The following is a 140283-nucleotide window of genomic DNA, read 5'->3' on the forward strand; positions in this document are numbered from 1 at the left end:
GATGCCAGCATTGCAAGCAGTGGGCTGACCCGCCCACCACAACTCCAGCCTCCCCCACCTCCACCCCAGCCAGTCACATACTCTGTTTGTAATTCTGTAATCCCTTTTAAATTTAATCTTATAGCATCAATGTTTTCCCACATATATATGAAATGAGCATAATATAATTCCATTGTATGGTTGGCAATATTTGTTTTCCCATAATGGAGATATTGAACGTGGTTTTGTTTTTGTTTGTTGGTTTGCTTGTATCTTTGTAATTTTTAATACAATTTATAATATTCCAATGAGTGTTTCTGACTATAAATCTTTCTGTGAATTTCTCGTCATTCCCCAAGGTACATTCCCAGAACTGGAATCTTGGAGTTACAGGGTGCAGTACTTTGTCTCTTCATAGATTACTGTGCTCCTTTAGAAATTTTACTAGTTCTAAAATCAATAACATTAATTTTGGAAATTTTGTAAAACATATCAGTGTATAGAGTATACAGTAAAACTCAGCTGTAGGCCCACTGCCCAGCAATAACCTGTTGACCTTTTGGGTTCGTAATTCTCAGACTGACTGTGTGTCTGCTCCTTTATTTTCTGACTTGCACACATACATCTGTTTTGAAACAAAATGTGCTGAGCGGTTCTTTGGCCTAGTGGTTAAGATGCCTGCATCCCATACCTAGGCTCGATTTTCAGCTCCAGTTCCTGATTCCAGATTCCTGCTAATGAAGACGTTGGGAGGCATAGCAGGTGGTGGCTCAAGTAATTGGGTCCCTGCCGCCCACACAAGATACCTGCCTTCCCATCTCTTGACTCTGGTTTGGGTCAGCTCTGATCGTTGCATGCATCTGGGGAGTGAAGCAGCAGGTGGGAACTCTGTCTGTTTCTGGCCCTCTAGCTCTCTGTCTCTGTCTCTCTGCCTCCCAAAGCAAATTAATGAAAAAACAAAATTTGGATCATGTCATATGTGAGTTTTATATTCTGCTTTAAAATACACAGGGAGCATTTTTCAATGCTAATAAATATTTGAGCACATTGTTTTTAAGTATCTGCCTATGCTGTATGACTGTGCTACACTTCATTAATTCACCCCCTGCTGATATCTGTGGCCCTAACTTTCCCCGAGGCTGTATTTCTAAAAGCAATGTGACTGAAGGCAGGAGTGTGAATACTGCTGAGGCTCTCAAACAAGATTGCTTAATTTTCATAAATACAGTGCCGATTTCTGTTCTCATCAGCCCTTTTTTGTTATTTTTTTATTTATTTATTTATTTTTTTTTTTGACAGGCAGAGTGGACAGTGAGAGAGAGAGACAGAGAGAGAAAGGTCTTCCTTTGCCGTTGGTTCACCCTCCAATGGCCGCCGCTGCAGCCGGCTCACCGCGCTGATCCTGGCAGGAGCCAGGAGCCAGGTGCTTTTCCTGGTCTCCCATGGGGTGCAGGGCCCAAGCACCTGGGCCATCCTCCACTGCACTCCCTGGCCATAGCAGAGAGCTGGCCTGGAAGAGGGGCAACCGGGACAGAATCCGGCGCCCCGACCGGGACTAGAACCCGGTGTGCCGGCGCCGCAAGGTGGAGGATTAGCCTATTGAGCCACGGCGCCGGCCTGTTATTTTTATTTTTAAAAAATTTTTAAAGATTATTTATTTGAAAGATAGAGTTACAGAGAGGTAAAGAGAGAGAGAGGTCTTCCATCTGCTAGTTCACTCCCCAGATGGCTGCAACGGCTGGAGCTGCGCTGATCTGAAGCCAGGAGCCAGGTGCTTCTCCCTGGTCTCCCACGTGGGTGCAGGGACCCAAGGACTTGGGCCATCTTCTACTGCTTTCCCAGGCCATAGCAGAGAGCTGGATCGGAAGAGGAGCAGCTGGGACTAGAACCGGCGCCCATATGGGATGCCAGCGCTTCAGGCCAGGGCCTTAACCCACTACGCCACAGCACCGACCCCCTCATCAGCCCTTTTGATGGTTGTCCTTGTGTCTGCTTGCTACTGTAGACCACGGGGTCAGGGTGCGCCCTGGGACACCCCTCAGTAGCGCACTAATGCCCACCTCCCATTTACTTCCCCGTGAGTAGGATTTCAGTTTCCCAAACCTGAGGTGATCTGTCAGCTGGAGAACTGGGTCGAGCCACGGATCCTGGATCTCCTGGGAGCTGGGCCTAGGAAGGCCCCCGGGAGCACGTGCCCGGGTGGGTGAGGAAAAGACCCAGGCAAGCGGAATCCTGAGGAGGAAGGGAATTTGTGGCACTGAAGTCCCTTCTGTGTGCCAGGGATCGAGCCAGATGTGTCTTCTGTCATCCCACTTGGCAGCCCTGTGGCCCTGTGAAGGGGGTCGCGTGGTCATCCTTTTTCCAGACCAGGAAGCTAAGTGACTGTGGCTTGTCTCATACTGTTAAGGGGTGGACAGTGGGATCTGAGTCAAGTGTGCAGCTCCCCTCCCTCCGCTGTAGGATAGGGGCTCCTCTCACGCCACCATGGATGCTCCTTTAGTCCACCCTCTGCTCCTCTCCCCTCTAGACTACCTCTTACTCTCTTGCTTTCATTTTGTCTTTCAAAGTCCCTTGTATTTTTTGATCTATCTCCCTTTTCTTATGTACTGGGTCCTGACTGCTCCTTCTACCCTTTCTCACCTCCCTCTGCTCCTAGCTCTCCCCTTTGCCTCCGTTGACATTTTGGGCTGGGTGGTTCTTTGCAGGGGGCTGACCTGTGCCCTGTGGACTGGTTCGCACCATCCTGGTCATGCTCACCCCTAGCTGACACCCATTCTCTAGTCCACTGGCTTTTGTACCTGTGTCTTCTGCTCCCTTTCTGTTCTATCCTTTACCCACCAGAAAGCAGCCCTGAAGCACTTCTATCTTGAACATTTAGCCCCAAACTATGAGAGAATAAACATTGTTTAGGCCCAGTCTGTGGTATTTTGTTATGGCGACACGAGCATACTGACATCCTTAACGATCCAGGGCTCTTATTAATTTACTGTGCACGCACTTTGCATGATAAGCTTCCAACAAAACCCACAGATAGTGTTTGTTTTGGTCTGAATGTGGGTGTCCCTCCCAAATGCCCATGCTGGAACCTACCAGTGTGTTAGTAGAGGTCCCATAATAAAAAGCACTCAGATCTATACTGTGTAACAGGAGGGCACTTTAGAAAGTCTGAGATAAAATGGCATTAAAAGTTCATCTTGATGCTAAAAAGTTTTGAAATTCATGCAAATCTTTTCATACTACATCTTTTCCATGAACTTTCTCAAGAACCCTTGTATGCCATCAGATCACCTGAGTGTCAGTTTCTTCCTCTGTAAATAGAGATGGCTTAGGTTCCTACTTACCTCAGAGGGTTGCCTGGCAATCAAATAGAGAAATGTAGATGTACTCAATGAGCAGTGTTGTAACAGCAGTGAACACTCAACACTGAACCCTGGGAGCCTCGTCGTCAAGTGTTCTCTTGTGGAAAGCCTCCAAGGCTGGAGTACTTCTGCAAGTCCCCCGCAGTAAGAAACTTCCACCAAACACCCCCACTTTAGGCTGTTTAGTACACAAGAAGCCAACACACACACACATACACACCAATTCAGTGACTAGTTTAGTGATGACTTTTTCAGAAACCAAAAGTTGGGGCCAGTGTTGTGGTTAAAATGCCACCTGTGATGCCGGAATCCCATACTGGAGTGCTGGTTGAGTCCTGGCTGCTCTGATTCTGACCCAGCTCCCTGCTAATGTGCCTGGGAATGCAGCAGCAGATGGCCCAAGTGTGTGGATCCCTGACACCTACATGGGAGACTTGGGAGTTTCTGGCTCCTGAATTTAGCCTGACCCAGACCTGGCTACTGAGCCCATCTGGGGCATGAACCAATAGATGGAAGCTCTCTCTACATCTCCATTACTCTGCCTTTCAAATAAATATTATTATTTAAAGATTTATTTATTTATTTGAGAGGCAGAGTTAGAGGGAGAGGGGATGGTTCACACCCCAAGTAGCCACCAAAGGCCAGAGCTGGGCTGATCCGAAGCTAAGAGCCAGGTCTCCCACCTGGGTGCAGGGGTCAAGCACTTGGGCCATCTTCCACTGCTTTCCAAGGCCATCAGCAGAGAGCTGGACCGGAAGTGGAGCAGCCAGGACTTGAACTGGCACCCATAGGGGATGCCAGTGCTGCAGGTGGAGGCTTAACTTACTAGGCCACAGCACCAGCCCCAGTAAATCTTAAAAAAGAAAAAAGTTCTCAGTAAATGACCTTATTTAAGCAGTGAAAGGGTTATAGTGACAGAAACTAAATGTGTGTGCTTTTCTTGTTTTAAAAGAAACCAAACTTATAAAACAACCCATGGGGCAGGCACTGTGGCATACACAGTAGGTTAAACCACCACCTGCAATGCTGGCATCCCATGTGGGTGCTGGTTCAAGTCCCAGCTGCTCCACTTCCAATCCAGCTCCCTGCTAATGCACTTGCAAAAGCAGTGGAGGATGGCCCAAGTGCGCAGGCCCCTGCTACCCATGTGGGAGACCCGAAAGAAGCTCCTGGCTCTGGCCTGGCCCTGCCCCAGCTGTTGCGGCCATTTGGGAAGTGACCCAGTGGATGGAGACCTCTCTGACTCTCTTTCTCTCTGTAACTCTGCCTTTCAAATAAATAAAAGGGAAAAAACAAAAAACAAAAAAAAACAAAAAAAAAACAAACCAACCCAGGAACCTTAAGACTCCTAAAACAGGAAAGAGGGATCTGCAAAATTATTATTATTATTTTTTTTTTTGACAGAGTGGACAGTGAGAGAAAGACAGAGACAGAGAGAAAGGTCTTCCTTTGCTGTTGGTTCACCCTCCAATGGCCGCCACGCTGCGGCCGGCGCACCGTGCTGATCTGAAGCCAGGAGCCAGGTGCCTCTCCTGGTCTCCCATGGGGTGCAGGGCCCAAGCACTTGGGCCATCCTCCACTGCACTCCCGGGCCACAGCAGAGAGCTGGCCTGGAAGAGGGGCAACCGGGACAGAATCCGGCGCCCCGACCGGGACTAGAACCCGGTGCGCCGGCACCACTAGGCGGAGGATTAGCCTAGTGAGCCACGGCGCCGGCCCCAAAATTAATTTTTTAACAAGTCAAATAGAGAGTGCTTCTTCTCTGTGCTCAGATGTACCAGGTGTTTTGAGGATTACAAAGTAGTGCAAACCCTCTCCAACAAATGGGTAGAGAAATTATTATAAATGACTACAATTCTTAGGAAAACAATTGAAGTGGGCAAGATTTGGTCCAAAGAAGAGGCAGGAAGAGTGAAGACGACACGGATAGATTCTGTCACATTAGCCTTTGCTCTTTTCCTCGTAAGTCGCTGTGTCATCTTTTAGGGAACTCCCCTCATTCCTCCCTGTGTGAAATGCTATCAAGTATGTACTGAGACTCAGGTCAGACCGAGCCTGTTTTATGTGGGATTCCCAAGGCAACACGGTCCACGGTTTTCTGAAATACTTCAAATGCCACCGAATGGAGTTTCTGGACATGAAACAAACAAAACAGGGCATGCAGAAGCATATCAAAATGACGAGACTTTATTTTGATGGATTCTTTGGTGCCGGATGAGGTGTGTACTTTGTCGAAAGCTGTCCCCACAGTCAAGACATTTATAAGGTTTCTCTCCTGTGTGAGTTCTCTGGTGTTTAATGAGCGTCGCACTCTGACTGAAGCTTTTCCCACACACAGAACATCCATAAGGCTTCTCCCCGGTGTGGATTCTCTGATGTTTAAAGAGGTCAGAGCGCTGTTTGAAGCCCTTCTGACATTCTTCGCATTTGTAGGGTCTCTCTCCTTTGTGCAGCCTCTGATGTCTAAAAAGGCTGGAAACGTGGCCTGTTTCCCCACACTCCTCGCATTTATAGTACCTCTCTCCTGTGTGAGTTCTTTGATGGCGATTTAGATGTGAACTCTGTCTGAAGCACTCCCCACATTTCAGACATGTGTACGGCTTCTCCCCTGTGTGTGTCCTCTGGTGCTTAATCAGAGCAGCACTCTGACTGAAGCTCTTCCCGCATGCCTGGCACTCATAGGGCTTCTCCCCCGTGTGGATTCTCTGGTGTTTAAGGAGGTCAGAGCGCTGTTTGAAGCTCTTCTCACAGTTATCACACTTGTAAGGTCTTTCTTCACGGAACTGTCTCTGGCCTTCAAACAGGTCAGAACTACGGAACTGCTCTCCACTGTCCACAGCGTGGCGACTCCCCATATGTAAACACTGTCTGCACTTGCACCCGTGTTCATGACCGTCAGCAGGCCTCTCTGCTGTCCGGATGTGCGGACAAAGGACACAGCTGGGACTTCTGTTGCCAAGTCCATTACTCTCAGAGTCTCTGTCTTCTGTGGCTCCATTCTGGCTGAGCTGGGAGGTGCTGGTGAGTCCCTGCTCTTCGGGAGGATTTTCAAGTTTCAGTGAGGACGGACATCTTGAATGCTTCTGTCCCCTGTCGCCCTGGGTAGCACCACCCTCAGCAGACGGGCAGGCCATTCCCTGGGACACCTCTGGAAGCTGCCCCTGTGGCTCTACTTCTGACATTTCTCGCTTTGGAATCAACTCTTTGGTTTCAGCTCTGGTCTCCAAACCTGAAACATTAAAATAAAAATGGCTGCCATTTTATCCCCACGTCAGAGTGGACGAAGCAAGAGCTAGCAGAGAAACAACCCCCCAAAACCTTTTAAAAGTATTCTCCATTAAACCACTCTTGAAGTGAAATTATTTTAATTAACCTGTCAGACGTATTCACATTTACCAGTGCAAACTCACTTTTTTTCCTTTTAGACTCGTGCCTATGCCCACCAACCCATCCCCTCTTCCCCTGCCCCACTTGGCTGCTGTCTAAGTCCCTGTGGTAGGAGAGGTACATTTATTTGCATTTGGAGGGGCTGTCAGGGAGAGCAGTGCAGCCGTTAGCCCTGCAGGAAGGATGGTTCAGCCAGAGAAATCCTCGTCACGTGATGAGTTACAGCAGTAGATACAGCTGCTGCCTGCAGTGTCTGAAGGCAGGGTCTGCGTGGAACACAGCCTGGGACTGCTGCAAGTCCATCAAGGAACAAGGAAGGCATTAGACAAACTGGAATTTTTACAGTTGACTCTCCAGGAAGGCTGAACTGGCTATATTCTGGAGCAGGGACATCAGGCACAGCTGAGAACAGGAAACAGAGGAATCAAGTAAAAATGGACACACAATTGGGAGAAGCTTCCCACACTTCCTTCTGTGCAGGGCCTGATTTGTTAGCTCCAGGCCGAGAGGACAGGGATTTTTATGTCCGTGTGCAGACTTCACTCACAGTTCTATCCCCAGCACTTATAGAAGCTAAATGCTTATTACAGCTTATCATGCAAACTCCATAAATATTTGTTGGCTGAATCTACGGTAACATTTTGGCCCCGGCCAAAAGACTGAGAAACCCTTGGAGGAAGGGGATTCTCAAGGAAAACAGCACCTGATGACCAACCCCATAGTGAAGAACACAGTCAACACGTTCCAACCCGTTCTGGAAGAATTTCTGTGTTTTGTGTTTTGTTTTGTTTTGACAGGCAGAGTGGACAGTGAGAGAGAGAGACAGAGAGAAAGGTCTTCCTTTGCCGTTGGTTCACCTTCCAATGGCCGCTGCGCTGCGGCCGGCGCACCGCGCTGATCCGAAGGCAGGAGCCAGGTGCTTCTGGTCTCCCATGGGGTGCAGGGCCCAAGCACTTGGGCCATCCTCCACTGCCTTCCTGGGCCACAGCAGAGAGCTGGCCTGGAAGAGGGGCAACCGGGACAGAATCCGGCGCCCCGACCAGGACTAGAACCCAGTGTGCCGGCACTGCAAGGCAGAGGATTAGCCTAGTGAGCTGCGGCGCTGGCCCTCTGGAAGAATTTCTGGACCGAATTCTTATGTCTGACTATTAGCTACAAATGGAAAATGAAAGGTTACCAACATTTCAAGAAATCCTCTAATACACATGCTGGTGGAGCACGTCCCACTCGAAATAAAAGACAATTTGATAACCTAAAATCAATATTCTCAGGTAAGTAAGATACTACATCTAGGACGCAGGAGACTGCAAGAGAGCTAGATCATCAATCCATCAGTTCTAGCACTCGACTAAAAGAAATTCCTGAAAAGGAACAGAAAAAAATGCAATAAAAATAAATATAAATAAAAGAATACTATTAAATATTTCTCACAATTCAGACATCAACATCTATATTGGAAAGACTAACTACACAGAACAATGAGTAATTTGAAAGAATTCATATCAAGTCACACATATTGTGGAATTTCATTCTACCAGGAATACAGAAAAGATCCTAAAAGTCTCTGCACACAACAAAGAGATCACATTCTGCTCTGTCTTTTAGGTGACCGTCAGGTGTGGCCCCAAGAGAAGACACAAGAAAGTATCAGGAAAGCAAGGTTTATACTCTCAGCTAGATACTGGAGACAGGAGGCACGCCATGCCACACAGGAGCAAGGGCACAGCCTAAGCCATGACCTTCATGGGAGTGTTCATAAGAAGGCATGGCAGGAGGGTCAACAGGTTAGGCCTGGCTAATGTGAATAATTTCACTGGGCTGCAAGCCACGGGTGTGGTCCCTAGTCATCTGGCATTTGGCCTTGGGATGATGGAGGCTGAGAAACAATGCTTCCTGGGTGTACAGGATGACAGAGGAGGCTGGGCTCTGGATTGTCAGTTTGTGCATCAAAGCCTGGACCCTCTGCTGCTTCTGAGAACTGGCAAGTCCTGAGAGGGGCGGTTTCTCCCAGCCAGAAGTTTTTGTTAAAACATTATATACAGGGGCTGGTGCTGTGGTATAGCAGGTGGAGCCACCGCCTGCAGTGCTGGCATCCCATATGGCTGCCGGTTCAAGTCCCAGCTGCTCCACTTCTGATCCAGCTCTCTGCTGTGGCCTGGGAAAGCAGTAGAAGATGGCCCAAGTCCTTGGGCCCCTGCACCCACGTAGGGGACCCAGAAGAAGCTCATGGCTCCTGGCTCCTAGCTCTGGATTGGCGCAGCTCCAGCCGTTGCAGCCAATTGGGGAGTGAACCAGCGGATGGAAGACCTTTCTCTCTCTAACTCTGACTTTCAGAAAAATAAAACAAAACTTAAAAAAAAAAAAAGGCTGGCGCCGCGGCTCACTAGGCTAATCCTCCGCCTAGCGGCGCCGGCACACCGGGTTCTAGTCCCGGTAGGGGCGCCGGATTCTGTCCCGGTTGCCCCTCTTCCAGGCCAGCCCTCTGCTGTGGCCAGGGAGTGCAGTGGAGGATGGCCCAGGTGCTTGGGCCCTGCACCCCATGGGAGACCAGGAAAAGCACCTGGCTCCTGGCTCCTGCCATCGGATCAGCGCGGTGCGCCGGCCGCAGCGCGCCGGCCGCGGCGGCCATTGGAGGGTGAACCAACGGCAAAAGGAAGACCTTTCTCTCTGTCTCTCTCTCTCTCACTGTCCACTCTGTCAAAAAAAAAAAAAAAAAAAAAAAAAAACCCACACATTATATAGAAAAAATATTGCATGCAGCAAGGACAAAATACCTCTAGGCATCAGATTTCTCAATAGTAGCATGCTAAACTAGCTAGAAATGTACTGCCTCTACATCATTTCTATGGCCTAATGAAGATGCCTGCATCTCACGTCACAGCGCTTAGGTTTGAAACCTGGCTCTAGTTCAACTCGTGCTAATACAGATCTTAAAGGCAGCAGTGATGGCTCAAGTGATTAGGTTTCTGCCACCCATGGGGAGATCTGGACTGTGTCCCTGGCTCCATCCTGGCCTACCCCTAGTCATCCAGGCATTAGGGGAGTGAACCTCAGGATGGGATGGAGCTCTCTGCTACTCAAAAACACTTAACCTGCAGCATTTAACCTAGAAGGATGCAAATGTGAGACAGAAATAAAGACATTTTCAGACATGCAAAATTTCAAAAGATTTAGCTCCCAAGTATATATTCTCTGGAAGATATGTCTCCCACAGGGGTGCAGGGGCCCAAGGACTTGGGCCATCTTCTACTGCTTTCCCAGGCCATAGCAGAGAGCTGGATCGGAAGTGGAGCACTGGGACTTGAACCGGCAGCCATATGGGATGCCAGTACCGCAGGTGGAGGCTTAGCCCACTATGCCACAGGGTCAGCTCCGAAATTTAAATTCTAATAACAAAAGAGAAGCCAACTAAATAACCAATAAAGGAACAACGTACTTGTACCAAACACATAAAGAACTGCCATAAAGTCATTTAAAAAAAGATAATGGAATAAATGGGGAAAGACCAGAGACGTGAACAGACAAGTGGAAGGAAGCCATCAGCCAATAACAACAAATGTAGATGAGAAAGTGGAAAAAGAAAAATTGCCGTATACTGCTGGATAGTAAGATGGGCATACATCTCGAAGTGTATCTCTTCAGAAACTCCTACATTAGAATACCAGGAAACTGACAAGAATGATTGGTCAAGGTATAGTAATGGTGAAAAACTATGTGCCTAAATGCCCACTGAGAGAATGGATGGAATTCTGAGTATTCATATGGTCAAATGCACTGGTGGTTATACAGATCTCCATGTGTCAACACGGACATATCTCAAACTTGTGATTGTGAGTAAAAAGAATCACAGTGAAGACAAATCGTTTGTGGCCACAAAAGATGTAGATGTAGAAATATAAAATATGCATGGAAATGATAAATACCAGGATACTGGATACTGATTTTCTCTGGAGAAGCAGAGAGGGGAACAGCTTCTGGGAGGGTATGGGTGACTTCCTCTACACCTGTAACATATTATTTCTCAAGGGCCAGATATTAAGATCTGAAAAACCTTGGTGGCACTCAAATGTCCATTATCTTTTTTTTTTTTTCCTGTATATATGAAACACTAAAAATGAACCAAAATCAAAAGTTTCATCTAACCCCTAGCAAAAAGAACAGAAAAGTCCTGCCTGGGTCACAAAAGAAACTCTAGGGTGCTCAGCCCCCACCTGTGAGTTTGATAGTGAACCCCGCCCTTCACAGACCACACCCCCTGAGAAGGGGCAGAGTAACAGCACTCACCAGCTGGGATGGTGCCCCCGTAGACCTCCCGTGCACTGTCCTTGCACAAGTCCCTCCGGGCTGGGTCCACGCGCTCCCACTGCTCCCAGGTCAGAGAAGCAGCCACATCCTCGAATGTCACCGACTCCTGGAACAACACGAGATCCCTACTAAGAACCTGCTGTCCAGGAGCAGGATTCTAGTTCTGATGATGATCATCACCCAAGCATGAGGGTGGAAACCAAGAGGAACCCAGCCTGAATCTCACTGCTGATTCTCTTAGACTCTTCCCAGCAAATAGCACGGTCTTAGGGTTAAGCGCAGACTCTGCAACCAGTTGCTTGGAGCTGAATTCTAGTTCTCCACGTACTGACCACAGGACCCTAAATAAGTTGAAAAAAGTCTTCTAGGTTATTCTGATACCTTGCCTTTTCCTTCCTAGGCCCACCTCTTTTTTTTTTTTTTTTTTAAGATTTATTTATTTATTTGAAAGGAAGCAGAAGCAGAGAGAGGATCTTCCATCCGCTGGTTCACACCCCAAATGGCCACAATGGCTGCAGCTGAGCCATCCAAAGCCAGGAGCCAGGAACTTCTTTCGGGTGTCCATGTGAGTGCAGGGGCCCAAGGGCTTGAGCCATCCTCCACTGCTTTCCCAGGCACATTAGCAGGGAGCTGGAAGCGGAGCAACCAGGACTTGACCCAGCGCCCATATGGGATGAGGCACTGCAGACAGCGGCTTTTACCTGCTCTGCCACAGCACCGGCCCCTGGCTCACCTCCTTTAACAAAGTCAGAACTTTTCAGAGGAAATGAAGGACGGCCTTTATACCCTTCAGCAAATCTTCTGCAGGTATTCCTTCTTGCCACAGGGCTTTTAATAACACTGGCCCGCCATTAGCCTGCAATTACACTAAAGGAAGTTTCCGGAAAGAAGACACACTATTACAAATTAAGTGTAGATCCAGATGTGTGACTTGAGGAGTTGAACCAGTGACCTTACCTCTGCACATGGAAGCAAGGAAGCTGACCCAAAGTTTTCGGCAGGGACAAGACTGTGTCCACTCTACCACAGACACAAATGCTGGATGAGAATTTCCAGAATTCTATGTCTTAGATCACTGGTTCTCAACTGGGGGCGCTTTTGCATCCCAAGGGACATCTGGCCACCCTGGGGCCGGTTTTAGCGGTGGTGGCCGCTGGTCAATGCACCTAGTGGGCGGAGGCCAGGAACGCTGCTGAGTGATCCTAAAACCCACAGGACAGCTCCCCTTAACAAGCAAGTACTGCCCGCGACGTCCACTGTGCTGGACACTGAAACTCTGCCTTCAAGCACGGCCAAAATATGACTTTTTTTTTTTTTTTTGGTCTGGCAAATGAAATCTCCTTTTGCTGAAAGCTCATTGCCACTGTGCTACAAACCTGTCACGGAACACCAAGCAGTGTTTGCAGACTGAAAAATAAAAATTATCAATGTGGAAGACGAGAGGCTGCCGAAACCTTAACAAGCCACCAAGGGGTCCTCACGCCCACAGTGCTGGGGGGGACCGCTGTTCTAGCCTAAGCGGCTGAAGGTCAGAACCAAGGCTGCATCCTGGCCTCTACCACAACGAGAGGGTGTAATCCGAGGTGGGTTTTCTGCTCAGTTAATTGTCCGCTGTTTCCTGCACGTCGCGGAGTCACGACACAGAACAGAGGGCAGACAGGACGCGCAGCCTGGAAGAGGCCGCTCGCCGCTCACCTGCGGTGAGGCCCCGTCCAGCGCGCTCTGAAGGGCCCGCACCGCGGCCGCAGCCTCCTCCCCGCTCTCCGGGCAGTGCTCCCGCACCCAGGCCTGCAGCTCCTCGGGCAGCATGGTCAGGAACTGCTCGAGCACCAGCAGCTCCAGGATCTGCTCCTTGGAGTGCAGCTCGGGCCGCAGCCACCGGCGACAGAGCTCCCGGAGCCGCCTCAGCGCCTCTTCGGGGCCGGCCACTTCCTGGTAACTCAGCTGCCTGAAATGCTGCCGGGACGTCTCCGGGTCCGGCCAGGCCCCTGGCGGCTCGGGTTCCCGCCCTCCGGCTGGGTCTTCCTCCACTTTCACTATCACCAGCTCCTCGCGCAGGGGCGGCCCCGCGGCCCCGGACCTCCCGGCCACCCGAGCCTCTGGGCGGCAGCGCTCCGGCTCAGCTCGCGCCGGCATGCGCGGACTTTCCCAGAGTCTCGGCTTCAGGCAAGAGGAGATCAAGCCCCAGGAGCTCATCGGCCTTCCGGTCCTAAACACCGGACCCCTGCGGGAACAGCCCCCGCGCCTTCACGCCCTCCGAACCGCAAACACCGCGCTCACAGCCCGCTCAGACCCTGGACAGAAACAAATCCACCCCCGGAAGGAAGTGCGTCACCCACTCCCTGCTGGACACTCCCCGGCATTTCCGGGGCCGCTCTAGGCATCCCGGAGGAATGAGATGCGACTCGGTGGTTTCCGGCTCCGGTCGCACCTGGGACCGCAGGTTCCCCAGTGGCCGCGTCTTGCAGCGCAGAAAAATAACGGGCCTGGGAGGTGGTGGCCGACTGCCGGCGAAGGCAATTACGGGGTTGGGAGAGAGAAAACATTTTAAAATTCATTGCCGTGTAAGTCAGATGTCATCGCCTCCGATCCTAAGACGAGGACAACTGAGCCTGGAGAAAGGAGACTTGTCGTGCGGCTGGGGATCCGGTGGACGGACCAGCATCCTCATGTCAAACCTCAACACCCAGAGCTTTCCACTGCTGCGGTGTTCACTAACTGCAATTGCTTTTCGCCTCAAAGGGCCTCGTTCGGTCTCTCTCATTCATTGAAGAAGCGCACTGGACCGCCCGCTGCGCTTCCGCTCCCAGAAAGGCAGCAGGTGGAATTTGGTGACTTGCTGGTACAGCACCTGCAGTGCCGGCAGCCCATACGGGCGCCAGTTCCTGTCGCGGCTGCTCCACTTCCCATCCAGCTCCCTGCTATGGCCTGGGAAAGCAGCGGAAGATGGCCCACGTGCTTGGGCCCCTGCACCCGCGCGTGGGAGACCTCGATGACGCTCCTGACTCCGGGCTTCAGCGGCTTTTCCCTGCTTGCTTCATCTGGCCCCAAATTTCCTCTTTATACTCATATTGATATTGATCTAATGGATTAGGAAACACCATAATGACCTCAGTTTAACTTGGTAAAGACCTTTTCTCCAAGTAAGCTCACCTTCTGAGTTATCTGAGTTAACTGGGGCCTGAGACTTCAATATAAGAATTCTTGGGAAGCATAAGTCAATCTGCAACATATGCACTATATAGATCTGTAATATGAACTTATGAGAAGGATTTAGGCTCTAAAGGGCCAAGTGAAAGGTGATATTCAGGATAAAGGGAGAAACAATTGAGAGCGGCTAGCAGGTTTGGTTTTTTGTTTTTTGTTTTTTGTTTTTTTAAGATTTATTTATTTGGCCAGTGCCGTGGCACACTAGGCTAATCCTCCGCCTTGCGGCACCAGCACACTGGGTTCTAGTCCCGGTCGGGGCGCCGGATTCTGTCCCGGTTGTCCCTCTTCCAGGCCAGCTCTCTGCTGTGGCCTGGGAGTGCAGTGGAGGATGGCCCAAGTGCTTGGGCCCTGCACCCCATGGGAGACCAGGAGAAGCACCTGGCTCCTGCCATCGGATCAGCGCAGTGCGCCGGCCGTGGTGGCCACTGGAGGGTGAACCAACGGCAAAGGAAGACCTTTCTCTCTGTCTCTCTCACTGTCCACTCTGCCTGTCCAAAAAAAAAAAAAAAAAAAAAGTATTTATTTATTTGAGAGAGAGAGAGCGAGTGAGCGAGCCATCTTCTGCCGCCACTTTCCTAAGAGCATGAACAGGGAGCTGGATCTGACTTGAACGGGTATTCATGTGGGATACTGGAGTTGTAGGCGGTGGCTCAACCCACTGTGCCACATGCTGGGCCCAGTAATTTTCTCTCCTGTGCTCACAGAAAGACTTCCAGCCTTCTCTACCTTCTGCCTCACAGAGCCTTTGCCTTCTGGATAGTACGATTCATAATGAAAGCCAACATTTACTTACCACTTATTATGTGCCAAACTCTGAAGAGGTATGTCTCAGTTCTCACAACAACTGTCTGGGTTAATGCTATTACCTGAGAACCAGAAAAAATAAGGGATGTGCCCAACATTTACATAGCTCGTAGGGCAGGATGGCAAAACCTAACTCCCCATCTAGCTCTCCCACATGGGTGGCAGGGGCCCAGGTGTTCAGACTACCTTCTGCTTGTCCCAGACCCATTAAGAGGGAGCTGGATCAGAAGTGGAGCAGCTGGGATTCGAACTGGAGTTCGTATGGGATGCCAGTGATACAGACAGCAGTTTAACCTGCTGCGCCACAATGGTGGCCCCATGTCAAAACGCTGGCCCCAATCCTTAACTTAGAAATAAATTAGAGATTTATTTTAACAAAACTTTGAGTGATGTAGTATTAAGAGCCCTGGATTAGCAGTCAAAAGATCTAGACTTTATTTCAACAAAATGTTGAGATATAACTTTACAGAAGTCATTTAAGGATTATGAGATTTATTTTTCTGGTATCTAAAACAGGGATAAAATAGAGCCAAAAATCTATTTCAAACATTGCTAGATTGTTTTATTAAAAGATTTGTTTTATTTATTTGGAAGAGTTGTAACTCTTCCTCTCTGTAGAGAGCGAGGGAGAGACAGAAAGAGAGGGAACAATTTACCACCTGCTGTTTCACTCCCCAGATGGCTGCAATGGCCAGCACGAGGCCAGGCCAAAGGCAGGAGCCAGGAGCTAGGAGCTTTATCTGGGTCTCCCACATGGGTAACAGGGGCCCAAACACTTGTGCCATCTTCTGTTGCTTTTCCCAGGCCATTAGCAGGGAGCTGGATGGGAAGTAAAGCCGCGGAGACAAAACCCAGAGCCCATATTAATTTGCTTTGCCACAGTGCCAGACCCCATTGCTGGGTAACAGATCACACAAAAGCTCTTTTGAGAAGGGAAGTTGTCATTGTCTGTCTTGGTTACTCTTGGATACTCATCACCTTGAACTATGGCTGGAACACAGTGGATATTCAATATAAACTGTTGGTTTGAGGAGATACGTGTCTGAAGAGATGTTAGGGCAGAGGGTAGGAGTGGAAAGGGACCAGAGCTGGGCGTGGTTGAAGGTCACAGGAGGCAAAGATCCTAAAAACCAAACATCATCTATTTCATAATTAATACATCCGAAGGGAATCCAAAATGTTCATAGTAAATAGAATTAAAAGATTATTTTGATGAAAGGGACTTCAAATGGGGTCATGGAAAATGCATGTTATGGAAAACCTTTACATGATTTTCTTTTTTTTTTTATTTTTTTAAAGATTTATTTATTTGAAAGGCAGAGTTACAGAGAGCAGAGGCAGAAAGAGAGAGAGAGAAAGGTCTTCCATCCGCTGGTTCACTCCCACAATGGCCGGAGCCACGCCAATCCAAAGCCAGGAGTCAGGAGCTTCTTCCAGGTCTCCCATGTGGGTGCAGGGGCCCAAGGACTTGGGCCATTTTCCACTGCTTTCCCAGGCCATAGCTGAGAGCTGCATTGGAAGTGGAGCAGCCGGGACTCGAACTGGCACCCATATGGGATGCCAGCACTGCAGGCAGCGGCATTTCTCGCTATGCCACAGTGCCGGTCCCTCTTGGTTTTTTAAAAGATTTATTTTATGGGGGCGGCGCCGTGGTTCACTTGGCTAATCCTCCGCCTGCGGCGCTGGCATCCCATATGGGTGCCGGTTCTAGTCCCGGTTGCTCCTCTTCCAGTCCAGCTCTCTATTGTGGCCCGGGAGGGCAGTGGAGAATGGCCCAAGTGCTTGGGCCCCTGCACTCTCATGGGAGACCAGGGAGAAGTACCTGGCTCCTGGCTTTGGATCAGCACAGTGCCAGGGGTAGCAGCCATTTGGGGAGTGAACCAACAGAAGGAAGACATTTGTCTCTCTCTCTCTCATGGTCTATAATTCTACCTATCGAATAAATTAAAAAAAAATATTTATTTTATTTATTTGAAAGGCAGGGAGAGAGATAGAGATAGAAAGAGAGAGAGGGAGAGAGAGAGAGAATCTCCTGTCTGCTGGTTCACTCACCAAATGGCCACAAATGGCTGGGGCTGTGCCAGGTTGAAGCCAGGAGCCAGGAGCTTCTTCCAGGTCTCCCACTTGGCAGAGGCCTAAGCACTTGGGCCATCTTCTGCTGCTTTCCTATGCCATTAGCAAAGAGCTGGATCAGAAGTAGAGCAGCTGGGACTTGAACTGGCACCCATGTGGGATACCAGCGCTACAGTCAGCGGTTCTACCCACTACACCACAACGCCAGTCCCTATGCATATATTTAAAAAAATTTTTTGCACTAAGGTACTTATCTTTTAATTCCTTTTCCATAAGCTGTTTTTTTTTTTTTTTTTTTTTTTTTTGACAGGCAGAGTGGACAGTGAGAGAGAGAGACAGAGAGAAAGGTCTTCCTTTTGCCGTTGGTTCACCCTCCAATGGCCGCCGCAGCCAGCGCGCTGCGGCCGGCGCACCGCGCTGATCCGATGGCAGGAGCCAGGAGCCAGGTGCTTTTCCTGGTCTCCCATGGGGTGCAGGGCCCAAGCACCTGGGCCATCCTCCACTGCACTCCCTGGCCATAGCAGAGAGCTGGCCTGGAAGAGGGGCAACCGGGACAGAATCCGGCGCCCCGACCGGGACTAGAACCCGGTGTGCCGGCGCCGCTAGGCGGAGGATTAGCCTAGTGAGCCGCGGCGCCGGCCCATAAGCTGTTTTTAGTACCCTGTCATTTGTGTCTAAAACCAAGCCCAGGGATTTTTTTTTTTTTTTTTTTTTTTTTTTTTTTTTTTACAGGCAGAGTGGACAGTGAGAGAGAGAGACGGAGAGAAAGGTCTTCCTTTTGCCGTTGGTTCACCCTCCAATGGCCGCCGCGGCTGGCGCACCGCGCTGATCCGATGGCAGGAGCCAGGAGCCAGGTGCTTCTCCTGGTCTCCCATGGGGTGCAGGGTCCAAGCACTTGGGCCATCCTCCACTGCACTCCCTGGCCACAGCAGAGAGCTGGCCTGGAAGAGGGGCAACCGGGACAGAATCCAGCGCCCCGACCGGGACTAGAACCCGGTGTGCCGGCACCACAAGGCGGAGGATTAGCCTAGTGAGCCGCGGCGCCGGCCAAGGATTTTAAATTAAAAAAATCCTAAGATAAAAATCTCTTCTGTTGGTTGAATTTCATAATGCTACTACAGCTATTGTTCATGGCTTACAAACTATTATATGTTCAAATCTAAATGTCTGTTAAGATCAGCACTGGGAAAAGAAATAAAAAAAAATATTGGAACACGTGTGCAGTAAAGGATTCACCTTGCCCAAAGAGAAGTCGGAAGTCGGGTCTGCCTTCAGCTAATGGGAAGTAATCTCTAAGCTCTTGGCCTATCCTGCTTGCTATGAATTTCTGTTTATACCAGGGTTGGGGGCCACATCTATAGTTTATTTTAGCAAAGTAATTTGTGGCAGGTGGGTTGCTGCAGTGGTTAAGACACCACTTTGGATACCTGTATCCTGTAATTGAGGGCACGGTTTGGGTCTCACCTCTACTTCTGATTCTAGCTTCCTGCTGATGCACACTCTGGGAGGCAGCTGGTGATGGCTCAAGTACTTGGGTCCCTGACACTCAAATGGGAGACCTGGATGGGGTTTCTGACTCTTGGATTTGGTCTGGCCCAGCTCTGGATGTTGTGGGAATTTGGGGAATGAAACAGTAGATAAAAGATATTTCTCTCTCCCTTAGAAAATAAAAACAAAGAAAAACAACCAATGTCATTTGTGGTGGAGGTGTCTTGGGCTATGGGTTATCACCTTGACCTCTGAAGAGGCTGGAGACTAAGATCAGCCATGTGGGTGGCAAGCTATACCCACCTGAGTCCCAATAAAAACTTGAGACAGCAAGGCACAGGTGAGCTTCTCTGGTTGTCTGTGTGTTGTCAGACATCACAGATGTTATCACTGTCTGACTACTCCATTGGAAGAGGACAAGTGGGAGCCCCAAGCCTGAAACTCTTCTAGATCCTGTCCCACACAGCTCTTCTCTTGGCTGCCTTTGATTTGTATCCTTTTGCTGTAATAAACTATAACCATGAGTGAGCAAATTATTAAACCTCAGAGTGGTTTTGGAGACCCCTGAATTTCCAGCTGGTGTCAGATTTCAGAGTTGTCTTGGGGGGCTCCTAAACTTGACAATTTGCGTATTTTGCCTTTGAACTAGGTTGGTAGAGCATTTCTTCATGATAGTGTGAGGGTACTTCAAAAAGTTCATGGAAAATGGAATTAAAAGAGATGCTTATTTCGGTCTACTTTTTGAAATTTATGTATGTTTCACAACACACGCGGACTTTTGGAAGACCCTTTGTATTATTTTTTTTTGAGTTCCTGAAAAGTTGTAAGATAGAGAAAACATTCAGGGAAGGCCAAGAGGGATACCTAGTGGAGTCTTCCAGACACCAACCTCAGAGAACAAAAATAGGTTAACTTTGGTGAAACAGTTGTCACCTAGGGCATGAGACATGAAAACTTGCCCCAGCCAGAGATTTTGAATTGCATTGTTAGCCATTCCTGAGCAGAGAAGAGAAACATGAGGCATCATTAGACATTTGTATTAAAAAAAAAAAAAAAAAAAACTTCCTTAGATGTCCTTTTAATACATACAGAAAATATATATGGTACCCTTGGGCTCGCCAGTTTGACTTGTGAGAATTTATCTCACAGCTGTACTTGCACATGTCTAAAATGACTTATGTACAACGATAGCTATGCCGTGGCACATTCCTTGTTCTGGAAAAAAGAACGACGATAACCTCAGTGTCCACCCGCGAAGGATTAAACACCACGTATTCGGATAATGCTATACTACTTAGTAAGAGGATGAGACCGCTCTGCGTGGACAAGCAACCAGCTCCACGGCTCAGTAAAAACCGAGAGGTTTTTATTAAGATATAAAGGGGTTTTTTAGTTTTTTTTTTTATTAAGGTTTTTAATAAGATAGAAAGGCGTCTGTTTCTCTGCGCCCCTAAATCCTGACTCTTGTTCAGCTTTCCAACTGTCTTGTGAACGAAAGCCCGCGAAAACCCTAAGACACCACAGGAACACGAGCACTAAGCACGGGGCGGGCGGGGCGGAGGCGCCCTCGTCGCGGCTTCGCCGGGAGTTTCCTGCCGCCCGGCCGGGCGCCCGAGGACACGCCTCCTGGCCTGGCCGCATTCCGATAGGTCCGCGCCCCCCGAGGCTGCCGGGAGAGCCGCGCCCCTATTGGCTAGCCGGCGTGGCCCCGCAAGGCTTTCTGGGAGACGTAGTCTCGGGAGTCGCGGTCTGTGGCGACTCGCGGGTCTGACGTTGGGGAGTTGGGCCCTGCGCGCTGAGGTAACGAAGGTGCGTTTGGGGAAGGGGCGGGAGGAGCGGCGAGGATTCGCGCGGAAAAAGCCCTGAGGCGTCACAGAGTGCAGATAAGCGAGGGCTGCGGGCCAACGGAGAGGTGCGGGACCGACTTCGAATTGGGGCGCAGAGCGTTGGGGGTGAGGGGCGGTGCGCGGCCCACGGCCAATCAGACCCTGGCAACTGTTGCCCGACCCCCTGAGGCCCCGCCCTCCGTCCCCACTGCGCGGAAAGGCGAGGAGCCCGGGCCGTTCCGATGGCTGTGGTGTGGCCTGGGGAGGAGGTGACCCCGGGTTCGTCCCCGGCGGACTCTGGGGACGGCCCGGTCGCGGCGGGCGGCCTGTCGGCCCTCGGCCCATCTCCCCGCCGATTGGCTCTCCCCTCCTCGGGGGCGGGGCCCGGGCGGCACCTCCCGCCTGCCGCGCGGCGCGGACCTCCGGGATTCCTAGAGAGGACTCGGAAGTGCTCTCGGGGGTGGGCTTGATGGCTGCAGCTAGGACTTGCTTACTTCCGGCGAGTTAGCGTCGGGCAGTGTCGGCTTCGGTTTGCTCTCGGTTTGTAAGGAAGACCTCGTTTCAGCCTCTGCCGCGGGGAGCTGGCAGTCCTGGAGCGCTCCCGGGGCCCGGGGCCTTGAGGCGGGGGGTGGGGCTTTGTGTCCGGACGGGGGTCCTGTCTCTAACCTTGAACGGGCCCGCCTGCGTGTCTCTGTCGGGGTCAAAGGCGATTCCGAGGGATTCAGGTCTAAATCTGCCCCGCAAAGCCCCTGCTTCTCCTCGGGACGAATAAGGGCTGCGTCCCATCGGTCACGCGTCTGTGGCTCGAGGGACAGGACCGGTTCTGACCATTTTGATGTTTCCCACCCCTGTTCTGACTGAAGTCTGAGAGAAGGAACCGCTGCACTGGACTCGTTAGCTCGTCTGGCCCCACTCTCTGTGAAATGTCAAGTTTTTCACTTCTCAGGCTGTGATGTCAGGTTATCATGGTTCTCCATCACATTTTTTTTTAAGTGTTGAAGATACTACTGGTTGTATGCGTGGATCGAGGGCTGCTTTGTAAACCACTGTTAGGTAAATTACTTTGTGGAGTGGACCTGGTCGCCATCTGTGTTTGCTAAATAATGGTTCCCGCTGTGTCAGTAGGTTGTACGATTCTGAAAGCGTCTTTCAGAAGATCGTAAGAAGCAGAAGAGAAGTTGGGTCAGAGTAGGGCAGCCAGCCCTGGGTTGGAATGATAATGACGGAATCCCGGCGAGTCGCAGACTTAGACTCCCCGGCGGAGCCTCCGCAGGAGCAGGAAGACCTCCTGATAGTGAAAGTGGAGGAAGAAGACTGCACCTGGATGCAGGAGTACCACCCGCCAGCGTTCGAGACGGTCTACCAGCGCTTCCGGCACTTCCAGTACCATGAGGCCTCGGGACCCCGCGAGGCGCTCAGCCAGCTGCGCGTGCTCTGCTGTGAGTGGCTGCGGCCCGAGCTGCACACCAAGGAGCAGATCCTGGAGCTGCTGGTGCTCGAGCAGTTCCTGACCATCCTGCCGGAAGAGTTCCAGGCCTGGGTGCGGGAGCATCACCCTGAGAGCGGAGAAGAGGCCGTGGCCGTGGTTGAAAGTATACAGAGGGAGCTCGAGGAACGTAGGCAACAGGTGAGTGCAAGAGGAGGCACGTGAGCAGCGAGGAAGGAGAAGAGTTAGGGAGCGGCTAAGCAGGGGTGAGAGTCAGCCGGCCAGTGCTTCATTTATATTCTTTTGTTCCCCTGGGATTAGGTACACTGAGGAGATTTCCTGCCACTCCAGCAAAGAGAAGCAAAATCCAGTGTGTTAACCTGTAGAAGACAATCTGCAATTTTATTTATTTTAAACATTGCTTTATTTATTTCTTGAATGACATGATACAAATTCCAAAAGGTACATAAGGTTGTAATGAAAAGTAAGTCTTCTTCCCATTCCTGATTTCCCAACTGCCTCGTTCTTCTCTCCAGAGACAACCACTGTTACCTGATACTTGTATATCTTAGAGAGATATACTGTGTTCTTTCTATATAAACATATATTTATAAGCCATGTGCACTTTTGCCACTTGCTTTTTTCTTACAGTGTAGCTTAATTTGTTCCATGTCAGGACAAATATGAGGGGCTTCAACAGTTCATGGAAAAATGGGATGAAAAGTGTGTTTTCCACATTTTGAAGCAACTGTCTGTTTAAACTTTATTACAGTCCGTTGTGTGGACAAACCATAATTTATTTAACTACCATTGAAAGAATTTGCGTTCCATTTAAATTGTTCTTTTATTTTTAAAGATTAATTTATTTGAAAAGCAGCGTCACAGAGATCTCCAATCCACTGGTTCACTCCCCAAATGGCCATAATGGCTAGGGCTATGCAGGCCAAAGCCAGGAGCTCACAGCTTCCTCTGAGTCTCCCATATAGGTACAGGGGCCCAAGCACTTGGCCCATCTTCCACTGCTTTCCCAGGTGCATTAGCAGGGAGCTGGATCAGAAGCAGAGCAGCCAGATCTTGAACTGGTGCCCATAAGGGATGCCAGCATCGTAGGTGGTGGCTTTACCTGCTGTGCCACAATGCTAGACCCCTTTTATTTTTAAAGATTTATTTATTTATTTATTTGAAAGGCAAAATGACGGAGAGACAGAGATCTTCCATCTGCTGGTTCACTCTTCAGATGGTGCAATGTCTGGGGCTAGGCCAGGCTGAAGCCTGGAGCCCGGAATTCCATCTTCTCCTCCCACACGGCAGGGGCCCAAGCACTTGGGCTATCATCCACTGCCTTCTCAGGCACATTATCAGGGAGCTGGATGGGAAGTGGAGCAACTTGGACTTGAATCAGCACTCAGATGCCAGTGAGGCATGCAGAGGATGAGCCTGCTGTGCCATATCACTGGCCCCTAAGTTGTTCTTTTAGATTGTTTCTAAAGTTTTACTAACAAATTTTAATGTAGTAAATATCCCTTATGTTTACCACTAACTGTAGAATGACTGCTTAGAAGTGAAATTACTGACTTAGGTTCATTTGCAAATTTGATAGCTGTTGACACATTTCCCACCCACCCCCATTCTCACCACAATGTATGAGAATTTTTTCCCACAGTTTAAGACAATGTTACCAATTTTTTTGACTATTGTTAATGTGAAAATTGCAGTATTCCATTTCTGTGTAATTTTGATATGCATTTCTTTTGTGGCTTTGACTGACTACATATTTTTAAGGGTGTGCACCTTTTTTGTGAATTATCTGTTTCTGTCCCTTGCCTGTAAGAAACAGTAAGCATTGTGTCTGTCATGTGAGTTGCAGATGTTATTTTTCCAGTTTTTCTTTGTTGTAGGGATTTTAGTTTTTCCAGGTTATGAATTTTTTATTTAAAGATCTATTTTATTTTGAAAGCAGAGTTACAGAGAGGCAGAGGCAGAAGCAGAAAGAGAGAGAGGGAGAGAGAAGTCTTCCATCTGCTGGTTTCATTCCCCAAATGGCTGCAAGTCCTGGAGCTGGGGCAATCCAAAACCAGGAGTCAGGAGCTTCTTCCAGGTCTCCCACGTAGGTGCAGGAGCCCAAGGACTTAGGCCATCTTCTACTGCTTTCCCAGGCCGTAGCAGAGAGCTGGGTTGGAAGTGGATCAGGCGGGACTCAAACAGGCGCCCATATGGAATGCCAGTGCTGTAGGCAGCGGCTTTACTCGCAATGCCACAGCGCTGGCCTGGTTTTTAATTTTTTTTTTTTTTTAAGTTTTGACAGGCAGAGTGGACAGTGAGAGAGAGAGAGAGAGAGAGAGAAAGGTCTTCCTTTGCCGTTGGTTCACCCCCCAAATGGCCGCTGCGGCTGGCGCACCACGCTGATCCGAAGCCAGGAGCCAGGTGCTTCTCCTGGTCTCCCATGTGGGTGCAGGACCCAAGGATTTGGGCCATCCTTCACTGCCTTCCCGGGCCACAGCAGAGAGCTGGACAGGAAGAGGAGCGACCGGGACAGAATCCGGCGCCCCGACTGGGACTAGAACCCTGTGTGCCGGCGCTGCAGGTGGAGGATTAGCCTATTGAGCCACGGCGCCAGCCAGTTTTTAAGTTTTTATGCAATAAGTTTAACTATGGTTTCTGGGTTTCATCACATAATTAGGTCTTTACTACAATAATATGAAAAATTTTTCTCACAGTTTCTTCACTTTTTTTTTTGTACTTTTAAATGATTGCTGCAACTGGAATTTATTTTGGTGTAGGGTCTTTGTTTTGTTGTTTTTTTTTCCCCTAGATGTCTATGCAGTTGTCCCAGCAACTTTTATAGTAACCCATTTGTTTCCCCTCTCTGACTAAAAGGCCAGTTTTATCACTTATCAACAATATGCATGTCTTTGAGTCTATTTCCAGTTTTTTAATTCTGTTTTGTTCATCTTACTATCTTTGTATGTATAGTATTTTCATTATTTGAGCTCTGTGAAATGTTTTGTTGTCTGACCATCTTTACCATCTCTGAATTTTTTTTTTGGCATTACACCGTTGTGAAATTTAGATTTGCTTATTTAGTTTCCACCACCCCAAAAATCCTGTTGGTATTATTGTTGGTATTGCATTAAGTCATATATTAGTTTGGGGATGATTGATATCTTTATGTTGCTGTGTCTTCTTGTCCTTTGTTATATTCAGTTACAACTTGATACTTCTGTCTTCCTCTTACTGATAGGCTTATGTTCTCCTAAACTTGCTTATTCTCTTTTTATAGCAAAGAAGCAAAATCTTGAGTTTAAGGGCCAGTGCTGGGGTGCAGCCAGTTAATCTGTCACTTGTGCCAGCATCCTGCATCAGGATGACAGAGACTTGGTGCTTTGCTTCTTTTTTTTTTGGGGGGGGGGAGGGGGGGTAATTGTAGTCACATAGTTTCCAGCCAAATATTTATATCTACTTTTTGTTCTGTTATTTCTCTGAAATGATTGTTTCTTATAGTAATTTGATTTCATAGCATCTCTATCTTTAATTTTTTTCTGTTTGTTCTTGTAACTATCACCTACATATATCTTTTTTTAAAGATTTATTTATTGGCCGGCGCCGCGGCTCACTTGGCTAATCCTCTGCCTGCGGTGCCGGCACCCTGGTTTCTAGTCCTGGTTCGGGCGCCGGATTCTGTCCTGGTTGCTCCTATTCCAGTCCAACTCGCTGCTGTGGCCCGGGAAGGCAGTGAAGGATGGCCCAAGTGCTTGGGCCCTGCACCAGCATGGGAGACCAGGAGGAAGCACCTGGCTCCTGGCTTCAGATCAGTGTGGTGCGCCAGTGCAGCTCGCCGGCTGTAGCGGCCATTTGTGGGGTGAACCAATGGAAAAGGAAGACCTTTTTGTCTCTCTCTCTCACTAACTCTGCCTGTAAAAAAAAAAAAAAAAAAAAGATTTATTTGAAAGTCAGAGTTAACACAGAGAGAGGAGAGGCAGAGGAGGGGTATTCCATCTGCTGGTTCACTCCCCAGATGGCTGCAAGGGCTGGAGCTGCGCTGATCCTAAGGCAGGAGTCAGGAGCTTCTTCCGAGTCTCCCAAGTGGGTGCCAGGGCCCACGCACTTGGGCCATCTTCTGCTGTTTTCCCAGGCCATAGCAGAGAGCTGGATTGGAATTGGAGCAGCCGAGCCTTGAACTGGCACCCATATGGGATGCCAGTGCTTCAGGTCTGGGCATTAAGCTGCTGCGCCACAGCACTGGCCCCTTCTCTCTCTCTCTCTCTCTCTTTTTTTTTTTTTTTTTTTTTTTTAAGATTTATTTATTTATTTGAAAGTCAGAGTTACACAGAGAGAGAGGGAGAGGGAGAGAGAAAGAGATCTTCCATGTGCTGGTTCACTCCCCAATGAGAACAACATCCAGAGGTGCGCCAATCCAAAACCAGGAGCCAGGAGCTTCTTCTGGGTCTTCCACATGGGTGCAGAGGCCCAAGGACTTGGACCATCTTCTGCTTTCCCAGGCCATATCAGAGAGCTGGATTGGAAGTAGAATGGCCAGGACTCAAACCAGTGCACATATGGGATGCTGGCTACAGGCGGCAGCTTTACCCACTATGCCACAGCGCAGGCCCCTGCTGTGCTTCTGATCCAATTTCCTGTTCATGCATCTCAGGGCAGTGGAAGATGGCCAAAACACTTAGGCTCCTGCCACCCATGTGGGAGACCTGGATGGAGTCTTGGCCTCTGGTTTTGTCCTGGCCTAGCCCTGGCTGTTGTGGCCATTTGGAGAGTGAACAGCAGATGGAAGGTCTTTCTTTGTCTCTCTCTTGCTCTGCCTTTCATCCAAAATATGGATTTACAAAGTTTGAAGCTAGTTAGAATTTCCCTCATTCATGAGAGTTGTTGTTAAGTGTGAGGTGCTAGTCTCAGCATTCTTTTTTTTTTTTTTTTTTTTTTTTTTTTCAACAGGCAGAGTGGACAGTGAGAGAGAGAGACAGAGAGAAAGGTCTTCCTCTTCCTTTGCCATTGGTTCACCCTCCAATGGCCGCCACGGCTGGCACGCTGTGGCTGGCGCACCGCGCTGATCCGATGGCAGGAGCCAGGTGCTTCTCCTGGTCTCCCATGAGGTGCAGGGCCCAAGCACTTGGGCCATCCTCCACTGCACTCCCGGGCCTCAGCAGAGAGCTGGCCTGGAAGAGGGGCAACCGGGACAGAATCCAGCGCCCCGACCAGGACTAGAACCCGGTGTGCCGGTGCCGCAAGGCGGAGGATTAGCCTATTGAGCCACGGCACTGGCCGAGCGTTCTTATTTTTTTTTTTTTTTTAATATTTATTTATTGAAAGAGTTACAGAGAGGCAGAGAGAGAGAGAAGTCTTCCATCCACTGGTTCACTCCCCAAATGACCACAACATCCAGAGGTGAGCCAATCCAAAGCCAGGAACTTCTTCTGGGTCTCCCACGTGGGTGCAGGGGCCCAAGGACTTGGGCCATCTTTTACTGCTTTCCCAGGCCATAGCAGAGAGCTGGATGGAAAGTGGAGCAGCTGGAATTGGAACTAGTGCCTGTATGTGATGCTGGCACGGCAGGTGGTGGCTTTACCCGCTACACCACAGCGTGGTCCCTACTCTCATCATTCTCACCCTTTTCATGAGGGACACCTCATATTCCGGAACCTCCTCAGGCTCTTAGACTGGTTCATCTCTGTCCGTGATGTAGGGAGCAGCTCAGGTAGCAGACCTATGGCTGTCCTGAGATATTGTCTTCCACATGGGAACATTTGCATCTCTCAGTCAGTACATGAAGTAAGGTTCAAGGTGACATCCAGTTATTCCTTTTTTGACCTAGTTTGGTACACTAATGACCACAGTTTTTCATGCTGTTTTACAGAAACAAATAGATAAAAGCATCGGTTAAAACTGAAAGGATTTTTAAATAGGGAATTTACAGCAGTAGTTATACGTTTACCTCTCTCATTGTGATATGTAAGTGAAAAAGAGACCTCATTTCCTGGTGGCAATTAGGGATCTGAAGCCCATAGCGGGGATTTTCCCTTAGGCCGCAAGCTCACTTTTTGGCCTTCTCCTCCACCTGCCTACTGGTCTCCCCATTGCTTTCTCTCAAGTTTACCTCCAAACAGTTCTTGCCTCTGCCAAATGCTTTCTCTGGCTCCATTCTCACTCCTGTGTTCCCGTGGCCCGCCGCGGTTGCTTTCCTTCTTTGGTGTCCTGGTGCCTTTTAAATACTTGAGATCTTCCTGACTCTTGTTCTGAGCACATCCATGAGGATGCACAAACTTCCAGACATAGTGTTTGTTTGTTTGTTTTATTTATTTGAAAGGTTAACAGAGAGGGAGGGAGGGAGGAAGGGAGAGAGAGAGAGAGAGAGAGAGAGAAATCTTCCATCCACTGGTTCACTCCCCAGGGGCTGCAACAGCCAGGGCTAGGCCAGGCCAAAGCCAGGAGTCAGGAGCTTCATCCAGGTCTTCCACATGGTTGGCAGAGGCCCACACACTTGGGGCCATCTTCTGCTTTTCCCAGGCCATTAGCAGGGACCTGCATTGGAAGTAGAGCACCAGTGCCCATATGGGATGCCGGCATTGCAGGTGGTGGCTTCACTCACTGCACTACAGTGCTAACCCCTAGAATGGGTTTACCACAGTGTTTTGCAGCTGCCTCTTAATCTAAATTCTGCACTACATTTTACAGGTACTCAGAGGGTTCAAGTGCTTCACAACTCAAGGGAGGTGGGGGAGGAGGATATCTCAGTGTGGGATCTTTTTTTTTTTTTTTTTTTTTTTTTTTTTTTTTGACAGGCAGAGTGGACAGTGAGAGAGAGAGAGACAGAGAGAAAGGTCTTCCTTTGCCGTTGGTTCACCCTCCAATGGCCGCCGCGGCCAGCGCGCTGCGGCCGGCGCACCGCGCTGATCCGATGGCAGGAGCCAGGAGCCAGGTGCTTTTCCTGGTCTCCCATGGGGTGCAGGGCCCAAGCACCTGGGCCATCCTCCACTGCACTCCCTGGCCACAGCAGAGGGCTGGCCTGGAAGAGGGGCAACCGGGACAGAATCCGGTGCCCCGACCGGGACTAGAACCCGGTGTGCCGGCGCCGCTAGGCGGAGGATTAGCCTAGTGAGCCGCGGCGCCGGCTTCAGTGTGGGATCTTAATATCTTCCAGTATCTGGTACCAAGCCAGTGCCTTAATAGGCAGGTTCTAAAGTGTGGTTATGGCAGAATGGTTTTGTGTGCTGTAGAATTGAGCCAGAGCCAAGAACAGGAGGCAGAGGGCTGTAGCATGATGGATGTGAACTATTTTTTTTTTTTTTTTAAGATTTATTTATTTATTTGAAAGGCAGAGTTACAGAGAGGCAAAGGCAGAGAGAGAGAGAAGTCTTCATCCACTGGTTCACTCCCCAACTGGCTGCAACAGCTGGAGCTGCGGTGATCCGAAGCCAGGAGCCAGGATCTTCTTCTGGGTCTCCCATATGGGTGGAGGGGCCCAAGGATTTGGGCCATCTTCTACTGCTTTCCCAGGTCATAGAGCTGGATCGCAAGTGGAGCAGCAGGGACTAGAACCGGCACCCATATGGGATGCCGGCACTGCAAGCAGCAGCTCTACCGGCTGTGCCACAGTGCCACCCCCATAGCTTAAGTTTTAATGTTGGTCTATCCAAGTGTGACTTCTTGAGTCCTATAATGACCTTTCCAACGTCTTTTCTCACCTCTCCCTTCACTGAACTTGATCTACACTGATGTTCTTATGATTCCTTGATGTACCAAACACCCTCTTTCTGCCTGTGGGTGTTGCTGATGTTCTCTCTGCCTGAGTTGCTTCTGCCTCCTTTATTCCTGGCGGCTTTCTTTTCCTTTAGGTGTTTCCTTAAGTGACGCTTCCTCAGAAAAGTGAGTCAGTCTTACCTGTTCTGTCTTGTGGCACTATATTCTCCCTCATAACATGCAGCACAGTTTGTGATTAGCATTTATTTGTGTGTTGGTGTGTTTCACAAAAGTCTTCTCCAACGAGAAGTGAGCCATGTTTATTAAACCACTGCGTAATAAGTGCCTGACTCATTATAGATGTACATTAAATAATTGGGCTAAGGAATGAATGAAAGTCTAATGTGCCTACTGGATTATTTTACCTTCTCTGTAAACCATGCTGATTGGCTGTTTTTGTGGTTGTCAGATTGTTGCGTGTCCTGAAGTGCCTCCTCAGAAGATGGTGCCGCCTGGAGCAGTGCAGGAGTCCTTCAGTCACCAGCTCCGGTCTGTGAACAGCCAGCCTGAGCAAGAGCCACAGACGCCACATCTTCTGGGGGAAAATGGTGAGGCTTAGCAATTCAGTAGAACAGATGTGGCTAGAGTATGGGTGCCCTGGCCACAGGGGCAGGGGGCATTGAGAGAGACTGGAGGCTGGGCAGCTTCAGAGAGACTGGAGGGCTGGAGGGCTGGGGACCTGGAGAGGAGTAGCTGGGGTTAAGAGAGGTCAGCTCCCTTGATGGCTGTGACAGTACCATTCTGTCATTCAGAAGCTGTCGCAAATGATGACAGCCTTAGATATAGTACTCTTAGAGTTCTACAAATGTCTTCTACAAAAGTGTCACAGTTGTCTCGCAACAGTTTATCCTCTACTTCTTATAGTTGTCTTAAGGCTTATGTCAAAGGTTCTCCAGTGCCTAATTGCATTTATTTCGGGCTGCTCAGACATTCACTTTGAAATCTTATTTGATGCTGTTTTCATGGTGACTTTTAGAGCATGTGTTCTTTCTTTTCCCCTCCTCCTTTCCTTGCCTTCCTCCCTCCCTCCTTTTCCTTCCCCATCTCTTGATTTTATTAAGCTGCATTGGATACATTAAGAAAGAGAAGTGAACAGCTGAGAATCATTTATTATGATATATGTCCACAAATCCATAATCTCTAATCAGAAACCCTGTTATCAGATATATTTTAGAATTCAGAATTTTACAGATTTAGTAAGGTAATAATATTTGTATATCATATATTATACTAGCAGGATTTGAGTTGACACCCATAATCACATACATTATTTCTATGGTGAAATGTATCTGTATTTATTTACAATAACTTGTTTACAGGTTTTGCTGGCAAATTAGTTCAATGCCTAACTTAATGAAAGAAAAACAAGACTTTGGTACTCCAAAGTTTTTGAGTTTCAGAATGTGGATGAGACTCCATTTTCTCTCTTTGGCCTCAGACTTTCTTTTAGGCTTCATCAAATAGTTAAGTGTTGGCCTTGACAAGCCACTGCTTTAGTCTCTCCTCCTTTCCTTTCTCTGTGGTAAAAATAGCATCAGCAGCAGCACCATCAACAGCTGTTATTTCTATGGTATGTTCTTTGTGTGGGAATCATTGTCGGCATTTTACCCATAACCTTTGGTGTACTGGGAAAGATAGTCCTTACTATTGAGCATCTGGGGCCGATGGCTCTTTCTTTTTTCTTTTCTTTGTCTTTGAGTTTACTTTATAAGTAATTTATAGAAGATTCAAATAATAGTGAAGAACAACTTTTTTAGAAATTTTATCAAGAATGAAACCTTTGTATCAAGTACACTTTGATCAGTCGTCATATAAGATGAAAAGATACTGTCACTCAGTGCTGTCCTTTTAGCAAAATGGGGTGGTCCAGGATCGTTTTTTGGGAAACAGGGCATGAGAAAATCCCTTCCGGTTGAATGGCTCACTGGATGAGAATGCCACATTTCCTTTTTGAAATTAGAAAATGATTCTTGAGGAAATTTATCTGGGATGCTATTATCTGAAGACTCATTCTGAGATTTCCCTTCTACTTTCGGCTTCATCATTATCATTAGAGAGTGCTGCTGTCTTTCTGTGCCATCTTCTGAACGGCTTCCTCTGCAAATCATACTCACTCTGCTGATACGGGTGGCGAGTAAAAAAATTATGAATTCTCAATTGTGTTGAGTAATGCTAAACACAGATATCAAAAATTTATTTTCTACCTTCTTGAAAACTAATACAATACTTTGGGCAGCACATGTAGCACTTTGAGAATTAGTGAGTAATGATTTATTTCACTATCCCATGATCCCAAATATGAGGGGTCTTTAAAAGGTTCATGGAAAATGTATATTATGAAAAAACTACTCATGGCTTTTAAAAATTTTTGTGCCAAAATAAATTTACCTTTAAGTCCACTTTTCCGTGAATTTTTTCAAGTTCTCTATTTCCTCTACTCTCCCATTCTGTTTTATTTTATCATGGCATTGTTGAAAATAGTGAATGAATAATGATGAGTAATAATGAGGTAATTCTTAAGATGATGAAGTACCAAAATGTTTCAAGTATAGGAAAAATAAAATTGCACAGATCTCAAACTATCTTAGATTTGTAAAAGTATCTGAAGGACCCATATAAAATTATAAGATAAAATGAGTTATATTCTACTTATAAAATAAGTTTCTTGTTTGCCTTTTAGAAGATCTCAAAAGAATAACTGTTGTTTAGTACTAATCTTAAAAATAAAACTCAAAAGTGAAGCTCAAAAACTAAAATTGTGTCAGGTAAAACATGTTGGTATATCCACAGCTAATCCTTATACTAACTTGATGGAATAGATATTATTGCCATTCTCATGTTAGAAATTAAGAAGCTGAAAAATAGAGGCAAAGAAATTAAGCTGAGTCCTAAAGAAGTTTATTAATTTGTCCAAAGTCAGAAAACAGAGCAGTTTGAATCTATCGTATTCTGCTTCTACCCTATTCTGATCTGTCTCACCTTTGCTTTTTTTTTGCGGGGGGAGGGTGGCAGGGGAGATGTGGGCTTCTTTATCTTTTTTTTCCTTTTTTTTTAAGATTTACTTATTTATTTAAATGGCAGAGTCATAGAGAGGCAGAGGCAAAGAGAGAGAGGAAGAGGTCTTCCATCTGTTGGTTCACTCCCCAAATGGCTGCAATGGCTGGAGCTGAGCTGATCCAAAGCCAGGAACCAGGAACTTTTTCTGGGCCTCCCATGTGGGTGCAGAGGCCCAAGGACTTAGGCCATCCTCTACTGTTTTCCCAGGCCACAGCAGAGATGCTAAATCAGAAGTGGAGCAGCCGGGACTAGAACCAGCGCCCATATAGGATGCCGGCACTGCAGGCGGTGGTTTTACCTGCTATGTCACAGCGCCAGCCCCTTTCCTTTGCTTCATTACCAGGTTCTCTCAAGCAGCTTAAACCATTCATGTTCCTTCCACTTTGTGAATCTCATCAGATCAGGTTCCTCTTTTCTTCTTTTCCAGGTGCTTCTTGTCTTCTTTGCCCTGTAAACTAGACTTTAGCCAGTTTCTTTATTTCTACAAAATTACTGTTCATTCAGACACAGAGTATTCATCACATTCTTCAGGTCCTGTTCTGACTCTTTGGCCATTCTTGGTTTCAGATCCTTCTCTGTTTTTGGCTTCCATCTCTAACCATAATCTCCTCCTTTTTGTGTCATTGCTCATTATTTCCTAATCACAGGAAATAAGCAGGCAGATCTCCAGGGCTGAGGAAACCATAACAAAGTCTAAATTTTCTAGTTAAAGGTTAATGTCTTGTAGGTGTGTCCAAGTCAGGGCACACTCAGACAGTGAGATCCAGATGTGTCATGAGGCAGATCAGCAGCAGAGGTGACAGTGGAGGCCCCGATGACCTCCAGCTTCTAGAGATGAGACCGTCCCGATGTTACCATGCTCTTTGCTCTGCCTGGAAAGCAGCCTATTCCCACTTCCCTTCCCCACTGCCCACATCACTTTCAGTGGAAAGGCTTTGCTGCTGCTGCAACTCTCACCCCCTCTCTGTAGATGCCCCTGCTCTGGGTTCCTGTGGGAACTTGGGTACCTTCCCTTATAGTTCTCACAAGTCTACCCTCCCATTAGACAGTGTCAGTTTTGATATTGGCAGAGCTGGGTGTAAGCTTTGAAGGGGAATGGCCTCAAAAAGGATCAACATTCCAAAGGAAGAGGTTTAATTTTCAGGGGGAGCAGGAATATGAGGGTAAGTGTGGCAGGGAGCAAAATGTAGAAGAACTTGAGAGCTGAGCAGGAGTTTGGCCTTGATCCAGCAGGAGCCATTGCAGGTTCATGAGCAACAGAGCACCCGAGGGCAATGAGAGCTGGACAGAGATAGTCTCACTTATACCTCTTTTTCTCCTCCCTCAGCCCTTCCTGTTCTCCAAGTTCCTTCCCTTCCCCTGAAGGACAGCCAGGAGCTGACAACCTCACTTCTCTCAGCTGGGTCCCAGGTGAGCTGGTGCCCCTTTGCCCTCTGTGAGGACCCACCCATAACTTTGCTCTGGCAGGTGGCTGCTCTGATCCTAAATCTTCCAGGAGTTCTGTTTTCTTCACCAGCACCAGGCCTATCTGGGGTTGGTACCTTCCTTCTCTTTTGTCTTTTTCCTTTCTGCCAGTACTTCTGTGCTCTCTTTGAGGCATAGCTCCTCCCCCTGTTCCTTTCCTTAATGCTCGCAGTTCTTCTTACTCTAAATTTGAACATAGGGATTGGGAATTTAGTGGAGCGCTCCCGTTTCAGAAGTTGATGAAAATTGAAGATGTGGCTGATGTGGCTGTGTCCTTCTTCTTGGAGGAATGGGGACATTTGGACCCGTCCCAGAAGTCCCTATATAGGGATGGCAGGAAGGAAAATTATGGGAATATTGCATCCATGGGTAAGAAGTGTTTTACCTGCATGGATTAGGACATCTCAACTTTGTTGTCTTGTAATGAATATTCCTAGCACATCCTATAAAAACATATATATTAATTGATATGACTGCTTATTTTTTTTTCCAGTGAAAGAGTAAATCAACTTTTTTTCTTATTCAGCTTTTTCCTTTCTTAATAAGGGTATTATTGAAGACTGGTGGTGCTTGGGATAGTTTTTGCAATCCAGCAAATGCTATTTATTACTTTAAAATAATAGAGGGCTTAAACCTAACCGATTTGCATCTTAAATTTTTAATAGGTAATTATTTTATTCCTTGATAAATTGGATAATTCTCAATAGAATTCTGATTTATGAAAACATCTCAGAATTTGCCAAATTTTTATTATAGTTGTTATTACATTATCATTATTTTTTCCCTTTTTATTTATTTATTTATTTGAAAGTCAGAGTTACACAGAGAGAGAAGGAGAGAGAGAGAGAGAGAGAGAGAGAGAGAGAGAGATATCTTCCATTCCCTGGTTCACTCCCCAGTTGGCTACAGTGGCTGGAGATGTGCCAATCCAAAGCCAGGAGCCAGGAGCCTCTTAGGAGTCTCCCATATGGGTACAGGGGCCCAAGGACTTGGGCCATCCTCCACTGCTTTCCCAGGCCATAGCAGAGAACTGGATCAGAAGTGGAGCAGTCAGGACTTGAACTGGCATCCATATGGGATGCCAGCACTGCAGGTGGTAGCCCCACCTGCTACAGCTTTACCTGCTATGCCATAGTGCTGGCCCCAATCAGTTGTATTATAAATGTTATATTTAATGCAACTTTTTTCATTCTCTTCTTTTTAAATTAGTTTTAATCCCTCACTTGTCTCATTTGAGTCTATTAGTATTGCTTCATCTATTTCAGTTACTTTTCAGGGACTTCATGGGTTTTAGAGTTTGAGGTTGTTTGCACAGTTCTTTTCTATAACATTCCCCAAGTAGGTTTAAGGCTACATTTGATTATTCTCATGCCTATTGATTTCTAGTAACATTGTAGAAGGTCAGAATTTTTAAAAAAGATCCAACAGATTTGGAAATGAGATTTTAAAAAATAAAGGAATCTTAAAGACAGTAGGTTCGATGGAGTGGCTGGGGTTTTGGGAAAACATGAGAGCTTTTTCGAAGACTGAAAAGGAGAAGACTTTAAGACAGCTTTTGCAGGGGCCGGCGCCGTGGTATACGGGTTAAACCACTGCCTGCAGTGCCGACATCCCACACAGGAGTTGGTTCAAGATCCTGCTGCTCTACTTCCAATCCTGCTCTGCTGTGGCCTGGGAAAGCAGTAGAAGATGGCCCATGTCCTTGGGCTCCTGCACCTGGTTTGGATCGGCACAGCTCTGGCCATTGTGGCCAGCTGGGGAGTGAGCCAGCAGATGGAAGACTTCTCTCTCTCTGCCTCTCCTTCTCTCTCTGTGTAGCTCTGACTTTCAAATAAATGGATAAATCTTAAAAAAAAAAAAAAAAAAAAAAAAAAAAAAGGGCCGGCGCCACGGCTCACTAGGCTAATTCTCCACCTGTGGTGCCAGCATACCGGGTTCTAGTCCCGGTCGGGGAGCCGGATTCTGTCCCGGTTGCTCCTCTTCCAGGCCAGCTCTCTGCTGTGGCCCGGGAAGGCAATGGAGGATGGCCCATGTGCTTGGGCCCTGCACCCCATGGGAGACCAGGAGGAAGCACCTGGCTCCTGCCTTCAGATCAGCAGAGCACGCCGGCCGTAGGGGCCATTGGAGGGTGAACCAACGGCAAAGGAAGACCTTTCCCTGTCTCTCTCTCACTGTCCACTCTGCCTGTCAAAAAACAAACAAACACACACACACAGCTATTGCAGAGGAACTTTTAAAAAACTTAGTCCAGGAGAAGAGAGTGTTCAGATCACTGTACAGAGTTGAAAGAATGAATTTTTTTCTTTTTTTTTTTTTAAGACTTACTTTATTTATTTGAAAGTGTTACCGGGAGAGGTAGAGACAGAGAGAGAGAGAGAGAGAATCTTCCATCCACTGGTTTACTCCCCAAATGGCTCCAACAGCCAGAGTTGGGCCGATTCAAATCAAGGAGCCAGGAGCTTCTTCCAGGTCTCTAACATGGGTGCATTTCCCAGGCACATTACCAAGGAGCTGGATCAGAAGTGGAGCAGCCAGGACTTGATTTGGTGCCCATATGGGATGCTGGCACTGTAGGCCAGAGCTTTAACCTGCTGCACCACAGTGCCAGCCCCTGAATTACTTTTGTATGTAAAATGTTTTTTTTATGTATTTATTTTTATGTATTAGAGAGGGAGAGAGAATTAATTCCCCAAATGTCCTTAACAGCCAAAGCTGAGCTGACCTAAAGCCAGGAGCTAGGAACTCAATCCAGGTCTCCCACATGGGCAGCAGGCACCCAACTCTTTGAGCCATCACACTGCTACCTCTCAAGGTATTCATTAGCAGGAAGCTGGATTCAGAAGTGGAGGCAGGCCGCAAACCTAAGGACTTCACCATGGGACTGGGCATCCCAAGCTATAACTTACTGCTCTGTCAAATACCCACCTTTTTTATGTTCTTTTTTTTTAATGGGAGAAGTTTTAAGCATATTTAAATGCTACTGGGAAAGAACTAGCAGGGTTAAATACGGAGACAAGGAAGAACAGATAACTGATGTAGGATTGGCACTGTGAGGTACAGGGTCTAGGAAGGAGGAAGGGTATAATATTCCTTATTTTTGGTTAACTACTGAAGACTTGTCTCTGTAAATGATATTCAACTTCAGTGTTCAGAGTAAAATGTCTGCTGCTGATGCAGTGTATGATGGAACTGATTGCAGTCACTCAAACATCTACATTTATCAGTGACTACTGATTAGTAGTTTCTTCTTCAGATTGGAAAGACTCCCCCCTCACCGACTCATTATACAACTCTGTAATCCTTTGAGGATTAGTAAAACTGCATATGTCACCTTTCTCCTCCAAGCTGTGAATTCACAGGAAGAGGAATGTAACCCAGTATCAAATTTTATTAAGAATATTTTATTGAGTACTGCACGGGTATTGACAAGCATGTACTATATGTAAGTACCATATCAAGGTGATATTCTTTTCTTGAAATAAAATGACTGTTCTCTTGTCTCATTCTTTGGAACCATTCCTACCAGCTCCTCCTCCCCTAATCTCTGTCAGTTTTGCTTGAAGAGTCTTTATCACATTTGTGTCTTTGTATTTTTCACAGTCATGCATTCCAGCACTTTGGCCTCACTTAATTATCCTGAACCCTCATCATTTCTTCTACTGCAGGAAAGACCTAAATGTCCCTTTTCCCTTCTGTGATTTCAGATTGTGAGTCCGGGGCCAATACGGAGCTCACGGTAAAGCAGATTGCTGAGGAAGCCACATCGCATTGGATGGCACCGGGAAACACCGAGCGGAACATTCCTCAGAGTCAAGGGTTTGCAGAAGTCAGCGACCTTAAGGGCATGGTCCAGAGGTGGCAGGTGAACTCCGCTGTGGGAAAATCAAGGCAGAATTCTTCTCAGAAAAGAGATCTCAGCACTGGCAAGGACCTTAACCGTAAGCAGAACACAAATGGTGAGAGAGGTCACAGATGTCTCGACTGTGGCAAATTTTTTCTTCAAGCCTCAAACTTCATTCAACATCGGCGAATCCACACTGGAGAAAAACCGTTTACATGTGGCGAATGTGGGAAAAGCTATAATCAGCGCGTGCACCTCACTCAGCACCAGCGAGTCCACACTGGTGAGAAACCCTATAAATGTCAGGTGTGCGGAAAAGCATTCCGGGTGAGCTCTCATCTCGTGCAGCATCATAGCGTCCACAGTGGAGAGAGACCCTATGGGTGTAATGAATGTGGGAAGAACTTTGGTCGGCATTCACACCTGATCGAACACCTGAAACGCCACTTCAAGGAGAAATCCCAGAGATGTATGTGTGAGGAGTTTGTATTTGGGGAATAAAGGGAGGCAAAAATTGTCCTATGTACTCAGTACAATAGGATGGACAGATTGTGACACTGGAAGCAGTAAGAAGGGTCAAAGGTGCAAATATATTTTATTCTTATTTATATTTAAGTTGTCAAATCAGTAGACAAAATCCTGTGCACATCTGTTTACTTTCCCAAGAGGCGTCTACTTTCAGCTCTTAATCTATCCTGGTAATTCCATATTTTAAAGAAATATGCTATTGGTTGGCCTATCCTTTTTAGACATTATCTGTGAACTTTATATTGTAGCATGTGAGACTTTAGCCCTCTTACATGCTTCCTTCTGTTGTCCCCCTTTTCCTGATTTAATTATATTATTATTGTTATTTGACAGGCAGAGTTAGAGAGAGAGAGAGAGAGAGACAGAGAAAGGTCTTCCTTTTCCGTTGGTTTACCCCCCAAATGGCCGCTATGGCCGGCGCACTGCGCCGATCCGAAGCCAGGAGCCAAGTGCCTCTCCTGGTCTCCTATGTGGGTGCAGGGCCCAAGCACTTGGGCCATCCTCCACTGCCTTCCCGGGCCACAGCAGAGAGCTGGACTGGAAGAGGAGCAACCGGGACAGAATCCGGCACCCCAACCAGGATTAGAACCCGGGGTGCCGGCGCCACAGGCGTAAGATTAGCCAAGTGAGCTGCTGCGCCAACCTATATTATTGATTTTAAAATTATAACAGTAGTACAGGGAGTTCGTAGGAAAGAGATCACCCACAATCCCACCATCATAATAGAACTGTTACTGTTTAGTGTGTTTCCTTATATATTTTAAAAAATTTACTTATTTGCTAGAGAGGCAGAGTTACAGACAAAGGGAGGGACAGAGAAGTCTTCCATCTGCTAGTTCACTCCCCAAGTGGCCACAACAACTGGAGGTAGGTTGATCCGAAGCCAGGAGCCAGGAGCTTCTTCTGGGTCTCCCACTCAGGTGCAGGGGCCCAAGCACTTGAGGCATCCTTTACTGCTTTCCCAAGCCACAGCAGGGGGCTGGATCTGATGTGGAGCAGCCAGGACTTGAACTGGTGCCCACATGGGATGCAAGTGCCACAGGTGTATGCCTAACCACAGTACTATCCCCTCCTTGTATTATTTTTTTCATGACCATATTTACATAGTTGTCCTCATATGGTAAAATTAAGTATAGACATTCATACCTTCCAGTGTTGCTCAGCCCTCATGTTGGTTATCTATGATAACCTGTTTTTGTGTGGTGACATCATAATTCACTTAGCTGTATTTCAGCTGTGGAACTTTGAATTATTTTTCTTTTGTCCTGATAAATGTGTTGTGACTATGAATATTTCTATATTTAGGATTATTTCCTTATAATAGATTCCCAGAATAGGGATTAGTAGATGAAAGAATAAAAATATTTTTATGGCTCTTTATACATACTACCAAATTGCTAAGAACAGTTGCATCACATATGAGAGTATTGGTATTTACTAAATGTTTGCCAGGGTTCTTACATTTTTTTTAGTAAGTGGAGTAATTAGAAGAAAATTCTTTACTCGTTTTCATGAATTTAGTTATGAGTAAGGTTAATTTTCCTATTTTACTTTTTAAAAAATCTTTTCAGGTGACATTAATCTTAAATATGGATGCAATCACCATAAACTTTGCTCTGAACTAAATGAGTCTTTAAGACAGCTCCAGGACTGGGCAAAGTGTTTTTTTTTTTTTTTTGTTTTGTTTTTTTTTAATTATACCTTTGATGTCCCTAAATGCAGCTGTTTTATTCACATTAACTGCCACTGCCATGTCTTCCATCATTGGTAGAGAAGTTTGTGTCTTGAACTTGTTGGATTGAACTGAGCCATTTCGTCAGACAGTTTAGTCCCCTTCTACTTGGTGACTGCCTAATTTGGGAAATCTGATAGTGCTCTGGACTTGAAAAACAGTTGCTTTAGAATAAGTTTTCCTTTTTTTTTTTTTTTTTTAAGATTTATTTATTTATCTGAAAGAGTTACAGAGAGAGGAGAGGCAGAGAGAGAGAGGGAGGTCTTCCATCCTCTGGTTCACTCCTCAATTGGCCGCAACGGCCAGAGCTGTGCTGATCCAAAGTCAGGAGCCAGGAGCTTCTTCTGGGTCTCCCATGTGGGTACAGGGGCCCAAGAACTTGGGCCATCTTCTACTGGTTTCTTAAGCCATAGCAGAGAGCTGGATCGGAAGTGGAGCAGCTGGATCTTAAACTGGTGCCCATATGGGATGCCAGCGCTTCAGGCCAGGGCATTAACCCACTGTGCCACAGCGCCGGCCCCAAGTTTTCCTTTTTTTTTTTTTTTAAGCATCTTCCCTGCAATTGTTCCTATGGCTACTTTCCCAGTTAATACTCACCCCTCTCCCCACCTCATTCTTTTGGGTCAAAGGAGGAACATTTATTTGCTCATCCAGCCATATATGTTGAGAGCCTCTAGTGCTAGGAGCTTGGGGTCCCTCAGGGAACAGGACAGACCCAGTTCATGCCCTCGTGGAGATGTTGGTCTCCTGCGGGTAGCTGAGCATTTCCAAAGGGGAAGCCTGAGGTGCTCTTAGAGGGAAACTAAGCCAGAATTTGATTTAGGATGAAGAGGGCAGCATCTCCCTTCCTGACAGAATTTTTTGCTGACTCATTCATTTCCTGGCTCCTAATCAGATAATCTCCTAACTATATATATATATATATATCCTCTCATAATCCTTTATTTCCTGTTCTTCCAGTTCTTATCACTTCTCACCATCTAATTGTGTATCTTTGTTGTACCTCATTGTGGCTGCCTTACACATTTTGGGAGAAGAGCCCCTTTGCATTTCCTGTGTTCCCTCCCATTTGAGTTGCTTCTCTCCTCTTTATTTAATAATATTTTTCTCTTGTCCCTATTATTGCTTAATCTCTGTAATTCTTATCACCTTTTACATAAGTCATTTTTTGTCCTGTTCTTTTTTCCTGAGCAAATACTAAAAGTTTTTTGTAGGTTTTTTTTTTTTTTTTTTAGATTTTATTTATTTCTTTAAGAGGTAGAATTACAGTGAGAGGGGAAGACAGAGAGAAAGGTCTTTAATCTGCTGGTTCACTCCCCAAAGGGCCACAATGGCTGGAGCTGGGCAGATCTGAAGCCAGGAGCCAGGAGCTTCTTCCAGGATTCCCATGCCCGTGTGGGGGCCCAAGGACTTGGGGCATCTTCTGCTTTCTCAGGCCGTAGCAGAGAGCTGAATTGGAAGTGGAGCATCCAGGACTCAAGCCGGTACTCAGATACCAGCGCCACAGGCAGAGAATTAACCTACAGTGCTACAGTGCTCATTGGTGTCAGATACATAACATGCATTCCCTTCTGTTACTCCTAATTATTTCATAATTTCATCTGATTATTCTGTCAACTGATAACATTTGAATTTGCTCTGTATTTCTTTCAGGCAGTGACAAAAGAAAGAATACAAAGTTGAATGTCAAGAAAATTTCAGAATTTTCAGAAGCAGACATGGAACTATCAGGAAAAATCCAAAGAAATGTTTCTCAAGTTCAAGATTTTGCAGACGACTATGACCACCAAGGCCTGGTGGATAGAAAACCAGGAATTCCCATGAAAGAGATACTAGGACAACCCTCTTCAAAGAGGGTGAATTGCAGTGAAGTCCGGTACATCCACAAAAAATCCTCCACAGGAGAGAGACCACACAAATGTAATACATGTGGAAAGAGTTTTATTCAGAGTGCACATCTTATTCAACATCAGCGAATCCACACTGGAGAGAAACCATTTAGGTGTGATGAATGTGGGAAAAGCTACAATCAACGTGTACACCTCACTCAGCATCAGCGAGTCCACACTGGTGAAAAACCCTACACCTGTCATCTGTGTGGGAAAGCCTTTAGAGTGAGATCCCATCTTGTTCAGCATCAGAGTGTGCACAGTGGAGAGAGACCCTTTAAGTGTAATGAATGTGGGAAAGGCTTTGGGAGGCGTTCACACCTTGCTGGACATCTGCGACTCCACTCTAGAGAGAAATCTCATCAGTGCCATGAATGTGGAGAGATCTTTTTTCAGTACGTTAGCCTGATTGAGCACCAGGTGCTTCACATGGGTCAGAAAAGTGAAAAAAATGGCATTTGTGAGGAAGCATACAGTTGGAACTTGACTGTGATTGAGGATAAGAAGATTGAGTTACAAGAGCAGCCCTACAAGTGCGATATATGTGGAAAAACCTTTGGGTACAGTTCAGACCTTATTCAGCACTACAGAACTCATACTGCAGAGAAAACCCATAAATGTGATATATGTAGAGAAAATGTTGGCCAGTGTTCCCACAAAAAACAACATCCAAAAATCTGTCCCAGCACGAAGTCCCATCAGTGTGATGAATGTGGAAGAGGCTTCACTCTGAAGTCGCATCTTAGTCAACATCAAAGAATCCATACTGGTGAGAAACCCTATCAATGTAAAGAATGTGGAATGAGTTTTAGTTGGAGTTGTAGCCTGTTTAAACATCTGAGAAGCCATGAGAGGACAGATTCCATAAACACCCTAAGTGTGTAAGTATTTCTACTACACAACAGCTCTTAGTTTTAGAAACACCTTCCTAAAGAGAAACGTTACTCCTACAATGAGTACAACAGCTTCAGGTATTTGAAGTTTGCCATCAAACTACAGATATGTTGAGATCCTTCAGGCAGAATTCAGCCTTTGGGAACATTGGAGAATTCACAATAAATAGATATGTTTGCTTTCCCCACTAAGAAATGTTTGGGTTAGCATTTTCATGCTTGGGAATCTAGACAAAGAGAACCTATGGCTATGGTGGATGATGGAGAACCTTCAGGTGACACACCTTCATTTGAAACTCAGAAAACTGATTCTGGGAAAAACCTCATGGATGCAGTAGAAATAAGCTTTATTTGTAGTTTTCTGCTTTGACAGCCTATCTATTCAGGGAAGAGTGCAGTGAAAAAAGAACTCCAGCATGACACCCATTTTGGTACCTCAGCAATGAACCTTTTTTAGAAATAATTATCCCAGCCACTACAATACTCCAGTCACTGTTCCCATCTTGAATATTAAAACCCTTTGAAAAGAAACTGGCAGGTCATCTATTTTGGCAAAATTGGGTGCAGAGGCTAGATGGTATGGTGTGTATGTTTCTACTGCGATATTCAATCTGCAACTTCTTGAAACGTATGTTGTTTTCTTTTGATTCTAGTAGCATTAAGGATAGCCAGTATACGAAGAGGAGTTAAACTAGTAAAATCAGGAGAAACTGTGCTGCTTAGTCACATCTTAAGATGAAGGAACCAGGGGCCTTAGAGGAATAGACTAGAAGGGAAAAACTGGGGTGGTCTGTATTTTATGACTCAAAATAAGGGCAGCTAAATCTATACAATAAGTTGGATCGAGTTAAAGGTCAAGTAATATGTGAGCTGATTCCCAGGTGCCCTGAAGATAGATCTGCCTTAGAGTGACAGTGTTCAGAATGAGTTTCAATTCACTTCACAACTAGAACTCAAAGTCAGTAGTAACAGGGAACAGGCATGATGTGACCCAGTTAGCCCTGCCTTGTGGGAAGGTGTGGGTAGTGGTTTTGGGGGGGCAAGAAAGATGACATGGATAAGATCATTAGCTTGAGCCTGTTAGCTAGGGAGGGTGAAAGTGCTTGAGTGTGCTGAAGCCCTGCCTCTGCTGATTTGCCTGACATACAGTAAGTGTTCCCTAAATATTTACGTCACTGTGGTAACCTATCCAGACCCCTTTACCAAGTTGACACACCCATTCTCTAGCTGCTCTGAGCTTGGGTGGTAAGTGCTCTGTTCTCTCATTTCTCCAGAGACTCTAGGGGAACTGTCCTTGGACAGTGGAGGCTGCTTTCCAAAGGAGTTATCAACCCTCCACACCCTCAGCCAATGACTGATAGCGGTACAAAAGGATAATTCACTTGCTTGGGGTGGGTGGGGAGTCTATGCTGTAATTATGCTCCAGAACCCTCTCTTGGGATCAAGCCAAAGCTAGGCTTTATCTCAGCCTTTGTCCATGCTCAGCTCTTTAACGTCTCTACCGTGTTTCATTTTCCTTAAATGTTTTTTTTCTTTCGAGGACACCCTCAAATCATGTGGCTCAGAATCCCTGTGTCAGGCTCTGCTCCAGAGAACTGATATAGGACATTTGTTAGAATGAGTACTAGGAAGCTGACTGCTAGAAAGTTGTGATGTCACATGGAGTATTGATAGTCCTGGCATGTGGCACCTGTTAAACCACTGAAACATTCACTTATTTATTTTATTTGACAGATACAGTTAGACAGTGAGAGAGACACACAGAGAAAGGTCTACCTTCCGTTGGTTCACCCCCCTAAATGGCCACTACGGCCCGAACTACGCCAATCAGGAGCCAGGAGTCAGGAGCCTCCTCCTGGTCTCCTATGTGGGTGGCAGGGGCCCAAGCACTTGGGCCATCCTCCACTGCCTTCCCGGGCCACAGCAGAGAGCTGGACTGGAAGAGCAACAACTGGGACTAGAGCCCAGCACCCATATGGGATGCTGGCGCTGCAGGCGGAGGATTAACCAAGTGAGCCACAGCGCTAGCCCCAAAACATTCACTTATGAACTGAGATGGTGTGCATTGAGAAAGGTAGTAATAACTTACAAAGATTTGGACAAACAGGAAAATAACAAGGATTATGAGATTCAGAGGCTCTTGCTGAAAACCACTTATTTTTAAAAGTAGCAGTACAAAAAAAAAATTAATGCAAAGTGTTAGAGGGCCTTCTTAGTAGCATTTAAAGAGGCCCTCAACTACACACAAACCACAGAACTGAAGTTCAGCTCTAAGACTAAACAGAATGAGAGAACTGCAGGAATGCCAGACTTCTCAGCTGAGCAAATCTAGCCAAAGTCAGTGCCAAAGGCTGTGGTGGGGAAGAGATGGGCCTACATGAGTAGCTGTATTGAATGCTTTAAATCCCTAGATTGCCCTGCATTCTGGCCCTGTGCAAGTAGCCCACGATGTTGGAATGCCTTAAGTGAGGCAGGCGTTGTACTGTGTTAACATAGTGTTGATGCCCAGAATCTGCTGCTGTCTGCTTACCTGTCTATCAGGTGTGTAGGGTGAAGACTCACCATCGGATCTGAGTGCAAGTGCTACCTTGTGAACAGAGGGCAGGGGTCACATCTAAGGAGCTACAGGGACTGATGCGTGTGCTGGTAGGGCTGGGGGACTATGAGAGTGGATCCTGACCAGGGAGCGTCATATTTAAAATCAGAAAGGGAAATCCTGACATGAGAGTACACTTCAAGTGACAAAACTCAACATTGGCAAGAGGGAGACGAGTCTAACACTGCTGTGATGATTCTTGAAAGCTCTGAAAAAGCAGTGGCCCAAAATGAAACGGTGATATCCAGGCTTGTGTGGCAGACTAAAGGGACTAAAGGCCCGTACATAGACAAAACGGGATGGCACTGCTGTAGTGAACCACCCAAACAACCCCTCACTGGCTGTGTTCTTCAGGAGGGCCTGAAGAGCACTGTTCACCAAGGTTGTAAGGAAGGCTTGCCATGAGGCCCATCAGCGTCACTGAAAAGCTTGCTGATAGTCATTTGCCAGGACTGATAGTAAGCGATGCTCATACACAGCTGGGCTCCCTAGAAGCAAAAGTGGTCACAGATTCTGGAATAACAGAAGCCAGGTACGAAAGAAAGCAAAGTGGGTGTAATTACTGTACTGGGCCGCAAGGCTGAGGGTGCAGATGGCAGACTGACCTCAGGGTTGTATGGAGATGGCTGAAATATCAGTTGCCTAATATAATTAGAAAAGAATGAGTGAACAGACATTTGGAGCCAACTGACCCAAGGAAAGGACACATCTTGGCCTAATTTGCAAGTGGAAGCCAACTCATGCCTAGAATCCATTGACTGAAGGTGAATCTAGTTCCCTTGAGGAAGGATCCTGCTACACCATGGCAAAGTATATGTAGTGTTTCCCCTATCTGACCTACAGAGGCCCATGGTCACCGAGGTAACCATACACTAGAAAAGTGAACACCATAGCTTCCCCATTTCCCTCCCTCCCCCTTAGAGTAGGGGCGTACAGGAGTTAGGTAATAAATGGAGTCCTCAGAACCCTTTTCATGAGCGGATGCTCCCCCAGAGTGTCTTCAGCACAGAACTGTTCATTGTAGTCAGTGTCTGGCTCCTTGAATGACCGCATGTGACTAGAGCTCACCAGCTTTTCCCGAGATGGCACATTAAAAAAAAAAAAAATGTCTGTTTTACTTAGGCCATTACATTCTGAGCCTATTTATTTTGGCATTTTAGCTGCCTCTAAAACAGCTGGTGCTAGTCAAACAGGACAAGATAGATTTTGCTACATAAAAATAAATTTTAAACTTCCATATGGAATACAGGCAAAGCTAAAATAGGAGAAAAATGTTTATACAGTACAGATGAGTCATTAATATCCATTCTGAAGAGAGCTCACACACATGAGGGAGAATGAGTATCTACCATCTGCTCATTTATTCCCTGAATGCCTGCAACAGCTGGGGCTGGGCCAGGCTGAAGCCAGGAACCCAGAACTCGGTCTGGTCTTTCAGGTGGAGCCATCATTTTCTGCCTTCCCGGGTGCACATTAGCAAGAAACAAATTAGAAGTAGGGCTGGGACTAGAACCTAGGCCCTCTTTTATGGGATGTGGGTGTCCTAAGTGGCATCTTAACTGCTATAAATACCTGCCCCTCTTATTTTTGACTACCTAGCATAGTTTAGAGTGTACATATAGAGCCAGTCTGGTTTTCTCATCACTTAATGCTTAAATTTCCCCAAAAGGGAAAAAAAATCAGAGGGAAAGAGAAAAAAAAGGCGGAGCCAGCTAGTTTTAAATAGTGAGTTCTTGGGGCCGGGGCTGTGGCATAGTGAGTAAAGCCGCTGCGTGCAGTGCAGGTATCCCATATGGGTGCCAGTTCAAGTCCCGGCTGCTCCTCTTCCGATCCAGCTCTCTGCTAATGGCCTGGGAAAGCAGTAGAAGATGGCCCAAGCCCTTAGGCCCCTGCACCCATGTGGGAGACCCGGAGGAGGCTCCTGGCTTTGGATTGGCACAGCTCCGACCACTGTGGCCAATTGATGAGTGGACCAGTGGATGGAAAACCTCTGTCTCTGCCTCTCTTTCTGTGTAACTCTTGACTTTCAAATAAATAAATAATTTTTTTTTTTTAATAGTGAATTCTCTGCTTTCCCAGGCATGTTAGCAGGGAGCTGGAAGTGGAGCAGCCAGGACTCTAACCAGTGCCCATTTGGGATGCTGGCTCTGCTGGTGGAGGCTTAACCTTCTATGCCACAGTGCCAGCCCCTATTTTACATTTTTCAAATGATCCCGGCACCTCAACTTCAGACTGTCTCCTCCACTGGCTGGGTATATACAGTCCTCACAGTTCTTACCCTGAAATTTAATTCTTAATGCTTGCAAACCTTATCAAAACTAGATACATCCTAGCCGGCGCCGTGGCTCAATAGGCTAATCCTCCACCTTGCGGCGCCGGCACACCGGGTTCTAGTCCCAGTCGGGGCACCGGATTCTGTCCCGGTTGCCCCTCTTCCAGGCCAGCTCTCTGCTATGGCCAGGGAGTGCAGTGGAGGATGGCCCAGGTGCTTGGGCCCTGCACCCCATGGGAGACCAGGAAAAGCACCTGGATCCTGGCTCCTGCCATCGGATCAGCGCGGTGCGCCGGCTGCAGCGGCGGCCATTGGAGGGTGAACCAACGGCAAAAGGAAGACCTTTCTCTCTCTGTCTCTCTCTCTCACTGTCCACTCTGCCTATCAAAAAAAAAAAAAAAAAAACAAAAAAAAACAAAAAAAAAAAAACAAAACTAGATACATCCTCTAGAATAAGGACTGTCTTTTGCTTTCATTGTTGCCCTTAAGTCACCTAACAAAGTTGCTGCAGTTAATTTAAGAAAACTCAATATAGGCCTGGCATTTCAATTCCTGAAGGGCATGTATTTATAGATTTCACTGTGACAGGCTATTTATCAAGCATCTGAATAGAGGAATACTGTAGCAGTGAAAGTTTAAAATACAGAAACAGACATGTCCACAGGTAAGTCACATACATGGTTCCCATTATACCTCCTGTAACCAACCTATTTCTCCAGCAAACAGTCATGTTCACAGTGTATTCTCCACAATTCATCTATCAATTGCCTATAATCTGCTTAGCGCTGGCCTGTAAAATCAATGTTTTCCTCGGTCTTCTACCACTTAGCTTCTGTCAATAACGGAAGCATCTTTCTTGCTAGGAAATGGAGGCAAGGTGTTATCTAGGCTTCCTTTTCACAGGTAACTTGAGCCTACCATAGAATTCCCGAATTGGAAGGGCCCTTGAGATAATCTCATTTATGTGACTTAGGATCGATTTTTTTAAAAGATTTATCTTTATTTGAAAGGCAGATGATAGAGATGGGAGGAGAGAAGGAGAGAGAGAGATCTTCCATCTCTTGGTTCACTACCCAAATACCCCCAACACCAGAACTCGGCTAGCCGGAAGCCAGGCACGCCATCAGGGTTTCCTCTGTGGGTGGCAGGGGCAAGTACGTGAGCCAAGGACAAGTACTTCTGCCTTCCAGACCCACCAGCAGGAAGGTGGCTCGGCTCGAACTAGGCACTGCAACACGGGGAGGCAGGAGCCCCACGCAAAGGCTTAACCCGCTGCGCCCACGCCCACCCCTACTCGGGATCGACGTTAAGCCTGGAGTCTAAGCTTCGTCCCAGATCGCCCTGCTCAGCGGCAGAGCGAGCACTGGTCTCCCAGAGGCCCAGCTCTCCACCGTGACACCCACCACCTCCCCCACTCTGCTACTCACCCCGCTCAGTCAAGCGGCGACCGAAAGCCCAGCCGGTGTCCGAAGGGGCTCACGAAACAGGCCATCACAAAGTCCTGCAACTCAAAGGCAAAACGCCAACAGCAGTCTGATACTGCAGACACTCCGTTAACCCCTGCCGTCGGTGGCGGGTTCCGGGTGAACAGCCGATCTGCAGCACCTGAGGCTGGTCAGGCCCCCCGGAACTTGGTCTTCCGGAACCCAGAGATGACACCAGGGTCACCTTGTCCCCGAGCCCTCGGGGTGCAAACCCAGGACGCCAGGGCACAGGAGGGGCACGCGGACTGCCTTTCCCGGTCCCACAGCATCTCGCCTTCCCTCCGGGACCCGGTGCTGTCGCTGAGCGGAAACAGCGCCGCCCACTGCCGAGGCTCGGCCGAAGGGCAGGGACGGGCTCCCACGCCCGGTCTGCGGGCCGTCGGGCTCAGGGCGACCGTGGAACACGACGACTGTCCGCACCGGTCGCACCCGCCTCTCACCGTGGATCGCCGGGCCGTCTGAGGCGCTGAGGTATCCAAGGCGCTGAATTCCGAGCGTCCCGGAAGCGCCAGGAACCGGAAGTGCGTCACATCCGTCTTCCGGGACTGCGCTCCGCTCCGGCGTACTCTCTAGGAACGCGGGAGGACTCTGCGTCGGTGTTCTCAAAGCTGTCGCCGGTGGCTTTGAGAATCCGGTTCCTCAGCTTCTGGGCCCGGAGGACGTGTAGGGGCAGAGAAGAGGGGATCAGGTTTCCCTGGCTACTACCTTGCTCAGATGCTTACACTTTTCTTGTTTTCTTACTGATGCCAGTAAGTGCGGTAACTGACACACGGGTGTAGACAGACGAAGGCCAAGGATAAATGGTTTTCCAGACCCGAGTGCTTGCTGCTTATTTGTGTATTGGCAGTCGGAAAGTCAGTATTTTCCTTTTTAATTTTTAATTTTATTTTATTTATTTGAAAGACAGAGCTACAGAGAGAGGTAGAGACAGAGAGAGAGGTCTTCCATCCAATGGTTCACTCCCCCAGATGGCCACAATGGCTGGAGCTGCGCCGATCCAAAGCCAGGAGCCAGGAGCTTCTTCCAGGTCTCCCACGCAGGTGCAGGGGCCCACAGACTTGGGTCATCATCTACTGCTTTCCCAGGCCATAGCAGAGAGCTGGATCGGAAGAGGAGCAGCCAGGACTAGAACAGATATCCCTATGGGGTGCTGGCGCTTCAGGCCAAGGCTGGGGCCTTAACCCGCTGCACCACAGCGCTCCGGCCTGGAAAGTCAGTATTTTCAAAGACTTGATCTATGGGCAAAGGTGTTCTTTGCAGCGTTAGTTATAGGATCCAGAGCTGGGCTAATGTTCCCAGGGAGTTTTCAGAGCAACAATAGGGAGATTACCCATAGTGAGTTGAATTCTGTGGCACATTCGCTGTCACTGTCATAACCATCATGATGGCTTCTAGCGGTACTTCCTGAGTAGGTCGAGTATAACCTCACCTTTGGGCGGGCTGTTGACCTGGTGGTGGTTAAGACTCAGGTTAAGATTCCTGCGTCTCATATGAGAGTGCCTGGTTTGAGTTCTATTCCTGCTTCTGATTCTCATAGAATGTGCACCCTGGGAGGCAGCAGGTGATGGCTCAACACCTGGGTCGCTGTCATCCATGTACTAGACCTAGATCGAGTTCTTGGCTTCTGACTTCAGTCTGGTCTGACTCAAGCTGTGCAGGCATTAGCAAGGGGGTTGGGGAAGAAGATCTCTGTCCATCTCTGTTTCTCTCTCTCTCTCTGCCTTTCAAATAAATAAAGATAAAACACAATAACTTCACCTTTCATAAATCGTGGACTGAGACCCTGAATGGCTGTGACATGAAGTTCTGAGACAAGTGTATGATCAAGTACAACAATGGAAAATTGAACAAAAGAAACAGCCACCTACTACATACAGAGCCTAAAGGTAACCAGGAGGTAACCTGAGCTGCCTTCTAAGCCCTGACTAACGTTCCATTCCTTATGGGGTTAGAGCTTGCTGAGGTTGCCACTGTTTCTTTCTTCTTCCTTGTGACTCTTTTCAATCATGCGTTTGCGTGCGTCTGCACTGTTGTCACCAGATGACTCTAAACTAGGCCCCTGTTGAAATCATATTCTCAGAACGTGTTCCTACAGATACATCTTCGTATTTCCTCCCAGTGTCACAAGTCATCTCTAAGAGCCATCACATTGTTATGCATTCCATTTTTCTTCTTGTTTAAACTGGTTTCTCCTCCCCATCCCCTGTCTCTGTTCTTATCATGAAGTGCCTGATGTGTCCAGGAAGGTAGGTTATTGAGTGCAGTTGGCTGGGTCTAAGTGTTTGTATTTCTGTGGTGCATGTGGCAGGGACTGTGGGGCCATTGTATTAACTCCTTTCTTGGCGCCAGTGCTGTGGCATAGTGGGTAGAGCCATCACCTGCAGTGCCGGCATCCTATATGGGCGCTGGTTCGAGGCCCGGCTGCTCCACTTCCAATCCAGCTCTCTGCTATGGCCTGGGGAAGCAGTAGAAGATGGCCCAAGTCCTTGGATCCCAGCACCCGCGTGGCAGACCTGGAAGAAGCTCCTGGCTCCTTGCTTCGGATCAGCGTAGCTCTAGCCATTGCAGCCAATTGGGGAGTGAACCAGTGGATGGAAGACTTCTCTCTCTCTGCCTCTCCTTTGCTCTCTGTGTTAACTCTGACTTTCAAATAAATAAATAAATCTTTAAAAAAATAATAACTCCTTTCTTTATTTACTGATCTACTGGCAGGAAGAGCCCAAAGAGGCCTAGTGTTCTTCAGTCTGCAGTTCATTGTAACATCTAATATATGTCCTAGAGAAAGTGTTTCCCCTGGGAATCAGGACCATAACCCGACAGACTCTAGATTTTGAACATAGGAGGCACAAATGGGTTCTGGAGTATGATAGTACTGGGTCTATCCTATTCCAGCTCCTTGGTTTCTGAACAAATGTGGTCCCGCTGTTGGAGACAAAATACCACTCATGCATATTGATTCCAGGCATGTTAATGCATGCTCTGTATTCTGAAGGGCAGCTCCCCAGCTTTCCAGGGTGTTATAGTTCAGCCAGCAATTTAGCTGGATCTTCAACAGCCATTCCTCAATTCTCTGGCCAGCTGCCTCTGGATGATGGTGGGTCACAGGCTCATTGTCACATTGCCTTGTCTAGCGAATGGGTTCTTCAGTTTATGTCAAAAGATAAGGCATAGCCGGCGCCACAGCTCACTAGGCTAATCCTCAGCCTTGCGGCGCCAGCACACCAGGTTCTAGTCCTGGTTGGGGCGCTGGATTCTGTCCCGGTTGCCCCTCTTCCAGGCCAGCTCTCTGCTGTGGCCCGGGAAGGCAGTGGAGGATGGCCCAAGTGCTTGGGCCCTGCACCCCATGGGAGACCAGGAGAAGTACCTGGCTCCTGCCATCGGATCAGCAGGGTGTGCCGGCTGCAGCGGCCATTGGAGAGTGAACCAACGGCAAAGGAAGACCTTTCTCTCTGTCTCTCTCTCTCACTGTCCACTCTGCCTGTAAAAAAAAAAAAAAAAAGATAAGGCATAGTGCATGCCCTCAAATTGTGAGGCAAAGCAGTTGGGGAACACAAGCCCATATTTAGAGCATGTATCTATCCTGGCAAAAAACAAATTGCACTCAACCAGGTGGTAACTGGTGTCCCCAGGGCTCCGTGTCAGTCTCTAATCCTGCGAGGTCTCTAGTGCCGGCAGATCAGACACTGCAGTGGTAGGAGTTTTATCAGCCTTGGTAAGAGGTAGCCCATATGGTTGGAAACATGCACAGCCTCCGCCCTTCCACCACAGTCTCTTTGTTCCTGAGCCAATTGCATAAGCACTTGAATAGCCCCTGACCAACAAGCCAAACCAGTTATTGCCCAAGTCATTGGATGTCTGTACCTTAGGTTACCACTGCTGAGACAGGATGTGCATGACTAAACGTACTACTGCTGGGGGGGGGCGGGATTTTCTTTCTTTTTTCTTTTTACAGGCAGAGTGGACAGTGAGAGAGAGAGAGAGGGAGAGAGAGAGAGAAAGGTCTTCCTTTTGCCGTTGGTTCACCCTCCAATGGCCGCCGCGGCCAGCGCGCTGCAGGCCTATCCGAAGGCAGGAGCCAGGAGCCAGGTGCTTCTCCTGGTCTCCCATGGGGTGCAGGGCCCAAGCACTTGGGCCATCCTCCATTGCCTTCCCGGGCCACAGCAGAGAGCTGGCCTGGAAGAGGGGCAACCGGGATAGAATCTGGAGTCCCGACCAGGACTAGAACCCGGTGTGCCAGCGCTGCAAGGCAGAGGATTAGCCTAGTTAGCCGCGGCACTGGCCTGGGGGGAGAATTTTCATTACCATTGTCCTTCAGAGCAAGCTTTGAGTGGGACTGAACACCCAAAATATCTTAATTGGATCAAGTCTCCGCTCTATCATTCACTTATGACTTTGGTGCTTAAAGTCTGCATGATGTGGGAACTAAATCATGCTTATATCAAGGTCGTCCCAGGATGGGGTGGGCCTTCAATCTAAATGATTTCCTTGTAAAAAGGAGAGAGGCAGGTATTTGACCTAGTGGTTAAGATGCTGGCTAGATGGGGCCGGCGCTGTGGCGTAGCGGGTAAATCTGCCACCTGCAGTGCCGGCATCCCATGTAGGCGCCAGTTCAAGTCCTGGCTGCTCCACTCTGATCCAGCTTTCTGCTAATGGCCTGGGAAAACAGTGGAAGATGGCCCAAGTCCTTGGGGCCCTGAACCCACGTGGGAGACCCAGAAGAAGCTCCTGGCTCCTGGCTTCGGATCAGCACAGCTCTGGCAGTTGCAGCCATCTGGGGCGTGAACCAGCAGATGGAAGACCGACCTCTCTCTCTCTTTCTCTGCCTCTCTTTCTATCTGTGTGTGTAACTCTTTCAAATAAATAAATAAATCTTAAACAAAAAAAGATGCTGGTTAGAATACCCACATGTCATATCAGAGTGCTTGGGTTTGATTTTCAGCTCTGGCTCCAGATTCCAGCTCCCTGCTAGCTGAGTGTTTTTCTCTGAATTCATGGCTTCCATCTTAAGCCTGACTCAGTCCTACTGTTATGGGCATTTGGGGAGGGAACCAGATGATATGAGCTCTCTAGCTAATCTCTATCTCTATCTCTAGCCCTATCCCCTTTGTCTATCTTTCTGCATCTGAAGTAAATAGATAACACTTAAAAAAAAAAAAAAAAAAAGCTGGACACAGCACCCAGGAAGAATGCAGAGTGAAGATGAAGACAAAGATTGTGAAGCGAAGGAATGCCGGAAGCTGGAGAGGCATGGACAGACCCTTCCTCACAGCCCCCAGAGGCATGGACAGACCCTTCCTCACAGCCCCCAGGGGCATGGACAGACCCTTCCTCACAGCCCCCAGGGGCATGGACAGACCCTTCCTCACAGCCCCCAGAGGAAACCACACCTTGATTTCTGATTTTAGCCTCCAAAACTGGGAGGCACTCCATTTCTGTTGTTTAAGCTCATCAGTTTATGGTACGTTGTTATGGCAGCCATGGAAAACTAACACACTCTCCTACTGGGGGCTTTCCTTACACTCCGTACAGCATTTGTATCCAGCAGAGACACTTTGGAACCATTGGATTTGCGAGTAAACTTGCGTGGCTACCTGGACTTACTGTAGAGACTTCTGTTGCTCTAAGCCCCTTCAAATGAATGGAAATCCCCAGGTCACATGACAATGGGTTGCAATAGTTTTCCTCTGTGTGGCATATATGGCCTCCAGTATCCAAAGAGGCTCCTCAAGCATGTGCTAATTTAATTGGGATTAGAGGGTGCAGGTGAGACAACTGTCCTTTACCATGCGGTGATGTCCTTACGTGCCCCAGACCACCGGCCCCTTCTCCCTCAAGCCTTCACCGATTGGACAGGCTCCTGAATCTTCAGGTTTATGTATTGCCCTACTGGTTATTTGTCTAGGACATCCAGAATCCTTGCCACTTCTGTCCACTGGACAAATAGTATTTGTCACCAATATCATGAAGCAGCATGAAGGTTGGATACAAGTTTCCTGAGAACAGGTACCAGGATCCTACTCTTTTCCCTGAACTGGCTCCGAGTTTAACCCAGGTAACCTGCTGAGGCCGCACACGTAGTCTCCTTTGCATTATTGCCATGGGTATAAACAGATCCTAGGCCTTATTTTCAGTTCGGCCTGGCTACCTTGATAATTTATCAAAAATCAGCGTAGATAGATAGATAAAGATTTATTTCTAAACTTTTTATTCCACTCCATAGATCCGTCTCTTAAAAAATTGAAAAAAAATTGAGAGAATGAGAGCGAGAGAGAGAGAAAGAAAGATACCATCTGCTAGCTCACCTCCCAGATGCCTGAAGCTAACACTGAATTGGGCTCAGGAGCTGGAATCACAGCCCAGGTCTCCCACATGGGTGGCAGGATCCCAGTTATTTGAGCCATTACTGCTGCCTACCAGGGTCTGCATTGGTAGGAAACTAGACTCAGGTGCCTGAGACAGGAAATTGAATCCCGGCACTCTGATGTGGGACTTGGGTTTCCTTCCTTCCTTACTCCCTCCCTCCCTCCCACCCTCCCTCTCTCTCCCTCTCTCTTTCTCTCTCTCCCTCTCTCTCTCTTTTATTAAAGATATATTTTATTTATTTGAAAGAGTTACACAGAGAGAGGAGAGGCAGAGAGAGAGAGAGTGGTCTTCTATATGCTGGTTCACTCCCCAGTTGGCTGCAATAGCCAGAGCTGAGCCGATCTGAAGCCAGGAGTCAGGAGCTTCCTCCGAGGAAGGGGTGCAGGGGCCCAAGGACTTGGGTCATCTTCCACTGCACTCCCGGGCCACAGCAGAGTGCTGGCCTGGAAGAGGGGCAACCGGGACAGAATCCGGTGCCCCGACTGGGACTAGAACCTGGGGTGACGGCGCCGCAGGTGGAGGATTAGCCTAGTGAGCCACAGTGCCGGCCAAGGTCTTGGGTTTCTTAACCACTAGGCTAGACACCTCCAAATGCAAATTCTGAATCCTTAATATATAAACTACATAAACTTTAAATCAAGTTGTCCCATACCAGAGTGCCTAGTTCGTTTCCCTGCTCCCTGGCTTCCTTTCCAGTTTCCTGCTAATATACACTCTGGGAGGCAACAGATGATGGCTCAAGTATTTGTGTCCCAGTTATGCATGTGAGGAGCCTGGACTGAGTTCCAGACTCCTAGCATGGGCCTGGCCCAGCCCTCGCCATTGCAAGTTTTTGAGGAGTGAAGCAGCACATGGAAGATCTCTTTCTCTTTCTCTGTCTGCCTTTTAAGTGAAAAGAAAATAAATAAAGAATAAAGATTAAGACTAAGACTAACATCTATTCCTGGGGAGAGACATTTGACCTGGTAGTTGCGATGCTGGTTGGGGCACCTCCATCCCCTATAAGAATACCTGGGTTCAAGTCCTAGCTCTGGCTCCTGATTCCAGCTTCCCACTAATGCAAACCCTATGGGGCAGCAGATGGTGGTGCAAGGAGGTGGGTCCCTGCCATCCACCTGGGAGACCTGGGTTGAATTCCAGGCCTGGGCTAGGCCTCACTCTTGCAGGCATTTGGGGAGCAAACCAGTGAGTGGGAGCTTTCTGTCTGTCTGTCTCTCTCTCTCTCTCTCTATATATATATATATATAAATAATACCACATATATATGTGTGTGTGTATATATATGCATATATATACACGTGGGTTTTTTATTAAACACTTTTGTTTAGTGTGCAGCTCTTGTACTTTTGGGGGTATCATGCAATATTTCAACACATGTATACACTATAAACTGGTCAAATCAAGCCATCAGTATTGCTGCTTCTTTACCTGTTATTTATCTTTGGAGTGCATCAGCACCTCTCTTCCAGTTCTTTCTATAGTATATGAAATGATTCTGAATGTATCTTCCAGCATATAATACGTATATTATATATCAAGATGCTTGATTTTTGTATAATGACTATTAGTTTCCTATTGGTGGTATATTACCCCAGATTTAGTGTCTTAAACCACAAAAGTTTACTACCTTCGAGTTCAGAAGGTCAGCAGTCTAACATGGGTCAACAGGGCTACATTTTCTTCTGCATCCTCTTGGAGAGGATTAATTTCCCTGCCTTTCCCCCCTTCTAGGGGGCTGCCTGCCTGCCTCAGCTCCCAGCGTGTTTTCCATCATCTTCAGAGCTAGCTAGTGTAACACTTCCAAACTTCTGTCTAGGGACTGATGATGCTGGCAGCCAGTATCAGAGCAGAGCTTTGAGTCCCGGCTGCTCGGCTTCCTACCCAGCTTCCTGGGAAGGCAGTGGAAGGTGGCCCTGGGGCCCCTGCCACGTATGGGAGGATAGGATGGAGTGGCTGGCTCCTGGCTCCAGCTTGGCCCACCTCTGGCTGTTGTGGCTGGCTATGTGGGGAGTGAACCTCTCACCCCCTGTCTCTCTCTCTGTCACTCTCTCTTAAAAATAAATAAATATTTTTTAAGTGAAAGAAAAATATTTCTCTAATACTCCTACCTCCCTTTTATAAGGACTCTTATGGTTGCCCTCACTGGATAATCCATAATAATCTTCCTGCCTCATAGTCCTTAACATAGTCATGTCTTTAAAGTCCCCTTTTGCTGTGGAAGGTAAATCTTTCCAGGTTCCAGAGAGCAGGACTTGGAGATGTTTGGGGAGCTATGATTCCACCTGCCATAATGACCTGGTAACTTAAAATCTTGATAACTTAAAAAAATTATTTATTTATTTATTTGACAGAGTTATATAGAGAGATGAATATATAGGGAGTTTTCCATCCACTGGTTCACTCACCAAATGGCTACAATGACTGGGGCTGGGCCAGGCGGAAGTCAGGAGCCAAGAGATTGTTCCAGTTCTGCCACATGGGTGCAGGGGTCCAAGGACTTGGGCCATCCTCTGCTGGCAGCTTTACCTGCTACACCACAACACCCACCCCGATAGCTCTTTTTTTTTTTTTTAAGATTTATTTATTTATTTGAAAGAGTTACACAGAGAGAGAAGCAGAGAGAGAGAGAGAGAGAGAGAGAGAGAGAGATCCTCCATCTGCTGATTCACTCCCCAGATGGCCGCGACAACCAGAGCTGAGCCGATCTGAAGCCAGGAGCCAGGAGCTTCTTCTGGGTCTCCCACATGGATGCAGGGGCCCAAGGACCTGGGCAATCCTCGCTGCCCCCTCCCCCCCAATAGCTCTTTTTAAAGGAGAAGTTTGGCTAGGTGTTTTTCTTGTTTTTTGGTAAATGCCTTAGAATTTTTTATATTTTAAAAGTATCTCTGGATTCAGAATATCATTGGTGCTTCCATCCACTGGTTTACTCCCCAAATGTCTGCAACAGCTGGGGCTAGGCCAGGCTGCAGCCAAGAGCTCCATCTGAGTCTTCCACACTGATGAATGGGACCCAAGCACTTGGGCCATCTTGGACTGCTTTCCCAGGCGTGTTAACAGGGAGCTGGATCAGAAGTGGGGCAGCTGGGACTGGCACTGGTGCACATATGGGATGCTGGCATCACAGTGGCAGCTTTACGCTCTATGCCATAGTGTGGGTCCCCAGGTGTCATATTTTTTAAAGACCCAAGGCTCCCTGGGAATCAGAGTGCCCAAAGGATTCCTGTCCCAGCACGACACACTCTCCCTCTCCATTTCTGTGTGGTTTAGCCTTCCCACCAGGGGCGGAACTGCCTTCAATCCTCCCTTCTCAGTCTCTTTTCCGTTTCTAACCTGTTCAGCCTACACTCCACCCCTCTCCCCAACATCTTTAGGAGATTCGGATTTCATGATTTTGTGGTCCAAATGTCAGCTGCACACCTCAATACTTGCCTCATATGAAGAGAGTTTAGAGAGCTTATGGGAGGGGACAGGCTTCTGGCATGATGGGTTAAGCTGCTGCCTGCAGCGCCAGCATCCCACGTGGCTGCTGGTTCAAGTCCTGGCTGCTCTACTTCTGATCCAGCTCCCCGGCTAATGGCCTGGGAAGGCAGTGGAAGATGACTCAAGTTCTTGGGTCCCTGCACCCACGTGGGAGACCCAGAAGATGCTCCTGGCTCTTGGCTTCGCCCTGTTCCAGCCCCAGCTGGTGAGGGCATTTGTGATGTGAGCCAGTGGTCATTTGGGAGTGAACCAGCAGATGGAAGACCTCTCTGTTTCTACTTCTCTCTGTAATTCTGTTTTCCAAATAAATAAAATAAATCTTTTTTTTTTTTTTTTTTTTTTTTTGACAGGCAGAGTGGACAGTGAAAGAGAGAGAGACAGAGAGAAAGGTCTTCCTTTGCCGTTGGTTCACCCTCCAATGGCCGCCGCGGCTGGCGCGATGTGGCCGGCGCACCGCGCTGATCCGATGGCAGGAGCCAGGAGCCAGGTGCTTCTCCTGGTCTCCCATGGGGTGCAGGGCCCAAGCACTTGGGCCATCCTCCACTGCACTCCCGGGCCACAGCAGAGAGCTGGCCTGGAAGAGGGGCAACCGGGACAGAATCCGGCGCCCTGACCGGGACTAGAACCCGGTGTGCCGGCGCTGCAAGGCAGAGGATTAGCCTAGTGAGCCGCGGCGCCAGCCAAATAAAATCAATCTTAAAAAAAAAAAAAAAAAAAAAAAAAAAAAAAAAAAAAAAAATTGGCGTGGAACTAGAGTGGCCCAGCCACAGGCCTAGCCCCGAGCCCCATCCGGGGCTTGTAGCCCAAGCCTCATCCGGGGCCCTCCCCCAGAGCCCGCCCTCCTCCACCCGGAAGTGCCACAGAGAAGCGCGGTCCTCCGGGCAGTCTAGAGCGGTCATAGGCAGGCTGAGGCGGCGTAGGAGCCAGTGTGTTTGCGACGCGACAGCCTCTGGGTCCTCCCCTCTGCTCGGGTGAGTTCCCCGAAGCCGGGTTTCGGTCGCGGGTGGGCCGGCCCCCTGCTTCACCTCCTCAGGAGGAGGAGGAAGAAGCGTCCCGGCACGGCCGACGGCGGCGGTTCCCGTGGCCCGGTGCGAGGGGCCCTGCTTCGCCCCGACGCCCTGCGGACCAGGGCCCCGCGTCAGGACCCGGTGACCGAGGCCCGGGGTGAGCCGGGTCCGTGAGGCCTGCCTCGCCCTTCGGGGACCGCGCCTGCCTGTAAAGGGGAAGTGGGTGGGGGCAGCGCGGCCCGAGCTCCGAGGGCCCTGGCGGAGGGTTGGGCGGGGAGGCCGGAGCCCTGCCGTACGTCCTTGGGTGTGAAGGGCACCCGTCAAACCTGTGCGGACCGCAGCGTTCTCCCTGCGTTTCTCTCGCAGGTTTGTGGGGGGAGGGGGCGGCCGGCCCAGCTCGGCTGAGTCTGCGAGGGTTCCGACCCCCACCCCCGAAGCGGTTTTGTTATTCGTTAAGCGCATTTAGTGATTTTTTAAAGAGGGCTGTTAGCAATTACCTACTAGTTCCTCAGGGGCCTGCTTCGGAAAAACAATGAGTAATCGGAACTGGCACGTTTCTCTGGGTGGAGGCTCGAACCTTGAAAGGTGGTCAATTTTTAAACATTTGAAAATCTCGCAGGAAACTTTTACATGATTAAATGGTACTATGTGGGGGTGGTTGTTTTTTTTTCTCTTGATACCCCAACTTGAAATTAGTGGAGGTCAAATGCATTTGCGTATTTGGATCATATGATTTGGCTTTTACGTATTTGAATACTATCCATCTTTCTGTTGTCTGTTTCAGGTGGTTAATCCTCATCAGCTAGTTTCTGTAGAGTATTTGCTGGATGGGAAATAGATGGCTCGGTCGTGAGACTATAAAATGATGGGATAGTTGAACTCCTGACAGTAACTTATCCTGATCTCCCCCCACAGTGATGGTGATTGCCCTCCGGAATAGGGATGGAGGAAATACCGCCCCAGCAAGCAGCAGAATCTCCAAGGGTCCAGTTTCATTCTTTGGAGAACCAGTCTGAGTATCTGTCCCCGGAGCCTCCGTTCGCGCAGGACACCGACATGGAGCAGGGACTCACTGGGGGTAAGGCAGAGGCAACACTTCCGGCCAGAAAAGTGGGGATTGTGAGAGGGGCTCCTGGGCTTGTTACGAGAAAGGCCGGGAACTCCGAGAAGATGATGGCGGCCCCTCGAGGGAGGACGGGAAGGGAGGGCCGGAGCGGCTGCTTGTCTCCTGGTCTGGGCCTGTCTGTTAAGGACAGCGCGTTTTGCTTTAAGAAGCAGAGCGGTAGCCACTTGCTCCCCTCTGGCTATTTTTTCTTCAGGCAACCTTCATTTCATCTTGGTTACCACAGCCAAAGTGATTTCTAAGGCTTGCTGCTTTCGCTACCTGTCTCAGTCCTTGCCTGGCTCTCATTTCCTCTTCATTCAAGGCCTTTCCCTGCCCTCCCGCCTGCCTTTCACTCTGGTTCTTTCCTTGGTGACTTTGTGTGCTTTACATGCTTTGCCGCCTGCCACTCTGTTGTGACCACAGCATTAGTGACTAATGTATTTTGGTTAAGAAAGCAACCAGTTAACTCCTTGGTTGAGCACACAATGCCCTTGGGAATGCATACATATCCTACATTGACTCTACAGTCAGTTTTTGGATGGTTGGTCTGTAATTTTCTTCCTCTGTCTTGTAAGAACTGGGTTGTAGATTGCTTATGGCCAGCACCTTAAATAACTTGTGTGTCAGCAACACAGATGGAGTACCCCAGAGTGCAGGGTGCTGTGGACCCCTGCAAACGTGTGGGAAAGGTTGTGGAGACTCCTGGGAGCTTTGCATACTGGTTGTCGAGACAGGGCCCATTTATGAGAGAACGCCTTTATGGAGTTTGTAGAACAGTGTCTGCAAAGGGGTCAGACATCTCCTAAAGTACCGTGGCCCTGGAGAAGTCACCACGAGTGTTTACGCTGTGTTCATTTTCCTGTGAGGGGAACGGCACGTCATGAGAATGAGGTGGAGATGAGATTTCGTAATGAGAGCCTGCATCGCAAGTCTAAACCTGCATAAGTAGGGCCTGGACGTGGTGAGCAGGAGCGGAGCAGACACACCCAGTGCCTGAGAAATGTTTGTTGGGTTTACTAGCGTGTTGATGTGGAGGAGGATCCTGTTGACCTCTTGGGCTGGAGCGGCCTCTTCTGAAAGGGAGCCCTGGGGAGGGGCTGCTCTCACTCTCCTTTCTCCTCCCTCAGCGCCACCTGTCCCCCAGGTGCCTGCTCTTCCCCACGAGGGAAGCCCAGGAGACCAGGCAGCTGCACTGTACCAGGTGAGCTGAGGCACCCTCCACCTCTCCTCAGGAACTGCTCGTTAAGTGTGGTCTCTCCCAATCCCATCTGCAAACCTTGCCTGGAAGTTTTTTCAGTAGCAGACCCCCTTTGGGGTACTGCTCTTCTTCAGAGACCCGGACTTCACACAAACCCCTTCCCATCTCCCCAGCACCACGAGCAAGCTTGTTGCTTCTTCCTTTGTCCATGGTTCTGTGATGGGCACTTACTTGATTTTTAAGGGTTGTGGGATTTATTCTCTCGGTTCTAATCTGTTCTCCCATCTCCCCGACATAAATGCACACTGGATACCCTATCATCTTCTTCATTCTCTGGCCATGGTGTTACAGTGGCCTCATTCCCCAGAGCAGCCAGAATGTGTTATTTCAGGAGTTTGTGACATTCGAGGATGTGGCTGTGCACCTAACTCGAGAGGAATGGGGATGCCTGGACCCTGTTCAGAGGGACCTCTACAGAGAAGTGATGTTAGAGAATTATGGGAACGTGGTCTCGTTGGGTAAGGACCATCTTCCTTATTATCCAATTTACCTATATCGATTTCTTTGCTTTTTTGAGTCGGTGAGAGGTCTCTGAGGAGGTTGTTAGGGTGTGGCTCAAATTTCAGGTCTTAGAATCTCTAAATCCTCTGTCTTTAAGGTCATCTCTGGGAAGGGTAGGTAAAGTTGCATTGGGAGTGTTGAGAAGAGATGTTCTGCTGATTTTCAGTTCATGTTCCCTAGTTTTGTGGGACATCCTGTTCCTTCTTAGCAAAGGGAACCTTGCTTGTGCTTTGCCTAAGTTCTCAACCTTCCCTGTCTTTCACTGCCCCAGTAGCTTGAGAATTTCCCATTTTCCTAAGGAGAAGAAGTGCCTTTTTTTTTTTTAAAGATTTATTTATTTGTTTGAAAGTCAGAGTTACACAGAGAGAGAAGAAGAGGCAGAGAGAAAGAGAGGTTCTTCATCTGCTGGTTCACTCCCCAACTGGCCGCAACGGCTAGAGCTGCGCCAATCTGGAGCCAGGAGCTTCCTCCGGGTCTTCCCATGCGGATGCAGGGGCCCAAAGACTTGGGTCATCTTCTACTGCTTTCCCAGGCCATAGCAAAGAGCTGGATTGGAAGTGGAGCAGCCAGGCCTCGAACCGGTGCCCACGTGGGATGCTGGCACCGCAGGTGGCGGCCCCCAGAAATGCCTTTTTTTAAAGGTAGACTCAAATTGTTGAGCAGACAAAAATCCTTGTTGTTGTACCTGTTGAGATCCCCATGTTCATCTCTGAGCATGTAAGGACTTGACTCAATGTGAGTACACCTCAGTGAGGCACCTAGATGGTAATCCCTCGGGCAGCAGCAGTCTGTTACTCTAACGCAAATGGGCAATTCTCCTTCTCAGAGAGAGAGAGAGAGAAATGGGTTGGGCTGATCTGAAGCCAGGGGCATGGGTTCCGGGGCCGAAGCATTTGGCCATCTTCCACTGCTTTCTCAGACCATAGCAGAGAGCTGGATCAGAAGTGGAGCAGTGGGGACTCAGACCTGGTCCAAATGGAATGCCGGCTCTGCAGGCTGCAGCTTTACCCCTTGTGCCTTGAACGCCAGCCCGGGGTAAATTCTTACACTGATCTCTCCTTTGTTATTTTGAACAGCACTGTTAGGCAGCTTGGATCAGGGTCTGTAGTGCTGTCAAGAAGTGTCAGTCGGGGGTTTCGAAGCCCCCTTGATGTGAGCATTGTTCTTTTTTTCACTTTTCTCTTTTTTTGGCCTTTTTTCTCATCCCTTTTCATGTGGGTATTTGTATTTACACTTTTTTCCTGCTTTGCCTATGCTAGTAGCATCCAGGGTGTTGCTTTGTCTCCCTGATTGCATTCAGGATTCACAAGTTCTTCTCTTGCCCTCAGAGAAGGTTTTTAGTGTGTGTTTTCTATTCCTGGCTCTTTGATCTTTGTAGGCATACTTCTCCGTCTTCCCACCACCCGGCTTCATAGTGTGAATTCCTGCCCGGCCCTGAGTCATACCCAGGCAAGTGCTTTCTCTGGAGAAACACTTGCAGTCCTTACAGCAGGAATCTCCAAGAGATGGTCCAAGTATCGGCTTCCCATCGATATTGTTCGTCCCTCCTCGGAAACTCCTTTTCCACGATTGTAAGATATTAAACTTGATTGATGGAATAGATGCTCCCCAGGATGCCACTACCATGTAAAATTTCAGTTCCTTAAATGACCTTTGTTAAATTTCTAATATAAGGAGCCAAAGAAACCTCCATTGCAACCAGGTACGTTATGAACCCAGTTCAGAAACTGCAGTTGGTGGTCATCTGCTTGTGTTCTGAGAAACCACAGAGTTCAGCTCCAGGTCTTCAGTTATGATCTTTCTTGTTATTTTGGAATGTGAAACATGTGGTGTGCCCCTCCTTTTCTGTAGCAAACACGACCTGACCCTCCTGTGGTCCCCTGGGCTTTCCTCATGTTTCACATCATAGTTTTCTCCTTCCTTGAAATCCCTCTGACACTCTTCAGGGTCATGCCTTCCTCCCCTGGATTCTCTCTGGTGCTCTACAGATTGATGGATTTATGGTACCTTAGCACTGTCCTTGACGGAGGGGGAAATGGGAAGGCAAAAAGTTAAATTCTTTTATTTCAGGGCACAAAAATGTATGAATGTATATTTAATTTTGTAAACTGTACACTGATATATATACATATATATAAAATTGTAAACTATTGTTCATTTTACCTAATTACAGAATTTCAAACAGCTACACCTGTCTACTTTTTGGAGTAAAAACTTTGTAGTAGTCTCACAGCACAGCCTGGTATGAAACTGGACTTTTTCCCATTTCCTCTGTTTTGTCTGCACACACAGGACATACATACATGCTCACACACATCAGGCACATACGAAGAAACTCTCCTATTCAGCTTGTTTTTGTGACCTAGTCAGTAGCATCTCCTTAGCAATTAATTTTTCTAGTCCTTGGGAAATCATTTTAATACTTGTGAGTTCAGCAGACTGCACCTGAAAGTAAGCTTATACATGTATTGATTTAACTTACTGTTTGGGGTTGTAAAATAAAGGCTTTTTAACTCAGTCCCTGATGTAGCAGCCTCACTTTCTGTTTTATATCTTTTCCGCATGGCAGTAGCCTTGAATCATGTTTATCACAGACATCAGGACTCTGGTGAATTGGCTTCCACTAGAAAGCAGTCAATATATACTGTATAAACAGCTGAGTACAAAAGTCGGCAACACATAGTTTTCATTATCCAGTTTTCAAAGAATATTCTAGTCATGATAATTGAGTAACCTGCTTGAGTGTTGTAACCAAGGGAAGGTAGCTGTGACTTAGTGCCAGATCTCACATGGGTCGGTGTGGTAGGTGCCCTGTTAGATGATGGTACTAGCAATTAGCTTATCAATTCTAGTTGATGATTAGTGGGTTGATAGATTGGGAATGTTAGGTATATATCTTGTGCTTTTTGAACTTGATATCTTGGAGGACAATAGTATGTTTCCACAGTTTTCTGTAGTGTGGCATTTACTATGTGCTGATCAGCCAGTATGTTACTGAATACTATGTGTGTATCTCTTATTTAGTCCTTACCACAACCCTGTGAGTAGATGATACTATTTTATTTCTGAGGAAATAGGCAGAGAAGTTAAATGATAGGCTTGGAACCCGAATCTGTCTCTGAAACCCTTTTCCACTCTTTTTTTTCCATGCTCTTTTCCACTATTTTGTGGACAAAATTCCAACCATATAAAGAGTTTCTTATGTTTTTGATAGGTTGTACTCTGATGACAAGAAAAATTCAAAATAACCATGATAAATTGAACAGAGAGGCCAGTTTGTACATTTTGGAACCATAAACAACATGCATTCAAGAAGAAATAAAACTGTCTAAATATACATTCCACTATAGCAGGTGTCTACAAAAGAATGCTGTTGTGGAGGTGAGATTTTATTTGTGTATTTATTAAGGACCAGGAAGAAAAGCATGAAGCTTTCGGGTGACTAAAATCTTGTAAAAACTCTAGTAAAAACAACAAACCAAATAATAAGATAAATTTTAAATGCTATTTTAAAAGACTATTAGAATAATCAGAAAACTCAAGATTTAAATAGAATCAAAGATTTGAATAAAAAACTAATTTTAATTTTAAATAGAAAAAATTTAAAGCGAGTATAAAAGATATTTATTTGAAATATGAAGTGACAGAGGGATAAACACAGAACTTCCATCCACTGGGTCACTCTCCACATGCCTGCAAGAGCTGGGACTGGGCCAGGCAGGAGCCAGGAGCCAGAATCTCCATCGAGGTCTTCCTGCATGGGTGGCAGGAACCCAAAGACCAGGGCCAGTGTCTGCCTCTGCTTTCCGGATGCATTAGCAGGAAGCTAGAATGGAAATGGAGTGGAGGTTGGAACTGGCGCTCTGATACTAGATGTTGACGTCACAGTTGGCAGCTTTGACCACTGCATCATAGCATCTACTCCATAAGTGCATACTTTGAAAGCATAGAATTTTGAGTTAAATTTTGAAAACAGTCATTCAGCTCAGTGGGAAGAAAACCTGCCATTAATGCTTTAGTTGACAGTATGATAGATTAGAAAGATTACAGAGTGGGGGGCCGGCGCCGCGGCTCACTAGGCTAATCCTCCGCCTAGCGGTGCCGGCACACCGGGTTCTAGTCCCGGTCGGGGCGCCGGATTCTGTCCCGGTTGCCCCTCTTCCAGGCCAGCCCTCTGCTGTGGCCAGGGAGTGCAGTGGAGGATGGCCCAGGTGCTTGGGCCCTGCACCCCATGGGAGACCAGGAAAAGCACCTGGCTCCTGGCTCCTGCCATCGGATCAGCGCGGTGCGCCAGCCGCAGCGCACCGGCCGCGGCGGCCATTGGAGGGTGAACCAACGGCAAAGGAAGACCTTTCTCTCTGTCTCTCTCTCTCACTGTCCACTCTGCCTGTCAAAAAAAAAAAAAAAAAAAAGAAAGATTACAGAGTGGGGCTGTACTCATTGACTAATATGTTGAACAAATTATTTGATCTGACATTTTCTTCATCTGTAAAACCTAAGGCTTTTTTGGGTTGTGCCAAGGATTAAATTGGGTTATGGATATAAGTGCCTGACTTGAGTTAGTTACCTAAATATCTTGGGAAGGACAGCAAGTGATAAGAGCTATAGACCAGATATTAAGTGTGATCAGATTATACCTTTTTTTTTTTTTTTTTTTTTTTGGACAGGCATTGTGGACAGTGAGAGAGACAGAGAAAGGTCTTCCTTTTCCATTGGTTCATCTCCCAATGGCCACTGTGGCCGGTGCACCGCGCTGATCTGAAGCCAGGAGCCAGGTGCTTCTCCTGGTCTCCCATGCAGGTGCAGAGCCCAAGGACTTGGGCCATCCTCCACTGCACTCCCTGGCCACAGCAGAGAGCTGGCCTGGAAGAGGGGCAACCGGGACAGAATCCGGCGCCCCGACCGGGACTAGAACCGGGTGTGCCGGCACCGCAGGCGGAGGATTAGCCTATTGAGCCGTGGTGCCGGCAGATTATTTCTTTATAGTAGAATTTCTTTAAATTGGATATTGATCAGACTGTTACTAGTGGTTTCAATTTTTGTTCTAAAGAGATTTACATTTCTTTGATACTAAATGATCTCTTAGATTCCTTTTATTTTTAAAGATTTATTTATTATTTGAAAGGCAGAGACAGAGAGAGAGAGAAGTCTTCCATCCACTGGTTCACTCTCCAGATGGCCACAATGGCTGGAGCTGGGCTGATCCAAAGCCAGGAGCTTCTTCTGGGTCTCACATGGGTGCAGGGACCCAAGGACTTGGAGCCATCTTCTACTGCTTTCCCAGGCCATGGCAGAGAGTTGGATTGGCAGTGGAGCAGTCAGGACTTGAACTGGCGCCCATGTGGGATGCTGGCACTGTAGGTGGCAGCTTTACCTGCTAATACCACAGCACCAGCCCCTTAGATTCCTTTGAATTTCATTAAGATTTTCATGGCGGCCTCCGGTGCTTACCACAGGCTGTGTTCTTACACTGACTGTATAGAAAGAGGAGGCAGAGCAGGCCTTCCCCATGTACACCTCAGCTCAGGCCTCATCATGCCTGGGCTGTATTGTGAATGGGGGGACAAGGAGTTGAGGGAAAAAAAGAAAAAGACTTCTATGACTAAATCCTCAGTATTCCTGACCATCCACTTTTTAATCTAACGAATTTTTTTTTTTTTATTTCTACCTTGTCCCCTGTTGTCAGTATACTTCTCTGCATGTCTGTATTTTGGAAGATTCAGTTCAGTCTTTTTTTCTAGAAGATTGTTTAAAGTCTGAGTTCTGAAATAGCACCGAGTTTGAATCTTAGGTTCACCAGTAACGACTTTGGGAAATTATTGGATCTCTCTGAATCTTAGTATTCATGTTTGTTCCTATCTGTCTGTGTTATGGTGAGGGCGAAAACTTGTAAAACTCTTGGCTTGGTACTTTGTACCTAAGTTCATAGTAAACCTTAATATTTTAATAATATAGGTGATTTTTAACCCTTAATCTGAAACTCTCTTCTGTCTTCTAAACTGCATTCTCATCACTAGCTGCCTATTAGGTGTTTTCTTTTATACTTTCCTACATTACTTTTTTTTTTTTTTTTTAATTAAAGATCTGTTTATTTGAGAGACAGGGTAACAGAGAGGGAGATCTTCCATCTACTGGCTCACTCCCCCAATGGCTACAATGGCTGGAGCTAAGTCGATCCTAAGGCAGGAGCCAGAAGTTTCTTTCCAGGTCTCCCACGTGGGTGCAGGGGCCCAAGCACTTGGGCCATCTTCCACTGCTTTCCCAGGCCATTAGCATGGAGCTTGATTGGAAGTGGAGTAGCTGGATTCCAGCTGGCACCCAATGGGATGCCAGCACCACAGGCAGAGGCTTAACCTACTATGCCGCAGTGCCGACCCCCCCATGTTATCTTTTTTTTTTTGAAGATTTATTTATTTGAAAGAGTTACAGAGAGACATAGAGTTCTTCCATCCGCTGGTTCACTCCCCAAATGGCTGCAACAGCTGGAGCTTAGCCGATTTGAAAGGCAGAGGCACAGAGAGAGAGAGGGAGGTCTTTCATCCGCTGGTTTACTCCCCAAGTGGCTGCAACAGCCGGAGCTGAGCCAATCGGGAGTCAGGAGCTTCCTACACGTTTCCCACAGCCAAAAGACTTGGCCATATTCCCCCGCTTTCCCAGGCCATAGCGGAGAGCTGAACTGGAAGAGGAGCAGCCAGGGCTCAGATGCTGGCGCTGCAGGCAGTGGCTTTACCCACTACCCCGCAGTGTTGGCCTCCCATTGTCCTTTTAAAATTGAGTACCTGTCAGTGTTTACATGGGGGCACAAAGTTGGAATTTGGTAAGTGGCTGATACAAGATATATAGTCTAGCTGCCAAAGAGTTTATAAATCAAGTAGAGATGATAATATCTGAAACATTTTAAAAATAAATCTATAAATGCCGTTATATGGTGACTTGTCAGGTAATGATAAGGGGACATTGAATGGAGAACAAATTTTTTTTTTGAGAGGGAGAAAAAGATTGCGACTGGCCCCAGTCCCACACTGACTAACTCCCCAAATGTATGGAATGGTGAGGGCTGGGCGTGGCAGAGCGTGGGAGCTGGGAACTCAGTCCAGGTCTCCCAGGTAGATGACAGGGACAGGGCCTAATTACTTCAGCATCTGCTGCTGCCTCCCAGGGTTTAAATTAGTAGATAAGGTGGAATCAAGTGCTGGGCAGGAACTCAAACCCAGGCATGCTAGTATGGAATATAGATGTCTTAATCATGGGGCCAAATGCCTGCCCTGAGAAAACTTTTTGGAAGTGATGGGCTTGAGGGAAACCTTGCATGTGTGCTTCTAGAAACTGTCTGGACTCCTCACATACAAAACTGCCATCTGACACTCTGTCCCCTCAGAAGCACACTATCTATTGCTGTGGCATTAAAAGAGAATGGATCCCGCCTGTTCATAATGTAAGCCGTGGAAAGGCCATTTTAAGTGTGGATGCACGTTTATTGCCCTTTCCTAGCTGTACTGTTTCAGTTCATGGTTTATAGCTGTCTGCAGTTATGTGAGGTCCTCGAGGGGATGGACCTTTTGCTTGGGCTTTCCTCCTTTGCCTACTTTGTACACAGGAGGCACTTCATGGGTGCTTGTCAAAGAAATGAGTGTAAGTGTCTTATGGATAGGGATGTGTCACATTATGTTTCCTCATGTGCACTGAAACTGAGTGTTTCTTGAGATTTGTCCTTGGAATATTCATTGTCTTAACTGATGCTGTTGCTACAGTTTAGCTCACCATGCAACAGGTGCTTGGGTTTCACCTTTTTTTGGTCCCTTCACATTATGTTAATGACCTACCTCCCTGTTAGTACTTGAAGACCAGATCTAATACAGATATTGATTTTCAGACTCAGTTGGAGAGTGGTAATAACTTTTGTGAAGACACCCATGCATAATTTCTCTTGTGAATGGTGTTTAAATGAATTTTTCTGCTTCAAGTTATTAATTTGCCCCTTAACAGAAATCTGAGCTCCTTGTTGAAGATCTTTACCTTCCTCACTGCAGGCCATTTTATTTATTTTTTATTTTTTTTAAGTTTATTGAAAAATGCAATAGAAGAAGCAAGACCAAATACATATCTAAACACTACAATCATTTCTCTTACTACAAAAGGCTCCAGGCCATTTTAATCAATGTCTTCTCAGAATTTACCTTCTCTCCCTATTTATCATTAAGTTAAAAGAGAAAGTGTGGTGTGACATTTTGGGATACACTGCCATATCCTATTTCCTTCTTTGTGAGCAGGATTTCCAATTTCCAAGCCTGTGGGATCTCCCAGCTGGAACAAGATCTACAGGTCTTTGATCTGGAAACTAAGAATAGAGAAGTCTTAAGAGAGGACTACTCAGGTGAGAGTAAGGCAGAATCAATCAGATGAAATTAGTCGGCAAGTGAAGTCCAATTGTTGAACCAAGCTGTGTCTGCTTTGGCACTCAGGGTGAAGAGCTCTGCCTGTACCAGAATGGAGAGCTCCTGCGTTGTCCCTGCAGTTTAGGTTGACCCTTTTCCATTTACTTAGCTCCTTATGCACAAGTTGTTCTAGGTCCCTGTTGAAACTGCTGAAATAAAATTCTTTTGAACTATTTCTCTTTTGAAGCACCTTGACTGGTTATCTTATACCGCTGACCATGCCCTGTTTCTGCCACACTCTGAATCATTTCCTACCTCACTGCTCCTGTTCATGCCTTTCCATTGGCTGTTGAGATTTTGCGCCTGTTTTTTTTTTTTTTTTTTCCAGAGTATTTAAACTTCTTTTAGCCTTGTTGATGCTGCATTATTTAGATTTTTCCTTTCGGGTTTACTTTTTCTAAGCACAGGGTACAGATTACATTTGCATTTTCTATTTATATATTGTATCAGATGGAGAGACCACAGAAGAAAACAAGCTGTTGATTCCTAAGCAGAACATTTCGGAAGAAGTACATTCATACAAAACAAGAGTAGGAAGACTCAAACAGGATATTGCCCACGTGCCTGAGACTAGAGAAGTGTATAAGTCTGAGGACAGATTAGAAAGGCTTCAAGAAATCCTAAGGAAATTTCTCTTCCTGGAGAAAGAATTTAGGCAAATAACAATCAGCAAGAAAACCCTCACCAGTGAGAAGAACAATGAATGTAATGACCCAGAAAAAAGCTTCAGTCTGGACTCCACCCTTGATACAGATCAGAGAGTTCTTAGAATACAAAATGTTGATGACAATAAATACGACACAGACTTCAACCAGAACTCAACTGCTGATAAACATGAACATGTAAGTCAAGCACAGAGTTTTCATAGTGACTATAAAGAAAGCTTAATGGACATTTCCCACTTTAGTAAGTGGGAGAACATTCCTACTACTGAGAAATCCTATAAATGTGATGAATGTGGGAAAACCTTCCATCAGAGCTCAGCCCTTACTCGACATCAGAGAATCCATACTAGAGAGAAACCCTACAAGTGTAAAGAATGTGAAAAATCTTTTAGTCAGAGCTCAAGTCTTAGTCGACATAAAAGAATACACGCTAGAGAAAAACCCTATAAATGTGAAGTATCTGATAAATCCTGTGAAGTGTCAGATAAATCTTGTAGGCAGAGCTCTGATATCACTCAGCATAAGAAAAGTCACTCCAGAGCCAAATCTTACAAATGTAACAGCTGTGAAAGAGTCTTTAGTCGTAGTGTACACCTTACTCAACATCAGAGAATTCACAGAGAGATGCCCTGTAAATGTACAGTGTGTGGCAGTGACTTCTGTCATACTTCATACCTAATAGAACATCAGAGAATCCATCATCAAGAAAAATCCTATGAGTATAATGAAAGTGAGTTAGCCTATGCTAAACATCAAGGAATTCATTTCAGAGAAAAGCCGTATACATGCAATGAGTGTGGAAAAGACTTCAGATTGAATTCACATCTTATTCAGCATCAAAGAATTCATGCAAGAGAAAAGCCACATGAATGTAATGAGTGTGGAAAAGCTTTCAGTCAAACCTCATGCCTTATTGAGCATCACAAGACACATAGGAAGGAGAAGTCATATGAATGTAATGATTATGAGGAAAGTCTTAGTTACAGTTCAGATCTTACCCTGCAACAAGAAGTCCTTACCAGAGAAAAAACCTTTGATTGTGATGCCTGGGAAGAGAACATCAGTCAGAGATCACACCTGGTTCAACATCAAAGAATCCATACCAAAGAGAAACCTTATGAATGTAATGAACGTGGGAAGACATTTACTCAAGTTCAGACCCCTTTCAACATCTGAGAGTTCACTCCTGGGAGAAATCATGTGTGTACTGAATGTGGTGAATCCCCTCACTCATAGCTCAGCCCTTATTCCACATCAGAGAGTTCACACCAGAGAGAAACCTGATTGCGATGACTGTACGAAAGCTTTTGCTGTTAAACTCTTCATTGCCTCCTGCAAGTTCATACAAGCAAGAAAATGTATGAATTTATTGAGTGTGGTGAATTCTTCCTGCTATTTTCATATCTTGGTCACAGTTGGAGAATTCACTGTGGAGTGGTTTCATTACTGAGTGTGAAAAAGTCATCATTCAAACTCTTGTTCAGTATCAAATTCATGCCAGCAGAAATGTTGTGAATGTAATAAATATGTGTGCGTGTGAAGAGATTCTGTCATAACCCAACAGTGATTCAGCATCAATCTGTGCCCAAGAAAAGTCATTTAAATACAGTAAATGTGGTCAGTCTGTCAGGACTTTATCAAGTCTTTCTTAGAATGTCTGTACCAGATGAGAATCTGATACAATGCAAATGAAAAATTGTCACTGTATCTTGGGCTTTACCTACCATTTAAATATTGGAGAGAAAATTCTTGATTATTTTTATGTGAAATTATTAGGGTTTAATTCCAATATTTTTCATTGCAGAAGAATTTAGTTAGAGGGGTGACTTGGTGAATGAAACTCAGTTTTCTCATGGCATTTTATTTAATATAAAGATATTCTAAGTGGTTATGTATATTTTATTTATAGAATTCATTTACTGAGCTCATTTTTGAGCTATTTTTATTTTAATATGACCTATAAACATTTTATTTTTCCTGAAATTGCTTCTTACTCAAACTTTCCTTAAGATATTGTTAATGCATCGATGTTAAAAACATGTCAACTTCTGGAAAGTAGATCAGTTAGCATTCTCTGCTCTTAGCCCAAGTTCTCTCCAAAACAGACATTTAGGCCTGCTCTTAAGCCACAATACTTGGATTCCTGTTGATTTTTTCATTCTTGTAAGCATCTTCAAATGATGATTTCCTCCTGGTTTTAAGCTTTTCACCAGCAGATTTTCTGTCCCTACTTGATGTTGCTGGTCTGGTGTTTTCTTTCCTAAAGCAAAGCATCTTTTTAAAGGAATTGAATTTGCACGTCCAGACCATCCTTATGTATGAAGGATTCTGTTTCCTTGAGTTTGTGGCTGACTAAACATTTCAACTGAATAAGGGTATCTATGAGCCAACAAGACTCCTTGGGGCCTGTCTATATTCATTCAGTGCCTATTCTGCATGTCTAAGTTTAGAATTCTTAATGTGCTTCTATTGAAGGCCAGCAGAATGCTCAGGTCTGCTGTTGATAGGGCAAAGAACATAAATGAGAAAAAACCAGAGTGTTTCGTAAGGGAATGCAGCCTTCCAACAAACATGTTGCTATCATGTAATAGCTCTAGAGACAATATTTCAAGAGAGTGGTTTGGATCCTTTCTCTGATTTCCCTTCATCAATCCAGGACAGTGTTTGAAATGTGGGCTTTGTGTATAATCATCATTTTTGTATTTTAATAGAATCTATAGTCCGTATAAAAGAACATGACTTTTTTGAGCGATAAAAGTGGTCACAGATGTTGTTAGCTCCAGAGAGTTTAGATCACTTTTGTATACCTAAAAAGAGTTCATGATTCTTTAGGTGTTGTCAAAGCATTTTATTATATTCATATTTTTCCATCTTAAGCTTCATAGCATTTTGTGAATAAAACAAGTGTTACTAAAATTCTAGTTGTCCAGCAGTTGAGGCTTTCATAGTTCAGGTGTTAATATTTACTAGGAATCCTCAGCAAATATATAAAAACTTACTGCTCATACTGTGAGCCTCTTATGGCTAACCTAGTATAGTTCTGCCACTGTATTTTACTCTGCTCCTATCCTAAGCACAGGATCTTAATCAGGGCAAGATAGGGATCTAAATGAAATTGACCTTGAAATAAAAACAAATGAAAAATGCATGACTTTTTTTCTGTCAAACATGTATACCTTATAGACACCACCAATCACCTCTGATGACTATGAAACAGGATTGATTAATCCACAAATAGAACATGTAAAAATCATATGTATGCTTTTTGCTTAGGAATGTTCTTTTGTACTTCCACTTGAATAAAGGTGTACTTGAATTTTCTGACAATCTGTTTCAAAGAAAATCTGAAGGCCTCAGCTAGAAGCATTTGGGAATCTTGGAATCACCTTCCTGACTGCAACTCAGATCCTCTGAAACTTGATTCACAGTAAGAGTTAATCATCCTAATTGTATTGATACCAAGCTTTCTTTTCTACAGACCTCTGGAATAAAAACTGATCGTATTTAAAGGGTTATTTAGTTGGGATGTTGTCAGTACATAAGAGTAAATCCTTCAAGGTTTCAGTAGAAGTAGGCAGAATATAAAACACATTTTTAAAAGTGAGAAACCAAAATAATGCAACTTACCTGTTTAAGCAGATGTTTAATTGGTTCAATGGAATTTATGCCCTTACTCTTTTTTTTTTTTTTTTTTTTTTTTTAAGGATTTATTTATTTGAAAAGTAGAATTACAGAGAGAGGAAGAGAATCTTCCATCCACTGGTTCACTCCCCAAATGGCTACAACATTCCAGGGCTGGGCCAGGCTGAAGCCAGGAGCCAAGAGCTTCTGGGTCTCCCATGTGGGTGCTGGGGCCCCAAGCACTTGGGCGATCCTCCACTGCTTTTCAAGGTGCATTAGCAGGGAGCTGGATCAGAAGTAGAGCAGTGGGGACTTGAACCAATGTCCATATGGGATGCCAGCATTGCAGGCATCTGCTTTACCTGCTACACCAAAATGCCTTTTTGGTCTTGAAAGGGGAGGGAAGAGAAGAAATCTAATAGGGGGATACTATTTTTTAAAAAATTTATTTATTTGAAAGGCAGAGTTACAGAGGGAGAGAGACGTCTTCCATCTACTGGTTCACGCCCCAGATAGCTACAGTGACTGGAGCTGCACTGATAAGAAGCCAGGAGCCTCCTCCGGGTCTCCCATGCAGGTGCAAGGACCCAAGGACTTGGACCATCTTCTGCTTTCCCAGGCCATAGCAGAGAGCTGGATCAGAAGAGGAGCAGCCGGGACACGAACTGGTGCTCATATGGGATGCCGGTGCTGCAGGCCACGGCTTTAGCCCACTATGCCACAGTGCTGGCCCTGGGACACCAAATTTTTTTTTTTTTTTTGACAGAGTGGACAGAGAGAGAGAGAGAAAGGTCTTCCTTTACTGTTGGTTCACCCTCCAATGGCCGCCGCGGCCGGCGCTCCCATGGGGTGCTGGGCCCAAGCACTTGGGCCATCCTCCACTGCACTCCCAGGCCACAGCAGAGAGCTGGCCTGGAAGAGGGGCAACTGGGACAGAATCCGGTGCCCCGACTGGGACTAGAACCTGGTGTGCTGGCGCCGCAGGTGGAGGATTAGCATATTGAGCTGCAGCGCTGGCCTGGGACACCAATTTTATCTACTGTCTCTCCACCCACCTACAGGCACATGTATGTATGTATGTAGATATTTAAGCTCAGTTCTCACAATCTTTTAAGGGCACCAGCTCCATTTTGTAGAGGAAGTGAGGGGTAGAGAAGTTAAAGAACTTGTTAGCGTTAAAGAACTAGTAACTTGTCAAAGCAAATTAGCTCAAACTCAGTTCTGTTTGAGCCAAAGCTTCACAGCATCGTGATGGTACTCTATACATCTGAGAATCCAGAGCTTTCCTTTCATAGCTCTGTTCCTTATCACATCCCCAGTGTTTCACTGTTGCGTTTGCAGCTGATTCCAAAGGTTCCTGGAGCTCTCTGGGATACTAGCAGAGAATATGTTGAAGTTAATTTAAGGAGCTGGTCATACCCCTTCTTGAAATAACTTCATAGTAACAAGTCAAAACTCCCAAATTCACGTCTCCTGCCAAGACACCCTGCTCCCATCACTAGATTGACGCTTCCATTTCTTCGTGCCCCAGATGTGTTCTTATTTTGCTGCTAAGAACTTGGCTGATGACATGGATCTTCACCAAGATTTTTTTTTTCTTTACCAAGATTTATTATCACCTCTGGTTATAGTGTAAGAGGGTCTTCAAAAAGTCCATGAAAAAGTGTCTTATGAAAATATGCATGTATTTCAAACACTTTACAACAAAAAAGTTAACCTTTTAATTCCATGTTCATGAGCTTTTTGAAGAATTCTCACATAGGAAGTAGTGGAATCTCAGAAGGCATTCACGAGCAGACGTTTAGCAGTGCAGGACTAGCCTGGAGGAGGGACCCGGGATTTGAGAGCTTTCCTGTGGCTGGACACAATGGGAGGCGTCCTGGGCTGCGCGGGAGCTGCTCCTGGCAGCTGAAGTCCACAACCGGACGGCTGTCTCTTCTAGCATTCGCATCATAAGGCATCACCTCTTGCACTCGCATCAAAATACCGGTGTGTGGAGGAACTGATGTTCAATCCAGGACTGTAAGATGATTGCAGATAGTGCCCTGTACAAGTGAAAAATGCTGGACTTTTAACTATATTTTGCTAACATCTCCCATTGTCTTCACTTGTAAAAAATGGTTAGCCTTCTGTACTTCATTTATGTTTATAAATTTACAACTTGGGCATAACTGAAAGTGTCTTGTCTTTTTTTTCCTCTCATTTGCTCAAGTTACAAATCCCCGCACACACGCACTTCATCCTGCACGGGTAGTTTGAGGCCCGGCCGTGGTTTGAGCAGGCCAGGCTTCAGATGCCGCCTCCTGGCCTGCACGTGCAGCTGCTGGCTCCTGAGCTGGCAGGAAATAGGCTTGCGAGGATCCCTGAGAGAATGTTGGTTTAAGGGCTCTGTTCTCTTCAGTTTCACAGCAAACCCCTAATACCCGTCCTCCCCGCATCACAGGGGCCTGTGGCGGATCTGCTGGCCTGACAGGCGTGTGGATCTTCGCCCCCTCTCCAGCGCCCCGCAGAGGCTGGTCTTCATGTCCACGCTGCGGGCCCTGCAGGGTCAGCCCGGCCTGCGGCCGCTAAGGAAAGCAGGGCTGGGCGGGAGTCACGGGGAGGGCGCCCGGGGCTCCCGGACGGTGGGACGGGGAAGTGGGAGCAGTCCCTCCGGCAAGGCCGTGCACACCCGCCCGGCTGTGGACTTGTGGACTGCGCTCCTCCGTGGCCCTCGGGAGCCTGCGATCGAGATGAGACCTCCAAGCCGCCTAGACGGGACCCGGAAGTGCACGCGGACCCCCGGGGATCCGCGCCTCTGCCGCGGAGACCGCGCCGTTCCTCGCCTCGGAGCGCCTGGGGCGCGGTGCCGGGGTGAGTGGGCGAGGGCGGCGGCTCAGCGGGAGGACGCGGAGGGCGTGGGCTGCTGGTGTGGGGCGGCGGGGGTGCGAGGCCCCCTGCGACTTGCGTCCCTGCGGCCAAGGGCGCGGGTCAGGGCGTCCACCTTTCCTGGCTGGAGGAAGAATGACGCTGGCCTCCCCGCGTCTGGGGGTGCCTTTTGGGGCGGCTTCACCCACCATCTCTCTAATGTCTGTCCTCTCTCCCCCCTTTCCCGAAGTGACTGCCAGTCCCTTGGGTCTCGGTCTGAAGGAGTTTAGGAGAAGATGTTGGTGTTGAGGCAGCACAAGCTGGAGTAGACCCCGTGCCTGGAGGAGCTGCCCACGATGTCCCTGGAGTCCACGCGCCTCCAGAGCAGGATCCTCGAAAGAGCAAGGCTGCGGAGCTGACCTAGCTGACTTACCCTCTGTCTTCCGAGTTTATTTGTTCTTTCAAAGCAGCGGTCCCAGACCCAGTGGGCAAGATTAAACTTGCACGTGGGGTCGTCCTGGAGCAAGACTGCTGGCTGTTTTGGTTTTCGTGTTTTTAAACCAGAAGTTCTGGCAGGCGAATAAAGCCTGTAGCTGGTGTTTCCTCCGTGTGGAGCCGTCCTGCGGCAACGCTGCAAAGCCCCCTCACTCCGGCTCCTGTTAATTTGCTTGGTCGTTTAGAGAAACACTGAAAGCTGTGTGAATAAACTAGTGAGCCCAGAAGTGTGTCCCATACTCCAAGAACCAGGAACAGAGGGGGGTCCACTCTGCAAACTCTCCATCACTAGGGAGATACACTTTTCTACCCAAGACAGACGTTCCACAGTACTTCCTTGTCTGTGGAATGCAGTAGACAGCTATGTGCTGGTGGAAAATGCGGTTAAACTGTTCATGTCATTTTTTATGTCAGTCCGCCATCATGTCATTACCCGGTATAAGGTCATTTTTAAAAATGGAGTTGAATTATTTAATTGTGAGACAAAGGTTTAGAAAATCCACCTCATGGACTTGGCAATGACTTGTTAAGGGGATTTTCTTTGACACATTTAGTTTCTAATTATGGTTTGGGCTTTTTTTTTTTTTTTTTTTTTTTTTTTTAAGGGCGAGAGACAGAGCTCCCATCTGCTGGTTCACTCTTCAAATGCCTACACAAGCTGGAGTAGACCAGGGCTGAAGCTGGAAACCGGAAACTCAGTCTGGCAGCCATCACTGGTACTTCTCAGGATCTGCTGGAAGCTGGAGTCAGGACCCAGAGTCAGAAATCAAACCCACGGACTCCAGTGTGGGAGGCAGGCGTCTTAATGACTAGGCTAGTTGCTTGCTCCCCAGGTTACTGTTTAGCTCAGCGAGTATTCATTGGGAGATTATTATGAGGTGCAGAGACTAGATTGAGAGAAAGCCTAACTCTGATCCACCCACAAACGGTTAATTTGGCATTGTCAACAATGAAACTCTGTGAGACAGTAAGCAGCCTTGAAGTTTATAAGCGATCAGTGCGAATTGGATATTGGCCCAGGAAGCCTTAGAAGAGCAGGAGTTTGACCTTGAACAGAAAGTAATAAAGGAACCAGGTGTTACATGAGGGGAATGAAGCCTTGCCAGGTTCCTTCTAAGATTCCAAGTGCCCTTGTTAATCTGCCTACAAGACTTGCTTACTCAAAGTGCCCGCTGGCTTCACATACTCCACAAGCCACATTCATCTTGCCGCCTCATAAACACATCAAGACTGGTGTATGCACAGGGGCATGCTGGAGACGCCCTAGCCACCACTGTGCCTCTGTGTCCTTTCCCCGCTCGCATCATCGTCTGCTGTGTTCTTGGCAGTCCCAACCCCACACATCCCGAGGTTCACGTGGGATGTCAGCACCACGGGAAGTGGCCCCACTGCTGCACAGGGCGCGGTTCTCCGTGGAGCTTCTGAAGACGACTCAGGGCTGTGAGGGAGAGAACACACAGATGTGGGAGATGTGACTTGATGGCTCAACAGTAGGCGCGGTTGGCATGATCACCTGTGCTTCCGGTTCTCACCACTTGTGATGGTTTTCTCAGCTGCTGTTCAGTTCTCAGTGCAAGGCGCTGCTGCTCTTCCATCCAAGCCAGTTTTCCGAAAGTTAACTGGCTTCACTCTGAACGCATTTTTTTTTTTTTTTCCAGCCCTTACTCTCTGGACCCCTCAGTATTTTCTGTTTGTGAGCACTCCTTGGAATGCTCCTTAGTTTTGGAAGTGTCACTTTTTCCTGGTCTGTTTCTTGCGTTCTTAGAGCCTTTACCTGCTCCTGTTTCTCCAGCTGGTTCCTAACACTAATTTTCCCCAAGACCATTCTCCCTCATCTCTCTGGTTACTGTCATACGTTGCCTTGGCTGCCGGCTCACTCCTGAATACCAGATGTTCCTAGGCGTTCGTAGGTGCGTTTCTGAGCTCATCCTTTCTGACACCTGCCTGCCTTCCTGTGTCTGCCTTGGTTAACCGGAGTCCTTCCCTCCATGTTCAGTTGGTCACCAAATCCTATCAGTCCCTGCCCCCGTACCACCACCAGGGAAACCTGATTGTGTCATCTATCGCTGCCGCTTCTTTTTCCCCCTCTCTAGGCTGTCCTCCACACTGCTGTCAGAATGAACTGCTTTGGAATAAAATTGGTTGTATTATGCTTTGCATGCAGGGTGAAGTTGAAAATCCCAAGTGTGGCTTGTACGTGTCTATTGGGGTGGGCACTTATATGCCGCAGTGGTTAAGATGCTGCTTGGGATGCTGACCCCATATCAGAGCCTTGGTTTGAGTGCCAGCTCCGCTCCTGATTTCCGCTTCCTGCTGACGTGCGCCCTCAGAGGCAGCAGGTGATGGCTCAGGTACCCATGTGGGAGACCCAGATTGAATTATTGGCTCCTGGCTTCAGCCTGCCCATCCCTGGCTTTTTGTAGGCATTTGGGGAGTAACTTGTGGGTGGAAGATCTATATCTGTCTGCCTTTCAAATGAATAATAAAAGAAAAAAAAAACTCAGCAAAACTATTTAAAAAGTATTATCTGACTCTTCTGTTTCTCTGCTGTATATCCTATTGCCCACCCATAACATATACATTTTTTTAAAATTTATTTTATTTATTTGAAAGATAGAGTTACAGAGAGAAGTAGAGACAGAGAGAGAGAGAGGTTTTCCATCTGCTGGTTCATGCCCCAAATGACGGCCAAAGCTGAGCTGATCCAAAGTCAGGAGCTTCCTTCTGCGTCTCCAATGTGGGTACAGGGGCCCGAGGACTTGGGCCATCTTCCACTTGCTTTCCCAGGCCATAGCAGAGAGCTGGATCAGAAGTGGAGCAGCCGGGACTAGAACCGGTGCCCATATGGGATGCCAGCATTTCAGGAAGTGGCTTTACCCGCTACGTCACAGTGCCGGTCCCAGAGGGCTTTTTACAAATAGTCTCTTTGGGACCTCCGATGATTTATAACTTCTTTTAATGGGGTAGAACTTCCTTTTAGTGAATTGTTGGGAAATAACAGGGTGCGTTGTTAAGCAGCTAATGAGTGGGGTTGGAGGAAAAGAAATGGGAGACATCTGGAGATCGAGGCATTTAGAGAAGGGGTAAACAGAACGGGACCCACATAAAGACATATGTGTGGGGCCGGCGCCATGGCCTGGGATAGCAGTGGAGGATGGCCCAAGTGCTTGGGCGCCTGCACCCACATGGGAGACTAGGAAGAAGCACCTGGCTCTGGTTTCAAATCGGTGTAGCTCTGGCTGTAGTAGCCATTTGGGGTGTGAACCAACGGAAGGAAGACCTTTGTCTCTCTCTCTCTTACTGTCTGTAACTCTACCTGTCAAATAAAATCTTTCAAAAAAAAGAAGACATGTGTTTGCGTGCACACATGTACCCCTAAACATACATCAAGGGGCAATGGTGGCCGGCGCCGCGGCTCACTAGGCTAATCCTCCGCCTGCAGCACCGGCACCCCAGGTTCTAGTCCCGGTTGGGACGTCGGATTCTGTCCTGGTTGCTCCTCTTCCAGTCCAGCTCTCTGCTGTGGCCCGGGAAGGCAGTGGAGTATGGCCCAAGTCCTTGGGCCCTGCACCCCATGGGAGACCAGGAGGAAGCACCTTGCTCCTGGCTTCGGATCGGCGCAGCTCCGGCCGTAGCGGCCATTTGGGGGGTGAACCAATGGAAGGAAGACCTTTGTCTCTGTCTCTCTCACAGACAGTGTTGCTTAGCATGGCATGGGGTGAGGAAATGTCGGCACTCGAATCCCATTGAAACTGATCGGGATCAGACTCGAGGACATTAACAGCGTCAGCGGGAAGGCAGAGACAGGATCAGGATGTGCATTGTGGGTAGAAGCAGCTGGTTTACTGAGTGGGTGTGAGGGCAGTGAAGGGAGGCACTAATGTTGTCATATCCTTCCCCTACTGTTACTTTGAAAAGTGTTACAGAACAGTTATAAAAATATATCAAATACTCATATAACAAAAAAGAGGAGAGGTTTAGGTGCATTTGATCTTAAGAGACTGGTACAAGAACTTCTGGGAAATGTCCTTTGAAATAACTGCAGATCTGTGGCTGGTTCATAAATACTTCTCATCTCAGTAGATGGGAGTACCATCTCCCCAGCTGCTCAACCCAGGGAGGAGCCTTTGTCTGTGTCCTGTCTGTATCTGTCAGTAGCCCTGTTGGCGTGACCATGGTCATTTCTCAAGATCTGAGTACTGCCGAGCACCTCCTCTCTACCGCCTGCATCCAAGTCCCCGTCACTCTCGCCAGAATGCTTGCGACAGCCTCTTGGCTGATTGCCTTTCTCATCCTTTTGCCTCCCTGCATCCTCTACCCAACATTGCAGCTGGCGAGGAACCACTAGATCTCGCCTCTTCCTCTGGTCAAAGCCCTCCAGGAGTTTCCCATCTCACTCAGTAAGAGCCTCAAACCTCTTGAGAGACACCTCCAGCGTTCTGTGGTCTCTCATCCCCTCACGGTGTCTCTGACCTCGTTTCTTAATCCTCTTCCCCTTGCTCACTTCTTCCAGCGACACTGGTCTCCTCCAACACCCAAGACCTTTGCACTTGCTGGTTCTTCCTGTGTGTAATGCTCTTTCCCAAGATGCCCTTATCTCCTTAAGTCTTGGCTGACATGTCGTTCTCCTAGTGAGTCTTTGACCATGGCGTTGAAAATTACAGCCCTGTCCCCACCCCTGCCCACCCCTATAGGCACTCTAATCTTTGGTCCTTGCTTTTTTTTCTCTATAGCACTTTCATCACTCTGGTATAGGATGTGATTCACATAGTTTACTATCTGCAACCCCTACTTAAAGGAAAGGTTTTAGCCGGCAGGATTGTTGTCTGCTTTGTTTCCCAACGTATCTCAGAGCCCAGAACCATCTCTGGCATGTTGCTGGGGCCCTGTGAAATGTTCTGAGTGAAAAAGAGGAGGAGGGTTGTAGGGGAAGGGTCACCTGCAGCTTCCTGGAGAGAGCAGAGGACTTGCAGGACCAAATACGCCCAGGAGGCTGTTAAATCTGAGGGCAGGCCAATCAAAGGCACATCCTCTCTACAGCCAGGCCTCAGCATGTCAGCATGTTGTGGGAGAGAATGACTGCGGTGCTGCGCCGCGCAGTGGAGGCTTTATGGGGGGAAGAAGATCAAACAGGGCTGAGAAGACAAGCAGGGGCTTGGGCATGGAGACACAGAAGAAAGCCTTCTTTCAACATTTGCCCAAGCCAAGTACGGGGGGCAGCGTATTGCTGTGTGAAGTATCCCAAGTGCAAACGGAGGCACGTACACACTTACTCTTCACCGGACAGAACTGATGGAGATTTCGTCTTCTGTCTGCTTGTTTTTCAATGAATCCAGATTTGGCAAGTTTAGAAAGCACTAGAGATTTGTTCTATAACAGGGTAGCCACTACCCACAGGTGGTTACTAAATTTCAGTTAATTAAGATTAAATACAGGATGGGGCTGGTGCTGTGGTACAGCAGGTTAAAGCCCTGGCCTGAAGCGCCGGCATCCCATATGGGCGCCGGTTCTGGTCCCGGCTGCTCCTCTTCCTATCCAGCTCTCTGCTATGGCCTGGGAAAGTAGTGGAAGATGGCCCAAGTCCTTGGGCCCCTGCACCCACATGGGAGACTCCGAAGAAGCTCCTGGCTTCAGATCAGCGCAGACTCTGGCCGTTGCAGCCATCTGGGGAGTGAACCAGTAGATGGAAGACCTCTCTCTCTCTCTCTACCTCTCTCTGTAACTCTTTCAAAAAAAAAAAAAAAGATTAAATACAGGAGTGGGCATTTAGTTTGGTAAGCAAGATGCGCATGTCTCACATCAAAATATTTGGGTTAGATTCCTGGCTCTGGCTCCAGACTCCAGCTTCCTGCTAATGCAGACCCTGGGAGATAACAGTGTTGGTTCAAGTAATTGTATTCCTGCCACCCATGTGGAAAACCCAGATTGAGCTGCTGGATCCTGGCTTCAGTTTGGTCCAGCCCTGGCCCTTTTGGGCATTTGGGGAGTGAACCAGCAAATGGGATCTCTCTCTGCCTCTGTCTAAATGCAATCTTAAAAAAAAAAATAAATAAATACAATTAAAGGTTCCGCTTAGTCGTACTAGCTATATTCAAGTGTTCATTAGCCACACGGGCTCTTGGCTATGGCATGGGACAGAGCACACGTAGCACATTTCTGTCACCATGGGAGGTTTTGTTGGACTGTGCCCTTCTAGGCCTCAGTGAGCACCCTTGAGCTTGTAGTGGCAGTTGATGGATGGGCTTTGTAAAGCAGCCAGTGTGTATACTGACTTTATCAGCCTTCTTAAAATGTCCTCTCCTGCTCTCTCAGGTCTTACGGTCTTTTAGAGTGTCTTCAAAGGTTTTGTGGAAAATGTGTGTTATGAACAAAACATGTATGGGTATCATTTTTTGCACCAAAATAAACTGCTCTTTAAAAAAAAAAAAAAGTTAATTCTTATTTGAGAGACAGACACAGAGAAAGTACCTGACAGAGATCTTTCATCTGTTGGTTTACTCCCAAATGCTTGCAACAGCTGGGGTTGGGCCAGGCTGAAGCCGGTATGTCTGTGTGCTTAGCTACTTCATAGATAAATCCCAACTTTAGTTTCTCCAAATCTGCACACTTTTTTTTTCTATTGTTCCCTAGATTGCAAGACTCTTTTTCATACTTTTTTGAATAAAATATTTCTGGAATACATTTGTCATCCCATTTCCCATCAGGAGTTTAATTACATTTATCTTTTTTAATATTTCCTATCAGATGGTCAGACCTGGACTGAGGATCAGTTAATTATAAAGCAGAAAACTCTTCAAGTATGGCTACAACTGTTATGGAGAAGAACAATAGGAACCTAGAACAATAGGAAAAAAATGTGAGGGAAGCCTTAATAGCAAGGGACCCTATAAATATGGACAAAACCTAAATAACATCTCAGTCTTTTTCCCACAGGCAAAGATTATTTTTTTTTCATTTTAAGATTTATTTATTTATTTCAAAGTCAGAGTTAGAGAGAGAGAGAGAGAGAGAGATTTTCCATCTGCTGGTTTACTTTCCAGATGGCTGCAACAGCCGGAGCTGCGCTGATCTGAAGCCAGGAGCCAGGAGCTTCTTCTGGATCTCCCACGCAGGTGCAGGGGCCCAAAGACTTGGGTCGTCTTCTACTACTATCCTAGACAATAGCAGAGAGCTGGATCGGAAGTGGAGTAGACGGGATTAGAACCAGCGCCCATATGGGATGCTGGCACTGCAGACGGCAGCTTTACCTGCTGCGCCACAGCGCCAGTCCCTATTTTAGTCATTTTTAAAAGAAGTCCCCAAAGCACGTCTTCTCATTATGAGATATCTTCAAGAATTTCATGGAAACTGTGTATTGACAAAAAACTACACATGGGTTTCAATTTCCTTTTACACAAAATAAATATCTTAATTCCAAGAACTTTTTGAAGTCTCACTGTAGAACATCATTCAGTTTATTCTGACGAGGATAATCTACTTTGTTATAAATGCTTGTCTTTTGATTTTAAGTAATCAGATTGTTTTTCCTACAGTTAGTCTGGATTAGTGATTATCTAAACAAATCAGCGAAATCTATACTTTTGCTCTGGGCTGCTGAAGTGCCACTCGCTTTTCTCCTATTGTCTTCTCCATGCCTGGTCAGTGGACAACTGTTGAGTGAGGCTGCCCACAGGAGCTGGGGTCCTCTGGTTTGCCCGCCTTGTCCTATCCCTGCAGTCCTGTAGGTGAACATCAGCCCCAAGCCGGGGTCGTGCTGGCTGCGAGGATGGGCCTCGCCCCTGGAGATCCTGACTGCGGACTTGCACTGTGTAATGTCAGGTCTGAGCTCTGATCTAGCGTGCTCCATTTTTTTTTTTTTTTTAAACAGGCAGAGTTAGAGAGAGAGAGACAGAGAGAAAGGTCTTCCTTCCATTGGTTCCTGGGCCATCCTCCACTGCACTCCCGGGCCACAGCAGAGAGCTGGATTGGAAGAGGGGCAACTGGGACAGAATCCAGGGCTCCAACCAGGACTAGAACCCGGTGTGCCGGCGCTGCAGGCGGAGGATTAGCTTAGTGAGCCGCGGCGCTGGCCTAGCGTGCTCCAATTCCCCTGGCCCTTGACCACTCAAGTCCCTCCCCACCCCCTGACACTTAGAAGGGGCCCTCATGTGGGGTCTCAGAAGCTTCGGGGATGACTCAGAGCTGGAAGTGTTGGGTCTGGAGGCTGGGTGAGATTCCGATTAGCAGAGAAGGACAATAGTGTACGGTGTCACATGCCAGGCTCCAAGGGCTCTGGTGTCTGTGGGATCCAGGAAAGGGGTCTGACGTGGAGGCCCTGGTTCCATGGGCGTGAGTAGTACTAGGGGGCAGACGAGCTCACCAAGCTGAGAGGACTCAGGTGAATGTGAGGGGGACCTGGCCATCCCAGTTTCCCGGGCTGTCTCAGTCTTAGCAAAGCACAATGGTTGGCCCCTGGAACCTGCAGTGACTGCATCAGGGTAACCACGTCTATTGCTCCCCCTGGTGGCTAGCTGCAACAAGACACCCCAGAGCAGGAATTCTCAGCTAAGCAGCCACACGGGAGTCGCTGAGAGCCCCACCAGCTTTGCTGCCTCAGCTCTAACTTGAGATCCTGTGTAAAGGATGTAGGATGCGGCCTGGATGTTGGGGTCTGATAACTTCCCAAGTGATTCTCAGGTGCAGTCAAGGCTAAAAACCCAAACCATAGAGGTCATCAACTCCTCCCAGGTGCTCAGAGACCACTGGATCTGGTGGCCTGGTCACTGGGGGCTGGGCTGGGAGCTTGGAGAGCATCAGGAGCCTGTGGGAAAGGAGAGGAGGGGTCCCAGGCAGGGAGGCAGATGGGAGAAACCACTGGATGGTTGTCTGGGCACAGTGACCTGGGACCTGTGGGTCGTTTCCCAGTTCTACTTCTCAGTTAAACTATGGTGTGGGTACCTTGGAGTTTTCTCTGGAGCTGTGGATCAAGGAAGCTTCAACACTGCACAGACTCCAGCCCCGCTCATGGGCATCCAGAGGGCAGTCCCATCACCCCTTGCTCCAGTAGGCTGGGAAAACAGGAAGGGGCTTCCAGAAGATGATATGATCCAAGTCGCACACAATCTGAAATGTGCAGTGTTAGGATGGGCTGGTCCGGAAGTCCACACTCATACCTGTACATAGCCTTGGGCCCCCTGGGTGTATGGGTGTATGGGTGAAGAGGTAGGGGTCTTTGGACAGAGGGAGAGGAAGGAGCAAGAGGGTGACTTGTGGCGTTGACACCTGACTGTGACTGCTTTAATTCTGCCGAAGGCTCTCAGGATGAAACCCTACAAGGTTCTTTCCATCCTGGCCCTCTCTCAGGCTCTCTTGTAAAATGGAGGTAAAAGCAGCTAGTGGATCATCAAGTTAATTTGCTGTAGTGAGTTACAACCAATATAATGGGTAGCAGAAAAGTACTGGGCAGTGCTATGGCACCTGGGGAAGCAGTGGATGATGGCCCCTGCCACCCATGTGGGAGACCCAGATGGAACTGCAGGCTCCTGGTTTTAGCCTGGCCCAGCCCTGGCTGTTACAGCCATTTGGGGAGTGAATCAATGAATGGAAGATCTTTTTCTCTGCCTTACAAATAAATAAAATATGTCTTAAAAAATAACACAGGAAGGTAGCAGGCAGGACTAACATAGCATAGAATGCATCCAGGTGCATTGCGCATAATAAAGGCAGGTAGAACTTCTGCTCCAGCTTTGTGTGTGTGTGTGTGCCCCTGCATGTGATGCGCAGTATTCTTGCTGTGGAAGCTGGTGCCAACCTTTGATTCCCCCCTCCCCCATTCTATGTATCTCTTCCTTTCAAATAAATAAACCTTTTTTAAAAAAGAGAAAAGCTTTGAAAAACACAGGTGTAAATGTCTTCCTCTAGGCTTTTATAGAATGTAATCTCCCTTTGGAAATTGGAGATTAAATGGCAGTTCCCTGGCAGCTCTTCCCTTGGACTGAACAGTTGTCACTCTGGCAATTCCCCTGGCATTACGGTGCTTGTCTTGTACACTGGTCACATGAAAATGTTATACATGTACCGTCCTGTCAATTAGAGAAAGCACTCAGACCCATTCATGTAAGGGGTCTTTAATACGTTTAGGAAAATACTTATTATGAAGAAACCATGCATGAATTTAAAAATTGGGGGCACCAAAATAAAAAAAAAATAAAGAGAACTTGTCTAAGAACCCACATACAACCAGAACCTAAACTTGGGCTTATCATTCAGCCATTCAATATCTGTTGCTTTTCTGGTGAAGTAACCCATCCTTACACCTGCCACCTCAGAATTTATGATCCCTCTTAACATTCTGAATTTATAGCCGGCCAGCTCTGACCCTGTTGGCTTGGGGTCATATGTCTGGGTGGCCTTTTTACTGTCGCTTCCTTATCCTGTCACAGACTCTGGCCTAGAATTATAAATAAATATATGTAATTCTTGTACAAAGGAAGTATAAATGTTTCTTGAGTGAATGAAAGAGACCAACTCTGCCCCTTTGGGACTTTTTGACACCCTCAAAGGGTGACCGAGGCCCCAGCCAGCTGAGCTCCTGGGCCAGTGGTGTTATGCATTTCTGTTAGGCCGTCACAAAACACACCAAACACCAGAGTAAGGGAAAGGGTTTATTGGGGAAAACCCAGCAGACTGGAGGGGAGGGACGAAGAAGGATAAGAGAGAGAAAGAGTATAAGAGAGAGAGAGAGACAGAGGAGTGGAGCTAGTGAGGAGAGAAGAGAGACGAGAGGAGGGGAGGAGCCAAAAGAATAGGAAAGAAGAGCAAAGAGAGCCACGTGTTCAAGAACAGGCTTTTTTTTTTTTTTTTTTTTTTTTTTTTTTGACAGGTAGAGTGGACAGTGATGAGAGAGAGAAAGGTCTTCCTTTGCCGTTGGTTCATCCTCCAGTGGCCGCGGCTGCCACATCACACTGATCCGAAGGCAGGAGCCAGGTGCTTCTCCTGGTCTCCCATGGGGTGTAGGGCCCAAACGCTTGGGCCATCCTCCACTGCCTTTCCGGGCCACAGCAGAGAGCTGGCCTGGAAGAGGGGCAACTGGGACAGAATCCGGCGCCCCGACCGGGACTAGAACCCGGTGTGCTGGTGCCACTAGGTGGAGGATTAACCTAGTGAGCCACGGTGCCGGCCGGAACAGGCCCTTTTAAAACTTTGCCGGAGGGTGGGCAGGGAAGCAGGAGCAGCGAATCCCATTAGGATGGGGGTGGAGCTTGACACCGGTGGTTGGTCTGTCTGGCCACCTGGCTTCTAGCAATGGCAGTGGGAACCCGGGCAGAGCATGTAAATCAGGGTGTAGATTGTGCTGTAGATAAAACTGCGCCATTTTCCTAACAAGTGGGGGAAGCAGAACTCATGCAGTGGGAAGATGAGGTCGCGCTCAGAGGGCCCAACGTGAAATAAGCCCAGGGTGCAGCCACAGAGGGTTCCAGGAAAGGGATTTCTGATGATGCGACCACTGCAAGTTGAAGACGAGTTGGGGAGGAGGGAGAGACAGTTACGTGGGGTGGGCGTTGTTGGCATAGAGAGGGCGAGGGGTGCAGGCTGGATGAAGCTGGGAGCGCGGGTGGTGAGTGAGGGCGCCTTCCTGGCCTTGTTGCTGCAGGCACCGGAGATCCACCCCGTGATCATGAAGCCCAGTCCCCGGGGCTTCTCCGTGGCTGGTCAGTGTCTTGGGCTGGAGCCCTCCTCCATGCTCTGTCTCTGTGTTTAGGAGCCTCTTCGCAAGGCCCTCTCTGTCCCTAGAGCTGCACTCTTCCACATGGGAGTTACCAGTTACACATTAGCTGTAAATGACTGAAGTGAAATTAAAGTTCACGTTTATATTTTCTGTAACTAGGTATGTCCAGTGGCTGCCATACTGGACGCTGCAGGTGGAGGAATTTGGGTCTCTGTGGAAAGCCGTACTGGTCAGCGGTGCTCTGCGTCCTCAACTCTTGTTCGGACTCTTCTCGCCTTTAGAACCAAACTTTTCCACATTTTTGCTCTCTCCCTTACATCATCCTGCTTTCTTATTTGTGTCTTTATCTTGACATCTATGATCTTGTTCCTCATCTTTCCCCCTTTGTCTTTTTTATTTTATTTTTTACAGGCAGAGTGGACAGTGAGAGAGAGAGAGAGACAGAGAGAAAGGTCTTCCTTTTGCCGTTGGCCACCGTGGCCGGCGCACTGCAGCTGGCGCACCGCGCTGATCCGAAGCCAGGAGCCAAGTGCTTCTCCTGGTCTCCCATGGGGTGCAGGGCCCAAGCACTTGGGCCATCCTCCACTGCACTCCCGGGCCACAGCAGAGAGCTGGCCTGGAAGAGGGGCAACCGGGACAGAATCCGGCGCCCCGACTGGGACTAGAACCCGGTGTGCCGGCGCCGCTAGGTGGAGGATTAGCCTAGTGAGCTGCGGCGCCGGCCTCCCCCTTTGTCTTTAAACCCTATTACCACCTAGATGCTTAATCCTGTCCAATTTTGTCCCTAATCCTCTCCCTGCTATGTTGACATGAACGATGATATTGTTATATTTTAACTCAACTTTTTTAATAAAAGATTTATTTTTATTTATTCGAAAGAGGTACAGATGGAGAGGTCTTCTATCCACTGGTTCACTCCCCATATGGCCACAACGGCCAGAACTGAGCTGACCTGAAGCCAGGAGCCAGGCGCTCCCTGCGGGTCTCCCACGCGGGTGGGTGCAGGGGACAAGCACTCGGGCCATCTTCTGCGCTTTCCATTCCCAGGGGACGAGGTCTTGGCCATTCATGCTCAGGGCTTTCCCCTCAGCGCTCCGTCCCGCGATGGCGTCCCTGAAACTGCCTGCCTGGTCAGTGTCGGTCCGCCCTGCCCTCTCGCGTGGCCTCCCCCTAAAACCGGCCGTGACTAAACGCCCGGCGACCCCTCAGGTGCGGAGGGTCAGTCCCGGCGTAGCCGTCGGCCCCGGAGGGGTGCCCACGCCCCCGCGCGGTCCACACGCGCCCCTCGCGCGGGAGCCCGCCGCAGCCCACGCTGCCCGCCCGGAGCTGACGCCGGCCCCGCGGGTCTGACGCTCTGGCAGGGAGGCGTCGTGTCCGGCCGGCCGTGGGACTGGCCGTCTACGCCGACGCCTCGCCACAGGGGCAGAGCAGGCGGCCAGGCCCCGGGAACCCGGACGCGCCCGCCGGCACGAGCTACCATCGAGACGCACTTCCGAGACCTCCGAGAGAGCTAGAGAGGAAGCGGAAAGGGCCCTTTCTCGCGCACCTGTGTGACAGCGTCCACCACTCACTTCCGGTCCGCCGCGAGCCAGGGGCACCTGGGCGCCGCCGCGACGCTGCTGGTGAGAAGCGGGTCGGTGCGGCGCTGGCGACTGGCGGCGGGGCCGGGCCGAGCTGTCGTTGCGAGCGTCGGCGGGGCCGCGAGGAAGCCGTTCTCCCGGTGCCAAGCCCCGGCTGCGGGCGGCGCGGCCCCGGGGCCCGGCGGAGTCTGACCGCGGAGGGCTCAGGTAGGAGCGCGGCTCACGCTGCCCGGCCACGCTGGGCCTAACGCAGGGGTGTCCACAGGCCCGGGGGTGTCTCGGAGCCGAGCGGAGGCCTTTGGAAAGCGGAGGGGGGGGGCGTTTGAAGAAGCAGCCGTGCGACGGCCATTTACAAGGGAGCTGCGAGGCGCTTTCTCCTCAGGTGTGGGGGGTGATTGATCTGCCTGGTGGGCCCGCGACGCGTGGGTGAACACGTGCGCCCCAGCGCCGTCCGTGCACCTGTGCAGGGGACGGAAGCAGTAGCCGGGAAGCCGCCCGAGAAGCAGAGGAAACGAGCGCACTGCAATAGTCGGCTTTGAGGGAGGCGCTCAGCGTCCCAGGATATTAGCAGAAAATTGGGGGGTGCGCCTCCTGCTCGTTCCTGGTCTCCCCTCCTTCCTGGCGCGCGGAGCCCCTCCCTGCTCTGAACTTGAAGTTCGCCCCTCCCCCCAGCCTAGGTGCCCCCCCCAGCCTAGGTGCCCGCACCTCCCCAGCCTGGGTCCCCCCACCAAGCCGCCTCATCGTCCGGCCGGGCTACTCCACGCCTCTTTCATGTCTCTGTGTTTTCTCTATTCCGTGTGTTTTGGGAGGCAGACTTCGGTCGATCGTCATCTGCTACCTTTTTTTTTTTTTTAAATCTGGAAAGTAGGCGGAGGAGTGCTCACCACACAGATTAAGTACAGACTGCGCATTCCTAATCCGGAAATCCGAAATCTGAAACCTTGAGCTCGTGTGACCCTCACAAAGTGTCAGATTTTAGGTTTTCTGATTTGGGATGCCCACCTGGCGAGGTCTGTGCCAATTTTCCACAATCTGAAAAACCGGGACTGTGAGGTACTTCCGGTCCCAAGCCTTTGGATAAGGGGTATAACACCTGAATGTGGTCACATGCTCTCTAAATGGCAAAGCCGACACGAGTTAGTTGTCTTCTGGTCCCTTATACTAGCGATCTGTTGTTGCTCCACTGTCTCTCTTTTTTTTTTTTTTTTGACAGGCAGAGTAGACAGAGACAGAGAGAAAGGTCTTCCTTTGCCATTGGTTCACCCTCCAATGGCTGCCGCGGCCGGCGCACCGCGCTGATCTGATGACAGGGGCCAGGTGCTTCTCCTGGTCTCCCATGGGGTGCAGGGCCCAAGCACTTGGGCCATCCTCCACTGCACTCCCTGGCCACAGCAGAGAGCTGGCCTGGAAGAGGGGCAATCGGGACAGAATCTGGCACCCCAAGCGGGACTAGAACCCGGTGTGCCGGCGCCGCAAAGCGGAGGATTAGCCTATTGAGCCGCGGCGCCGGCTGCTCCACTGTCTCTTGCAGGCACTGTCACATCTGAGTCACTGGCTGGTTTGTTGATTTTTACCTCCTGGTCTTTGCGGTCACCCTCGTCCGAGCCCCTCGCTCCCGCGTGAGCCACTGTAAGGCCCCTTCCCTTCTTACGCTCTCACAGGCAGCATGACTGCTGTGAATCATGCTCTTCCCTGCTGAACTCCTCAGCAAAGCCTGGCCCAGGCCCTGGCCAGTCTGTATCTGCCTGTCGCTGCACCCCTTCTCGTGCAGCTCTGCCCCTCGCTTGCTCTGCGGAAGTCACACGGGACGCTGGCTTGTGCCTGGACAGGCAGAGTGGTTTGTAGCCTCCAGACTGGCCTGGAACGCTCTTTGAGTGACTGGCTCATTCTTACACTGAGGGCCTCAGCCTAGCGTCCTGTCTTCAGAAGGGCCTTCTCCAGACTGGTTGTCCCCCATTAACGGAGCACTCTACTTAGCTCCTTTCTAGAGCTTATCCCCAAATGCAAATTATATTTATTTGCTTACATTTTGTTTTTGTGTCTCTGCTGTACTAGGCAAGCTTTTTGCCTGTCTTGTTCTCTTTTGTATTTTTAGTTTCTGTGTGCCTGGTGTATGTGTATGTGTTAGATGTATATGACTGTTAGCAGTATAATAGTGGTCTTCATGAGTAACCTGATTACAGCAAAAATTTCACGGAAAAATGGTGCAAAAATATTTTGAAATCTGTGCATAGTTTTTTTTTTAACTTTAATTAATGTAAATTTCCAAAGTACAGCTTATGGATTACAATGGCTCTCCCCCCCCACAACTTCCCTCCCACCTGCAACCCCCCCTTTCCCGCTCCCTCTCCCCTTCCAGTCACATCAAGATTTATTTTCAATTCTCTTTATACACAGAAGATCAGTTTAGTATATATTAAGTAAAGATTTCAACAGTTTGCACCCCCATAGAAACAGAAAGTGAAAAATACTGTTTGAGTACTCGTTATAGCATTAAATCTCAATGTACAGCACATTAAGGACAGAGATCCTACATGAGGAGTAAGCGCACAGTGACTCCTGTCGTTGACTTAACAAATTGACACTCTTGTTTATGGCCTCAGTAATCACCCTAGGCTCTTGTCATGAGTTGCCAAGGCTATGGAAGCCTTTTGAGTTCGCCGACTCTGATCATATTTAGACAAGGTCATAGTCAAAGTGGAAGTTCTCTCCTCCCTTCAGAGAAAGGTACCTCCTTCTTTGATGACCCGTTCTTTCCACTGGGATCTCACTCGCGGAGATCTTTCATTTAGGTAATTTTTTTTTTTTTTTTTTTTTTTTGCCAGAGTGTCTTGGCTTTCCATGCCTGAAATACTCTCATGGGCTTTTCAGCCGGACCCGAATGCCTTAAGGCCTGATTCTGAGGCCAGAGCGTGCATAGTTTTTGATGTGTGTTTTCCATCTATTTTGAAAAAAAATTTGTACCAAGATAAACTCATACTTCTAATTCTATTTTTAATTTACTTTTTATTAATATAAGAACAGATTTCATGTAGTTCATAGATAAAATTCTCATACTTTATTTATTTATTTATTTGAAACGCAGAGTTATAGAGAGGCAGAGGCAGAAAGAGGTCTCTTTCATCTGCTGGTTCACTCCCCAAATGGCTGCAGTGGCCAGAGCTGGGCCAATCTGAAGCCAAGAGCCTGGAGCTTCTTCCAGGTCTCCCACACAGGTGCAGGAGCCCAAGGACTTGGGCCATTTTCTGCTTTCCCAGGCCATAGCAGAGAGCTGGATTGGAAGTGGAGCAGCTGGAACACGGACCAACCCATATGGGATGGCGGCTTTACCCACTATGCCGCAGCACCGGCCCCACAATTCTCATACTTTTAATTCTGTCTTTTGAAATGCAGATTTCAAACCAATTTTTATTTATTTGAGAGGCAGAGAGAGCTAGGAAGGAGTTCTAATCCACTGGTTTATTCCCCAAATGTCCTTAGGGGCCAGGGCTGGAGCCAGGAAGCAGGAATGGAAGCCACATCTCTTGCACAGGTGACAGGAATCGAGTTATTTGACCCATCGTGGCTGCAGTTGTGGGAAGCTGGAGTCAGGAGGCAGGAGTTAGCCAGGCATCATACCAGGCACTCCGAGATGTGTGCATCTTCTCTTTCTTCCTTTCTCTCCTCTCTCTCTCTCTCTTTTAAAGATTTATTTCCTTGAAAGACAGTTGCAAAGAGCAAGAAAGAGAGATTGCTCTTCCATCTGCTGGTTCACTTCCCCAATGATTGCAATGGCCGCAGCTGGGCCAAACTGAAGCCAGGAGCTGCTTGGAACTTCATCCAGGTCGCTTATGCTTGGGCAGAGGCCCAAGTACTTGGGTCATCTTCCTCTGCTTTCCAAGGTACATTGGCAGAGAGCTGGATCAGAAGTGGAGCAGCCGGGACTTGAACTGACGTTCATATGGGATGCAGTGTTGCAGGTGGCACCACAATGTGGGCCCCATGGGATGTGGGCATCTGAACAGCCAGGCCAGATGGGCACACCTTAATACTGTTTTTCTGTGAACTTTGAAGTACTCTTATCCCGCTAGCGTTATTGCCCCAGTGAGAGCCTGGGGTACCCGTGAGTGTAAGCCATGTCTGGTACATTTTCTGTTTACTCCCTGTACCTACTAGGTGCTTAGCATTTACTGAGTTGAACTGACATGACTGAGGGTATATGTTCAGTCCTGTGAAAACGCCTCATCACAGGCAGTGATGTGTTCTTGGATGTAGAGACAGAACTGGGATGGAGTGATCTTTCTCGTGTTCTTGTCTTTCTCTCTTGGGAGGAAGTGTGAAGATGCTTAAAGAGCGCCCAGGGATGGCGGAAGAGCCTCAGCAGCAAGTGGGCGTCCCTGTGGTGAAGCTGGAGAAAGAGTTGCCGTGGGGCAGGGGAAGGGAAGACTCGAGCCCCGAAACGTTCCGTCTGCGGTTTCGGCAGTTCCGCTACCAGGAGGCGGCCGGTCCCCAGGAAGCCCTCAGGGAGCTGCAGGAGCTCTGTCGCCGGTGGCTGCGGCCCGAGCTGCACACCAAGGAGCAGATCCTGGAGCTGCTGGTGCTCGAGCAGTTCCTGACCATCCTGCCCCGCGAGTTCTATGCCTGGGTGTGGGAGCACGGCCTGGAGAGCGGCAAGGCCCTGGTGGCCCTGGTGGAGGGCTTGACGGAGAGGACGGAAAGAACCCTGGACGCCAAGGCGGTGGGTGAGAAGGGGGTGTCCAGATCCTGTGCTCTTGGCGTGGGAAGGGAGTTTCCAGGAATGGAGGGCTTGAGGAAGCAGTGGGAGCGGACAAGGCCCAGAACGCTTCCCTCCCAAGACTCCCTGGAGTGTTCTTTGTTAAGTGGTGATGCCCTTTTTATTCTTTTTTAGACAATCTGTCCTTTCAGGTTTTCTTTTTTCCCCCCAAAGATTTATTGTTTGCTTATTTGAAAGAGCAACAGAGGTAGGTGAGGTGGGGGAAGATCTTCCATCTGCTGGTTCACTCCCCAGGTGGCCGCAACAGCCAGGTCTGGGCCGTGCAGGAACCAGGAGTGTCTTTGAGGTCTCCCACGTGGATGGTGGGGGCCCGAGCATGTACTGCTTCCCCAGGCACATTAGCAGGGAGTAGATCAGAAGTGGAGCAGCCAGGACTCACACTGGTGCTCCAGTGTGGGTGCTGGCGTTGCAGGAGGCAGCTTAACACTGGCTCCTGGCGTCCTTTGGAGGGCAGTGGATTTTCAGCAGGAAAAGCCATTCCCACAGATGACACTGAGGGACTTGAATCCCCTGCCTGGTTCTCAGGATGAGGCTTGGCCCTACTTCCCTTTTGAACCTTAGGCCCAAAAAAGGATTCCTTGTAGATCAGGCCTCCCTTTGGACAGAGGTGCCCATGGGCATACAGGGGATGCTGCTTGCTGAATACCTGTCTGGGATATTTCCTCCTGGGGCTCCTGTGGTGATTCTGTGACGCCGTTCTGATGGCGCAGTGATTCTGGCCACAGATGCCCCCTTGGGACTCTGCCACGGGGTGGGCAGTCTGTGGTGCAGTGGCCCAGCTGAGGGCTAGGCCAGGAGAGCAGGACGGATGTCACTGTTTTGCCAAGTCCCGATCACTTTTTTAAGATTTTAATTTTATTTATTTATTTGAGAGACAGAGTTACAGACAGAGGGAGGGAGAGACAGAGAGATCTTCTGTCCGCTGGTTCATTCCCCAAATGGCCACAATAGCCAGAGCTGGGCCAAGCCAAAGCTAGGAGTCAGGAGCTTCATCCGGGTCCCCCATGTGGGTGCAGGGGCCCAAGCGCTTGGGCCATCTACTGCTTTCCCAGGACATAGCAGAGAGATGGATTGGAAGAACAGCCGGGACTTGAACTGCTGGTGCCCATATGGAATGCTGGTGCCACAGGCGGAGGCTTAACCCACTACCCCACAGCGCCGACCCGCAAGTCCCAGTCATACAGTGGTCCAGCCTCTCTAAGTGACTGCTGTCCCCAACTTCCTGTCTTCCTGTCAAGTCCTAAGAGGGTTGTTTCTCCTTCTCCTCACTCAGGAGCTTTGAAGTAGTCCAGGAAGGGCCTCGTTTTTGTGAGTGCGTCCTCTGGTTTCTCTGGCTCTGGCTGGAGCAGCTATTCTGTACTCGCTAGTTCACTGTAGGGTGTAGACTTTGGGTTTTTTGTTTTCAGTTGTGGCCACTGGAAGCACTTTTTCCAGTTAGTGGTGTGTTGGGTTCAAGTCCTCAGCAGGGCGCTCATTGGGCTCCCTGTGATATTCTTGGTGAAATTTGATTGATATCGAGGTGGGCCGAAGGGACCTTTGTCCAGTGGCATGGACAGATAAAAGCTGCTCTGGGCCTGATACAGGGAGTTTAATCCCTGTTCACCCCCTCACTGATGTTTGGGGGAAGGGCTCAGCCAGCTTTTTCTTCTGTCCCTTGAAGCATGGGTGGTTCTTTTCCTGGCTGTCCTTTGGGCTTTAACAGCAGCCTTGCCCAAGCCTCATTCTAATCAGTGCTGGGAACTCTCCGTAGGTTCCGTGTCACGTGCAGGCAGAGCAGGAGGAGACAGCGCTTTGCAGCAGCACCTGGGAGTCTGGCGTTCACCCAGCGCCTGTAGAGGTCAAGCCCGAGTGGGGGTTGCCTCCTGGGGAAGGCGTTCGAAGCCTAGACCCCAGCACCGAGGAGCAGCACCTCAGTCAGGACCCTGGAGGTGGGACGCAAGCCTTCCAGGAGCAGGGTAAGGTGCAGACTGCTCCGCGGCCGCCCCCTCCCCTTGTCCCTCGAAACCCAGAACCCAGCAGTGGGCACACTGAGTGTCCTGTGAGGTGCAACTCTGCATCTCCCTGGCTGCCCCTGGACCTCAGTAGGAAACAGACGAGTGCCTTGACTCTGGTTTCTAGGGTGGCGGTGCGGGGTTATCTGGGGTCGCGTGCTCTTAGCCTTCTTCTCCTTTTCCTCACGTTCCTTTCAGAAGCCACCAGGAGCCATGCGGCTGACCTAGGGGAGTATCTTAAGTGGGCAGAGAAACCTTCTCATTCCTGACAGTAACATGTGACTGTCGAGTTATGCATCTCAGAGGAGGTTACTCAGAGTGGGACCAGGGAGCGTGGCGAGCCCTGGAGAGCCAGGCTGCCCTGGTCTTCCCAGCAGAGAACAGGGCGGGGGGCTCCCAAGCCCTTGCACTGCGACTTCAGTGCGATTCCGTCTGGAATCTGGGTCCTGAGGATGTGTGTTGGGTGGGGCGCCCTCTGATGCTGACTGCTGGGCTGTGCTGACCCTTCTCTTGCCTTTTTCCCGGCTCAGTGCTGCCAATGCTTCCGGCTGGTGCAGGCCTCCCTGCAGTGAACACCAGAGAGCAAGAGATGGCAGCCGGCTTCCTCACGCCTGGATCCCAGGTGAGCTGTGACTGTCCCTGCAGGGAGCCTGAGGTTCCCCTCCCCAGGGATTCCCGCACACCAGTGCCAGCGCAGTGCTGAGGCTTCTGCCAGTCTGCTGCTGACGGCTGTGACAGCCTGGTGTTTTTTCTCCGTTTCCCTCTCTAGTAATTGCATTGAGCCTCTGCCTGGACCCTTAGCCACAGGGTCTCTGTTGCTTCAGCTTTTAAAATTGTGAGGAAGAAGACCTTATTGAGAGAAAGCCCGTAGGCACGTCCAGGCTGTGGTGGTCGGTCTGGAGTTGAATCCCCTCTGTGGCTGCCTTTGAGGGACGCTCTGGTGCTGCTTCTCCTCTGGGGCCGTCAGCAGTGATGCGGCTGACCGAGGGTGGAGCTCCCTGGAGGTGCAACCGAGTGGTCTTCCTGGTCCCTCCTCGCAGCTGCAGGGGTTTGGGCCGCGTCAGTGCTTGCTGACCTCCACACGTGCGGTGGTGAAAGACGTGTGGGCTCTTGCACTGCTTACATCTCTTACTTCCAGGGAGTGTGACCAGGGAGGTGGGCTTTCCTGAGGGACACTTTTCTGAAGCGGCCAAGTCTTGAAGAGTTCTTTAAGAAGAAAGGGGATTTTCAGGCAGAAAAACAAAGCAAGTCAGTTGCAGCTCAGCTAAAGCCACATGTGGGTGAGGTCTGACGCCAGTGTCACTAGCTGAGCCTGTTTTCCGATGGTGGAAGGCTCCAGCTTTGCCACCGTGGTACTTCCTCATGTGCGGTGAATGAGAATGTGAGTGCATTCATGTTCACATGACATTGTTTTTTATTTGTTTCGTTTTATGTGAAAGGTAGAGAAACTGATGGTCCATTCCCCAGATACCACAACAGCCAGGGCTGGGCCAGGCCAAAGCCAGGGGAGCTGGGAGCTAGCTCAGTCTGGGTTTCTCACGGGGGTCCCTGGGTGTGCATGAGCCCGAAGCTGGATTGGAGTGGAGGTGGGACTTGAACCCAGGCCTCTGATAATGAGAGGCGGGTGTCTCAAGTGGCATCTTAACCGTTGGGCCCAACACCCACCCTATGGCATTGTCATTTACTTATTTATTTGAAAGGCGGTGTTAGGCAGAGAGAGAGAGAAAGGTCTTCTGTTTGCTGGTTCGCTCCCCAAATGGCTGCAGCGGTTGGAGCTGGGCCAGTCCAAAGCCAGGAGCTTCTTCCGGGACTCCCACATGGGTGCAGGGCCCCAAGGATTGGGCCATCTTCCACTGCTGTCCCAGGCCATAGCTGAGAGTTGGATTGGAAGTGGAGCAGCTGGGTCTCAAACCGGCGCCCATATGGGATGCCGGTGCTTCAGGCCAGGGCATAAACCCGTTGAGCCACAGCACCAGCCCCATCCATTACTTTAAAATATGAAAAAAATTTAGGCTCTCTATTTATAAACCAAGAGATGCATACTTATTATAAACAACACTGCTAAATAATTAAAAGTATTGATTGCTTTCCCAGGCCATAGCAGAGAGCTGGATCAGAAGTGGAGCAGCTTTACCTGCTACACCACAGCGCCGGCCCCTGTGGCATTATTATTAAGACAGAGCTTGACTGAGTGTGAACTTAGCTGTGGGTGAAAATCCCTGCTCCCGGGCTATGTCAGGCTTGAGGAGGGAGTGGCAGGTGACGGTGGAGTGGAGAGGAATGCCATGGTTGCTCAGGGCCAGCTGAGCTGCTTCCACAGGGACTCAAAGTCTCGTGGCTCAGACAAGCCAGTGAGGCCTGGAGCTTTGCAGCTCTGCTCCCTGGGCATGCAGGGAGCCTGTTCCTGTGTCTCTTTGCTCTGCTTTTCCCTAGCACCGTGTTTACGCCTGCCTTTAGACTGCATCTTCTCGGGGCTTCCTTTGTCCATCGCAGTCTCCTGTTGTTTCAGGGTTTGGGGACCTTCAAGGACATGGCCATGACCTTCCCTGAGGAGGAGTGGAGGCATGTGACCCCAGCCCAGATAGACTGCTTTGGGGAGTATGTGGAACCGCAGGCTTGTGGGGTTTCTCCAGGTAAGACTCTGCACCCCACAGGTGAGAAATAGAGGAGTTTTGAAATCTGTAGGTCGGAGTCTTGCCCTAGCCCTAGTGCTGCTGACAGAGGAAGGGGATTTCATGGCAGATGAGGAAGGAACCTGGGCAGGGGGCACAAGGAGCCAGCTTCATGCGAGAGAGGAGTCAGATGATGGAGCAGCAGGACAGGAAGCAGCTATTCTGGGTACGAGGCAGCTCAGTCTCGTTGGTCCCTACACGCCTGCTCTGTGTCCGTAGTTGAAGGGCACTGAGGATCTGAGCAAGAGAAAAACAGCACACGGAGCCTCTGGTCACGAGCGTGTGTTTACTGGGCACTGACTGTGTGCAGGCCCGGTTGGGGTGGATTTGGGTTCAGGCAGGAGGTGAGTGGGACTAAGATACACGAAACCATGGGAACGTTGTGTGTGTGTGTATGTATTAGGGTACAAGGCTGCGAGGTTGGGGGTTAGAAATGAGGTTGGTGTGTGGCTCTGTGTCACAGGAAGCGGAGCCATACTGGGGCTGCCTGAAGTGGTGGCTGGGTGTGAGCTGTGGTTGGGTCCTGGGAAGACGCTGCCCTCTGCAGGCTGGGAACTCTCAGGAGGAGGAGCAGCGGAGGGAGGCAGCTCGGGGTGAGGGCTGTGGGGACAGCCAGGGAGGACACTGCAGCCCCCGGAGCTGCCGGAGTGAGGAGCAGAGTGCAGTCTCTGGCTGGGTGAGGAGAGCAGTGTAGAGAGGAAAGCAGTGGTTGGGAAAGGTCCTGTTGTTCCTGACTCTCCTTTTTCCTATCACAACTGACACGTGTTCCCATGTCAGCCTAGCCCTTGAGCTGCTCACATCTGTGTGGGCTGGGCCTGTGGTCCTCCGCTGGGAAGAGGGCATGGGTCTAGGAAGCGCTGGGCTAGATGGTTTCTCAGGTCCCTTCCAGCTCCCTGTCTGTTCTCATCAAAATGATCAACTGGTAACCTTGTGGTCTGGATTGTAGTTGGAGTAATGGGGACGGGTAGGCAGACACGGGACCGGAACAGGACTTTGGAGGCTGATTTGGCGTCATGGACACAGTTGATGACGTGTGCACAAAGCAGATGGGAGAAATCTGTTTGCTGCTCATGGGGTAGTGAGGGACCTGGTGAGAGCTGAATGTTCAGAGGGGAAAGACAGGCTGAGGTCAGTGGAGTGAGGCCTCCATGAGGACTGTGGACTCCTCTGTCCTTGTAAACATTTTCAGCTCAGAGTAACGTGAGGAAAACTGTGTGGGGGCAGGGTCGAGTCAGCCTACAGTGTGGAAGTAACATGGGCACAAGGCTGAGAGCAGGACCAGGCTTACAGAAGCTGGTTCCCTGGGGTTGGTCCCAGACTGGCCATGGGAGAGGGGAGAGGAGTCAGAGGACTGTCAGTCCTGCCTGGGTGACAGGAAGGTCAGTGAGCTCACGTCAGCAAGGGAGCAGATGCTTCCCTGAGTGGGAGGGAGAATGCAGGGCTCCCTTTAATTGAGTTTGACATCCAAGTTGAGGTCCCTGGAAGTAGCTGGACATCAGGTTCTGGTCTTGGGGCTTAAATACTGTGCACCATTGCACGCCTGCTCTGTGCCACACAGCTGTCAGTGTGCAGTGCGTTTGGAGGTTGAAGAAAGTAAGGCTCACACAGCAGTTGAGGAGCCAAGCCAGCATTGTATTTTATTTTTTCAGTTTTTTCATAATATGCATTTCTCTATGAACTTTTTTCCTTTTTTTTTCCCAAAGAAAACTTACTTAAGGAATACAAACTTCATGCATTTCATAAGTACAGCTTTAGGAATGTAGTGATTCTTCCACCATTCCCACCCACACTCCCACCCCTCCTTCTCCTCCCTCTCCCATTCCCATTCTCCGCTAAGATCCGTTTTCAATTAACTTTATACACAGAAGACCAACTCTAAGAGTTCAACAATTTGCACACACACACAAAAAGCCTGTTTCTCAACAGTTGAGACAAGGGCTGTTCAGTCATTGCATCTTGAAGTTAATTTCACTATTTTTTTTTTTTTTTAAGAAACTTAATTAACTTTAAAGAAGCACCCAAGAGTGATACATCTTTTGGGAGCACTCAGACATAACTATAACTTATGGGACATAAAAATATCTTCCACTTAATGTATTAAAAGAAAGTAAGTCCTTGAGAATGAGTTTTATCTTTAATTAAGGAAGCACCTAAGAAGATAAGCAATGTAGTTGCATATTTAGGCATAATTGAAACTTATGTGACATAAGATTATCTTTCCCTTAATACAATAAAATAAAATCTTTGACAACAGGTTTTACTGTTACCTCTCATAATACAACTTTTTGAGGACAGAAGTTTTGCATGGGAAGTTAGTGCTCAGTGACTCCTGTTAATTTAACAACACTCTTACGTATGACATCAGTGATTGCCCAAGGCTCTTGACATGAGCTGCCTCGGCAATGGAAGGCTTTTGAATCCACCAACTCTGTTAGTATTTAGACAAGGCCGTAAGCAAAGTGGAAGTTCTCTCCTCCCTTCAGAGAAAAGTACCTCCTTCTTTGATGACCAGTTCTTTCCACTGGGGTCTCACCCACTGAGATCCTTCACGTGGGACATTTTTTGCCACAGTGTCTTGGCTTTCCATGCCTGAAATGCTCTCGTGGGCTTTTTAGCCAGACCAGAATGCCTTGAGGGCTGATTTTGAGGTTAAAGTGCTGCTTAAAGCTATTGTCATTCTGAGTGTTGTGTGGACTGCTTGCCATGTTGGAGCATTCTCTCCTTTTGAATTCTGTTGTTATTACCAGACACTTAATCCTATTTATGATATCACTTTAACACTTAATCCTATCTATATGACCACTTTAACACTTAATCCTATCCATATGATCACTTTAACACTTAACATGGTATTTTTACCACCCAGCTCAAGGGGAATTTGGGTACCATGGCAAGTTTTTAAACTGTGCCCTTAGAAGTAAGTCCATAGGGGGCTGGTGCCGTGGCTTACTAAACTAATCCTCTGCCTGCGGCACTGTTACCCCGGGTTCTAGTCCTGGTTGGGGCACCGGATTCTGTCCCAGTTGCTCCTCTTCCAGCCCAGCTCTCTGCTGTGGCCCTGGAAGGCAGTGGAGGATGGCCCAAGTGCTTGGGCCCTGCACCCACACCTGGCTCCTGGCTCCGGATCGGCGCAGTGCTGGTCGTGGTAGCCATCTGGGGGGTTAACCAATGGAAGGAAGACCTTTCTCTCTGTCTCTCTCTCACTATCTAACTCTGCCAGTCCAAAAAAAAAAAAAAAAAAAAAAAGTACATAGGAATGCATACAGATCTATACAGCTTTACGATTACAAAATTTGTACATTTCACAGTTACAACTTTAGGAACATGATGATTCTTCCCACCACGCCCACCCTCCTACACATGCTCCCACCCCTCTTCCTCCTCCCTCTCTTATTTCCACTCTTATTTTTTACTAAGATCTATTTTCAGTTGACTTTATACACATATGATTAACTCTGTGTTAGGAGTTCAACAAATAGTATTTTTTTTTTTTTTTTGACAGGCAGAGTGAACAGTGAGAGAGAGAGAGACAGAAAGAAAGGTCTTCCTTTGCCGTTGGTTCACCCTCCAATGGCCGCCATGGCCGGCACACCGCGCTGATCCAATGGCAGGAGCCAGGTACTTATCCTGGTCTCCCATGGGGTGCAGGGCCCAAGCACTTGGGCCATCCTCCACTGCACTCCTGGGCCATAGCAGAGAGCTGGTCTGGAAGAGGGGCAACCGGGACAGAATCCGGCACCAGGACCGGGACTAGAACCCGGTGTGCCGGTGCCACAAGGAGGAGAATTAGCCTAGTGAGCCGCGGCACCGGCCAACAAATAGTATTAAAAAAACTTCAACAGTCAAGACAAGGGCTGTTCAAGTCATTGCTTCTCAAACTGTCAATTTCACCTCTACAGGTCGCCTTTTAGGTGCTCTATTAGTTATCACAGGTCAGGAAGAGTGTACGGTATTTGTCCCTTTGGGTCTGGTTTATTTCACTAAGTATGATGTTTTCCAGATTCATCCATTTTGTTGTAAATGACTGGATTTCCTTTTTTTTTTTTTTTTGCCATTGTGTGGTATTCCGTGGTGTACATATCCCATAATTACTTTATCTAGTCTTCAATTGATGTGCATTTGAGTTGATTCTATGTCTTAGGTATTGTGAATTGAGCTGCAATAAACAAGGGGTACAGATAACTCTTTCATATGCTGATTGCATTTCCCTTGGGTAAATTCCCAGGAGTGGGATGGTTCAAGCCAGCATTTATTATTTTTTTAAGATTTATTTATTTGAAAAAGTTACACAGATAGGAGAGGCAAAGAGAGAGAGAGAGTCCTCCATCTGCTGGTTCACTCCCCAGCTGGCCTCAATGGCTGGAGCTGCACCGATCTGGGTCCTCTATGCGAGTGCAGGGGCCCGAGGAAAGCTAGATCGGAAGTGGAGCAGCTGGGACTCTAGTAGGCGCCCATATGGGATGCCGGCACCACAGGCAGCGGCTTTACCCGCTGTACCCCAGCGCCAGCCCCTCAAGCCAGCATTTTAAACCAGATCTCTTGACTGCCAGCTCCAGTTTCTTTGCATGAGGGCAGCTTTCTCCCAATGTATTTGTGTCGATATTTCATTTTATTCATTTTTTGCGAGCTTTATATCTTTAACATTTGCTATAAAAAAGATTGCAGACATCAGAAAAGCTGAGACCAGTACGGTGAACACACCTGTACCTTTATCTAGACTTAACCATCATTGACATTCACTGTATTTATCTATGAAATGTGTATGTGTGAGAGAGGGAGGGAGGGAGTAAGGAAGCTGGAGATATGTTGATCTTTTGTACCTTGGTACTTCAACGTGTATCTCCTAATAATGGCAGTCCTAACATAATCCAGTCTCATAATTCCACCTAAGAAATGAAATGCAAGTTACCTGTTTATGGTATCTTAGCACTCAGAGTTCCCTAGATCTAGTTAGGTCAAGCATTGGACTTAGTTTAGATTCATAACACATCAAAACCAGAAACTACCCAAATTAGTAAATAGCTTGTGATGTAGCAGAGTACTGTGCACCAGTGAAAAGAACAAACCACGGCCATACCCCATGAGATGAGTGAATTCTACAAATACAGCACTGAGCAGTAGAAGCCAGAAACGTTGTGTAACTCAGTTACATGTAGTTCAGGGGCAGTGTGGGTGGTGTGTTCTCCTTGGAGACCCAGTAGTGGAGAGGTGGAGGCAGGGCTTCTGGGTGCTGGACGTGCTGTGAGTGCGTCGTGAAAGCTCGAGCTCTACATTTTCATAAACTCTGACTTGGATGAAAGGCTCACAGAACAGAAGAGTGAATAAGAGGTGGTTGCTGTGCCCTTCATATATTTTTTGTTTCGTTTTGTTTTTGACAGGCAGAGTAGACAGCGAGAAAGAGAGAAAGGTCTTCCTTTTGCCGTTGGTTCACCCTCCAATGGCCGCTGCGGCCGGCATGCTGAGGCTGGCACACCGTGCTGATCCGAAGGCAGGAGCCAGGTGCTTCTCCTGGTCTCCCATGCGGGTGCAGGGCCCAAGCACTTGGGCCATCCTCCACTGCACTTCCCTGGCCACAGCAGAGAGCTGGTCTGGAAGAGGGGCAACCAGGACAGAATCCGGTGCCCTGACCGGGACTAGAACCTGGTGTACCGGCGCAACAGGCGGAGGATTAGCCTATTGAGCTGTGGCGCCGACCTGCCCTTCATATCTTATCAGACCAGGAAGCATGGAGCACTGGCTTCTTTTATCTTCTCATGGCTTTCCCGGAAAGGGCTCTTTCCTCAGTGTGGTGTTGTTGGTTTTTTTTTTTTTTTTTTTTTTTTTTTTTTTTTTTTTTAAGATCTATATTTATTTGAAAGGGAGAGTTTATATATGTGTATGTGTATAGAGAGAGATTGATCTTTCATGCTCTGACTCACTCCCCAAATGACAGGCAGGCCAGGCTGAATCCAGGGGCCAGGAGCTTCCTCTGGGTCCCCCATGTGGGTGCAGGGGCCCAAGCACTTGGACCATCTTCTGCTGCTTTCCCAGGTGTATCAGCAGGGAGCTGGATCAGAAGTGGAGCAGCCAGGACTTGAACCATCACCCAAATGGGATGCAGGCATTGCGATGGCTTTACCCTCTGTGTGCAACGCTGGCCTTGTTGCTCCTTCCCTAGTACCTTTTTTTCTTCTCTTCATCCTCTTCTATAAACAACTGTTCTGTTAACTTAGGGAAAGTACAAGAAGGATCAGAGCGAGGATGGGAGGTTCAAGCCCGGGCCCTTCAGTTCTGTGACATACACCCGTGTAGAGGCACCATGCGGTTGGAGCCTTGCTGACAGCCTGGGCTCATCCATTCAGCCAGCCTTTCACAAGCATCTCCCCCTAGTCAGTCCCCTGCTGGGCTCCTGGGAGGCAGAGGGAGGAGCAGTGTGAGCAGGGCAGATTGTTGAACTAGTGTGCTGGCCCGTGGAGAGCCGCACGCTGCCCCCATCGCTGCACGCTGCCCCCATCGCTGCAGCAGGTTTGCAGTCGCCTGGGGAGGGTCGAACGTCTGATGGAGGCAGGCTGCTCCCGCAGGGTCCTGTGGTAGTGCTAAGTGCTGAAGAGGCCCAGGAGAGAGTAAGCAGGGCGTGTCTTGGAGACAGAATCAGCATGCTAGATTTTTAAAGGAGTTAAGTGGGAGGGCCTTCAAATTCGTCAGACTCCTCTGTGAAGAGGGAATTGGGAAGAAGTAAAGGAAAAGTCCGAGTTTTAGTTTCAGGTCCTCTATAAAGTGAGAGCGCTCCTCAAAGGGGGGAAGAGGAGCTGTTGATGGGACACGGGTGGAAGCGTGGCTTCCACAGGCTTTCCTGAAAAGGCCTTTTCATTTCTCCTGTAGGCCTCGGGAGCAAGGAGAAGGAGGCGAAACCCCAGCAGGAAGACGTCAAAGAGGCGTTTGCTGGGCTGACAGCAGAGAGGTTTGGGGACTCCGCTCTCCAGGGTCCTGGGCTTGGTCGGGCCTCTGAGCAGGAGCCTGGTGGCTCTGCGGGCTGCCTGCCAGGGCTTCCTCCCCCACAGCAGGGTGCTGCCCCGCTCCCCGACGACCTCAAGGCCCACGGCTCCTTCTGGAAGCCCTTCCAGTGCCGGGAGTGCGGGAAAGGCTTCAGTCGGAGCTCCAACCTGGTCCGACACCAGCGAACGCACGAGGAGGAGAAATCCTACGGCTGTGTGGAGTGTGGGAAGGGCTTCGCCTTGCGAGAATACCTCCTGAAGCACCAGAGGACCCACCTGGGGAAGAGGCCCTATGTGTGCAGCGAGTGCTGGAAGACCTTCAGCCAGAGACACCACCTGGAGGTCCACCAGCGGAGCCACACGGGGGAGAAGCCCTACAAGTGTGGGGACTGCTGGAAGAGCTTCAGCCGCAGGCAGCACCTGCAGGTCCATCGCAGGACGCACACCGGGGAGAAGCCCTACACCTGCGAGTGCGGCAAGAGCTTCAGCAGGAACGCCAACCTGGCTGTGCACCGGCGCGCCCACACCGGCGAGAAGCCGTATGGATGCCAGGTGTGTGGCAAGCGCTTCAGCAAGGGGGAGCGGCTGGTCCGGCACCAGAGGATCCACACGGGAGAGAAGCCCTACCACTGCCCAGCCTGTGGGCGCAGCTTCAACCAGCGATCCATCCTCAATCGGCACCAGAAGACCCAGCACCGCCAGGAGCCCCCGGTGCCCTGAGGGTGGCCTCATCACTTACCTTGCTGCTGGGCTTAGCGGGGAGCCTGGAGGGTGGGGTGCACAAGGGCACCTTGACACACAGTCTCTGTCACTCCCAAGCCCAGGGAGAGGGCACGGGCTGGCTGCTCGCACCTCGCCCCCGCGGTGCTAATGATTTCTGTTCCGTCTTTTACTGCAGACTGAGGTTTGTTCCTGCCGCGGGTGTTCACGCCCCCCAACCCCAAGTGCGGTGGTGAAGGCCAAGTTTTCTCATTGTTGGTAGCTTGAGCCTCTTTTTTCTGAGGGCTGTATCCTGCCTGCCTCTCTCCTCACCACTCTCTTTTCCATTTAACAAAAATTTCTGAATCCCTGCCATGCCCTGGCACCGAATGCTGGGGCAAGGGAGACGGGTAAGGCCCGAGTTGGGAGCACGTGTGAAACCATAACCCCGGGTGTGCTTTTGTTCTGTGGTGAATGCCATGCCCCTCTGACTGTAGCATTCCACCCTCATTGTAAAATTTCTCTGATCTGTTACTCCTCACATTATAACAACTGTCAACACAACCACTATTGGAAATTAATATTTTGCTATTGATCACTGAATAAACACGAGAGTATTTTTAAGAAAAATTCCATTCTGTAAAAAAAAAATTATTTAGTGAGTTGGAAAGATGACCTGGTATCAATGTCCTATGTTTGATGGTGCTGTACAGTGTATAAAGTACTTTTCTACGAATTCTCCTGTGATTCATTGCACAAGTTACTTTTTGAGGCCCTGGAGTGTGCCAGAAACTCCTGTGGGTGCTCAAGATGCGTCATTGTCAAAATAGGGGGAAGGAATGGCCTGACCTCAAAGAGCTTGTTTTAGTGAATGTGTTTAGCTTCAGGATCTGAATATTCCCATGAATCCCTGGGCCTGGGGTCTGAACCTGTACCCTTGGTCTTGTCAGCTTTTTGTCCTAGAACGTGTTTGCTGCCTTGTTTCTGAGTAGCCCCTGTCCTTGGTGCACCCAGACATTTGTCACCCAAGATCCTCAGTGGTCTGGATCCCAATTGGAGATGATGCGGTGATAGTAGCTAGTTTTGCATTAGTGCCAGTTTGGAAAAAATGAAGATGTTTGTAGGCATTTAAGAAAATTTCTTTTTTTATTTTTTTATTTTTTTATTTTTTTTATTTTTTGACAGGCAGAGTGGACAGTGAGAGAGAGAGACAGAGAGAAAGGTCTTCCTTTGCCGTTGGTTCACCCTCCAATGGCCGCCGCGGCCGGCGCGCTGCGGCTGGCGCACCGCGCTGATCCGATGGCAGGAGCCAGGAGCCAGGTGCTTTTCCTGGTCTCCCATGGGGTGCAGGGCCCAAGCACCTGGGCCATCCTCCACTGCACTCCCTGGCCACAGCAGAGAGCTGGCCTGGAAGAGGGGCAACCGGGACAGAATCCGGCGCCCCAACCGGGACTAGAACCCGGTGTGCCGGCGCCGCTAGGCGGAGGATTAGCCTAGTGAGCCGCGGCGCCGGCCCAGAAAATTTCTTTAAAAGTGAGAAGATGCAGTGTTTGTAGCTCTGCTTATGCTTTCATTTATTATTTTGCTGTCACTAAATGGCTTCCTGCTATTTGATGTTCTGGAAACCAGCTAGCCTGGGCTGCAGTGCTGTCGTTGGTGTGCTGAACACTGGCTGCTAAGTTCATGTGTCTTTTATTGACAGTGTACTATGATTGCAAGCTGTGGTTTGTCTCACAATCTGTTTGTCTCATGTCCTAATGTCTTTTACTGAGAGTTCTGCATGCCCCCCCACCCCACCCCCCTCTTTAAAGATTCATCAATCTCTGAGAGGCAGAGTTAATAGAGAGGGAGAGACAGAAAGGTCTTCCACCTGCTGGCTCACTCCCCAAAATGGCTGCAACGGCTGGAACTGGACCAGTCTGAAGTCAGGAGCTTCTTTGAGGTCTCCCACGTGGATGCAGGGACCCAAGGACTCGGGCCATCTTCCACTGCTTTCCCAGGCTGCAGCAGAGAGCTGGACCGGAAGTGGAGCACCTGGGACACTGGCGCCCACATGGGATGCTGGCACCACAGGCAGAGGCTTGGTCTACTACGCCACAGTGCTGAGCCCCTTTCTTTTCCTTTTGTAAGTAAGATTAATGGTAACCATACACAAAGTTGTGTTAGTCTGTTTTGAAACACATGATTTGTCACTTGTTTCTTGGTAGGTAGCTATTGGTGTTTGCTTTCAACTTAGTAAATGACCCTCCTCATTCTCCGACCCCGCAGCTGTGCCCACACGGCTGCACTAACCACCGCAGGGAGGTGTCAGAGATGTTGCGGGAGCTGCCACCCATATGGGATGCCAGCACTGCAATGGGAACTTCAGCTGCCACACCGCAGTGCTGGCCCCAACACACCATATCTTTTTTTTTTTTTTAAGATTTATTTATTTGAAAGAGTTACAGAGAGAGGTAGAGACAGAGAAAGAGGTCTTCCATCCTCTGGTTCTCTCCCCAGATGGTCGCAACGGCACCGATCTGAAGGCAGGAGCCAGGAGCTTCCTCCAGGTCTCCCATGTGGGTGCAGGGTCCCAAGGACTTGGACCATCTTCTGCTATAGCAGAGAGCTGGATCGGAAGTGGAGCAGCCAGGACTAGAACCAGCGCCCATGTGGTATGTCGGCACTTCAGGCCAGGGCATTAACCCGCTGTGCCACAGTGCCGACCCCAACACACCGTATCTTAACATTGGTTCCTTAGTATCAATATATTTTGTATTTGCGTTTCATTTTTCTTTTCTTAAAAAACATAGAGTAGTTGCTCCCTTATTTGTGGCTTTGCCTTCAATGGTTTTAGTTACCCATGGTCAACTGTAGTCTGAAAATATTAGGTGGAAGATTCTAGAAGTAAACAATTGCTTAAGTACCATTCAGAGTAGCATAATCATATCTCACGCCATCCACTTCCTCCATGGGATCTGAGTCATCCCTTTGTTCAGTGTGTCCATGTTGTACACACTATCTGTCAGTGGGTGGTCTTGGGTATCAGATCAGTGTTGTGGTATCACAGCGCTTGTGTTCAAGGAATCTTTATACCACTTAGTAGTGCCCTCCCAGCCCACCGCACCCAAGCACTCGAGCAGTGATGCGGACAATTTGGACCTGCCAGAAAGAGACTAGATCGTTTCCTTTAAGTTTACTGGTAAATGTTGTTGACTTCATAAGGAAAGAAAATTGCATGCTGAGGTTGCTGAGATTTACGCTAATTAGGAGCCTTCTCTCCATGAAGTTGTGAAGATGAAAAAATAAATTCATACTGGTTTTGCTGTTACACAGCAGGCTGCAAAAATTACAGCTGTGATATGTGATAGAGGCTTGATTAGGATGGAAAAGACCTTGTCTGTGGAAGACATGAACAGAAAATATGTTCTGATTGACAACGCGTAGTAGTGCCATTGATCCTAGAGTTCCCTGAAACGAGTGACACGTAGTCATTTAGGGGTAGCTTTGAACTGAAGGATAAATTAATTGGACAAGAATACTGAATAGCATCATTGGAAGGAATGCAGTATTAAAGTCCACTCATGATCACCAAAGGATGGCAACTTCTGTGGCCTCGCTTTGAAGACTTAGAAAGAGACAACTTCTGTTTGCAATCTTTTCAAAAGTTTTCAGCAACAAACCCTTCAGACAATCATCAACAGCCAGACCGTCAGCGTAGGTATAACTTCATAATCTGAAATCACCTCCTGGTGTGTTGTCAGAAAGTCAGTAGTAGCCGAATGCTGTAAGCCACGAGTGTCTAATTCTTCACCTCGCTTCATCTCATCATGCAGGTATTATCTCCCATCATCGCGAGAAGAAAAATACAGCTCAGCTAGATACTAGAAGGCGAGAAGTGAGGGGGGAGAGGGAGGAGGAGGGAGAGCATTCGTGTAAGTTTTATTGTTAAAATTGTCTCATTTTATTATTCTTCTTTCCTAAGTCACTCCTCTCAGATATTTTATTTTTTCAGGTATTGGAAGTATATTTTCTTTTTGAAAAAGCAATTTATTAAAATAGAAAAGAAAACATGTTGTATTTATGGGATTGGGCTTAAGGTCCTGAGTCTATAAGAATGATTATACTGCTTAACTTCCTGTAACAACACTGTGTATAGGATGAGAAAAAGGATGTTTCTTTCCCTGTGCCCCCAAGGGAGCAACCTCCAGGCCAGGGTTGGAGCCAGTATGAAAAGTTGCCATAGAAGGAAGACTTACCTACAGCCTGCATTGGAAGAGAGGATGCCGAGCCGGAAAGTCGTCTTTCCCCTCCGTGAGCAAGGTCGGTTGAATGTTTCTCATCTTCAGTCATTGCTACCCAACTGTTTTCTTCCTTGTTCAGTTCAGTTTTTCTCCCTTGGGGCCAAGTCATTGTGTTAGTCATGGCAAAAGCAGATTGAAGGAAGAGCATATCAGCTTTTCCCTGCATCATTTCTAAGGTTTGAGGTGATATTTTGTTACCTTTGTTGTGTGATTTATGTTTGGAGACTCGCCTGTATCCTGCTCTGCCAATCATCTCAACTCCTGATGGCTCAAGTAGACTGGGGTTCCAAATGCTTGTGTTAGGAATTGAGACACTCGGTAACCCGTATCATGGGTGCACTGGTAAGAAGGTGAGCTGGAAGATAGCTGAGGCCTGCTTTGCTCTGCACTCAGCCCCAAATCTGATTAAAGTCCTGTGTGAAGACAGAACTCTGTGACTGGATCCCAAGCAGGGACTATGACCAGGCATGTGGAGAGGAGGACTAATGAGGAAACGGGATGGAAGGAAAGGCATTCCATCTGTACATGTTGACTGTATGTCACACTGCCCTTCATTAACTATGGGCCAGGGAACTCCTTGGGCTCTGGCCAAGCAAAATAATTATTTTTCTTTGAATGGGGTCAGGGAGTTAAAGAGGGGATTGGTTATGGAATTTCCTCAAAAAAACTAAAACTCGGAACTGTGTAATCCAGCAGCCCCACTGCTGATTGTACATACAAAGGAAATCAGTAGTTGAGGAGACATCCGCACTTTCATGTTTACTGTAGCACTATGCAAAACATGGAATCAACCTAAGTGTCCATCAACAGATGAGTGGTAAAGACAGTGTGGCAGTGAGCACAATGGAATATTAGTCTTAGAAGGGTGAAATCCTGTTGTTTGCAGCAATGTGGATGAACCTGGAGGGCATGCTAGGTGGAAGAAGCCGAGCGCAGGAAGACAACTGCTAAATATCTCACTCATCCGTAGGATCCAGAAAAACTGGAAACTGGGATGTACGGGTTTAATGACTGGAGGAAGGTGGTCGTGGTAGCTCCCTGTGGGTATCTCTTTGGCACAGACTATTAGCATTCATCTTTTCACTTAGAATGTATTACCTTTCCTACCATCTCCAGAAGATCTGTAGCTAAATTTGTGTTTGCTGATGTGATTCCATCACTAGGGAGAGTTTATTCCCCTGTGAAAGGTCTGGGAATGCCCTATCCAAGGGCTAAAAACTTTGAGTTGCAAGTTACGTGTTGGAGCTGTAAGTGGATTCTCTAGCCATAGTCATAATGTAGGACCAGAAGATGCGTGTTCTCATCTTCTCTGTGGAGCCTGTCCCTGGGGCTTGGTTCCATTCTCAGCATAAGGCCCATGAACAGGAGTCTTGCTGGACCACAGACCCTGGTATAGCAGCTTCACAGCAGAGAGCTGCATCGGAAGTGGAGCGGCTGGGACTTGAACCAGCACCCGTATGGGATGCCGGCACTGCAGGCAGTGGCTTTACCTGCTATGTCAGAGTGCTGGCTCCAGGCTATTAATTTTTGTGTGTTAATTTTAAATCCTGCCACTTTACCAAACTCTTTTATGAGTTCCAATAGTCTCTTAGTGGAGTGTTTTGTTTCCCCTATATATAGAATCATGTCATCTGCAAATAGGGATAGTCTGACTTCTCCTTTCCAACTTGTATCCCTTTGATTTCTTTTTCTTGCCTAACGGCTTTGGCTAAAACTTCCAGGACTGAATTCAATAGCAAAGGTGAGAGTGGGTATCCTTGTCTAGTTCTGGATCTTAGTGGGAATGCTTTCAACTTTTCCCCATTCAATAAGATGCTGGCTGTGAGTTTATCATAAATTGCCTTGATTGTGTTGAGTAATGTGCCTTCTATATCCAATTTGCTTAGGGTTTTTATCATGAAAGGATGTTGTATTGTGTCAAATGCTTTCTCTGCATCTATTGAGATAATCACATGATTTTTACTTTCAGTTTATATGATATATAACATTTATTTTTTAAAAATATTTTTTATTTATTTGAGAGGCAGAGTTACAGACAGAGAGAAAGGTCTTCCATCTGTTGGTTGACTCCTCAAATGATCACAATGGCCGGAGCTGAGTCAATCCAAAGCCAGGAGCTTCTTCTGGGTCTCCCACATGGGTGCAGGGGCTTAAGGGACATCTACTGTTTTCCCAGGCCATAAACAAAGAGCTAGATCAGAAGAGCAGCTGGCACACAAACCGGTGCCCAGTGGAATGCTGGCACTGCAGGCAGAGGCTTAGCCTACTACACCACAGCACCAGCCCCGTATCACATTTATTGATTTGCCTATGTTGAACCATCCCTGCATACCAGGGATAAATCCCACTTGGTCCAGATGAATGATCTTTCTCATGTGTTGTTGGATTTGATTAGCTAATATTTTTTTTAGGATTTTTCCATCTGCATTCATTAGGGATATTAGTCTATAGTTCTCTTTCTCTCCCTCCTTTTTTTTTTTTTTTAAGATTTATTTATTTATTTGAAAGGTCGAGTTAAAGCAGAGGGCTGGCGCCGCGGCTCACTAGGCTAATCCTCCACCTTGCGGTGCCAGCACACCGGGTTCTAGTCCCGGTCAGGGCGCCGGATTCTGTCCCGGTTGCTCCTCTTCCAGGCCAGCTCTCTGCTGTGGCCCCAGAGTGCAGTGGAGGATGGCCCAAGTGCTTGGGCCCTGCACCCCATGGGAGACCAGGAGAAGCACCTGGCTCCTGCCATCGCATCAGCGCGGTGCGCCGGCCGCAGCGCGCCAGCTGTGGCGGCTACTGGAGGGTGAACCAACGGCAAAGGAAGACCTTTCTCTCTGTCTCTCTCTCTCTCTCACTGTCCACTCTGCCTGTCAAAAAAAAAAAAAATAGTGAAGTAGAGGCAGAGAGATAGAGGAAGAGGGAGGAAGAGGAGTCCTCCATCTACTGGTTCACTCCCCAAATGGCCCACAGCCAGAGCTGTGCTGATCTGAAGCCAGGAGCCAGGGGCTTCTTCTGGGTCTCCCACACAGTTACAGGGGCCCAAGGACCTGGGCCATCTTCTACTGCTTTTCCATGCCATAGCAGAGAGCTGGATAGGAAATGGAGCTGCCGGGACTTGAACCGGCACCCATATGAGATGCTGGCACTGCAGGCGGCAGCTTTACCTGCTACGCCACAGTTCTGCTGCTGTTCAGTTGTTTGAATAGCTTGAGAAGAATTGGAATTAGCTGTTCTTTAAAACTCTGGTAGAATTCAGCAGTGAAGCCGTCTGGTCCTCACTTGTCTTTGTTGATGTTACTGATTCAGTCTCTGTCTTGGTTATGGGTCTGTTTAGGTTATTCATGTCTTCGTGACTCAATTTTGGTAGATTGCATGTGTCCAGGAATTTATCCATTTCTTCTAGACTTTCTAATTTGTTGGCATACAGGTCTTTCTAGTAATTCCTGATGATTCTTTTTATTCCTGTGGTATCTGTTACATCTCCTTTTTTATCTCTGATTTTTACTCATTTGGGTCTTCTCCCTCTTTTCTTTTTTTTTTTGGATAGTTGTCCAATGATGTATCAATTTTGTTTATTTTTTCAAAAAATCATCTTTATTTCACTGATATTTTGTATTTCTTAGGTTTCAATTTTGTTTATTCTCTAATTTTAATTATTTCTTTCCTCGTAATTTTTGGTTTGGTTTTTTGTTTTTCTAGATCTTAGAGATGCATTCATATAGCTTATTTATTTGATGCCTTTCTAGTTTCTTGATGTAGGCACCATTTGCTATAAAATTTCCACTTAACACTGCTTTTGCTGTATCCCATAGGTTTTGGTACATTGTATTATCTTTTTTTTTAAGATTTTATTTATTTATTCCAAAGTCAGAGTTCCGCAGAGAGAGAGAAGTCTTCCATCTGATGCTTCACTCCCCAATTGTCTGCAACGGCCAGAGCTGCACTGATCTGAAGCCAGGAGCCAAGAGCTGCTTCTGGGTCTCCCACGTGGGTGCAGGGGCCCAAGGACTTGGGCCATCTTCCACTGCTTTCCCAGGCCATAGCAGAGAGCTGGATCGGAAGTGGAGCAGCCGGCTCTCGAACCAGCACTCATATAGAATGCTGGCACTTCAGGCCAGGGCATTAACCCCTTGTGCCACGGCGCCAGCTGTTGTGTTGTCTTTGTTTCCAGAAATTTTTTTATTTCCCTTTTGATTTCTTCTATTACCCACTCTTCATTCAGGAGCATCTTTGTTCAGTTTCCATTTGTTTGCATATTTTCTAGTGATTCTTGAGTCGTTAATTTCCAGCTTCATTCCATTGTGGTCAGAAAAGATGCATGGTATGATTTCAGTTATTTTGAATTTATTTTTAAAGATTTATATATTTATTTGAAAGAGTTACACAGAAAAGAGGCAGAGAGAGAGAGAGATATCTTCCATCTGATGGTTTACTCCCCAGTTGGCTGCAATGGCCGGAGCTGTGCTGATCCGGAGCCAGGAGCCAGGAGGACTTGGGCCATTCTCTACTGCTTTCCCAGGCCATAGCAGAGAGCTGGACTGGAAGTGGAGCAGCCGGGTCTCAAACTGGCACCCATATGGGATGCTGGCGCTTCAGGCCAGGTTGTTAACACGGTGCGCCACAGCGCCGACCCCTCAATTCTTTTGAATTTACTGAGACTTACTTTATTGCCTAGCATATGGTCTGTCCTAGAGCAAATTCCTTGCACTGATGATAAGAATGTGTATATACAACTGTGGGATGAAAAGTTATGTAGGTATCAGGGTTCTTTTGGTCCATCATGTTGATTAGCTCTGTAGTTTCTTTGTTGATTTTCTGTCTGGTTGTTCTGTGCATTGCTGATAGTTTGATTTTTTTTTTTTTTTGACAGGCAGAGTGGACAGTGAGAGAGAGACAGAGAGAAAGGTCTTCCTTTTGCCGTTGGTTCACCCTCCAATGGCCGCCGTGGTCGGCGCGCTGCGCTGATCCGATGGCAGGAGCCAGGTATTTATCCTGGTCTCCCATGGGGTGCAGGGCCCAAGCACCTGGGCCATCCTCCACTGCACTCCCGGGCCACAGCAGAGAGCTGGCCTGGAAGAGGGGCAACCGGGACAGAATCCGGTGCCTCGACCGGGACTAGAACCCGGTGTGCCGGGGCCGCAAGGTGGAGGATTAGCCTGTTGAGCCACGGCGCCGGCCAGATAGTTTGATGTTGAAATCCTCTGTTGTTATTTTACTGGAGCCTATGTTTCCCTTTAGATCCATTAACATTTCTTTAAAATAGGTGCCCTGGCATTGGGTGCATATACATTTTATTTATTTATTTTTTTAATTTTTAATTTTTGACAGAGTGGACAGTGAGAGAGAGAGAGAGAGAAAGGTCTTCCTTTACCATTGGTTCACCCTCCAATGGCCGCCAAGGCTGATGCGCTGTGGCTGGCGCATCGGGCTGATCCAAGGCAGGAGCCAGGTGCTTCTCCTGGTCTCCCATGCGGGTGCAGGGCCCAAGCACTTGGGCCATCTTCCACTGCACTCCCTGGCCACAGCAGAGAGCTGGCCTGGAAGAGGAGCAACCGGGACAGAATCCGGTGCCCCTACCGGGACTAGAACCCAGTGTGCTGGCGCCACAAGGCGGAGGATTAGCCTATTGAGCCACGGCGCCGGCCTGGGTACATATACATTTATTATAGTCACATCTTCCTGTTGAATTGATCTTTTGATCATTACAAAATGCCCTTCTTTGTCTCTCTTAACAGATTTTATGTTAAAGAGTTACATGAGAGAGGAGGAGAGGCGGGGGGTGGGGTGGGGCATCTTCCACCTGCTAGTTCACTCCCCAGTTGGCTGCAGTGGCTGGAGCTGTGCCGATCCGGAGCCAGGAGCCAGGAGCCAGGAGCTTCCTCCAAGTCTCCCACATGGGTGCAGGGGCCCAAGGACTTGGGCGATCTTCTACTGTTTTCCCAGGCCATAGCATTGAGATTGATTAGAAGTAGAGGCCGGCGCCGCGGCTCACTAGGCTAATCCTCCGCCTTGCGGCGCCAGCACACCGGGTTCTAGTCCCGGTCGGGGCGCCGGATTCTGTCCCGGTTGCCCCTCTTCCAGGCCAGTTCTCTGCTGTGGCCCGGGAGTGCAGTGGAGGATGGCCCAAGTGCTTGGGCCCTGCACCCCATGGGAGACCAGGATAAGTACCTGGCTCCTGCCACAGCACGCCAGCTGTGGCAGCGGCCATTGGAGGGTGAACCAACGGCAAAGGAAGACCTTTCTCTCTCTCTCTCTTACACTGTCCACTCTGCCTGTCAAGAAAAAAAAAAAAAGAAAAAAAAAAAAGAAAAAAGAAGTAGAGCAGCCTGATCTTGAACCGGCGCCCATATGGGATGCCAGCACTGCAGGCAGTGGCTTTACCTGATATGCCACAGTGCCAGCCCCAGTCTATGTCTTTTAACTGGAGAGTTGAGGCCATTTATATTCCAGGCTATTATTGATAAGTAATGAGTTGGCCCTGCATTTTCCCACAGATATTCCAATTGTTTGCTTTGGATTTCCTTTGTATTCATTCATAGACTTAACTCCATTTTCTCATAAACTTTTTTTTTTTTTTGACAGGCAGATTGGATAGTGAGAGAGAGAGACAGAGAGAAAAGGTCTTCCTTTACCGTTGGTTCACCCTCCAATGGCTGCCAAGGCTGGTGTGCTGCGGCCGGCGCACTGCGCTGATCCAAAGCCAGGAGCCAGGTGCTTCTCCTGGTCTCCCATGTGGTGCAGGGCCCGAGCACTTGGGCCATCCTCCACTGCACTCCCGGGCCACAGCAGAGAGCTGGCCTGGAAGAGGGGCAACTGGGACAGAATCTGGCGCCCTGACCGAGACTAGAGCCCGGTGTGCTGGTGCTGCTAGGTGGAGGATTAGCCTATTGAGCCGCGACGCCGGCCTCTCATAAACTTTTGAAGAACCCTTGTACTTGCTTTTATCCTAAAACTTTACGTTTTCATGTGGTTTCAGGTCCGTCACCATCAGCCCATTCTGGGAGTACTAATAAAATACTACATGGCCTCTGCCTTGAAAAGTATTGGAGGAATTTTATTTTTTATTGTTGCTAAGGGAATGTCTCTTGTATTGAATTTCTTTAATTGACATCCCCCAGATAATATTGATTATCTTAAGGTTTTATGTTTCAGCTAAGTTGCACAGGGCCTTTGGCAAATATAACTTGGTACCATGCAAATAACCGCCTTCCAGATCAATGTGAATTGTCCCTAGTGATGTGCTTGGGGGCCATCCAGTTCATATTCTCAGCCAGTCCGATGTTATTTTATCACAGTGTGAACCTCCTTGAGTTCATGTGTTCAGTTGAGGTCATGGTTTAATATTAAACATGTCTCGTACCAGTGAGGCAGTGCCGTAGGAAAACATGAGATTTGTGTATCATTGACACACAGCTACCTGCCTTTTAGGCTCTACTTTAGTGACTATATTCTTTATTTATTTATTTATTTATTTATTTATTTATTGACAGAGTTAGAGACAGAGAAAGGTCTTCATTCCGTTGGTTCACCCCCTAAATGGCTGCCATGGCTGGTGCTACGCCGATCTGAAGCCAGGAGGCAGGTGCTTCTCCTGGTCTCCCATGTGGTGCAGGGCCCGAGCACTTGGGCCATCCTCCACTGCACTCCCGGGCCACAGCAGAGAGCTGGCCTGGAAGAGGGGCAACTGGGACAGAATCTGGCGCCCTGACCGAGACTAGAGCCCGGTGTGCTGGTGCTGCTAGGTGGAGGATTAGCCTATTGAGCCGCGACGCCGGCCTCTCATAAACTTTTGAAGAACCCTTGTACTTGCTTTTATCCTAAAACTTTACGTTTTCATGTGGTTTCAGGTCCGTCACCATCAGCCCATTCTGGGAGTACTAATAAAATACTACATGGCCTCTGCCTTGAAAAGTATTGGAGGAATTTTATTTTTTATTGTTGCTAAGGGAATGTCTCTTGTATTGAATTTCTTTAATTGACATCCCCCAGATAATATTGATTATCTTAAGGTTTTATGTTTCAGCTAAGTTGCACGGGGCCTTTGGCTAATATAACTTGGTACCATGCAAATAACCGCCTTCCAGATCAATGTGAATTGTCCCTAGTGATGTGCTTGGGGGCCATCCAGTTCATATTCTCAGCCAGTCCGATGTTATTTTATCACAGTGTGAACCTCCTTGAGTTCATGTGTTCAGTTGAGGTCATGGTTTAATATTAAACATGTCTCGTACCAGTGAGGCAGTGCCGTAGGAAAACATGAGATTTGCGTATCATTGACACACAACTACCTGCCTTTTAGGCTCTACTTTAGTGACTATATTCTTTATTTATTTATTTATTTATTTTTTGACAGAGTTAGAGAGAGACAGAGAAAGGTCTTCATTCCGTTGGTTCACCCCCTAAATGGCTGCCATGGCTGGTGCTACGCCGATCTGAAGCCAGGAGGCAGGTGCTTCCTCCTGGTCTCCCATGAGGGTGCAGGGCCCAAGGACTTGGGCCGTTCTCCACTGCCTTCCCGGGCCACAGCAGAGAGCTGGACTGGAAGAGGAGCAACCGGGACAGACTCTGGCGCCCCGGCCGGGACTAGAACCTGGGGTGCCGGCGCCACGGCTCAATGACTGTATTCTGAGAGAACTGAAACTATCAGAGAAATCTTTACTTTTAGTGGCAGGCGCTGGAGTTGTCCCTGATAATATCTTCTAGGAGGAGCCAAAATCAGTTTTTCAACCTGCCTGAAGTAGTGATTGAGATCTGCTCTTCCTAGAGTTTAGGTGATCAGTTGGGTTCATTGTTTAATATGCAACAAGGATTATGTCAGCAAGTCAGTGCTGTGGGAAAACATCACATTTGTTGATCACTGGTGGCTTTGTCCAAATTGCAACATATTCATCTGGATGCCCATCTCAGACACCACCTCTGCCCTCTGTCTGTGTCTTGAAGGTCAGAGACGTTGGAGAATTTGAATCTAGCTAGAATCCTAGTAACCAGCCCTGAGAACAGGTTCTAAGGACCCGGTAGCAGGAGATGAGAGTGAAAGGTCTTGTCTAAGGTCAGGAGAGCGGACAGTACCTGGACTGAGACCCCTGTGGTCTGGACTCCTGTGCTGGCTCCCGCTAATCCTGTCTCAGCTGTTCCTCTCTTCCAGAATCCCGTGTGTGTTCCTGTCTGGCCGTTGTCCATCTTCTGTTCCCTGCCTCCTTCGGTGCTCCCTTCTGTGGATCAGAGACCTGTGGCCCTCCACTATACTCTTTGAACAGGTGCTTAGTCTCTGTAAAGTCATTCTGGGTGAAACTGACGCGAGCGTCAGCTTCGTCCACTTGGAATTGGCTCATTTGGTGTCCGGCCCCTCCTTGAAAAGAACTGATGCAGACGGTCAGATTCAGCCTCGAGCGCCCGCTCTCCCTGCTGCTTCCAGCTCTGGATTGCTTCCCTCTAGACCTGTCCGCCTTCTCCGTCCAGGCCATTGCGTGTGCGGTCTCTGCAGGGACCTCCATCCGACGAGTCTGCTGGACTCCACAGGGACTGCCTCAGACTCTTGGGGTGGTGTTTTTTTTTTCTTTTTTCTCTAGACCAGGAAGTGAGGGTGACATCGGCATCTGGGGGGCCAAGAGGCAAGACTGAGACTAAACACCCTCTGCTGCCATCCAGCTGGGTCCACACACACTCCTAAGCTGCCTTGTCAGGAATGCTACCTGGTGGCGAAGTAAAAACGGATTTAACTTCCACTGATACTTCAAGTCCCACATCTAATAACTTTATTACCTCAAGAGCTTTGGTAATACATGATTCCGGGAAGATGAGTCGAGAAGGTTCTGTTTTTGCATACGTTAGAATAGGTGATTTCAGTGCCTGCGTATCTTCCCCACCGTGGTTCCTGTGCTGAGGGCTTCCCACGCGGACCTCAGGGACCGAGGACACTCTCTGCTGCTTGTGGGCTGGGCTCACTGAAGACAGGCAGGAAGAACCAGGTGGTTCATGCCGAAAGGAGCAGTCTTCGACAAAGGGTGGGAGCTGGTGGGAAAATACCCCAGCTCACCTGTCCTCAGCCCTAGTCTAAGGCATGCTCCACTTAGTCCACCAGAAGGTCCCCCGTGGGATGGGCCCCAGTGCACTGACATGCACTGCCTTTGCTTTCCTGTCTTCCCTGATGTGCAGCTCTGTCCTCTCAACATGTGTCCTGGGATAACCTCCCAGATAAGCTGTTTACATGCAGCCTTGTCTCAGGGACAGCTTTTGGGGGAAACTCATGGGTTTTATATTCACTCCGTCAGTTACTTCTCACACAAGCATGAAGGGGGCATCGGATCCATCTTAAGAGATGAGAGCTGAGGTTCAGAGAGGTTAAAATGTTCTTCATTGTCACAAAGCAGTAAGAGATGGATCCAGGGTGTGAGACCATGCCTGTGTGGCTGCTTTATTTATTTTATTTTATTTATTTGAAAGACATAGTTACAGAGAGAGGTAGAGGCAGAGAGAGGTCTTCCATCTGCTGGTTCACTTCCCAGATGGCCGCAACGGCCAGAGCTGTGCTGATCTGAAGCCAGGAGCCAGGAGCCTCTTATGGGTCTTCCACATGAGTGCAGGAGCCTAAGGACTTGGGCCATCTTCTACTGCTTTCCCAGGCCATAGCAGAGAGCTGGATCAGAAGTGGAGCAGCCAGGACTCGAGCCGGCGCCCATACGGGATGCTGGCGCTGCTTGCCAGGGCGTTAACCCGCTGCGCCACAGCACCAGCCCCCTCGCCTGTGTGGCTTCTAAGCCTGTCTCATTTCTACCATTGAAGGCAGCGTCAGGTTAAATCCTTGGATGGGCTCAGCAGACTAGCCTCTGGATCAGTTCTGTGCATTGATGCGTGATCTTGGGTTGCGTTCCAGGTTTTCTGCAGTGCCTATTGACTCTGCCTGTAATGTTTTCTCCTCTAGTTTATGTTGTGTCAGGGTCCTCAGGACCATCCTCAGGTTCATTGCTTCTCTAGAAGCACTCGTAGAACCCCGCAGAGATTTTGTCCTCACGGTTATAGTTCATTATAGCAAACAGATATGGATAGAAATCTGTAAAGGGAAAAGGCACATAGGGGGTGGGCGTTGTGTGCAGCAAGTTGAGCTGCAGCTTGGGACGGCCACATCCCATATTGGATGTTCTGGCCACTCTGATTCTGACCCAGCTTCCTGCTGATGCACACCCAGGAGGCAGCAGATGTTCAGATACTTGGGTTGTTGTCACCCCTGTGGGAGACAGAGATGGAGCTCCGGGCTCCTGGCTTCTGCCTGGCTCAGCCCGACTGTTGTGGGCGTTTGGGAGGTGAACCAATGGATGCAATCAATCAATCAAAACCTCTCTCTCTCTTTCCCTCCCCCCCCCCCCCCCCAGTTTTAAAAAGGCACATAAGATGCCTGCTCCCATTTTTCTTTTCATATCACAATGGAGCTGTTCAGACAGCTCTTAATTCTCCCAGCAGTGATGTGTGACAGCACATACATGCATTGCCAGCCAGGAAAGCTTGTCCAATCCTTGTTTAGACATGGGCTATTACTGGAGGTCTGGCGTGTGGTCTGACCTTAGTTCTTCAGTGCCTCGCCCCTGCGGAGATCAGACTGATAACGTGGCCCAAGGACTTGCTGCGCCAACAACGCTATTAGCAAATACTATCTGGGAGCACCCAAACCACTCAGGTGTACAAAGATACTCTTTACCAGGCAGGATATTCCCAGAACTTAAAGGTGGAGGTGACCTCCGTCCCGGGAGATAGTCGAGGGCCAGTAGTTTCTTTGGCTTGTACAGAGTGTGGACAGCACAGGTCTGCCGTGTGAACTCTTAACTGCATACTCTCATCGATTTTCCTTCTCATATGAGACAGCACAAACATGACCTCACAAAGGCCTTTGCCAGCCAACCAGCCTGAACCGTACCCTCCATCACCGTCTGTCTCTTTCCCTTGGTTTCTTTTCTTTCTTTTTTTGACAGGCAGAGTGGACAGTGAGAGAGAGAGAGAGAGAGAGAGAGAGAGAGAGAGAGAGAGAGAAAGGTCTTCCTTTTGCCATTGGTTCGCCCTCCAATGGCCACTGCTGCCAGCGCACTGCAGCCAGTGCATCGCGCTGATTCGAAGCCAGGAGCCCGGTGGTCTCCCATGCGGGTGCAGGGCCCAAGCACTTGGGCCATCCTCCACTGCACTCCCGGGCCACAGCAGAGAGCTGGCCTGGAAGAGGGGCAACCGGGACAGAATCCGGTGCCCCAACCGGGACTAGAACCCGGTGTGCTGGCGCCGCTAGGTGGTGGATTAGCCTAGTGAGCCGCGGCGCTGGCCCCTTGGTTTATTTTCATCATTGCTCTTCTGACCCGTATGCATTTTCCAGTTTATGCTCTGCATCTTTCCATAGTTCTTTGAGAGCCTTTGTTGCTCTTGTTCATTGTTGTAGGTCAAATGCCAAGAACAGAGACTGGCACAGAGGATGGATTCAATAAATGACATTTGGTGAATGAAGGAGTCTAGATAGTAGTGGACTGATTTTGGATACCTCTTCTGGCCCTAAAATACGATGATTCAACCTAATAGACCCATGTTTTTCTGATTAGATTTTGAGTTTGGATAAGGAAAGACTATTTTTTCCTAGGGTTTTCCCACTCAGAAATTCTCAAGGCAGGGTTGGGCAAGAGCAGGCACCTGAGAAAGCCGACGGAATGCAGGACTTCTTCCGCCTGGAGTGGCCCTGGGCTTTCCCCTGCCTCCCTTCTCTCTCTTGCTTCTGTTTGCTTGTGACTTGTGAGTCAGACTTTTGTATTATCTGTGGTTGCTCTTGCTCTTATTCTTTTTTTTTTTCTTTCTTTTCAGCTCATTTGCACAGACTGTTCCTTTTATTTATTTATTTTTTTTGACAGGTAGAGTGGACAGTGAGAGAGAAAAAAAGGTCTTCCTTTCTTCCTTTACCGTTGGTTCACCCTCCAACGGCCGCTGTGGCCGGCGCGCTGCGGCTGGCGCATTGCGCTGATCCAATGGCAGGAGCCAGGTGCTTCTCCTGGTCTCCCATGGGGTGCAGGACCCAATCACTTGGGCCATCCTCCACTGCACTCCCTGGCCACAGCAGAGAGCTGGCCTGGAAGAGGGGCAACGGGACAGAATCTGGCGCCCCGACCAGGACTAGAACCCGGAGTGCCAGTGCCGCAGGCAGAGGATTAGCCAAGTGAGCCGCAGCGCCGGCCTAGAGGCATCTTTTCTAATGTAATTAATATTCTGTATCTTTTCAAATCTCCATGTATTCTTTATTTTTTTAAAAGATTTATTTTATTTGAAAGGCAGAGTTACAGAGAGGCTGAGGCAGAGAGAGATAGCAATTCCCAGATGGCTGCAACAGCTGGAGCTGTGCCAATCCAAAGCCAGGAGCCAGGTGCTTCCTCTGGGTCTCCCACACTGGTGCAGGGGCCAGAGGACTTGGGCCCATATGGGATGCTGGCACTGCAGGGCAGGGCTTTAACCCACTGTGCCATAGTGCCGGCCCCGATAATGCTGTCATTTTAGAATGAATCTGAAAGGGTTCCCCTCCTTTTCAATTTTTTGGAATAGTTTGAGAAGCATTGGTGTTATTTAATCCTTAAAAGTTTGATAGAATTTGACTGTGATACCATCTGGTCCTGGGCTTTCCTTTCTTTGAGATCTTTAATTAATTCAATCCCATTACTCGCAATTGGTCTGTTTTCTCTACCTTTGTGGTTCAATTTTGGAAAGTTATATGTATCCAGAAATTTTTCCTTTTTTTTTTTTTCTAAATTTTCCAATTTGTTGTCATGTAGTTGTTCATAGTAGTTCCTGATGATCCTTTGTAAGTTTATGGTATCATATTATTTCTTCTGTCTCTTATTTTAATAATTTGAGCCTTTTTTCTTTTGGTTAGTCTAGCTAAAGTTTCCTCAATTTTATTTTTTGGAAAAAAGCCAAACTTTTCATTTAATTAATCTTTTGTATTGCTTTCTGTTAGGAAAAGAGTTGCAGATTGGTGCCTCCTCACACAGGGCACCAAAATGTTAGGAAAAGAGTCACAGAATAGAGAGGAGGCAGTGCACAAATTTACAGCCAGACTGAATCTATTCAGAGAAAATCAACTGGTAGAGGTGGATGACCAGCTGCCCGCTGCACATTGATGGAAGACGTGGCAGAAGGCCCTACCCCAAGGGGCTGGGCCTTTGTATATTTTAAGAGGGCTGGGGCCGGCGCCGCGGCTCACTAGGCTAATCCTCCACCTAGCGGCGCCGGCACACCGGGTTCTAGTCCCGGTCAGGGCGCCGGATTCTGTCCCGGTTGCCCCTCTTCCAGGCCAGTCCTCTGCTGTGGCCAGGGAGTGCAGTGGAGGATGGCCCAGGTGCTTGGGCCCTGCACCCTATGGGAGACCAGGAAAAGCACCTGGCTCCTGGCTCCTGCCATCGGATCAGTGCGGTGCGCCGGCCGCAGCGCGCCGGCCGCGGCGGCCATTGGAGGGTAAACCAACGGCAAAGGAAGACCTTTCTCTCTTTCTCTCTCTCTCACTCTCCACTATGCCTGTCAAAAAAAAAAAAAAAAAAAAAAAAAAAAAAAAAAAAAGAGAGAGAGAGAGGGCTGGGGCTGGGGGTGGGGTAGGGGGCAGCAGGTGGAGGGGAATTCCTGGAAGTGGTCTTTGAGGTGGCCGTGGGGATGGGGGGTGAAGGCAGTAGTGTGTGAGATCCACTGAGGTTCAAGGGCAAGAAATACATTCCATTGTTTATCTTTTGGGCAATGAGAATGGCTGAGGCTTGTGTCTTTGTTCCATCACTTTGTTTCTGTTTTGGTTATTTCTGCTCTGTTATTCTCTGTCTCTACTGTCTTTGGGTATGATCTTTACTCTTTTTTCCAGATCTTTGAGATGCACTGTTAGGTTATTTGATATCTTTCTGTTTTCTGGATGTAGGTGCTTATTGCTATAAATTTTTCTTAATACTGCTTTTTTTTAAAAAAATATTTATTTATTGGAAAGTCAGAGTTACAGAGAGAGGAGAGAGAGAGAGAAAGAGAGAGAGGTCTTCCATCCACCGGTTCACTCCCCAATTGTCTGCAATGGCCGGAGCTGTGCTGATCCGAAGCCAGGAGCCAGGAGCTTCCTCCGGGTCTCCCACATCGGTGCAGGGCCCCAAGAACTTGGGCCATCTTCTACTGCTTTCCCAGGCCACAACAGAGAGCTGGATTGGAAGTGGAGCAGCCAGGTCTTGAACCGGCACCCATATGGGATGCTGGTGCTTCAGGCCAGGCAGTTAACCTGCTGTGCCACAGTGCCCGCCCCTTAATACTGCTTTTGTTGTACATTTTGGTATATGCTGTGTTTCTATTTTCAAGAATTTTAAAAATTTCCCTTTTGATTTATTCAACAACTCATATTTTTGGAAGATTTATTTATTTATTTCAAAGTCACTCCCCAAACAGCTGGAGCTGTGCCAATCTGAAGCCAGGAACTTCTTCCGGGTCTCCCACATGGGTTCTGGGTCCCAAGGACTTGGGCCATCTTCCACTGCTTTCCCAGGCCATAGCAGAGAGCTGGATCAGAAGAGGAGCAGCCGGGACTAGAACCAAGGCCCATATGGGATGCTGGCACTGCAGATGGAGCCTTAGCCCACTATGCTACTGTGCTGGCTCCTGTTGTTTATTTCTAACTTTATTCCATTGTATTCTGAAAAGGTACACGTTATGATTGAAATTATATTTAATTTGTTGGGACTTGTCTGTGTCCTTGTGTGTGGTGTATCTTTGAGAATGTTCCATCTGATGATGAAAGGAATGTGTCCTCTGTTAGGTACATTTGGTTTATAGTACGGTTTAGTTCTGATGTCTCTGTGCTGAGTTTTGACTCTGTGATCTGTCCGTCGGTGACAGTGGCGTGTTGAAGTCCCCACTGTTACTGTATTGGAGCCTGTCTCCCATTTGACTCAACAGTGCCCTGTTTAAAAATCAGGGTGCTCCAGCATTAGCTGTATATACAGTTACAATCATCATATCTTCTTTTTAAATGGATCCCTTGATCATTATGTGGTAACCATCTTTGTCCCTTTTTAAAGATTTTTGTCTTAAAGTCTATTTTGTCTGATATTAGTATAGCTACTCCTGCTCAGTTTGGTTTCTTTTCCCATCCATTCATCCATCCCCACTTTCCATCTGTATATGTCTTTCCCAGTGATGTGAGTTTCTTATAGGCAGCATTATCTTTGGATCTTACTTTTTAAATCCAACCAGCAGTCTGTATATTTTAGTTCTGGAATTGAATCCATTTGCATTCAATGTTATTAATGTTAAATCATGTTATGTTTTTCTTTTTTTTAAATTGATTTGACAGAGTTAGTGAGAGAGAAAGAGAGAAAGGTCTTCCTTCCATTGGTTCACCCCCCAAATGGCTGCCACAACCAGCACGCTGTGCTGATCTGAAGCCAGGAGCCAGGTGCTTCCTCCTGGTCTCCTATGCGGGTGCAAGGCCCAAGGACTTGGGCCATCCTCCACTGCATCCCGGGCCACAGCAGAGAGCTGGACTGGAAGAGGAGCAACCGGGACTAGAACCTGGTGCCCATATGGGATGCCAGCGCTGCAGGCGGAGGATTAACCAAGTGAGCCATGGCACCGGCCCCATTTTTTTCTTTTTAAAAATTCATTTATTTGGAAGAGAGAGTCTGATATCAATTGATTGATTAAGAGAGAGGTCTTTCATCCAGTGTTTGACTCCTAAAATGGCTATAACAGCCAAGTGTGGACCAGGCCAAAGCCAGGAGCCAAGAACTCCATCCTGGTTGTCACACGGGTGAGTGGAGTCCTTGGGCCTCCTTTGCTGCTCTCCAGGCGCTTTAACAGGAAGCTGAGTCAGGAGCAGCACAGCTGCAACTTGAACTGGGGCTCCAATATGGGGGGCTTCATGACAAGCAGCTTAGAGCTGTGGCACAACGCCAGCCCCTTTGCCTTTTTCCTTTAATATTCATTCTGTTTATTTTGGCTATGCATTGCTCTTTTTCTAGTGGGCTTTATGCCTTCATGTATTTTCACGTTGGTAGGTGGTTGTCTCTGTTTCTGGGGGTAGGACACCCTTTGGTGTCTTCTGTAATTCCGATCTGGTGGTGAGGAATTCCTCCAGTTTTTCCTTGTCTTATAAAGTCTTTATTTCTTCTTCATATTTTAAAGGTAACTTTGCTGGGTAAAGTATTCTTGGCTGAAAGTTCTTTTCTTTCAGAACTTGGAACATATCATTCCATTGCCTCCTGGCTGATGAAGTTTCTGATGGAAAAATCTGCTATTCAGGCCGGCGCCGCGGCTCACTAGGCTAATCCTCCGCCTAGCGGCGCCGGCACACCGGGTTCTAGTCCCGGTAGGGGCTCCGGATTCTGTCCCGGTTGCCCCTCTTCCAGGCCAGCCCTCTGCTGTGGCCAGGGAGTGCAGTGGAGGATGGCCCAGGTGCTTGGGCCCTGCACCCCATGGGAGACCAGGAAAAGCACCTGGCTCCTGGATCCTGCCATCGGATCAGTGCGGTGCGCCGGCCGCAGCGCGCCAACCGCGGTGGCCATTGGAGGGTGAACCAACAGCAAAGGAAGACCTTTCTCTCTGTCTCTCTCTCTCACTGTCCACTCTGCCTGTCAAAAAAAAAAAAAAAATCTGCTATTCATCCAACAAGGGGCTTCCTCGAAAGAAACTTGAAACTTTTCTCTGGCAAATTTTAGAATTCTCTTTCTGTGTAGATTTTTGGGAGCTTGGATGTAATGGGTCGTGGTGATGGTCATTTCTGGTTATGTCTATCTGGGGTCTCTTGGGCCTTCTGTATGTGGATATCTCTATCTTCCTCCAGACTGCAGAATGTTTTCAATGATTATTTCATTGAATAGATTTTCTGTACCTTAATTCTCTTCCTTCCTTCCTAAAATCCCTGTTATGTGAGTGTTGGTTTGTTTAATGGTGTTCCAAAGATCCTGTAGGCTGTTTTTGCTCTTTTAAAAAATATGTATATATTTCTTTTTTCGGTCTGTCTGGGATATCACAAAATACCTGTCTTCTAGTTTAGATAGTCTTTCTTCTGCTTGATGTAGTCTGCTGTTGAGGCTTTCAACTGTATTTTTTATTTAACATAATGAGTTCCCCACTTGCAGAATTTCTGCAGAATTTAAGATTACTCTTAATCTTGGAGGGGGAGAGGGAGAGGGAGGGGGAGGGACAGGGAGAGGGAGTAATTTAAGATTACTCTTCGTTAAATTTCTCATTCATATTGTGAACTGATTACCTAATTTCTTTAAGCTTCCTGTATCCTCTAGTATCTCTTAGTGTCCTCATAATCATTCACCGTTTCATCGGTTTCTGCGGAGCCTGACAAGAAAGTGCTACTGAATTCCTTATGGGCCACCATATCCCCCAGGTTTGTCATATTTCTTCACTTACTTTGTGCATCTAGTGGATCAGTCATTGCTGTTATTTTTTGAAGGGTGGCTTTTGAGGCTTGAGGTCTTCTTCCTGAAGGTGTGTCTTCAGGTGTTGGTCTGGTGTGCCACTTTAGCTCTTTTTTTGAGTTGGTTACTAAAGTGTAGTCTGTGATATTCTGTCGCTGTTAAGGAAAGCAGTGACAGCAGGAAGATGAGTGTGGGGGTGGGCTCTCTCAGTCTCCCAAGGGTATATATAGGTCTTGCTGGTGGTGACTGTGGCAGTTCCAGGCCCAAGTCCAGGGCATGTGTGCTCTGCCCCCTGTGCCCACCAAAGCTGAAGTGGGCTTGGGGTGTGGTGAGGCTAGAGGCTGGGGTCTTACCAGAGCCACGGCAAGCTGGAGAAGGAGATCCTTGCATCCCAGGATGCTGTGAGTAATCACCCATGTCCACAAAAGCCAGGGCAGGCTCACCCTGGAGCTGGAGCTGCGTCACTCCCCCAAGCTGAAGCAGGCCATAGAAGGGGGCCAAGCAGCCTGAGCAACCAACCGTTTGTGTGGCAGCCAGAGCAGGCTTGGGTGCAGAAGGGCTGGAGTCCAGAACGCCCAGCAAAGCAGGGCGTGCTGGACAGAGGAGTTTTACTGCTTGGTTGTCACCAGCTGTCCCACCCCTGGCCCTCCACTCAGACTGCAGGAGGACTGAAAACAGGGGTACTCACCAAAGCTGGGGTCTGCTGGAAGAAGGATCTGCTGCCAAACCTTCCAGGCAAAGCTGGGTGCACTTGGGCCACAGAGGGAGTGGGGATTAGGGTGCTCACAAAGGTCAAGGCTCACTGGAGAGGCTGACGGGCAGCCCAGGCAGGTGTGTTTCACCAGATATGGCCACCAAAGCCAGCGAGTGTTGACGCTGACCCGAGGCTGGGGTCAGCTGGACTCCCTGGGTCCAGGTCGCCAACCAGCAGCCCAGACAGCAGTGCAGGGCCCACCATGCCTACCGAAGCCAGGGTGTGCTTATGCTGAACCAAGATTGGAGTCTGCAGCAGTCACTGAAGCCAAGTTTTGGCAGCCCAGATAGGTGCGTGCAGCCAGACACAGCCAGCGACGCTGAGTGTGTTCAAGCTGCTGGGGCTGGAGGCAGGGGTGCTCATTAATGCTGGGGTCTGTGGGAGAACAGAGCCAGCAGCCCTGGTGGGCATAGATGATGAGAAGTGGCCACCAGAGCTGAGGCAGGCTGGACCTGCAGCGGGGCCAGAGTCCAGGGAGCTCTGAAGTCAAAGCCTCCTGGGTCGGTGTGTTTGTGCAACCACATCCCCCAGTACTGGAGTGGGTTCAGGAGCTGTGGGGGCCCCTATTGGTGGTGGTTCCCAGTCTGTGCCTGTCATACACTGCCCTGGGGGGGGGGGCCCAGGGGGTGTAGGGGAACAGCCAGGTCTGCAGAGGCACGTGTCCTGACTTCTGAGGTCCTGGAAGCAAGTCCTGCTCTACTGCGTCTGTCCTGTGTAGAGCAGAGCACAGCCTACGTTAGGGTGCTGCGGTCGCTGTTGCTACTCACTTGCTGCACCGTTGCTCCTGGGCTCAGTGAGATCTGAGAGTCTGTGATGATCGGCTTTTCCTCCCTGGTGGAAAGCCTGCGGTGTCCCCCAGAGTAGTTTGGTTTTAGACAGTGACTTCTTCCCCAAGATGGCATCACAAGTGGCACAGCCTTCGTCCCGGGGTTTTGGGAGAGACACTGAGTTCTTTCTCTGGCACGAAGCTACCGAGTATACTCTGCTAGTCTCTCTTGCAGAATCCAAGCCTGTGAGGGCTGTGAGTCCCTCCCCTGGAGCCGAGATCTGCTGGCGCTGTCCTGCTTACCCTTGGCCCTGCAGTGGGATTTCTCTTGGCTTTGGGGCTCAGTGCTCCACTGCTACCACATTTGCCCCTCTCTTTATGCTGCTATTCTTTTTAATTATTTAAAAAGATTTATTTATTTATTTCAAAGGCAGAGTTACAGAGAGATGGGGCAGAGAGCGAGTGAGTGAGAAGTCTTCCATCCGCTGGTTCACTCCCCAGTTGGCCAGAATGGCCAGAGCTCCACTGATCTGAAGCCAGGAGCTTCTTCTAGGTCTCCCCTGTGGGTGCAGGGACCCAAGGACTTGGGCCATCTTCCACTGCTTTCTCAGGCCATAGCAGAGAGCTGGATCGGAAGTGGAGCAGCCAGGACTTGAACTGGCACCCATACGGGATGCCAGTGCTGCAGGCTTGGCTTTACCCACTCTGCCGTGGCACCGGCCCCTATGCTGCTGTTCTACGTCTCTGTGTCCTGATGGCTTTCTGCACATTCCTGTTGAGTTCCAGTTTTCTCCTCTGGGTTCTCACCTGGAAATGCATGCTGTTTTGGTTCTTCTCTCTGGAGGAGGAGATGAAAGGTGGACCCCTCTTTCCTGCCATCTCGACTCCCCTCTCCTGAAATTCATTTTCATAGTATGTATTATTTAACACAGAATAGCCAAACGACTATACGTGTTACTGTGTTTTCTGTTACTATAATTAGATGTCCGAGACTGGGTACTTTATAGAGAAAAGAGGTTTGTTTAGCTCCAAGTGTTGGAGGCTGAGCTGAAATCCCAAGCAGCAAACACTGAGTCTTGTGAGGGCCCCTTGGCTGCATGGCATTGCGGCGAGTGGCATCAGGGTGGCAGCAGGTGCAAGATCACATGGTAATTCAGCAGGCCAGAGAGCAGGGAGCAGCCAGTGATAACCTCTCACAGCACCCCCCCCCCCCCATGAAAGTCCCACCATTTCTTTACACCACCATGCTGGGGACAGAATTCCAACAGCTGAAGCCTTGAGGGACAGAGTCCATCCAATTGATAGTATTCAGGCCCTGCCCCCAGCATCCTCATTCATTCCAGTGTTACTCAGAAGTCCAAGTTCAAAGTCTCATACAGGAGTCAAGGCAAACTCTTCAAAAATAAGTTATTTCCAAAGCATAGTGGTGGGGCAGACACAGGGTAAATGTTCCTATCCCACACTGGGGAGATAGAGAAGGAGAAAGGAGTAGTTGCTCGAAAGAATGAATCCAGCAAGAACACATTAAATGCTGAAGCTCCAGCTATGGCATCTTGTGTACACTGTGGTGGGGGTGGGCCCCAAATCCTTGAGCAGCCCCACCCCTGTGGCTTTGCTTGTCACAAGCTACTTGGCTACTCTCAGGCTAGCTTTCCCTGCTGCCTACAGCTTGCCCGTATAGGTGGACCATACTGCTGGTCGCTCTACCTTCCTGGCATCTGGTTTTGATTCTACTCCCAAAGCTCAGCACACTGCACATCTCTCCATCAGGGCCTGTCTGCAGCCTTTGGCCAACTTCTGCTTGGCCACCCAGGCTGTCCCTTGGAGTCTGAAAGTCCAAACAGTCCAATGGCAGTGTTGATGAGGGCATCCCCTGGGCTGCGTCACCATGGCGGCTGGCATCAGAGTAGGAGCACATGTGGGAGGGAGAGATCTTGTGATGAGACAGGAGGCCAGAGCACCAGGAGGGACCAATTAATGACCCCCACTCTTGAAGGCCCCACCACCTCTTAGCATCTCCACACTGGGAATCGAGCTTCCAATACATGAACCCTTGGGAGATTAACTACACCAAACTATGATACTATCATTTTCTTTTTTTAAAATTTATTTTATTTGAAAGAGTTACAGGTGGGGAGGGCAGAGAAGAGAGGTTTTCCATCAGCTGCTTCACTCCCCAAATGCTACAATGGCTGGAGCTGGGCTTGGCTGAAGCCAGAAGCCTGGAACTCCATCCAGGTCTCCCGTGTGGGTGGCTGAGGCCCAAGTATTTGGGCCATCTTCCACTGCTTTCCCAGGTGCATTGACAGGGAGCTGGATTATAAGTGGAGGAGCCGGGATTGGAACCAGCATTCGTATGGGATGCCAGTATTGCAGGTAGGAGCTTAACAATGCTGGTCCCTGTAATTTTTTTTTTTTTTGACAGAGTGGACAGTGAGAGAGAGAGACAGAGAGAAAGGTCTTCCTTTTGCCGTTGGTTCACCCTCCAATGGCCACTGCGGCTGGCGCATTGCGCTGATCCGAAGGCAGGAGCCAGGTGCTTATCCTGGTCTCCCATGGGGTGCAGGGCCCAAGCACTTGGGCCATCCTCCACTGCACTCCCGGGCCATAGCAGAGAGCTGGCCTGGAAGAGGGGCAACCAGGACAGAATCCGGCACCCCGGCCAGGACTAGAACCTGGTGTGCTGGCGCCACAGGGCGGAGGATTAGCCTACTGAGCCACGGCGCCGGCCTGTAATTTTCAGTATATACCAAATACAAAGTCATTAATGAGGATGAGTTTTAATCAGTATGGGAATAGATAGGATATGGTGGTCCCTGCCTGGGAACCTATGCTCACAGCTGGGCAGATACCACTGGCCCCATTTAGAATGCAAGAAGTTAAGCCCCTAAACATTTATGATGTCTGGGGCTCCTCACAAACAAGTAATAAAGAGAGCTGTTTAAACCCAAGTGATAAGGAAAAAGGTCAACAGTCCACTCTCAGCAAACTTCCAATGTTTCAATTACGTTTTAAATTAAAACTTGCACTCATATCTCCTCTTCTTGATAAAATATATTATGCAATTCGAGGTTACTCTATAACTCTTGCCCTCTCTCAACCATTAGTTGAACTTTTTTTTTTTTTTCACATTGAGTGAACACCTTTGGTGAGACTGGTGAGAGTCAGGTCTCTGTTCTCTCTAATAAAGCAAACATGAGCCAGAGGTCCCAAGCCCACTGTAGGTCACAAGCCGGGGTCTGCTCTGGTTTGCAGTGCTCTGAGAGGGAAAGGCATACTCATGAATGCCCCCCCCCACTTTTTTTTTTTTTTGACAGAGTCAGACAGTGTGAGAGAACAAGAGACAAAGAGAAAGGTCTTCCTTCTGTTGGTTCATCCCCCAAATGGCCACTACAGCCGGTGCTGCGCCAATCCGAAGCCAGGAGTCGGGTGCTTCCTCCTGGTCTCCCATGCGGGTGCAGGGCCCAAGCACCTGGGCCATCCTCCACTGCCTTCCTGGGCCACAGCAGAGAGCTGGACTGGAAGAGGGGCAATCGGGACAGAACCAGTGCCCCAACCGGGACTAGAACCGAGCACCCATATGGGATGCCAGCACCTCAGGCAGAGGATTAACCAAGTGAGCCACAGTGCCAGCCCCATGAATGCCCTTTTTATAGATCAGGCAGCTGAGGCTGAAGAAGTTTATAACTAATTAAAACAGAGCCTGCGTATTAGTCGCATTCCGAGGATGCCTATTAGTTGGGATTCCACAGAACAGCATAGATGGCCCTGGAATCCATAAAGAGCCCAGGGATCTCCTGGGGAAGTTCCTCTCCACGCCTTTTCCTTATCCCTATCTATCTCACTGGTTCTTTTTTTTTTTTTTTTTTTTTCTTTCTTTCTTTCTTTCTTTCTTTCTTTCTTTCTTTCTTTCTTTCTTTCTTTCTTTCTTTCTTTCTTTCTTTCTTTTTTTTTTTTTTTACAGGCAGAGTGGACAGTGAGAGAGACAGAGAGAAAGGTCTTCCTTTTGCCGTTGGTTCACACTCCAATGGCCGGCGCGCTGCGGCCGGTGCACTGCGCCTATCCGAAGGCAGGAGCCAAGTGCTTCTCCTGGTCTCCCATGGGGTCAGGGCCCAAGAACTTGGGCCATCCTCCACTGCACTCCCTGGCCACAGCAGAGAGCTGGCCTGGAAGAGGGGCAACCAGGACAGAATCCGGCGCCCCGACCGGGACTAGAACCCGGTGTGCCGGCGCTGCTAGGCAGAGGATTAGCCTATTGAGCCGCGGCGCCGGCCCTCACTGGTTCTTATAGTTACACAAAGTTAAAGTGTTACTACTTCACACTTAATCAGAGAGCTATTGAAAAAAGGAAAAGAACAAGTGTTGGTGAGAATGTGCAGAAATTGGGATCCTCACAATTTGCTGATGAGGGTGTGAAATAGTTCATCCACTGTGAAAAATAGTTGTTTTGGTCTCTCAAAAAATTAGAGATACCAAGTGACCCAGCAGTTCTACTCCTAGTTATATACTGAAAAGAATTGAAGATAGTTTAAAAATGTATGTACTCAGAGGCTCATAGCAGTCAGATCTGCAATAGTAAAGGTGGAGACAACCCAAATGCCCATCAACAAATGAGTAGGCAGACAAATTGTTTTTTTTTTTTTTAATTTTTTTTGACAGGCAGAGTGGACAGTGAGAGACAGAGAGAAAGGTCTTCATTTGCCGTTGGTTCACCCTCCAATGGCCGCCGCGGCCGGTGCACCGCGCTGATCCGATGGCAGGAGCCAGGTACTTATCCTGGTCTCCCATGGGGTGCAGGGCCCAAGTACTTGGGCCATCCTCCACTGCACTCCCTGGCCAGAGCAGAGAGCTGGCCTGGAAGAGGGGCAACCGGGACAGAATCCGGCTCCCCGACCGGGACTAGAACCCGGTGTGCCGGCGCCGCAAGGCGGAGGATTAGTCTAGTGAGCCGCGGCGCCGGCCCTAGGCAGACAAATTGTATACACACACAGTGGAATAGTATGTATCCAGGAAAAGGAAAAGTGGAGTACTGATAGGACACACATGACGAATTTCAAAACATGTGTCAAGTGGGAGAAGCCAGACACAGAAGTCTGCATGTTGTCTGATCCAGTTTACATGAGCTATCCAGAGTGCATAGGCACAGAGACAGAACACAAAGTGGTGGTCGTCAGCAGCGGGGGAGCAGAAAGAATGGGAGAAAGTGTTTAGTGGAGCAGGATTTTCTTTTGGAGTGATGAGCATGTTTGGAATGAGAGGGAGGGGATGGTTGCACAACATTATGAGGGTACTAAATCCCACTGATTGGTTCACTTTAAGATGGTTAATTAAAAAACGATTTATTTATTTGAAATACAGAGGTAGACAGAGGGAGAGAGATTGAGTAAGTGAGCTTCCACCTACTGGTTTGGTTCCCAGATGGTCTCACCAGCCAGGGCTGGACCAGGTCAAAACCAGGAACATGGACCTTCATCCAGGTCTCCCATGTTGGTGGCAGGTGCCCGAGTACTTGAGCCATCTGCTGCTGCTTTCCCAGGCGCATTAGCAGGGAGCTGGATCAGAAGTGGAACACCTGGGCCTTGAACCAGTGCTCTTATGGCTGCCAGCATCGTAGGTGGTAGCTTAATCCCTTGAACCACAATGCCAGCCTGTAAATAGCTAATTTTATGTTTTGTGAATTTTACCTCTGTGTATTTTCTATCTAGTATCTCAGAAGTAAATGCCAACGAGTATGAGACATCTCAGTGACTTTATCTAGCGGCCCTGCCCACCTTCAGATCTCTTGCTGGGTGGTCCAGGGCTATGCCTTCGCTATCAGAGCCTGGCCTGTAGCCGACTGCTTCCTTATTGCCTGTAATTAAGACAGGCTCGATTCAGACACTGTCTTTTGTATCCTGGGAAGCACGCCCCCTGTGTAATCGCCTCTTCTTTCTCATATTCCTGTGGGCCCAGGCATGTGTGTTTTTAAAGAAGATTTTTTATTTTTTCTCGAAAGGCAGAGTTACAGAGAGAGGGGAGGGAGAGATCTTCTAGCTGCTGGTTCACTCCTCAGATGGCTGCAAAGATTGGGGATAGACCAGGCCAAAGTCAGGAGCCAGAAGCTTCATCTGAGTCTCCCATATGGGTTCTGGGGCCCCAAAGCCTGGATTATCTTCCTCTGCTTTCCCAGACGTCTTAGCAGGGAGCTGGGTGAGAAGTGGAGCATCTGGGACTTGAACTGGTGCCCGTGTGATGTCGCCCATTGCAGGAGGCAGCTTAAGCCATTACGCCACCATGCCAGCCCCAGCATGCATGTCTTTAACTACCTCCCAGCCACCTGGATTATAGTGTGTATGCTGGGTTGACAGTCGCTGTGTGCTGCTCCGTAGGAACCATGCACACACAAAAGTTAGGAGAACTCTCCCACCACTTGTGTGCTGAGGCAGTGGAGGAGCCTGTCCCCGGGGAGAGGATGGGTCAGCTCCTGAGAGGTGGGTAGGAATTCACCAGATTGAAAATGGACTGGGCTCACTCCAGACTGGAGAACATACGAGGAGGACATGGATATGTTACATC

The 140283-nt window shown here is 48.3% G+C and overlaps 4 protein-coding genes, 1 long non-coding RNA gene and 1 other non-coding gene across 17 annotated transcripts; 4 read left to right on the forward strand and 2 right to left on the reverse strand.

Moving 5' to 3' along the window:
- Positions 1 to 5504: 5504 nt before the first annotated feature.
- ZNF394 (zinc finger protein 394) lies at positions 5505 to 13368 on the reverse strand. Of its 2 annotated transcripts, none has more exons than XM_002721884.5 (3): positions 12726 to 13362; positions 11010 to 11136; positions 5505 to 6567 (listed from the first exon to the last, which is right to left on the reverse strand). In XM_002721884.5, exons 1-3 carry the CDS (start codon positions 13224 to 13226, stop codon positions 5510 to 5512), a joined length of 1686 nt encoding a protein of 561 aa, XP_002721930.2. In that variant the 5' UTR covers positions 13227 to 13362; the 3' UTR covers positions 5505 to 5509. The 2 variants fall into 2 exon arrangements, with proteins under 2 accessions (XP_002721930.2, XP_069920502.1); XM_070064401.1 differs by having other exon boundaries at positions 6528 to 7127; positions 12726 to 13368.
- A 6302-nt stretch (positions 13369 to 19670) lies between these two features.
- ZKSCAN5 (zinc finger with KRAB and SCAN domains 5) lies at positions 19671 to 43541 on the forward strand. Of its 5 annotated transcripts, XM_002721862.5 has the most exons (6): positions 20531 to 22058; positions 30016 to 30154; positions 33991 to 34073; positions 34361 to 34496; positions 37832 to 38437; positions 41882 to 43541. In XM_002721862.5, exons 1-6 carry the CDS (start codon positions 21645 to 21647, stop codon positions 43000 to 43002), a joined length of 2499 nt encoding a protein of 832 aa, XP_002721908.2. In that variant the 5' UTR covers positions 20531 to 21644; the 3' UTR covers positions 43003 to 43541. The 5 variants fall into 5 exon arrangements, with proteins under 5 accessions (XP_051703892.2, XP_008247131.2, XP_008247132.2 ...); XM_051847932.2 differs by lacking the exons at positions 33991 to 34073; positions 34361 to 34496 and adding an exon at positions 19671 to 20517 and having other exon boundaries at positions 21557 to 22058; XM_008248909.4 differs by lacking the exons at positions 33991 to 34073; positions 34361 to 34496 and adding an exon at positions 19671 to 20414 and having other exon boundaries at positions 21557 to 22058.
- Positions 37498 to 50018, reverse strand: LOC138846988 (uncharacterized). Of its 3 annotated transcripts, none has more exons than XR_011384550.1 (2): positions 49306 to 50018; positions 37498 to 40648 (listed from the first exon to the last, which is right to left on the reverse strand). It is a non-coding gene; the product is annotated as an uncharacterized lncRNA (long non-coding RNA). The 3 variants fall into 3 exon arrangements; XR_011384548.1 differs by lacking the exon at positions 37498 to 40648 and adding an exon at positions 42153 to 42896; XR_011384549.1 differs by lacking the exon at positions 37498 to 40648 and adding an exon at positions 42153 to 46677.
- Positions 50019 to 60028: 10010 nt separating this feature from the next.
- ZNF655 (zinc finger protein 655) lies at positions 60029 to 77968 on the forward strand. Its single transcript, XM_017337864.3, is given in 5 exon segments — positions 60029 to 60176; positions 61128 to 61290; positions 71347 to 71364; positions 71367 to 71450; positions 71962 to 77968. Coding segments are annotated over 4 exon segments (1629 nt in total). The 5' UTR covers positions 60029 to 60176; positions 61128 to 61154; the 3' UTR covers positions 73353 to 77968.
- Positions 61153 to 110272, forward strand: ZSCAN25 (zinc finger and SCAN domain containing 25). 5 transcript variants are annotated; one of them, XM_008248913.4, is made up of 6 exons: positions 61153 to 61290; positions 96741 to 97143; positions 98951 to 99155; positions 99722 to 99813; positions 101701 to 101824; positions 108725 to 110272. In XM_008248913.4, exons 2-6 carry the CDS (start codon positions 96748 to 96750, stop codon positions 109555 to 109557), a joined length of 1650 nt encoding a protein of 549 aa, XP_008247135.2. In that variant the 5' UTR covers positions 61153 to 61290; positions 96741 to 96747; the 3' UTR covers positions 109558 to 110272. The 5 variants fall into 5 exon arrangements, with proteins under 5 accessions (XP_008247135.2, XP_008247134.2, XP_002721929.2 ...); XM_008248912.4 differs by lacking the exon at positions 61153 to 61290 and adding an exon at positions 91241 to 92633 and having other exon boundaries at positions 96737 to 97143; XM_002721883.5 differs by lacking the exon at positions 61153 to 61290 and adding an exon at positions 91241 to 92633.
- On the forward strand, positions 68512 to 68645 carry LOC127491510 (small nucleolar RNA SNORA51). Its single transcript, XR_007920231.1, has one exon. It is a non-coding gene; the product is annotated as a small nucleolar RNA SNORA51 (small nucleolar RNA).
- Positions 110273 to 140283: the final 30011 nt, after the last annotated feature.

This window comes from Oryctolagus cuniculus, chromosome 19 (genome assembly GCF_964237555.1).
Source record: "Oryctolagus cuniculus chromosome 19, mOryCun1.1, whole genome shotgun sequence".
Classification (NCBI taxonomy): Eukaryota; Metazoa; Chordata; class Mammalia; order Lagomorpha; family Leporidae; genus Oryctolagus; species Oryctolagus cuniculus.

Bases quoted from the DNA above. Each gene is read 5' to 3' on its own strand.
- ZNF394 (XM_002721884.5), bottom strand. From the start codon at position 13,226: ATGAGCTCCTGGGGCTTGATCTCCTCTTGCCTGAAGCCGAGACTCTGG. The intron at 11,137-12,725 runs GTGAGCGGCGAG...GTGTTGTTCCAG, and splicing joins TGGACGGGGCCTCACCGCAG to GAGTCGGTGACATTCGAGGA. The intron at 6,568-11,009 runs GTGAGTGCTGTT...TTAATGTTTCAG, and splicing joins CGGGGGCACCATCCCAGCTG to GTTTGGAGACCAGAGCTGAA.
- ZKSCAN5 (XM_002721862.5), top strand. From the start codon at position 21,645: ATGATAATGACGGAATCCCGGCGAGTCGCAGACTTAGACTCCCCGGCG. The intron at 30,155-33,990 runs GTGAGGCTTAGC...CTCCTCCCTCAG, and splicing joins ACATCTTCTGGGGGAAAATG to CCCTTCCTGTTCTCCAAGTT. The intron at 34,074-34,360 runs GTGAGCTGGTGC...CTCCCGTTTCAG, and splicing joins TTCTCTCAGCTGGGTCCCAG to AAGTTGATGAAAATTGAAGA.
- ZSCAN25 (XM_008248913.4), top strand. From the start codon at position 96,748: ATGCTTAAAGAGCGCCCAGGGATGGCGGAAGAGCCTCAGCAGCAAGTG. The intron at 97,144-98,950 runs GTGGGTGAGAAG...AACTCTCCGTAG, and splicing joins GAACCCTGGACGCCAAGGCG to GTTCCGTGTCACGTGCAGGC. The intron at 99,814-101,700 runs GTGAGCTGTGAC...CTGTTGTTTCAG, and splicing joins TCCTCACGCCTGGATCCCAG to GGTTTGGGGACCTTCAAGGA.